Source organism: Delphinapterus leucas, chromosome 1 (assembly GCF_059928025.1).
Source record: "Delphinapterus leucas isolate spDelLeu-1000000601 "Yukka" chromosome 1, BTC_Dleu_Yukka2, whole genome shotgun sequence".
Taxonomy (NCBI): domain Eukaryota; kingdom Metazoa; phylum Chordata; class Mammalia; order Artiodactyla; family Monodontidae; genus Delphinapterus; species Delphinapterus leucas.
In genome coordinates this window covers 17,571,851-17,716,029 of record NC_143129.1, presented here as the reverse complement: position 1 = coordinate 17,716,029, position 144,179 = coordinate 17,571,851, and positions in this window count along the sequence as shown.

Sequence of the window (144,179 nt, the reverse complement as noted above, 5' to 3'; positions counted from 1 at the left end):
GTCAGGGAGCCTGAGTCCTCCACTTCTGCTTTTTTTTTCAAGCTTGCTTTCGTTATTCGGAGTCTTTTGTGTTTCCATACAATTTGTGAATTTTTTGTTCTAGCTCTGTGAAAAATGCCATTGGTAAATTGATAGGGATTGCATTGACTCTGTAGACTGCTTTGGGTAGCACAGTCATTTTCACAATGTTGATTCTTCCAATCCAAGATCATGTTATATCTCTCCAACTGTTTGTATCATCTTTAATTTCTTTCATCAATGTCTTATAGTTTTCTGCATACAGGTCTTTTGCCTCCTTAAGTAGGTTTAATCCTACATATTTTATTCTTTTTATTGCAATGGTAAATGGGAGTGTTTCCTTAATTTCACTTTCAGATTTTTCATCATTAGCATATAGGAATGCAAGAGATTTCTGTGCATTAATTTTGTATCCTGCTACTTTACCAACTCCATTGATTAGCTCTAGTAGTTTTCTAGTAACATCTTTAGGATTCTCTATATATAGCATCATGTCATCTGCAAACAATGACAGCTTTAATTCTTCTTTTCCGATTTGGATTCCTTTTATTTTTTTTTCTACTCTGATTGCTGTGGCTAAAACTTCCAAAACTGTGTTGAATAATAGAGTTTAGAGTGGGCAATCTTGTTTTCTTCCTTATCGTAGTGGAAATGGTTTCAGTGTTTCACCATTGAGAATGACGTTGGCTGTGGGTTTGTCATACATGGCCTTTATTATGTTGAGGTAAGTTCCCACTATGCCTACTTTCTGGAGAGTTTTTATCATAAATGGTGTTGAATTTTGTCAAAAGCTTTTTCTGCATCTATTGAGATTATCATATGTTTTCTTCTCCTTCAGTTTGTTAATATGGTGTATCATATTGATTGATTTGCATATATTGAAGAATCCTTGCATTCCTGGGATAAATCCAACTTGATCATGGTGTATGATCCTTTTAATGTGCTGTTGGATTCTGTTTACTAGTATTTGTTGCAGAGTTTTGCATCTATGTTCCTCAGTGATATTGGCCTGTAGTTGTCTTTTTCTGTGACATCTTTGTCTGGTTTTGGTATCAGGGCGATGGTGGCCCCGTAGAATGAGTTTGGGAGTGTTCCTCCCTCTGCTATATTTTGGAAAGGTTTGAGAAAGATAGGTGTTAGCTCTTCTCTAAAAGTTTGATAGAATTCGCCTGTGAAGCCATCTGGTCCTGCATTTTTGTTTGTTGGAAGATTTTAATCACAGTTTCAATTTCAGTGCTTGTGATCAGTCTGTTCATATTTTCTATTTCTTCCTGGTCCAGTCTTGTAAAGTTGTAGTTTTCTAAGAATTTGTCCATTTCTTCCAGATTGTCCATATTATTGGCATATAGTTGCTTGTAGTAATATCTCATGACCCTTTGTATATCTGCCGTGTCAGTTGTCACTTCTCCTTTTTAATTTCTAATTCTGTTGATTTGAGTCTTCTCCCTTTTTTCTTCATGAGTCTGGCTAATGTTTTATCAATTTTGTTTATCTTCTCAAAGAACCAGCGTTTAGTGTTATTGATCTGTGCTACTGTTTCCTTCATTTCTTTTTCATTTATTTCTGATTTGATTTTTAAGATTTCTTTCCTTCTGCCAACTTTGGGGGTTTTTTTGTTCTTCTTTCTCTAATTGCTTTAGGTGTAAGGTTAGGTTGATTATTTGAGACTTTTCTTGTTTCCTGAGGTAGGATTGTATTGCTATAAACTTCCCTCTTAAAACTGCTTTTGCTGCATTCCATAGTTTTGGGTTATCATGTTTTCATTGTCATCTGTTTCTATGTATTTTTTGATTTCCTCTTTGATTTCTTCAGTGATCTCTTGGTTATTTAGTAGTGTATTGTTTAGCCTCCATCTGTTTGTATTTTTTACAGTTTTTTTTTCCTGTAATTGATATCTAGTCTCAGAGCATTGTCATCGGAAAAGTTACTTGATACAATTTCAATTTTCTTAACTTTACCAAGGCTTGATTTGTGACCCAAGTTATGATCTATCCTGGGGAATGTTCCAGGAGCACTTGAGAAGAAAGTTTATTCTGTTGTTTTTGGATGGAATGTCCTATAAATATCAATTAAGACCATCTTGTATAATGTGTCATTTAAAGCTTGTATTTCTTTATTTATTTTCATTTTGGATGATGTGTCCATTGGTGAATGTGGGGTGTTAAAGTCCCCTAGTATTATTGTGTTACTGTCGATTTCCCCTTTTATGGCTGTTAGCATTTGCCTTATGTATTGAGGTGCTCCTATGTTGGGTACATAAATATTTACCATTGTTATATCTTCTTCTTGGATTGATCCCTTGATCATTATGAAGTGTCCTTCTTTGTCTCTTGTAATAGCCTTTATTTTAAAGTCTATTTTGTCTGATATGAGAATTGCTACTCCAGCTTTCTTTTGATTTCCATTTGCACAGAATATCTTTTTCCATCCCCTCACTTTCAGTCTGTATGTGTTCCTAGGTCTAAAGTGGGTCTCCTCTAGACAGCATATATATGGGTCTTGTTTCTGTATCCATTCAGCCAGTCTATGTCTTTTGGTTTGAGCATTTAATCCATTTACATTTAAGGTAATTATCAATATGTATGTTCCTATTACCATTTTCTTAATTGTTTTGGGTTTGTGTTTGTAGGTCTTTTCCTTCTCTTATGTCTCCTGCCTAGAGAAGTTCCTTTAGCATTTGTTGTAAAGCTTGCTTGGTGGTGCTGTATTCTCTTAGCTTTTGCTTATCTGCAAAGCTTTTAATTTCTCTGTCGAATCTGAATGAGATCCTTGCTAGGTAGAGTAATCTTAGTTGTAGTTTTTTCCCTATCATCACTTTAAATATGTCCTGCCACTCCCTTCTGGCTTGCAGAGTTTCTGCTGAAAGATCAGTTGTTTAGCTTATGGGGATTCCCTTGTATGTTATTTGTTGCTTTTCCCTTGCTGCTTTCAATATTTTTTCTTTGAATTTAATTTTTGTTAGTTTGATTAATATGTATCTTGGTGTTTTTCTCCTTGCATTTATCCTGTGCTTCCTGGACTTGACTGACTCTTTCCTTTCCCATATTAGGGAAGTTTCAACTATAATCTCTTCAGATATTTTCTCAGTCCCTTTCTTTGTCTCTTCTTCTTCTGAGATCCCTATAATTCGAATTTCAGTGCGTTTTATGTTGTCCCAGAAGTCTCTGAGACTGTCCTCAATTCTTTTCATTCTTTTATCTTTATTCTGCTCTGTGGTAGTTACTTCCATATTTTATCTTGCATGTCACTTACCCGTTCTTCTGCCTCAGGCTCTTGATTCCTTCTAGAGTATTTTTAATTTCATTTATTGTGTTGTTCATCATTTGTTTGCTCTTTAGTTCTTCTAGGTCCTTGTTAAACGTTTCTTGTATTTTCTCCATTCTATTTCCAAGGTTTTGGATCATCTTTACTATCATTACTCTGAATTCTGTTTCAGGTAGACTGCCTATTTCCTCTTCATTTGTTTGGTCTGGTGGGTTTTTACTTTGCTCCTTTATCTGCTGTGTATTTCTCTGTGTTCTCATTTTGCTTAACTTACTGTGTTTGGAGTCTCCTTTTTGTAGGCTGCATGTTTGTAGTTCCCATTATTTTTGGTGTCTGCCTCCAGTGGGTAAGGTTTGTTTAGTGGGTTGTGTAGGCTTCCTGCTGGAGGGGCTGGTGCCTGTGTTCTGGTGGATGAGGCTGGATCTTGTCTCTCTGGTGGGCAGGACCACATCTGGTGGAGTGTTTTGGGGTGTCTGTGACCTTATTATAATTTTAGGCAGCCTCTCTGCTAATGGGTGGGGTTGTGTTCCTGTCTTGCTAGTTGTTTGTCATGGGGTGTCCAGCACTGGAGCTTGCTGGTCGTTGAGTGGAGCTGGGTCTTAGCATTGAGATGGAGACCTCTGGGAGAACTCTCGCTGACTGATATTATGTGGGGCCAGGAAGTCTCTTGTGGTCCAAGGTCCTGAACTCAGCCCTCCCACCTGACATCTGGCTGGAGCACCAGGACCCTGTCAGCCACACAGCTTTTGGGAAGTCTGAGGTCTTCTGCTAGCGTTCAGTAGATGTTCTGTAGGAGTTGTTCCACATGTAGATGTACTTTTGATGTATTTGTGGGGAGGAAGGTGATCTCCACGTCTTACTCCTCCGCCATCTTGAAGGTCCTCTGGCAAGTTTATCCTTGCTTGCTAGATAGCAGTTCAGACACATTGAGAAGCACAGATCTTCCATTTGTAGTTAGAATGGCATGCACAATAAGAATGAATTTTAGTTAAAAAAATCAAACTATAGTTTATGACCTAGTATATCTAGGTAAAATAGAAGATTCAGTTTTAAAATAGGAACAGAATCAGTTTCCCTCTAATGAAGAAAGTATTCCTCATCATCTTTTTGTATTTAGAAGCATTCTGGAAGGATAACTTCAAGCATGTTTTTTAATTTCAGAGACTTCCTTCATTGGAATACTATTTAAATTATTTGAGGAGATGACTATTTTTCTTTTCCAACCACTAAAGTATTACAAAAAAATCTAGAACTTCAAGAGTTTCCACTGCCAATTTAAACTTGAATGTTAACAATATTACTTCTTAGACACTAAGATAACATTACTTCTAAGACTTCATAGCTAGTACACCTTCTTCATCCTTTTGTAGTTATAAAATGTGAATTTCTCACAATGCAAATTTAAATGCTGTTATTGTGGTTGAATCTACCAAAGTAGTATATATGGCCATTCATTATTCAATATTATTTAGTGCCTACTATATATCAGGCACTCTTCTAGTAAATACAACTATAGCATACATGGAACCTGTAGTCTACTGGGGAGTGAACAGACAATAAATATAGATATAAAAGAAAATGTTAAGTAACTGAAGTATATAGTATGTTATAAAGTGTTACATGCGATGGGTGAAAAGAAATAATAGAATAGTTTAAGGGAGAATCAGGAATTTTCTCCTCTCTTAATAAGAGCAAGAGAATTGGACCAACATCAGACTGCTGAATTTTTTATTTACTTAAGAATAAAATGCTAATGAAAAATATTCTATCCATCATATGGTCTTTCAGGTACTGAGGCCATAGAGAAATGCTTTGATGTGCCAGAACTAAGGGAATGCTATTCACTTGTGTCTTTCCCAAGGAATCAAAAAGAAGATAGCATTTATCCCAACAAAAAGTGAGAAAACAGATGTTGAACATTTCATATGTTTAAATTGTAGAGCCAAGACATAGTGGGGTCATCAGTTGAAAATGTATTGAGCATTATATGCCTGACAGAGTAAAACAATGTAAATAAAACTGGATAAAGGGAGAGAGTTAAAGGGGAAAGTAAATAATATTTTTGACCTTTCTTTAGATTATGTAGGAGTCAAATGATTACTTTAAAAACTAACCAATAGTGAAAGATTAAGTTAGAAAAGCAGGAGATTAGGGTAATTATAAAAAAGCCTTACAAAAAGACAGAAAACTAGTAGAAAGAAAAACAAAACTTCCAAAATAACAAATAAAAGTCTTTGAAGATTGGAAAAAATTTTAAAGTTCTGTTACCTCTTACTTAACAAATTGTTTCATACTTAATATGATCAAGAAATGTTTGTTGATGTGTGGAAGGAAGGAAGATGTTAGAATGGATTACAAAAGAAAAGAAGAAATTTTAATATTACACAATAGATAAATTTCTGTAGATGCCTAGGAGAGACTGCTGAACAGCACATAAAAAAAAAAAGCTTGCCCTCATGTAAAACTCACTCTGACTGTTCTAATATGGATACAAAAGAGAAACAAGTAAAAAACATAATTTTTCTTGAGATTTCTTGCCATTTCAAACTATATTCTCCATATGTGGTTCTATTAATAGTGTTGATAAGGCAGTCATTTTTTGTTGAATCATGAGTTGCTCAGTTAGGGTAATTCATATAAGTTTTTGGTAGATATTTTTGGGGGCAAGGAACAAGTATACACTCTTATTGCCTTAAAAACATTAGGATTCTTGCTACATTTGCATTTTATCATAACTCTTAAGAATTAATGCCACCTATCAGCAGCTCTGTTATTAATGCTTGGATGTTTTAATCTCAATCTCTCTCTCTCTGTCGACTTTATTTGACCTGCTCATCATTTTCTGTCAGGCTACATCACAGGTCACAAGAAACTCTGCTTAGGTTAAGTGTCCACTAGTGGTCCAATCAGACCAGGGATTATGTGGGCTTTGTATTACTGTGGCATCACTAATGTCTAAATCTTCAAGGTATTTTTTTATGCAACAAAAAATTGGGACTAAGACCTAAATACTTATTAGACAACAGTTCTTTCAAGTGTAAAAAGTATAGAGAAAAAAATCAATTAATAATACAATATGATAAAAATTTAAACAGTTCTTAGGAATTAAAATGCAAATGTAGAAAGAATCCTAAGGATGTTTTTCATGTTTGAACTTACATAATAGAAAGGCCAATAAAATATTAGCATAATTCTTAGAGAAAGCAAGTTGCTTTAGATAGCTTAGTATAGTTGGAAAAGGTTGGAGGGATCTTTCCAAATGCACTGATTAGTAAAATTAAAATTGAAATGTTCTACACCACATAGATAATAAGCTTAAGGGTAAAGTTGTTCCTAATTGAAAAACTTACCCTTAAGAGAAATGTAACACCAAATTAAGGAGAACAAAAACAATACAAAATCCTTAAGCTTTTCAGAAACCTATGAAGAAAACTTAATATGCTTTAAAATGAAGCCAGAGGAAAAAATCTTAACCATAGGTACCACTGGGCTCATATTCCTCTATTTTCAAAATGTGATCAAAACAGCGTATATGTTTAGAGTGAGTGACCTATAAACTAATGTATTTCAAAATACTTTTTTGGCTGGTTTCTTTGTTTATGTTGTTGCTCCCAAAGGATCGTTAAGCATACAGGCCATCTGATTTTGCTATGCCATTTATTTCTAATGGTTTTATATATATATATATATATATATATATATATATATCACCCAAAGTGTTCAAATGAAGTAAGGATGGTAGAAAAGTGATCATGGATCTTTATTAGATCAAAAAAAAAAGGGAGAAAATAATGACAAAACATAGAGATGATCGAATAAATATAACTTAGATACTCCATTTTTGAAAGATTCTATATACATTTGTATTCCTTATAAATAAGAGCCTTTAAATTTGAAACCTATACACATCAGTAGCTGGAAATCACTTCTTAATATTGTGTAAGTTTCTAAAAATCAAGGACAGGAAAAACATTTCACCATGCACAAGTCCCGCTAGCACACAGCATGCAAAAATAACTATTATTCAAAATTCTTAATTCTTTTTAATTTGGAAGTTTCTTAGTGTTTAAATAGATAAATGTGCTAACATGTTGCTACAAATTAATGCTAATACTACCTTGGATGAAAATTCATCATAATTTATAAAAGCTGTTCTTTCAAAACAGTAAATATTATAGCCTCTGATAATTATTCTCAGGTACTAGAATGCAGAAAAAATACCATCAATGTTATGAACAGAGGCATTTAACACATTAAAAGTTTGAGAGAATACACTTTAATGCTTTACTTTTAATTTCTTTTTATTTGTTCTGTGTCCAATTGTGTTCATATTCCTTTTGAAGTTTATAATATGCATCGGGTTCTTCTGGATTCTTTAAGAAACTTGTAAGAGCTTCCATGAGGCGCCACAGTCTTAGAAGAAAGATAAAAATTAATTTTAAAAAATTTACAGCATAAAAATTTAAGTAGTGTATTCTTCAGGTCTAGGGAACACAAGTGATAGAACCAAAGTAGCTTTTATTTTACTGGCAAAATTCCTTATTTGTTTAAAATTTAATATATGTTATTTTATGCAGTCTTTCAAAAATAGATCAGAAACTGGCTCCTCAAAGGAGAACATGAAACTTCTGAACTGTTAACAAAACTGTGATCATAAAATTCAAGGTTCTGTGTGTTTTTTTGCTTAAGAATCTATAATTATTTATGAGCTATTGGACATATACCTATTCAACAAGAATATTCACTTTTGAATAGGCTAAGTAAATGCTTGTTTCTTTGTATTCACAACATGAATAATATTTACAGTGAATTATTTTAATGTAAATAATGTAAGATAAAAATGCCAATATCTCCAGGATGAATTGTATTCTTTATTACAATTAAATTTTCTATTGAAGTATAGCTAATTTACAATGCTGTGTTAATTTCAAGTGTACAGCAAAGTGATTCAGTTATACACATATATATTCTTTCTCAGATTCTTTTCCATTATAGGTTCTTACAAGATATTGAGTAGAGTTCCCTGTGCTATACAGTAGGTCCTTGTTGTTACCTATTTTATATAATAGTAGTGTGTATATGTTAATCCCAAATTCATCCTAATGTATCTCTCCCTCCCTGCTATCCCCGTTGGTAACCATAAGTTTGTTTTCTATATATACTCACGGATAATTAAATTTTAAATTTGAATAAAATAAGTCAAAAAGGAAAGGCTGTTAAATTCTGAGAAAATATTTCATACATTTGTGTATTTAACAAATTATTCTTACTTGGAGCATACTACAGAGTTAATTGTCTTTTTTGTGAAAGAAGAAATAAGCATTAAAAAGAAAATGCCTTTATGCACTATAAATAGCTGTCATACAAATATGAATTTTCACCTGTCCTCTTTATTAAAAATATTGTTTGGGGTATAATATGCAGGATTTAAAATATGAATAACTAAAAACATATTATAAAATTGTAAGTTTTATTTTAATTCACAGCGTAAAATGTCTTTTGGAATGTTCTAATGTTAAATAAATCCATGTCACCATGGCCAGAATACACTAGATTGAAAGTTGTAGCACATAAAAAGCTACACAGATAGAGATAGATTTAAAGTGTGATGTCATATAATCCAATATATTTAAGTATAAAAATGAATGTTTTAACTTGACTTGTATTTATTAAAGTCTGAGAGTAATATTTTTCTTAATAGAATAACTTATAACCTGCTCACAAAGAGTTAAGGTTCAATGAAATTATGGTACAAATTCTGGAATTCAGACACTGGCAGAAAAGTTATTTCCCATTTTTAAAAAAATCTATGACTTAACGTGCATATTTACAATTTCACAAAAATGGTATGACATTATCTCTCCTTCCCATTGGTACAATTATATGTGTGCCACCATTCCCAAGATACAAGTCAATACACATCATAAATAGTGGACTGTCAGATGGATAGATAGACCCAGATTGATTTATTAGGATGGATTTGGTTATAGTAAGTTACAGTTAACAATGTTTAAGTTAAACAAGGATTGTTATTAGAGAACAAATGGTTATAGTTACCTTTTATCATTAAGACACTGTATTTTTTAAACTTATTGTTCTGTAGAAATATTCAGGTTTTACTTTTGTAATTTATATTTTTACTTTTATTCTCATGAGCCTTTCCAGTATCTTCTATCAGAATCTTAGCTTTAAGAACTGCCCAGTTGGGTAAAAAAGCCTGAAATTACAGATTTGTTAAAACAACGTTTTTCATGATATGTTTATCAGGCATTGAACATACAGAATATAATTGCAACCTTTAGCAGCATAGGTTCTGGCATTTTGGCAGTAGCTGAAAATAATTCTGAAAACATTCCAACTTCATGGACAGTGATTGCATAGACATTTGATCGCCAGCCTTGATTTGGGACTCCCACCTCTGGCAAGGTCACTAATACCCCTGACATGGACAGAAGGAACCTGGTTAGAAATTCTAGCAAAATATAAAGTCAGAGAATGCCGCCTCAAAGCTAAGTCTATGACACCTTCAAGTAACTAACAGAAATAGATGGGGGAGTTTTTAAAGAAGGTCTTTCTCTCTCCAACTGTGCAATTAGACTTTCTGCACTTGAATGGTGACCTCAGTATTTACTAGTTGCTATTCAGATGTAATTTAGTTCACAGGTGACTTGTTACATATGTCATGTAGCAGCTCTCACTTACTGCTGTTATGCTATACTCGAGTTTGTTTGTTTTCTACTTCTCCAACTAGAATATACAAGTCCTAGATGCTATGATTTTTACATCCTGTTCACTGCTGTAGCCTCAATTAATAAAATATTGCCTGGCACATATTAGGTTCTTGTATATGTCACTCAGATAAACAAGTACATGCATGAATGAAGTAATGCTTAACACAAGCATTTTTTGCTTAGTTTTGTTTTGCATTCTCCATCAGGTCACAGGATTTATTAACATTTTGAGAAGGAAAGTGGCACAAAGTGATGGCCTGGGATAGGAGTATGTCCCTTAAAGTGGTGACCTTTGCCAAACTGAACACTCTGGCAGGGCTGTAAACACAAATGAAATTTCCTTTTTTTAGCTAACAGAATAGTGCTGTGTAGCCTGAGGCATCCTTGGGTACAGTAGTCTAAGTAAGAGGAAAATAACTTTGAATTATGAGGGGGTTTATGTAATAGAATGGATATGAGACATATCATGGTGTTTGCTCAACAATACTAAGTAAGATAATTGAGGTAAGAGGATAGTGGTGAGAGAATTATGAGACAGATTCTAAAAGAAAAGTGATATGTCTCTAATGTAAATACAAAGGTGGGAGTATAAGAAATTAGCAGGGAGTGAGGCAGTAAGTTGGCTAAAGGTTTTGAGTTCCATCTGACTAGCAAATGCTTATTTTGAAGGGAGGGTGAAGAAAATAAATATTCATGGTGGGAATTAATGTTCATTAGGAAAAAGTAAGGCAATTTTACATGATTATTATAACATAATGGATCATCCAACACATTTTAATTTAATAAAATAAATTTTTCTTTGGAATTAATGTGTATCATGTAGTGTATCATGTAGAAATTAAGAAAATGTTGATCTTTTCTACTGAATAAAATGTAAATCATTAAATCTTATTTAGATTTCTTCTCACTAAAAAGTAGCCTCATTTTTTATCCTATTAATCTTTAGAATTCTTGGCATTATAATATTAATGTCTTACAGCTCATCAAAGTAAAACTAATATTCTCATCACAAAATACAGTATTTTACTAAAGAATGGATTAAATTACTTTTGTCATTCCTCTTAAATTTTGTACTTCAACAACATTCTCTGTAAAGATATTTAATATCTTTCAACATATTACATATTTAAACTCTTCAAATATAAGTACCTTCATTACATTAACCATTATTTACTTATATAAATTTTTTAATAATTAAATCCCTTAATAAACTAGGAATTTGGGATTATCAGATAAAAATTACTATATATAAAATAGATAAACAACAAGGTCCTACTGTATAGCACAAGAAACTATATTCAATATCCCATAATAAACCATAATGGAAAAGAATCTGAAAAAGAATATATATATATATATATATATATATAGGGCTTCCCTGGTGGCGCAGTGGTTGAGAGTCCGCCTGCCGATGCAGGGGACACGGGTTCGTGCCCTGGTCTGGGGGGATCCCACATGCCGCGGAGCGGCTGGGCCCGTGAGCCATGTCCGCGGAGCCTGTGCTCCTGTGCTCCGCAACGGGAGAGGCCACAACAGTGAGAGGCCCGCGTACCGCAAAAAAAAAAAAAAAAGAATATATATATATGTATAACTGAATCACTTTGCTATACACCAGAAACTAGCCCAACATTGCAAATCAACAAACTTCAGTGAAAAATTTTAAAAATTAAATCCTTTAAAGCTCCTAAATCATCTGTCCTTTACTCTTGCTCCTCTAATTAAAGCATGAACAAGAAAAATGATGAGAGTGTGAGAGAGAGTTTCAACTTGATTCTCCAAGATGACTTAAATACTGTTTTCTCAAGTTTTATTGAGAATTACACAGAAATGTGTCTGGCTCCAATTATAGAACATGTAATGATTGATTTTGCTAAAAATCAGTTATAATTGTGCACTAATTCCACAGTATCCATGCATATGGAAAAAGACAAATTTTTTTCAGAAAACCAACACATGGTTATTTTTAAAAGACCAAATCATCAATTTATAGACCAAATTGTCTCCATTATACATTATTATTATTTTATTAAAAGATGGTTCATCATATTTATTATAATCAGAAGCTTTTTAATGTGTTCTATAAGCAGTATAACTGTCAAAAATGACAAGAAGAAATAAGCTAGACACTCAAATCTCATAAATGGACTTTGCAGGAAAACGTCTGCACTCTCCAATTTATGTACATATATTTTTTCATTGTTCCATGGAAATTTATAAAAAATTAATTATGTCCTAAGGCAAAAAAATCTTCAGTAAAGGAGAAAGTCTAAAGATCTTAATAAGCATATTGAAATGAAGCAAGATACGGAGAGCAAAATAACAATAACCACACAGAAAAAAAAATTCATCCATGTGAAAATTTTAGTAAATATTTTTCTAAAGAACTCAGACCAAAGAGTAATCACATCTAAAATAATAAATTCATATTTGTTAAATATTTGTAATGAATGAGATTATCCCTAACCCCTAATTTGAAGATGTAGATTAATATTATATATATAGCCATATATACACATATGAGAATATATATTATATATATATTTATAAATATATATATATTGCTGGTGAAACATTAAATGATATAACCAGTTTAGAAAACAGTCAGTTTCCTAAAAATTATGTATATCATATAACTCAGCCATTCTATTCTGAGGCATTTATTCTACAGAAGTGAAAGTGAGTAGCTATACAAATACTTATACATAAAAGGTCCCAAGCAGCTTTATTTGTAATAGTCAAAAACTGGAAACAACCCAACTATCACTGGTGAGTGGATAATCAAATTGTGGTATATGTATAGCATTAATTACTATTGAACAATAAAAACATTGAACTATTGATGCATACAATAACATGAATGAATCTCAAAATGTACTTAGAAAAAGAAGTCAGACAAAAGGTAGTGCTTTCTATACATGCAACATACATACCCTACATACATACATACAGTACATACAAAATTCTACAAAAAATACAAACTAATTTATAGTGAAAATGCAGTTTAACATGCCTGAGACTGTAGTGGCTAAGTGGGAGAGCAAAAGGCACTAGAAAATTTTTGGAGATGATAGATAAGTTCTTTATCTTGACTTGGTGATTTTTCTGGTTTACACATATTTCACAACTTACCAAATGATACATTCTAAATATGTACAGATTTTATATGCCAAATATATAGCAATAAAGCAGTTTTTTAAAGTGGTATATATTTGTAAGAAGATACAAATATAGACTTAGCGTAATTTTATGCATAAATGACACTTTTGGACACCAATATTGAATAGTCCATTCTAGTTTGTAATAATTAGTGGTGTTATATGTACATAATTAAGTATAGAATATGATGCTGAAGTAGATATCTTTGTTGTGACTTTTGGTTCATTTTTTGCTGCACACTACATCTCTCACATGAGAGTTAGGCACCAATTAAAAAATTCAACTTCAATATATTTAGGTACTTATTTTAATAGTGTGGCAGTTTTAAAATAGATCACCATTTTTTTACACTCTTTCCTTCAAGAGGTGGAGTCGACATACCCTACTCTTTGGTCTGAGTGGGCTTGTATATATATTTAACCATTAGTTTATGATGAAGTGATGTTGAGCGACTTCTGAGTTTGGGTCATGAAAGGTGAGTCAGCCTCTGCATAATTCACAGAAATGCTTGAACTTGAAGCCCTGAGCCACCATATATGAAATTCATCCACCCTGATTCTGCCACGCTGTGAGGAAGTCAAGCTGCATAGAAAACAGTCCCTCTTGCTATATCCTGTCTGATTTCCTGATCCACAAAACCAGTGGGCATAATAAAATGTTGTTTCAAGCCTGAGTTGTCAGGTAGTTTGTATTCAGAAACAGTAACTGGGTTCTAATATAATTGCCGTTTTAATACCAGTATTTTTAATGGATTCTATTTTCAAGACCACAGTCTTAAAAAAATTAGTCAAGATTTAGATTTAAATATAGGCAGAAACCTTTGGATTCCCAGATGTTTGCAACTCTCTACACATGTGGATAAGCCTGAATTAGAAATGGTAGGAATTATTTTCATTAAGTCTGGCAGCAGTTATGCTATGTGAGAACAGCTGCTGGCTTTAAAAGTAAGAGTTGCACATATTTAATAGCAAAGCTAATATTGGCATATTAAAAATGCATCATTGCATTGTTTATTCTGTCAAATGACAGGTGCAAACATATATCTTTATTTAAAATTCAGAAATTAAAAAGGATATCGAATATGCTGTTTTGAACTGTTTTAGACAAATGTGCTGCTCCTTCATGCACAACAGATAAAATAAAAACAGAGACTTCACAGATGTATATAGGGCAAAATTCAATTTCCAAAAATATTTTTATTTTTACCTTCCTGTAGTCAAGAATGTCCTTAGTGACATTTATTTACAGAAAAAACTGAAACAAAGAACAGCCTTGATAGGCTATGCTGCTGATTCTCTCCATCAGTTATGGTGGCATGCTGGTGGCTTAGTTATAGATTGATTATATTACAAAACTGAATACATTTGAGTAGCATCTGCCATACACTTTTATCAATAATTGTACAGGACATGGGTAAGTCAGACAGTTCTTGAAACTAACAGAAACATAGCTCATAACGAACACCTTTAATTCAGTAGAGACCAAAATATGGAATTGCCTTCAGCTTCTGTTTACACAGCCACCAGAGAGCATCTTCCTCTTTCTGTGCTATCATATTTCATTTCTACTGAGGCTTGATTACTTATTTTATTCACCAGAATGGCCCCAAATATTTTTGCCTCTTTATCAGAATTCAAATTCAATTTCAACAGATAAGACTTTGAAAACATTGGAAACGACTGAAAATAATTTGAAAACAATTTCTTTTTAAATTTCAAACTTATCTTAAACATTAATAGTAACATTTACATGGATCTTCTCAAAGAAACAATTTTGAAGAGGAAGAATTAGTGCCCTTTTAAACAAAAGTTAAAATAAGTTATCTTATTGTACATAGAAACATTGCTCATGGTATTAGTGTTCCAGTTTACATTTCTATGTGGTAAACCTTGAAAACATTAATATAGTGATCAAATAACTGTGATCTTTGAAATTTTCTTTGCTTTACTTTGATCTCAATAAAAATGTCTAACAAAGATCAACAAGCTAAATCACATCAAACATGACACATGGCTCAGCCTTTTAGGAAGAGAATTAGGATTAGTATAGTAGTATTAACGTTGACAGTGGGCATGGCCTCAGCACCAATGCTGTATCTGTAACAATCTCATCAATATCATTGGGTCAACATGGCAGTTATCTTACCCAGAGCTTTATACCCTATTAAGTGATATATAATCTGCAATGCTCTTATATGTCTAGGGAAGCTCACAAAGTCATTTTTAAGATTTATGAAATAATGATATTAGGTTTTTTGGGGGAAGGGCTACCTCTTGACTATATTGATGATATGATGCTTTATTTTTCTTTTCAGTCAAAATCACAAAAAGAATTTCTAAAAGGATTTTTTTCTTACTTCCACTTTGCAGAGAGAAATACAAACAGAGAAGCCAAACAACACCCTTCAAACTGAGGTTTATTTGATGTTTCAAACCCAGGAACACCTTTAGAATTATACCTATAATAGTGGCCTTGTATTTAATATTATGTTACTTTTCCTTTCTTTCTTATCTGTTTTTAAATAGGTTTACAGACTAACATTCAAAGCCAATTAAACAGGAAGATGAAAATTTATAGAGGTATAGAGAGAAGGAAAGGAAGGCTTTGTTGATAGCAGTTGTAGAGGGAATATATTGAAACTAGTCAAACAGGACTAAAGAAGAGAGAGACAATCAACCAATAGTTGAAGGAAAAGACAGTAATCTTGAGAAAATACTAGTACCACTGTAACAGCTCAAATTTTTACTAGAAATTGCTTAAAATGAATTTAATATTGGCATGTTAAGAAGTTTTAAGACAGGAAAAAGAGTTTTTTTTAAAAAATTGTTTTTGATATTATAGTATAATCTCAAATCTTCAGAGGGAGAGGGCTCTCCTCCTTTCTCCTCCTGCTGTTTGCCTTCAGGCTATTTCGCTGCTCATTAGCACCTTCACCAGAGAGTGGGCAGGAGGAAAAAAAGAGCTGAAACATGAGTCAGTCAATTACAGTTCTCATTAGGGGCTCTGGCAAAAAATGTACAGGTGGGCAGAGTCTGAAACTAACAACCAAAGAGAGATATGTGTATTATCCAGGGTATTCTCTTGTCCAAATCACTCTGCTCCCTGAATATCAGAGATAATTGCATGTTGACTATATTATAATACGTTTCCATAGCAATTACTGACATGTTTGCAGAAGGAAAACAAAGCCAAAGGGTGAAGTAATTATCTAGGTCAGTGGTTCTCAAATTTGAGCTTGCATTGGAATCACCTGCAGAGCTTTATATAAAAAGGCAGATTGTCAGACTCCACCTATAGAGTTTCTGATGGAATAGGAGGGGGTTGGTGCCCAAGAGTATGATATTCTAGCAAGTTCTCAAGTGCTGCTGCTCTGCTACTGCTGCTGGTCCATGCAGATCGTATTCCAAAGATCGTTGTTCTAGATAATTCAGAAAATATTACACAGCTGCTGACAAGGAGCATAGTTGACTGATTTAAAATTTTCTTTCTTGTAGGGCTTATGAATCCTTATATGATTTCTTACAAGAATTCTGGCACCCTTTTGGACTTATCCTAGCTTGATATGCAAAAAACAGAACATTGAGTTGCTATCCGACATCTACAATAATGTCTTAAAATATAACAGTAGAAACAGATGTGACATTTAGATATTTGCTTTCAGGTTTATTTTTATTTCATTAAGATATATTATTTATCAATTCAAACTGTTAGTTTACCAATTAAGTCTCTTGAAGCTACATTTTTCTTTTTCTTTGTTTTAAGTTATCAAAGTAGCATATAATCTTTGAAAAATAAATGTATAGAAGTCTAAAGGAAAAAATGTAAAAATCTTCACTTTCTGCTTCCACTTAACCCATAATCTAACTCTGGAGACATGCTGATATATACAGCTACCGAAATAGAAACATACACACTTGCAAATATAATAGCAAATATCAATATTATTTTATGTGACTATTATGTATATTAGATATGACCATTATATATTCTTCTGGGTGCTGCTTTGTTTTTTGACTGACAATCTATTGTGGATATAGCAGAAACTGTTCATTGCTCCCTTTAGTCATTCTTTTTACAATGCAGCTGTAAGATTTTAGATTTTCTTATGGCCACCTAGATTACAATTTATTTTTCCCATCCTGTTTTACAATTTGTTGTGGCCATGTGACAAACTGAATAATTGTAATGTGTCACAATGAAACTGGGCAGGACTGGGTACAAATCTTTTCCATGTCCTGCATTTGTTGTTTGCAGGAAATAGGCTCCATTCAGCCTCCTAGACCTTCCCTGAGCTCCAAAGGGCAGATTCAAATACTTGGTAGTCAGGGAAGGGAGAGAATGCAGAAACAAAGGAGAAGCAGTCAAGAGACAATGGTGCAGTGATGAAACAGGGTCCTGGTTCCTCCTCAAGAAACATACATAACAATATCTTTTTGGGGGGCCTCTCACTGTTGTGGCCTCTCCTGTTGCGGAGCACAGGCTCCGGACGTGCAGGCTCAGTGGCCATGGCTCACGGTCCCAGCCGCTCTGCGGCATGTGGGATCTTCCCAGACTGGGGCACAAACCTATGTCCCCTGCATTGGCAGGCGGACTCTCAACCACTGCACCACCAGGGAAGCCCCATAACAATATCTTTGAGTTCTTCTGCAGAAACTAAGGCCCCCACCCAGATAGAGGGTGGTACTTCAGCCTGAGCACAAGATTCCTGGATCACTGCCCTGTTACCTCACCATAAACCAATCAGAAGAAAGTCACAAGTCCTGCAACACTCACCCAAAAGGTTGCCTTTAAAAACTTCTTACCCAAACCATCAGACAGTCTGAGGTTTTTGAGCATGAGCCACCTGTTTTCCTTGTTTGGCTCTGCAATAAACGTTTCTCTGCTCCAAACTCTGGCATTTCAGTTTGTTTTGCCTCACGGTCAGTTGGGCACACAAACTTGCACTGGGTAAAAATTTTGGTGAGCCAGCTAGGAGTCCATGTGCATGGCAGGTCAACCCTGGCAGGGGGCAGCCCCTTCCCTGGGTCCCAGCAGCTGCCTGAGCTCATTTCACTGCAGGAAACTCAGAGGGACTCTCCCTGATAGGTGCTGGCCACCCTGGCATGAAGCTGTTTGGAGCTGAGAAACATCCTGAGCTACAGTCCACACTCAACATTGCTTAGGGGTGAGTCACTCCAGCTTGCACAGGATGGGAAAATTCTACCCGCTGCATCAGGGCTCACTTCCCTTCAGGGAGCAAGCCTCTCTGGGCCCATTATCTTTCAAGAAATGGGCCAATCTGTTTGGAGGTCCCTGTATAGGAGTGGAAGTGGAATTTTGCAGCTACACCTCATCTGATCTCTTGTTTGTGGGACCACATTTGTTGTTTGAATGTATGTGTGTATTGGTACTTGCATTGGTTGGTTGAGAGGTCTCTGGTCTCTGAGCTCTGACAACACCAGGGTATTCTATTCTATTGCATTGGCATCACCTATGGTGTAGCATTGGTTGGGAATTTCCCTTTCAGTGTTGGGGAAACTGCGACCCTGAGAGACCACACAGCATTGCATTGGTTTGCTGTTTTGCTGTGAATAACTAAGTATGGGTGATCAGAGCTCTGTTCCAACTTATAGTCCCCTAAGGAGTATATTTTGCAAAACTGGGAGATCTTCAACTATGCTCCCATACATGAAAGAAAATGATATTTTTATTGTAACACTGTTTGGTCTCAAGACTCCTTGAAATCTGGAGAACAATGGCCCCTGATGACTCTGCTATTGTAGAAAAGTGAGCCTTTTGTAATTGGTTTGGCTTTTATCTCAGGTGTGTATATGAATGTCTTAGTACATGAGTCCAAATCCCATTCTCTCTTTCTGGTTTTGACTTTTGTTTAGGGTTCCTGGTAACTTCAATGCTTATTCAAGTTCATCTGGAAATGAGGCCTCTGAATGTGAGTGAGTGATATGTATTTTGTCTATTACTGCTATTGATTATAACTGAATTGGCAATTTAGCACCTGAAAAAAATCCATTGAAATGGCCAAGATGGGACTCTTTTGACATTTTAAAACTGTTTTTTCCATATGCAGTTAGAGGAATTTAACTTTCTAGAGAGAATTGGTATTTCTCTTTCTGTGGCTTTGAGATTTAAATTATCTACCTGGGAACTTAGTCTAATCATCTGTGATCCCTGAGAGTGAAAAAAAAATTTTATAGGCCTTTGTTATTATTTGGTATGTTAAATTACATGGGAAGCATTGTGAAATGAGTGATAAGCTTTTTCAGGTTATACTGTATGGGTAAATGTTATTAATACAGATAATCTAGAAATTATATGGAATTCCTAAAAATCTGGTATAATCCTGATAAAATGTTAACAGTCCTAGCATATGATAAATGGCCAATGAATATATATTAAGTTATTATATATGTAATTTTCATAAACCAACTGTTACCTAGGAAATGTTGATTTCTTTTCTGTAAACACTATACTTCCTAGGATATCTTATAACTTCTTAAAAATTTTATATATTAGTAGTATTGCACTATTTAATATATTCAATATTTGCTAACAGGAATTATAATTTTGCTGTCTCAAATTCTATGGCTTTATTACCCTATTGAATAATTTTTATGCCTACTTTGTGCATTTTTAGATCCCACGATTTTTTAAACTTTCTTTAGATTGCCTTTTTTAAATGAACTCTAGCTTTATGCCAGTGTTCTTGAGAGAATTTCTCCTTAAAAGGAATTAAAATTATTTTTTAATAGTTTTAAATGAAAGTATAATAAATGATAACTGAACAATCAGAATAATAACCTCCTACAAGACATGAGTGGATAATTGCAAAACAGCATGTGGTAATTTTAAAATATTAGGTTGAACCAAATGAAATCAACTGTTTTTGACCTACAGAAATGGAAATTTTATATACTTAATCATTTTATTTTTCATAGAACTTTAGGTCTAAATATTGTTTCTATTAGTTTATTTCTTTCATTAATATTTCATATATTTCTTGACTTTATTACTGTGGTAACTATTTTTAATTTGTTGGGAGAGTTATTTTATATATACTTCTCTGAAAAAATATATAATAAAATAATTATCTTAAAAGTTTTTCCTGAGTAGTATATTAATAGATATATAGCTTGAATATAGCAATAGATTGGCCTATTTTATAATCTATTTTTAGAAATTTTAGTAAAAATTTAAGTATATATAAACAAATTTTTTCAAAATCCAATCATAACATTTTCCTCAATTCATATTTTCTTTACACTATTCACATATTTTGGGTTGGCCAAAAAGTGTCTTTGGTTTGTAAGTAAAAATAAATGACACATTTTTCATTTTCACCAAGAACTTTATTGAACAACGTATTCACCCTTTTGTTCCACTACCTTCTGCCATTTTTCAGGCAACTTCATAATTCCATCTTCTCAAAACTTTTTATCTTTTTGAGCAAAGAACTCTTCCAGGTGCCTTTTATAGTCCTCCAGGGAATTGAAATTTTTTCCATTAAGAGAATTATGTAAAGACTGAAATAAATGGAAATCTGAAGGTGCACTGTCTGGTGAATACAGTGGATGAATCAGAACTTCCCAGCCAAGCTGTAACAGTTTTTGCCTGGTCGTCAAAGAAACATGCGGTCTTGCATTGTCCTGATGGAAGATTACGCATTTTCTGTTGACTAATTCTGGACACTTTTTGTTGAGTGCTGCTTTCAGTTGGTCTAATTGGGAGCAGTACTTGTTGGAATTAATCCTTTGGTTTTCCAGAAGAAGCTCATAATAGAGGACTCCCTTCCAATCCCACCATATATACAACATCACCTTCTTTGGATGAAGACCAGCCTTTGGTGTGTCAGTGGTGGTTCATTTTGCTTGGCTCATGATCTCTTCCATTCCACATTATTGTACAGTATTCACTTTTCTTCGCCCGTCACAATTTGTTTTAAAAACAGAACATTTTCATTACATTTAAGTAGAGAATCACATACAGAAATATGGTCAAGGATTTTTCACTTATGTGGAACCCAAACATCAAAGCGATTAACATAACCAAGCTGATGCAAATGACTTTCAACACTTGATTTGGATATTTTGATATCCAAATTTGGATATATTTGGATATATCTCCCACGTGGTGTAACGTTGATTATTCTCAATTAATGCCTCAATTTGATCTCTATCAACTTGACCTGGTCTACCCGACCGTGGAGTATCATCCAGGGAGAAATCTCCAGCATGAAACTTCGCAAACCACTTTTGACACGTTTGATCAGTCACAGCACCTTCTCCACACACTGCACAAATCTCTTTTTGCGTTTCAATTGAGTTTTTACCTTTTTTGAAATAATAAAGCATAATAGGCAGAAATTTTTGCTTTTTTCTTCCATCTTCAATATTAAAATGGCTACACAAAAATTCACCAATTTTGATGTCTTTTTTTTAAATGCACACTGATATGACAGCTGTCACATATAATCTAACAAAATTGTTTCTAATGAAGTTAAAGACAACTAAGTGCTACTAGAGTCATCTTATGGGAAAAACTGAACAAACTTTTTAGCCAACTCAATACATTCCTCATCTGTGATTTTTTTAAACTTTGTCTAGGACATCTTCAATTATTTTATTTGCAGGTCTCACAATTATTATAAATTGAAAATATTCTAATGTGCTCTTTATTTATACACACCCACTAGATGCCAGCAATCAGGTTTAATTAGAAATTAGACAAACTTGAATTTACATCTTGGCCTTGTCATTGACTCTCTGTGATTAACATTGTACAAGTAAACCCACAAGCATGAATTTCTTTATCTGTAAAATGAGGTCCTAACTTACAGAGTTGTTGAAAAATTAAATTTTCCAGTTGTTTAACCTGTAAAGTTTCAGCCATTAAGCCTTCTAGAAATAATAGTGTTTCAAATGTATACCATTTGGGGTTCATGATTTTATTAATATACATTGTTCCTCTGAACTTTCTCAAAAGTGTAAAGGGCTTTATACAGAATGTAATATTTTAATTTAACAAACAATATGACAATATATTCATTTTGTAAAAATTCTAATATACTCACTAATTCTAAGAATTTTCACAAACAATTGATGTCATTTTGTTGTATATCTTCCAGGTTATTTTCTGTACATTACATATTCAATACAGAATTTCTTTCAATGTTTATTTGCTTTTTTTAAACTAAATGGTATTAAGTTCAATCTAATGTTCTGCAACTTTTTTCATTTAATATACAATTGAGTCTAGAACAACGTAGGGGTTAGTGGTGCCAAACCCCCAACAAAAATCCCCAAATAACTTTATAGTAGGCATTCCTTATGCACTGTTCCCTGGCATCCTAGGAGTCAACCAACTGGGTTATGTAGCACTCTAATATTTATTGAAAAAAATCTGCATATAAGTGGACCCATGCAGTTCAAAATCCATCTATGTCTAGTAATATGAAGCTACCTCTATTTTCTAACTGCAGCATAGACTGAAGCATAGTTTATGCTATATGACTTCAATTTATGGACATTTAGGTTGATTTCAGGTTGGTCATTAGAAAATATACTGCAATGAGCATCTTTATAAAAATATCAAGCAAGTATGCAAGGTTTCTCTAGTGTAGATCTCACTAACAGAATTTCTAAGCCAAAGTATATGTATTCTTCTTAATTTTATAACCATCACAAAACTGGCCTCCAAAATATCTATAACAATATATAAAGCCATTATCTAATTGTAAGGTTTTCTCTTTTCCCACATACATATCAATAGAAAATATTTAACTTCTAATTTTGAGAATTTGATGGGTAAAAATAATGCTCTTTCACAGTTGTTTTAATTTGATTTCCCTAATAATTAATAGACTCAATTATTTTTTTATTCTTAATATTCATTTATATTTATGCTTCTATGAAATACCTGATTTAAATCTTTGCTTATTTTTCTTTTGAGAATAATCATATTGTCATTATATTCTGGATATCACTTGGCTATTATAATATTGCAAATATTTTCTCCTTGAGGGTCAATAGTCTTTAAAATTTGTTTGTGGTCATTTTTTCCGATGAGGAGGTATACAATTTTTATTTATTCAGATTTATTATATTTCCCTTTATGGCTTTAGTTTTTCACGTGTTCTTGAAAGATTCCTATCTTGGCCAAGGGCATATATTTTGTTCCATATTTTCCTTTTTTTTAGATAAAATATTTATGACCTTTAATACATCAGGAATTATGTTTGGAAGTGTGAGGTAGAGACTTAATGGATATGCTTTCCTAAACATTTCCCAGAATCATTTATTGAACATCTTTTCTGATTTGAAATGTGACCTTTATATCATAATAAGTTCTCATATCTGCATGGGCCTATAAGGAAGTTTTTCTTTTTATCCTCAGGTCCTTGCTTTTTTTAGAGACCAGGTATAAATTTTAAGGTTCATGAAATTCCATATAATTTTACATAAAGCTTTGTTAGTTCAAATGTGCATTTCTCTCCAGTGAGTAACCTTAACTTTAATTAGATCCTTAAATAATTACACACACACACACACACACACACACACACACACACACATGCAATACAGCATGTTAAAAGACATTGCATTAAATGAAGGAACAAGTAGGTGAAACTTTCCACTAAAATCGTTGCTGTAGAATCATGTTGATTCTACTAAGTAGGCAGAAATCAAAATGCATTAGAAATGATGTTGAAAGTTATTGTTTGCTGGGTAGGTAGTAAAGTGTTGTTTCATCATATGTAAAGAAAGGCTTTTTAATGAGTACACTTAAACTTTCCTTGAAAGTTTTATAGTTTGCCCTATAGCAATCTAGATTCAAGGTTTTATTTCTTTTGAATCACTGATCACTGCTTCTAGTTCTAGTACCACAGGGGCAAGTAGATTTTCTGCTTGAGCTCTCGAGACCTGAGGAAAATCTGAATTAATCAAAAATCGGCATGTGCTCTCTGCTAAATTTTCAAGGGAGTTTCTTCTATACAGAGTGTTTGATAATATTGAAAACAGCATCTGTTACAGTTTTTGTTTTGTTTGCTGTTTTGTTGAGATTGGATTGTTGGTTCATTGTCACTATGTTGAGACATTGTTTTCTTAATTGAAAGGCCAACAGCTGGCTCTTTTTGTTACACTCTTTTCCCTCCATACTGTTAAAACATTCCTTGGTTTAAAATGCAGAAGTGCAATTATAAATACCTAAAAATTCTCTCTCACATATATGTAACAGAAGGTTCTGATGCAAAACAGGAAAAATAAGATGTTAAAATTTCAAGAACACCTATGTTTTAAGCACAGATGCTATTTGTTTAAAATTTCTCAATAAATGAGCATTCTTTCAAATTAAAATATTATATATCATATAAAATACTTTAACTTGCAATACTCATTAACTTTGTACCTTTTGTGATATACATGTGTTTATCCCTGAAGGAACTGTACTATGTCATTGCAAGTTGTCAGAAATTCAGAAATTGTCTATGAGGAGGAGGGGCAGAAAAAAAACTACACTTTGGACTTAATTGTTGGTTTTGCATGATACTTAAATTATCAAATTAAACAAAATAGGCTCATGAAAAAGGTTCAATGGGGAAAGAGGAAACAATGGGGCTTTTAGCAGCCCTGTGGATACAAAGTACAGTACGGAAAATTTGAGAGGCCTCAAACATACAGCTGTTCTTTTCTGTAAGGTATTTGCTGAGTTTCAAGGCTTTACAAGAATTTATGGAGCGAGGTCAATAGCTTCTAGAACACAGAGTGAAAACTCTCCCTGTATTGTGGTGGTTAGAAAAGAAAATACCTGCTAGAGGGAGTGGGCCTGCCCCAAACCCTCTGCTGTTTTGCTGTTCAAGGCATTTGCCAAATTTTGAGGCTGAAGAGGGAGGTGGTTGGAGAACGAGATCTGGGAACCTGTAAAGGGCAAAACTGAACCTCCCTCTGTCTTTCAGTGCTATTGACATGGAGATGTGCCCAGCACTCACTAAGAAATCGGAGGCCACACCCAGGTGCAACCCAACTTTCACAAAATGTAAATGAGCCCCAGGCCAGCCCAATGCCTGACTACACTGAGGTGAATGGACCACATCCTGTCTGCCTAACAGAGGAAAGAGGGGACACCAAGGAAACATAGCCTTCTCAGAGCCTCTGTGTTTCCTTCATCAGGATGTCCAGTATATCATAAAAGTGTGCAAAGCAGGTAAAAAGTCAACAATATACAGCCAGCAATGAAGAGAAAAAGAAAACAGAAATAGACACATTACACAAAATTCAGTTTATATTATTAAACTGCATGATATATTTGTACTTTTCCTCTTTTGATTTTTCAGTCTTTGAATATATCATACATGAATAGGGCACATAGGAATTATAATCTCATCTATAGGGCATTTACTATGTACTTATTACCTAAATCCTGAATAGCTTCATATTTATTACTTTCAATTCATAATGACAAACTCAAGCGTTGTTAAGTTTAATAATTTGGAATTATTAATAATAATATGGAATATAAGACAAATAATAACTTGGAATATAAGAAAGAAAAAATGAAATAGACAAATTTACAGCTATACAATTCTTTTAATTGGCTAAATGTATAGTTGCTTTCCTTTTTCAAATACAAAATTTGTGCAGGACTTTCAGTGGATACAAAAACATCCCTTTTTAAAACTGAGAGTTTCTTTTAAGGAGAAGAAATTTAATCTATGATTGTCATGAATTAAGGGTGGTTTAATGCCATTGATAAGCTGCTACTGTTGACCTCCCAAAATGAAATATGATTGAGTGGAATCAGAAAGATAATAATTAACTGAACTCAGAGGGGTCCTTTTAAATATTATATAAGTTAATCTTAATTGGAGCATTCCACAAGCCCCTTAAGCAGCTCATTTTTCATAGAGAGAAATTATAGAGAAATTGTAGTGAAATTATATTCAGGGCAGCTGTCATGAAAAAAGGTGATTTTTGTAATTCTCTGCTCTTTGTTGTTAGCAAGGTGTTAAGTTTGGAATATAACATGGATTTCATTTTTCAAATTAAAATTTAAGAGAATTTTAACTTATTTGCTTAAGTTATTTTATATATACATAAATATATATATATAAATATATAAATATATATATTTATATATAAATGTCAATTAACATATATTGAGCATCTAAAGTATTCATAATATGAATTTCAGCACTGGGCAAAAGAGTTAACAAAATATAACCCCAGTGTATTTTGGGTGCTAAAACCTTTATTTCCAGAGATATCATATGGATGTAAATTTCTTTTTATAATAAGAAAAATATTAAGTTCTTCCATCAATGGTCATCAGCTTTTTGTGTCTCAGCTTATTCTCTCTAATAACTTAAATGCAACAGTCTTTTGACCCAAATGTAACAATTGAGCCCATATTCCACCACAATGCTTATAAAATCCAATTCTCTGCTTATAATACAATTGTACAGCATTGTTGAACATAGTTGAAGTAAAACTTAAAACCATGTTGACTGTTTTCACATTAATTTATTACTGTGACACTCAAATGTATTTTAATGCTTCCTGGAAATCATATCATAATTTCCTCTTCTGTTTAAACTTTCACTATTATAGACAACTATTTTACATTTTCTCTTCTTTCCTCAAATAGCCAACAATTTCTCTGCCATCCTCACTTTTAACTTAATATTTCTCCTCATTGATAGACTGTTTTCACTTAGCTCCTCCATTGAATCTGCTCTTTACAATACTATCAATAACTTTAATATGAGTAAAATAAATGGCCAGTTCACAGCTTTCATCTTATTTGATGAAAGGTATCAGAGCTATTTATGTTATGCGGTGGCAAAAATGTAGTAAACCACTTGCCTATAATAAGTATATAGCTCTAGATCAGAGGTTGGCAAACTTTTCTGTAAAGGACTAGATGTGTGTCAGGTTTTGTGGGCCATATGGTCTCTGTTACAACTACTCAGCTCTGCCATCATAGCAAGAAACTGGCCATAAATGATATGTAAACAAATAGGTGTGTCTGTATTCTAATAAAATGTTATTTACCAATACAGGTGACCTGCTGAATGCAGAGGCTGACAAAGAGAATTTAAGAGCATAGGCTTGTAACTATTGGCTACATTAAACAAGGTACTGCAAAGAAATAAATTAGCTCTGAAAAGAGTCAGCCAGTATGAAAGCGGAAATTCAGAGACTTACAGGCTGGAGAGACAACTTCTTAAACTTAAATAGTCAAAAATCCAATTAAGAGATGCTTTTAGCCACAAAGAGGTATCATATCTCAGCCTCCTATTTAGGATAAAATAAATGGTGTAGCTGCCACACCCATGTTTAAAAACTGTGACTGGATTAAGATGGTACCGAGAAAATCTTTTCAGTAAAACAATTGTCTAAGGGAAAAGAAAAGAAGGGAGACCCGATATGTTCAAGTCACACACGATTTATTTATTTAATTATGTCTCCAAAGAACAGGGGTTATGGTTTTCAGCACATGCAAGTGACGGAAATTAAAAATAACTAATACACCTATCAAGTTTCTGAGACAGTTGCACTGATGAATAAAGAACCACAATCTTGGATTAAGAGAAACTATAACTAGTCAGTACTTAAAACTCTTCCTTGAGCCTCTTATCTTCTTTGTTCAAAAGCAGGTTGAGGAAGAGGCTCAGCCCAAAAACATAGAACTGAGAAGATAATTAAAAAGGAAAAAAAAAAAAGCTCTGCATGATGACAAGCTGAGGTAAAGAATGAACTAGGAAGATATTCGCTGGAAGTAGAATCTGAGTCTAATCTAAGAAAATTTTTCATTTCTAGGATATAAGAATAAGTGCTCTGCCCAATATTTGTCAGCTGGAATTTCACTATTGTTATGAAGAGGGACTGCTGTATGGCTCCAATGATTTCTTCTAAAAAAGTGTGTGTTTACTGTGGTTATCCTGTCCCAAATCTACCACATTTTACTGAGCTTGTGGAGAGTATATTATTGATACTTGCCTTCTTAGTTCATAAATTTCCAGACTTAGACCAGATATGAGATTTTCCCAATAGCTTGAACATGGAGTATGATAAATTACCGTGATGGATTTTTGGGTTGTCTTCCTTGAGTAGGGGTCAGTATATTATGTATGAGTGAAGGATAGAATATTCTATCCACTAGGATTAGTTACAAGCGTGTAGTGCTGTCACTTCAGAAACATGGGACTTCTCTTTTCATTTCTTATTTTGTTTATTTGGGCCCTGATCTGTCTCCTAAGTCAAAAGAAATAAAAGCAACAATAAACAAATGGGACCTAATTAAACTCAAAAACTTTTGCACAGCAAAGAAAATCATCAACAAAACAAAAAGACAACCTACTGGGCTTCCCTGGTGGTGCAGTGGTTGAGAGTCCACCTGCCGATGCAGGGGACACGGGTTCGTGCCCCGGTCTGGGAAGATCCCACATGCCGCGGAGCGGTTGGGCCCGTGAGCCATGGCCTCTGAGCCTGCGCGTCCGGAGCCTGTGCTCCGCAACAGAAGAGACCACAACAGTGAGAGGCCTGCGTACCGCAAAAAGAAAAAAAAAAAAGACAACCTACTGAATGGGAGAAAATATTTGCAAATGATATGACCAACAGGGGGTTAATATCTAAAATGTATAACATGCTCATACAACTCAATATCAAAAAAAAAAAAAAACCAACCCAATCAAAAACTGGGTGGAAGACCTAAATAAACATCTCTCCAAAGAAAACATACAGATGGCCAAAAGGCACATAGAAGTGCTCAACTTTGCTAACCATCAGAGAAATATAAATTAGAATCACAATGAAATATCACATCACACCTGTCAAAATGGCTATCATCAAAAAGTCTACAAACAACAAATGCTGGAGAAGGTGTGGAGAAAAGGGAACCCTCTTGCACTGTTGGTGGGAATGTAAATCTGTGCAGCCACCATGGAGAACCATATGGAGGTTCCTTAAAAAAAACTACAAATAGAACTACCATATGATCCAGCAATTCCATTACTGGGTATATATCCAGGAAAAATGAAAACACTAATTTGAAAAAATACATTCACCCCAAGATTCATGGCAGCACTATTTACAGTAACTAAGATATGGAAGCAACCCAACTTCCCATTAACAAATGAATGGATGAAGAAGATCTGGTATATATACACAATGGAATATTACTCTACCATAAAAAAGAATGAATTCTGCCATTTGCAGCAACATGAATGGACCTAGAGAATATTATGCTTAGTGAAATAAATCAGAGAAAGACAAATACTATATGATATCACTGATACGTGAAACCTAAAAAATAATAATAGTACAAATGAGTGTATATACAAAGCAGAAACAGAGTCAGACATAGAACAAACTAGTAGTTACCAAAGGGGAGAGGGAAGGGGGAAGGGACAAATTAAGGGTATAGAATTAAGAGATACAAATCACTATGTATAAAATAGATAAGCAACAAGGAGACATTGTATAGCACAGGGAGTTATAGCCATTATCTTGTAATAACATTTAATGGAGGATAATCTGTAAAAATATTGAATCATTATGCTGTACACCTGAAAGTAATATAGCATTATAAATCAACTATATTTCAATAAAAAAAAGAAACATGGAAAATCTCTACCCACTTTCCATGTGATTTTATTTTGCCAATAAAACACAAACTGAAATGATATGTATCATATCTAGACAAAAACTTTAAGTGTCATCATGGGGCCAGCCATCTTTTTTCCCTCTCTCCTTCCAAAATCGTATTAGCATTTATTAAAAAGGAGCTTCTCTCAGTTGACATATATGAGTAACCACTAAGGCCCAAACCCTCTGACAGACATCAGTGGCCATATAGCATCAGTGAAAGATACATTTTCTTGGTTTAAGCTTATAATAGAAAATTAATAACAACTTGCTAAAATTGTACACTTTCCAAATTATACTGGCAGGTATACTTACAATGCTTCTCCTTCAATCCCCTTCAATTAGCACTTTGTCAGCCTTTAAAAAATCCATTTAGCTTTCTTAAAATTAAGGACTGTCTTCAAATAAATAAAACTTATTTGGGTGGGAAACATCTTAGGCCATGAAGCAGGACAACTAGGAGATAACGCAGCCAAGAAAGAACCCGGGGTACTTTGCCTGGGTTGGTAACCCAGGTCTGAGTAATAAGGATGCAGAGAGCCATGTGGAGCTTTGCAGGACTCACAAGAAGTCAGGAATGACAAGGTTGCCCTAGGAAGAATTCCTAATAACTGGTTTGAGGCCACTAAACCTCGGAACAGCAACAAGGTGGGAAGACTGAGCCTGAGACATAACTAATTGAGTCAGCAGTAAAAACAAATCTTCTCTGTCAGAAAGCTTCAATACAGGATCCAGAACCCATACAGAATTAGTCAAAGAAGTACACTCACAGTCAAAAATCACCAAGCACTCAAGAATTCCAGCAACTATGAGTGAAGTTCTAAAAGAAACAATAAACAAATGGTTTTAACTCCAGGGATTATTTGTGTCTAGAAGCTCATTCACAAAATATAAAATATCTATGTATAAAGTATTTAAAGAAACAAATTAGGCAGTTTCTTAAATCAACAGTCAACAGAGAAAATGTGAGAAATAGATTTGGAAATAGACTGAACAAAAAACTTGTAGAAATGAAAAAAAACTTATACTCAAAAATCAACAGGTGGTTAAGAAAATTACTAAATTATAGGAAAAGGACCTATGATCATCTCACTAAAAAAAGTTTAAAAAGTAAAAAAAAAAGGTAAAATTTGACAACTAATCTTTTTTTTAAAAAAATGCTTAAATAGAAAATTTTAGAATATTTGGGATACAGAGAAAATTATTTAACCTGATAACGATAAGGTGAAAACTGTTTTCAATTAATATAACTCTAAATGAGTATAGTAAGAGGCATTTCTTTTATAAACAGGGACAGGTTCATTATCATTACTTATATTCAACATTGTAGGAGGTGATAGAGGTGATAGATCAAAGGGTAAGAGAAACATAAAAGCATGAGAATTAGAAAGAGGGCAATTAATTATCATTTGCAGTTGATGTGATGGCTCACATGAGGAGAAGAAGATACAGACATATTATCAGTACTAAAGAAAATAAGATAAAATAGTAAGTAAACATGCAAAACAATCAGCTTTAGGGAACTCTGCTCAATACTCTGTAATAACCTAAATGGGAAAATAATTTGAAAAAGAATAGACACATGTATATGTATAACTGAATCACTTTTCTGTACACCTGAAACTAACACAACATTGTTAATCAACTCTACTCCAATATAAAATTAAAATTTTTTAAATTTTAAAAAATAAAAAAATCAGTCTACCAATAACACTTAGAAGTTTAAACATCAAGAAAAATTAAATACCTAGAAGTTAGTGTAACAAAAGTTGTGCAAGACCTGTGTGCAGAAAATTGTAAATCTCCTGAAAAATCATAGAAACTCTAAAGCCATGAGATATACCCCATATTGAAATATAGAATGAATGAATATCACAGAAATGTCATGTCTTCTCTACAGATTCAAACTGATCTACACACTCATTGATTCTAAAATTTATATAGAATAGCAAAGAACTGTAAATGGTTTAAATCTTTCTGAAGAAGAAAAACGTGGAAGAAGAAAAGCCTTTACTAAATCCAGAGGCTTAAGTTATAGTAATTCAGACAGTGTAAAAAGTATACAAGGAGAGGCAAATTGACATATAGAACAAAATAGTGAATCCAGAAATAGATCCACCAAACACGCCACTCTGATTTAGGGCTGAGGTGGCAAAATGAGCAGCAAATATTTGGTATCCATATGAAAAGAAAAGTGAAATTGAATTCCTCCATCACAACATATCCATAATTCACCCCAGATGGCTTAAAATTTGAAATTCCATAGACAAAGCTTTATAGTGTTTGGAGGAAAATATAGATGAGTACATTTTTGATACTGGAAGTTAAAAGTTTTCTTAAACAGGACATGAAAGTTTTCATTATTAAAGAAAAGAAACATTTAAAATGTGGCAATATTAAGTTTAAAAACTTCTGTTCATCCAAAAATATCTTAAAGTGAAAAATCAAGCTATAAACTTGGGAAAATATTGGCAACACATGTAACATAAAATATTAGTATATATATATAAATAACATATTCTAATATATAATATATGTAATATATAATGATATATATATAAAGAATATATAATAGGAAGCTAATGTTTTAATAATCTTCTGTATAACAAACCACTCTAGAATGCTGAGGATCAAAACAGGAACCACAGCCATCTGCACTTGGGTGGCTCAGTGGTTGACTGGCTGGGACTGTCTCACTTTAATCTCACACCTAGATCCTCTCTCCATGTGGCTTCTCCATCCACCTTGTTAGTCACTCTTCTTTACATGATGGCTTAGGGCTCCAAGAGAGTGGAAAGGGGAATTCTAAGGGCTTTTTAAGCCTAGGCACAGAAGAAATACACTGTCTCTTCTGTCTCATTCTATGTGTCAAAGTAAGTCACAGATTGGAGGGGAGGAAACACAGACACTAAATTTTGTTGGGAGAGGTGGCTTTAAAAAGCCATTAGGAGGGCTTCTCTTGTGTTGCAGTGGTTAAGAATCTGCCTGCCAATGCAGGGGACACAGGTTCAAGCCCTGGCTAGGGAAGATCCCACATGCAGCAGAGCAACTAAGCCCATGAGCCACAACTACTGAGTCTGCGCTCTAGAGCCCGTGAGCCACAACTAATGAAGCCCACGTGCCTAGAGCCGGTGCTACACAACAAGAGAAGCCACCACAATGAGAAGCCCACACACCGCAACAAAGAGTAGCCCCTGCTCGCCGCAATTAGAGAAGGCCCACGCACAGCAGCAAAGACCCAACACAGCCAAAAACAAATTAATTAATCAATTAATTTTTAAAAAGCCACTAGGATAAGACAAACTGTGAGGGTCATTTTTAAAACAATCTACCATGTAAACCCATTTAAAAAAAAATGAGCAAATGTCATAAGCAGGCCTTCCCCAGCAGAAAAAATAACCAGAAAAATAATCATTCAGCCTCATCAGCCTCATGTTTAATCAGGGCAAAATAAAACCACAATGAGCTTCCATTTCACAATATTTAACCAGAGAAAGAAATAAGATAAAATAAAATCTGACAATATCAAATATTAGAGAGCTTCACATTACTGAGATTCCTTATTCTTAAGTAATGAGCGTGTTAAATGATACCACTTTTTGGTAAACAATTCAGCATTATCTTGTAAAGTTGAGCATCCTCATATGCTGTGACCCAAAAATTGCACTTATATGCATGACACAATCTTGCTGCAATGGACCAGAAGACGTGTGTAAGAATGCTCCTGATGACGTTACTTGTAACAACAAAACCTAGAAACAAACTCAACGTCCATGAATGAAAAAGTGGATAAATAAAATTTTGATATCTTCACCATATGGAGTATTATTCCACAGGGAAAATGAATATTATGATATAATGACATGGATGAATCATGGAAACATAATGTTGAGTGAAAAGAACAAATCCAAATAGACTACATAGAATACAATGCTTTTTTAATATAATTCCAAAGCAAAAAAAAATAAACAATATAGTGATAAGAATTTGTACATGCTTGCATACATGTTCATCACTATAGTGATAAAATTATGCATAAGTATAAAACACAATACGCAGCTATAGACAAGACGTGGGCAGATTTTTTTTTCTATATCTTTAATTTTGTACCTATATGAGATGATGGATGTTCACTAAACTTATCAAAAAATTGATAATCAAAAAATTTTTAAAAGACATGTAGAGAAAATTTGGGAGGATTACACAGGTAGGTATGTGTCATTCACAAATGTTTCAGGACTTGGGTAATAGATTTATGATTATTTATTATTTTTTTATAAATTATACTATTTTCTCCTCTAAATCATGCCACATTATTTAGAAAAATTGGAATGTAGATATGCATTCACACACAACAAGAATTTATGTGACTAGGCATTTCCCTTATTTTTACCACTATCCCTTTTCTTCCTCACCTGATTGAAATTACTTTTCTCTTTGTATTATTTATTGCTGCATAACAAATTAATCCAAAACTTAGCAGCTTGAAACAATAAGCATTTATTTTATCACGCTGTGTCAGAGGGTGAGGAATCTGGTGGGAGCTTAGATATATAATTCTGACTCAGGGTCTCATAAAGTCACTCAAAATGTAGGCTGAGGCTGCAATCATCTGAAGACTTGACTTGGCTCTGTAATCTATTTCCACATTCACTCACGTGGCTGTTGGCAGGAGACCTCAACCCCTTGCTGGTTGCTGCTCAGGAGCCTCAGTTCACCATGTTGGCTTTTCCATAAGACTGCTCACGATATCTCAGCTGGCTTCCCCTAGAGCAAGTGATCCAAAAGAGACAGCAATCAAGACGATAAAGCAACCTCAGGAGTGACACACTACCATTCTTGCCATCTTCTGCTTGTCACATAGGCCAACCCTGATGTAATAGGGTAAGGGACTCTAGGCTGTGAAACCAGGAGGAAGGGATCATGGGGCACCATCTTGGATACTGGGTATCACATTCAGAAGCTAAAGGTAAAAATACATTGACAGTACCTCTCCATGAAGAAAAATGTGAATAATATATTTCTCAATTTAATTTAGCCATAGTGAAACACTGGCATCATCAAATATATAAACTCATGTAATCCTCATAAATCTCTTCAAAATCTCTAAGGTAGTTTCTCTACAACTTTTAATTTCTTCCTAATTAAGTCCACTTTTCACTCACCAGCTTTTAATAAAAACACATTCACTATTTTAATTTATATTTATTGTTTTATAAATAAATTACAACCATATTTGTAATTGATTGGTATTATTTTCAGAGAAAAGGTGCAATCTTTCATATACCTTTTAAGTTAGTTTATATAAACCTAGTGTAATAGTATATAAACCCCAATCATTTTTTTATGTCCTTTCTATAGTTACATCAATTTATACCTTCACATGTGAGTATTTAAAGAACAATGTTGGAGATTGTGTTGATATTTACTGACTAATTTACTGACTAGAATAAAATTTCAAGTAATCTTCCAATTTCTTACTGCTGTGAAAATATGTGCTGTGTTCCCTCCATAAATTTACAAGTTTTTTTTTTTTTTCATGTTCCCCCCTCTAACCTGCTGTTGGGATACTGGGAGTTTAAGGTGCCCAATGCATTGTCATTAAATGTTTCTGCAGCAGTAGGAGGTGTTCCTTTAGTGCAGAGTCTGTGCTCCTTGCCATTAGTCATCTGAAACAATTTCCTCCTTGGTACTTGATCAAGGTGCTTATTCATATATTTAGTGTTTTATGGACAATGAATGATCACAGTTACGATTATACAGTTAAATAATACTAAAACATTTCATACTTAAGCACAGTAATTGTAATGTGTGAATCAGGATAAATGATAGATGAAACTACTTCTAATATGTTTTAATTCCTATGTTTTCAAAATATTTCGTGTATTAGAGGAGTGGTTTTCCATTTTAACTGTGTCATGTTATTTGTGTGTGTGCGTGTGTGTGTGTGTGTGTTATAGATCTTTCTCCATTTAAAAAGATTGTATTATTTTTTAAAAAAATAATTGATACTGTTGTTGATTCATTTCATATAATAGTGCTATTTTTGATGCATTTGTGTTTTACAAACACTCTAAATTAACATTAGGAATTCTATTTTGTGATACTAAATGCTTTATTAGGGAAATTATTACTTGTCTAGTACCTTCTGATCCTGTAAAGACATGCTGTGTCTATATAAGCTAAGAAAGCTAGTTTTGATAGTTTCTATTCTGAATATAAAGATCTATATTGCAGTCAGCATTTTTGAAAACACCATAGAGTAATCATATTACTTAGTGAATCTATAGAGACATGCCACAGAAATAGTCCTGGCTGACAATATTGATGTGATATTTTGTTTCTGAGAATATTTTGGCCAATTTTAGGAGTTTTTTCCCAAAAGTTGTATATGCCTGGCAGGCTTCTCTAACCATAAATATATGAAAACCTTCACAGTTACTAGTTAATTTTATGTGGTTTCATAGGTTTTTTTAAAGCTGAAAGTTTGGATCTTTTCTCAGTTCTTCATATTTAATTTTATTATTCCATCTTTACTTTCAGCAAATTTACAGCAAAATGTAGTGCATTGAGTAAAATGCTGAAAACATTTGGATGGTTAGACATTTTAATTATGAAGCTTCTCATTTCATGTCTTTTTTTGTCAGAAAAGCAGATAATTATTGAGGCAGTTATAGCTACCTGAACATAAAGAACCTGGACTATTTCAAATGCTCATGCCAACATCATGCATATATTTAAAATTTAGATTGGGTATTCCATCTGCAATTATGTTTGATTGGTTTTATTTGTCATTTCCAGGCAGTCCCAAATGAATCACTAAAAAATAGTCCATCAATTCCTCAATATAAAATGATTCATTATTGTGGAATATGATAGTCTCAGAACATAGTTTCAAAAAATGATTACCCTGCGAAAAGTAAAAGTGTCCCATCTCCTCTGAGAGCACAATAATTCAAGGCTGGAAATGTAGTTTTATTCCATGGCTGGTTGAGCACATTTTAGCATACTGTCTAAACACATGAATAAAAGGACAGGAAAAAAATGCAAATGAAATTTATGAAGTACAGTATGTTCTTCTCTTGTTAACCTAACCTTCCAGTTGTAAAGGAATGTGACTATCTTAAAAGAGTTATTTCTCCCTATAAGCTCTACCATTTAATTGACTGTATAACTGATACTGCTAAAGAGAATATAGTAGTCAGTAATCTTTTTAATAATGGAATGAAACAAAGATGTAATCTAAGGGCATAAAAGTAATGGACAAATTGACACAGATTTTAATGAGAATTCCTTGTAAAAACCTTTAGTGATTATCCTTTTGGAAGTGAAGGGACTTTTTTTTTTTGTCTTAACAAGGCTCATTGTTAAAGCAGAAAGATGATGCAAGAAAAGATACAGAACTAGAATACTGGAGTGTATAGAAAATCCTAAGAGTTGAGATTATGGAGTCAGTAACATTTTATTGACTCAAACTTATGCTTTATTATTTCTGAAAGCTCTTTGAAAGAGTATTTTATACAGAAAGATATGCTTGATGTACATTTAAACTCTCTTTCAATTAAGATCATGTATAAATAACTCTTTTATCCCAGAGCTGCCACTTACTACCTGTGTAATTTTAGACTAATTACATGACAAGTCTGGGCCTCTGTTTCCTTATCTATAAACTGGAATAATAAAAATGACAAACTATAATACTATTATAAGAATTACATAAAGCTAGAAATGTGAAGTGGTTTAGAAAAATATAGAATAATAATGTACACTTAATCAATATTAGCCAATATTAGAATTATAGTATTATACATTCTCAAAAAAGTCTCTATATACTGATGTAAGAAACTTTTTTTTTTTTTAGATAGTGTTCATCATAGAGAGTTCTTGCTTAGGAAGTGTGAAGAGTCATATTGATTTTGCATCAATCTTCTTTTTCCAAATGCATGATACCGTCATCACATTCAAGGAGAACTAAAAGACCATGAGAATGGTCAGGGTTAGAGTCAGGTTTAAGCATAAGTGGCTTTCGTCCCCTTCCTACTACTCCATCTCTCTGAGGCCTCCAGGAAGAACAGGACTGGTCCAGGGTCACACAACTCAGAGAGTTGGACTGGACCATTGTTTTTCTGTCCCCTGATTCTGGACATAGTTTTGTATGCTATCTTTGTACCTTCTTTGACAGATGTCCATTTAGATCTTTCCCTATTTTTAATGGGTTTGTCTGTGTTAGAGTTTTTTGTATATTTTAAGATAAATCTTTTATTAGATGTGTGTTGGCTTTCCTACCAGTTCATGATTTGTCTTCGGTTTTCTGAATAAGGTCTTCCACAGAGTAGAAATCTTGAATTTTCCAAAGTCCACGGTATTCCTTGTCTTTCTTTGTGAATTGCCTTTTTGTGTTGTGTGTTAAAACTCAAAGCTTATGATCTACATGACCAAACCCAAGGCTCAAGTCGATTTTCTTCAATGTTTCCTTCTCTAATTTTTAATAGTTTTGCATTTAAAATTTGTCTACAAATAATTGTGAGTGAATTTGGTGTTTTATTTTGCATCTACATTCATTTCATGCCAAATAGTTTTCAATTATTTGTTCCTTAAGTATTTGTAGAAAAGTGATGGGCTCGAATCCCTATTTCAGTGCCAAGGTCCAGAGTTGGATGGATTTGGCAGTTCTGCCAGCAGGGGGAGCTGTGTCCAGTGCCCGGTGAGGTAGGCGTGCCTGCACTTACCACACCGCCTACAAGAGGGCCCAGCCCGCCTCGCTGACCCACAGAGCATGCGCATTCCACCCTTGGCCTTGGCTACTAAGGCAGCTGGAAGGAGTTCTGTCTCCTCAGGCAATGCCGAGGCTTGGGCATCGGAGGCCGCGGCTCAGTCTCTTTAGGACTTGCTGGGGTTTCGGCTTCAGGAACACAAAGGACTGCATCCAGACTGACAGGAGCGAGGTTTCCCGAGGACCCAGGCGACCCCAGGAGGAAAAGATGAGGAAACAGTGAGGAGAAGAGAGGAAAAGCTTCCTGTAAGTGACTGATGGCTGGGGGAGGCGGGGCGTCCATTTTCAGGTGACCCAGGATGAGTTTGATGTGGAAAACTGGGGTTTTCGTCAGTTTTGTGGGCAGTGTCGATGGCACGTGGTATGTGGCGTCCAGGTTTCCCAGCACAGGTTCTCGTGGGGACTGTCCTTTCCCCTTGGTGTGTGCTTGACCCCCGGCCACCTCCGTGTGGGGTGAATTCTGGGCTCTGCTCGGTTCCTCTCGACTGTGTGCCTGTGTTTGTGCCGATTCCACCCTGTCGTGGTGACCTGAGCTTCGCGATATAATTTGAAGTCAGGGCAAGAGACGCCTGCAGCCTGTTCTCCTTTATGAGGGTCGCTGTGCTCTTTGGGGTCCCTTGTGGTTCCACACAAGTATTGGGAGGATTTGCTCTATTTCTGTGAAAAATACCATTGGGATTTAGGCCGGGATTGCATTCTATTACAGAATTATCAAGAAACACATGTGCTATAATGTAGGTCTTGTGGAGACCCAGTCAGAACTTGAGTTGGTATAAAGATTATTTTAAGCTGAAAGCATATGAGATTTAAGAGATGCAGGAAAAACAGACTTCTTGGAGTTTTCCCTATTCGCCTAAAAGCAGGGCTTAAATTCTGCTTATGAAGGCAACCCCTCTCCCTTACCAGGAATGAGAGAAGAATCCTTATCACCAGAGATGGGGAAGGCACTAAAGTGAGTCTGGATAAACAAGGCTTGCTAAAGGAACCCTTATCTACCATTAGTTTAACCCATATATTTACTGCCCCCAGTGTACCATCCCCAGAAACCCAAACCCCTTTTTCTTTGTCTAGTCACTTCTTTTTCTGCACTTTTAAAAAATGGTATACAGTAAGTCCCGTACATACGAACAAGTTCAGTTCTGAGAGTACATTTGTAAGTCCAATTTGTTCGTTAAGTCCAACGAAGTTAGCCTAGGTACCCAACTAACACAATAGGCTATATAGTACTGTACTGTATTAGGTTTATAATACTTTTCATACAAATAATACATTTAAAAAACACAAAAAATAAAACATTTTTAATCTGACAGTACAGTACCTTGAAAAGTACAGTAGTACAGCACAAAAGCTGGCATACAGAGGCTGCATCTAGTGAACACACAAGAAGAGTTACTGACTGGAGGAGGGAGAGGAGGTGGGAGATGGTAGAGCTGAAGGATCATCAGTAATAGGAGACAGAGGGCAAGCTGCAATTTCACTGATGCCTGAAGTTGATGGCACAGGTTCTGGTTCTTTGCTGGATTCAATTCTATCTACCCTCTTGAAAAAATGATCCAGTGATGTCTGGGTAGTAGCTCTTTTCTTCTTGTCGTAGATGACACGATAGCACTGGATTGCATTCTGAACGGTGGCTGCGACCTTTGTGTACTGTTCTATGTTCAGGTCCTGTGCCTCAAAAACTAACAGTGCCTCCTCAGATAAAGAAAATCCCCTTGCCATTTCCTGCATCGTCAATCTCTTTGGTTCTTCAGTTACTTCTTCCTCTTGTCTCTCTTCATTCTTGTCTCTGGGCCTCCAATTGCATCAGGTCTTCATTAGTAAGCTTCATTTTCACATCTTTGAAAGTTTGCAACTTGAAGGTTCGTATGTACAGGACTTACTGTATAACCCCCTGAGTCTAATTGCTTCTTTCGGTTCTCACTTCTTTTCTGGGAAGCACCAGAATATAAAAATATTAAATCAATAAAACTTATATGCCTTTTCTCTTGTTAATCTGTCATTTATTAGTTTAATTTGCAGGCCCCACCTACATATATTAAGAAGGTAGAGGAAAAGTTTTTCCTCCCCTACAGTGTACACAGGATGCTCTAGGGAAGTTGTTAAGTGTGAAGAGTGGCTTTGGGAACGGTTTCATATTTCATAGGAAATTGTATTTGGAATATTAGGGCTGCATGACGTTAGAAAAGAAATGGTTAAAAGGGAAAACCTGAACTGCTCGGGTGGGGTAGAAGGTGACACAGATAGAGGTATTTTAATAGTTTCAGCCTCTGCATATCTATGTTTCTGACTAATGAGGGAGGCTCTTCCCAAAAAACTAGACAGAATATAACTCTCCCTAACCACACCATTACAGGCAGAAGGCAGAAAGTTACAAATCAGAGAAAGAACAAAAGGTAAATCCAGGTCAGTCATTTCCAGGTTAAAAACAAAGAGCTTATTGGAAGAAAGAACTCTCATTAACAACAAAGTGGTGACACTATATTTAAAGTTAACTTTAAACAACTGCATACAGATTATGAATACCTTGCAAATAGCACTAAAAACTGACATAAATCAAACCAACCTAAACGTCCATCGACAGATGAATGGATAAAGAAGATGTGGCACATATATACAATGGAATATTACTCAGCCATAAAAAGAAACGAAAGTGAGTTATTTGTAGTGAGGTAGATGGACCTAGAGTCTGTCATACAGAGTAAAGTAAGTCAGAAAGAGAAAAACAAATACCGTATGCTAACACATATATATGGAATCTAAAAAAAAAAAAATGGTACTGATGAACCTAGTTTCAGGGCAGGAATAAAGATGTAGACATAGAGAATGGACTTGAGGACATGGGGTGGGAGGGGGAAGCTGGGGCGAAGTGAGAGTAATGTCGACATATATACACTACCGTATGTAAAATAGCTAGTGGGAAGCAGCCGCATAGCACAGGGAGATCAGCTCAGTGTTTTGCGATGACCTAGAGGGGTGGGATAGGGAGGGTGGGAGGCAGGCTCAAGAGGGAGGGGATATGCGGACATGTGTTCGCATATGGCTGATTCGCTTTGTTGTGCAACAGCAACTAACGGTATTATGAAGCAATTATACTCCAATAAAGATCTATTAAAAAGAATACAAAACAGGGTAACGCAAATTTTCCCTTAAATCTCTCTCCCACTAGATTATAACTTCCAGAACAGAAATTGTATTACTATTTATTTTATTATTCCTGTGGAACACTTAAGGATTTAGTTATTATTTTTTGAATAATTTATTGATTGAAAGACAGTAAAGGAGGGAGAAAAGATGATATAAAATATTTCATTAAAACATGGAAGTGAAGGATTTCAGACCATACCAGAAAAGAAACTATTCTCACAGTTAAAATTAGCTAATGAGTTTCTCTAGTTCTTTGTGAAGAGAAACTAGAGATTTATATTTAAACCCAACTGTAAATCCTTCAGAAATATATATACAGTTAAATGAGTGGTAAGATGTAACCAGGTTTTCTCCTTCAGTTTGTTCTTATTATTATCTTTCTTATCTCCAAGTCCTGAGCTAAAGAACTCCCAGCAATTTTCTCTGGGTAGCTCTCTCAACTATGTATTATACATAACTATTATTATCAAATACTGACACCAAATAGTAGAGTAAATGAGGAAAACTCACCATCTTCTGAATGAGGCTTTTGTAAGACTTATTTCTCTTTGTCTGTGCTACACGTCACCAGTGCAACACAGTTTTAAAAGTAATAAAAATAATCACAAAATATTTAAAATGTTTAGTCTGTTGATTCAGTTCAATATTATTTCAAATACTTGATCAAAGCAGTTCTAGTTGCTCATGTCCATTTTAGACTCAATTTGAATACTTGTATTCATTTCCACTGTTCTTGGTGATATGGGGATGAAATAATGCCTTTGATTCTTTTTAATTAGTAACTAATTTTACTTATCAAACTTTGACCAGCTAAGTTTATCATCTATTGATTCTTTTTTGACTCTATAATTATTTCTGTATTTTTTAATCTAATTCTATAAGGAAGAGCTTACTTTTTTCTTTCTTTATTCATTCATACATTCATTCATTTGTTCGTGTCGGTAGGAATTTAGACTATTATCTACTAGCCAGTGGTTGCCCCTTCAGACTGGCTTCTTTGTCCTTTACATATGTCCCAGTCATCTTTTGAACTCTTTCTTACTTTGGTATAGCAAAATAATCCAGGATCAATGTGTATTTTCCTTGCCCCAGACCTGAAATCAACTTTTTCACTAAGAAACCTAGATCCATTTAGTAAGAAAATACATTCTCTTGTTTCAATTTTAATTTTTTTAATTTATTTGCTGTCAATCTCTCTGTCTCAAAAAAATTGGAAGTAAAAGGAAATATTGACAACAAATCTTTTTACTGTTTTTAAATTTACAATTACATATAGAGTAAGATCATGAACAATTACAATAACCAAATGTAAGTTTTCTTTCTGTTGGATATGTGTAAAATATTATTTTAATTATCACAAAATTCTGCTGAAAGTAATGTTTTGAAAATATGTTAATTCCTTCAATATAAAGAGCTCAACTATAATAATTGTGCACTTTCTTCGTATTAAGCATGTACTATTTTAGACAAGACAATTAGTATTTCCAGGCACAACTCAGATTTGGTTCTGCAGGTAAGCAAACCTAGAGGAAGCATCTTCAGTTTCCTTTACACGTTTTTCAATTAACACTTACCCTTTGGTTCAGCTTGCTTCTCCCCAAGGTAATGCCACAGACAGCTAAATGATGAACTTGTTTTCCCCAACTCCCTCAAAAGCACTGAACTATTTTAATTGTTGATCCACGTGGCGAGATGATTGATGTGAAAAAGAAACTAGGGTTGCTCAGTATCAGACTTTATAAAATTCCCTTCCATTTATCATTCACTATACAAAAGCCCTCAAGATTAGTTTTGTTTAAAGATTATTTGCATTTAAATTGTGAGGATATTGTAGAGTATTTGTATTTATGACTGAGGTTAAAAGCTAAAGTCATCAGTGGTTTAATCTTTTTTAAAACAATATTCCCTAAAGCAACCCAAAGCATTGAACATGCTACAATATCTTGTGCAAATTTCTTCAGCTGAGGGATACTGTGGAGTCAACAATGTAAAAGAGAAAAAAAGTGTCTTTATTTTCTACTAGGTTGGAGCCAAAAATATATCCCAGTCGAATAATAGTCTTTGATGTGAGCTACTCTATACAAACAAAAACGAAGCTTTTTGTTTTCTGGAATTGTATAAGCCAATTTTTTCTCAAGTATCATGCAGAGTTAATTGATTTCCAGTAACCTAAATTATGTTGTTACCTTACAGTTCAATTTAAAATTGTTAAGCAGAGAAATTTAGAAATGCTAGAATGAAAACATTAGACATAAAATAGACTAATGTAACATCATAGCAGTTCTAAATAGATTGTACACAATTCAGGTTATAGCTGTGAGTGTAAAACACAATTATCTATATTCTTCCATTCATTTCAGAGAGTTCATGGGACCATTCTCATCAAGTAAACAATCACACTTTTGAGTTTTACCAGTAAAGATATCTTACTGGAATAACTCTCAAAAAGTCTTTCATTTAAAAAGGTTTAAGATACTTATTAAATAGCCTATATATAATACTTCAAAAAGGACCATTTTTATGTTAATAGTTTTTTTAAAATCTGATAAATGAATCTTGTTTTATATGTTTAAAAGGTTTAGCAAACAAGACTATTTGGTTAAGGCCTAAATAGGCCTGAAGACTGTGTATATCTAAAGTGAATTTGCTGAAGGAGTAAAATGTTATTTACTCTGCCTGGTTCATGCTGACCTATCCATCTTTATGTAAAACATATCTAAAATCTAATGATTTGATTTTACAGTCATGTATTTGGTTTATCATGTTTGGTAGAATCTACTTAAGAATTATGTACTATACTATATATGGTATACTAATTATTAAGGGTGAACCTGAAGGTTCTATTTTCCCTTTTTGTCTTGAAGTAGAAGACCTATGGAAAGGATCCATGTAATTAAAACAAAGCAAAAAGAAACATTTCCTCATTTCTGTATATTTGTTAAATATAGTAACCAAAATATTATGAAAATTAATCAGTTCTCCACATCAGTTTATGTTCGTGGTGTTCATGGTTATACATTCATTAAAACTTTATGAAGTATTCGCTCATAGCTTTAAATATATATATATATATAATCTGTCAGAACAATGATACATAAAGGATTTTAAACAAAATTCTAAAACAAATATTTGTAGTTTGTACACTATACGCACTCTTCCCTGACTTGAGACTGAGGTACAGAGCAAATGAAATAATATAAATAAAAAATATTTTGGAAAATATAAAAGGAAGTCAAAATGGCACATAAGAGGTAATATTATTCTTTGTTGGCCACAGTTCTCTCAAGAATTCATTACATTCCTGATGTTCCTAGATGTCAGGTAAAACCATTTTTAGGAACACTGTACATTTAAATCTTTCAGCAGCCCCTCTCCTTCATTCAAATATACCCATCATGTATTTAATCCTCTGATATTAATTAGATGTTTATTCATTTCAAGTAGACTTTAGTAGACCCAAGATGGTGAATAAAGTGGTGCCGGATCGCGGGTCCTGGAGCTAGTAACAGTGGAACATCGTTTTGGAATAAGGAAGGTTCTAAACACTCTACAAATTAACTCTTTGTGTAATTACATCCTCTCCATTTTCATAGAGTATTGACCCAAATATATCCTTGGAACAAAATTATAGTTATTACCAGAGGTTAGTCTTAAAAGCCAAATATACTAAGAGGAGTGAGATTTTGAATTTCAATATATTATAGCAGATTGTAGTGTTCTAGGAATACTGTTCTTGAATGCTGCTTTGTTCCAGAGGTAGAAACTTTTTGTCTTTGCCTCTGTGTTATCTTGGCACTAGTGTATTTTCCTGGTGGTGGTGATTTCCTTGTTCTTGGTATATAAATTATTTCTTTTGTATCCTGGACATTTTGAATATTATGTTATGAGACTCTGTATTTTTTTTAAATCTTCTGTTTTATCAGAACTCCTATGGCACCATGTCTGTAGGGGCAGGAGGCAATACCTCATTACTGCCACCTGGGGTTACAGTAGATGTTTGGTTCCTTGACCCTCCAAAAGGAGAAGTTGTCTCGTTACAGCTAGCGGGGTGGAATTCAAGCTCCCCATTAGATTGTGCTGACATTGTTTTGTAAATCTTTATGACAGACAATAAGGATCTAAATTTGAGGAGTCTCTTTTGAGAATGGAAATCAAGGGATAGTTGTAAGAACACTGTCGAGTATAGGTGAAGAGGCATCAAAGATGTATTCAGATTCATATTTTATGAATCAGAAAATAGTGATACTACATCAAAAAATACAAAATCTATCGTTTCCTTAATATTTAACACAACTCTTTTCAGCAATAATATTTAACTTTAATAATGTTTACCCAATTTTAAAGCACTTGAAAGTTTTCATTTATTCAAATTATTTATGAGTTTTTCTTTGTTATGACAAATGCAGGTATATCTGCATTGATGTTTCTGATTACATGTTCTATACATGCTCCACAATAATCTATACAAATCTGGAAAAATTATTTACTTAAAGCCCAGTTTTGGACGTATCACCCTCAGTTTCAAATACCATCAATACCTCATCACCTTGTATTTGTATGGATTACACAATTTTGTTATTTAATACATCATATGACTACATTTTTTTTTTAGTTTAGCCACTTAATAACTTTTAGGTAAATTTCATATTCTCAATCATATTTTTGGTCAGAAAATTTTCTCAGTTCAGTGTCTTTAATTGGATTCTGTTCACCCCTGAAATCTTTTCACCATTACCTATTCCCTTTGAAATTTTACTTGTTGAAACTGGTTTGGGATAGGACATTAAATAAATTTAAATCCTCACTTTCCTCCATGAATCAAAATAAATTTTAGATTTAATAATTTTTTTTAAATTAAAATATGGGAAAAATATTCCCAGATATAAAACTGAAACATAGACAGGTAAATTTGAATACATATAATATTAGTTACATCTAAAATGATAAACACAATGAAAGGACAAAATCAAACTTGTAAAAATTTGCTTCAAATATAGCAACAGAGAGTTGATATTTTTAAAAACATTTGCCAATAATAAAATAGAAATAACCTATTTAAAATTGGGAAGAAGATATGGATAGATAATTTTAAAGCATTTCTTTTAGAGATAATACATTTATTTAAAAATCTTTACCATAACTAAAAGTTTATTGAATTCTTTATTTGGAATTGTCTTTAGATTCATCCAAACATTATTTTAAATATCATAATATTAATAATTACCCTTTGGTAGTGGATTTGATTTTCTGAAACCACCCAAGAAGCATGACCCTGGAAATAGAAAAGAATGTCATATATTTTCAGTAGGATAGGCTGTAAGGGAGATAGTCACATGCAACAGCATGTTAGGTTAGTGAGAGGAAAAATATCTATCAAGGACATTTAGCTCATCCTGTGGAGGGGTGTGGGAGAAGTCATTATCAGGAGGAAGTAAAGTTTGAGCTGAATCTTCAAAAATTAGTTTGAAGTAATTGACTAGACAAAAAGTTGAAACAGAGTTCTTGGCGGAAGGAATAGCATGGGAAAACATAGGAAGGCTTCAAAGGTGATACAATTTTGAAAGAGTCATATGTAGTTTATTCTGGCTGTAAAAGGTATGTGGCAGAAGCATAAAGAGGCAAGGAAGTCAGATTATAAAGGGCTTAGGCATGCAACTTTACCCTATAGCCAATGAGGAGCAGATGGCAGATTTTAAGTAGGGGCCTATCTGCATTTTAAGGCAATTTGGAGGATGTATTGGAAAAGTGTATGAAAGTAAGCTTGGTTGCCATTAATCAAGTTTCTTATAGTTGGTGACTATCTCCCCAATATGTTTGTACACAATTTGATGTCAAACACTCTTCCTAGATTCTTTGTTGTAGCTATATCATCTTAATAAGAACTCCTTTATAAAACCTATGCATATTGGATTATGGTTAGATCACATAGAAAAATCTCCAGGAATTTTTTAATTTAAAACAAAAGTTTTATTTAGAAAATGGAGATATCATATGCTTTCCAAATATATGTGAATATTAAGAAAATTTCCTTTTTAAGTTCACATCAGCCTAGTCACTAATATTTGGAATGAGAAATTTTAAAGACCATTTGAAATTTTTTCCAATAGTTATAGCATAAATATATGTCTATTTCCTTAAGGATATTGCATAATTATCTATTCATTATTACAACAGAAAACTATTACACATAGAAGTAAAAAGTGTATATAAGTCCCTAAAAGTGTTACCATTATTTTTAAAATACTAGACATTAAATATTTTTCTGCATTTTCTCAAAAATATCTAAGAATGAAAAAAGTGATGCTTTTCTAATGTTTCAGTCTCTGAATAGAGTGACAGAAAAACTGAGTGACTCTTTTTTCTTACTTTTAAAATGTTTCAGATGCATTAGAGTTTATCCAAATAGTATATTCCACTTATATCACTCCAAATATCGGTAAATGTTACACCATTAAGAACCTTTTAGTGAAATTAAAACTCTCTGATTTCTTCAAGAGACTCTAAAAAAAATCACTTCAACAATTATAGTAAACATATGATTGTTGCAAAATCTTTGGGAACATATTTCAACTTTTAACACAAACTTAAGTCACCATATATATATATATTCAATTTCCTCCTCTTATAATAATAATTCTTAGATCTTAAGAATTGCGAAGAGGATAGATTTGGAACATTAGAGATTTAGTTATTTGGTCATTTATTTAATTCTTTCTTCATTCATATTAAATTTTTTCTGGTATTTCTACACATTACAAATACTCTCTCAAGTAATGATATTGCAAAGTAATAACAAAAATCTTCCTCCAAAAATCATTTCCACCAACTATTTTTCACCAGTATTTCCCCTGCAGAGCCTTTCTCTCTATATATAAAAGATGAAGTGTGAAAATGTAGTTAGGGATGAGTAGAGGAATGACCAGTTTCCCTGAGCACATGCTCCAATTATCTTAGATAATATGTTGCTGCAAGTTCATAGCTTAGCACTTGGCAATAAAGAAAGAGAATAATGAGCATAACAGAATAAACAAACTGAAGAAGAAAAACTAGTTACATGTTACCACTCATTTAACTGTATATATTTTTGGAACGATTTACAGTTTGGTTCAAATATAAATCTCTAGTTTCTCATCACAAAGAACTACAGAAACTCAGCTAATTTTAACTGTAAGAATAGTTTATTTTCTGGTATGGTCTGAAATCCTTTACTTCCATGTTTTAATGAAATCTTTATATCATTGTTTTATGTCATCGCTGTCTTTCAATCAGTAAATTATTTAACAAATACTAACTAGATCCTTAAAATAAAATCTTTCCATTTACCACAGCCTGGATGAATCCTGAGGGCATTATGCTATGTGAAATGAATCAGACAGAGAAAGGCAAATATCATATGATCTCACTTATATGTGGAATCTAAAATACAAAAATGAAACTAAACAAAAATAAGCTAATAAATAAAGAGAACAGATTCGTGATGGTAGATCTGAGTGATAAACATGAAACCCCTCATCTTTTCCCTATGTGTTTTAAAATATAATACTTTGCATTGTTTTTTTCATATATTACTTAAATATGCACATATTTACCTCCATTAAAGAGTTAAATGACATATTTAACTTTTTAGAAGTTTGAAGTAACCTGATTTTTATGATAATACTTACAGGGCTAATTATTTCTGAATGGTTAAGGAGGTAATATGTGACAGTGACTTGATAAGATTTTAATCAATAATATCTCATTGAATCCTTAAAATAAATTTATAAAATATTAAGCATAATCATCACACTTCTAAAATTGAGAAAAATAAACTTTTGAAAAATTTTGAAACACTTAGTACTTTGTACAAGCATCTTAAGTTTAAGCTAAAAATTCAAAAAAATATTTTTTCAGTGAAAATGTATTTCTTACCCTCTATACAATAATTTCTAATTAAAACACACTATGTAATGCAACATTTTTTTAAAAAACCTAGAAGAGCTTCTGCCTTTCTTGATAATACTCCTGACTATTTACAGAGAGCATTGTTTATTATAGTGATGAGAGGGTTCCAAACTAGTGGTTTAGAAGATATATACCAACATGGAAAGATCCACAACCTATATGTTTCTCTATAAAGGAATGCTCTTTGAGGTTTCCTCAAGGTGTTAAGTCTCCTGCCCTTTTGATGACTATGTACATCCAAGAGTCAGGAAATAAAATTTACGAAGCTTCTTTAAATCAGATTGGTCTAGCTTTTTTAATATCACCCCCGAAATCCAGAGATTAAACTAGCAAGTAGTTAATAATTGGAAGCCCTAATACAAACTAACTTAATGTGGTTAAAATTTAAACATTAAGAGTAGAAAAAAGTATATGTAAACCTATGGAAAGATGGCAGTTTTACAGATGTTTTCTTAAAAATATATTCTCAATGTCCCTAAACGGAGTAAGCCTTAAATCGAGAATTTCGTTAAAAATGAAAAATTACCTAGAGGGCAATATCTAGAGAGTACTATGCTTAGTGAAATAAGTCAGATAGAGAAAGACAAACACTGTATGTTATCACTTGTATGTGGAATCTAAAAATAAAGCAAACAAATGTATATACAAAACAGAAACAGACTCACAGATACAGAGAACAAACTAGTGGTTGCCAGTGGGGAGAGGGAAGGGGGTGGGGCAAAATAGGGGTATGGGATTAAGAGGTACGAACTATCATGTATAAAATAAATAAGCTACAAGGATATATTGTACAGCACAGGGAATATAGGCATTATTTTGTAATAACTTTAAATAGAGTATAATCTATAAAAATATTGAATCACTATGTTGTACACCTGAAACTAATATAGTATTGAAAATCAACTATAGTTTGACAAAAAAAATTTTTTAATGAAAAATACCTAAAATGCTTATCTTTACACTAAGCACAATAGGATATTATTAAAGTGTTCTCAAGAATGACATGGTCAGATTTCTGATCATATTGAATATTTTCGTTATGTCCAGACTGCTAGAAAACTTCTCCAGATTAAAAATAGACAATGTTAAAGAACTGATCCAGCAAAATACAAATAATTATTATATACATTGTAAATTTATTATAAATAATAATAATGTAATTTTATTCATAGGGGGAGCAACATTAGGTATAAGGAGACCAGTTAGAATGCTCTTGCAATAATCCAGGAGAGTAATTACAATAAGTTTTACTACCATGCAAAGAGAAATATGTATGACAGATAACTTAGTGGTAGAATCTGTAAGACATAAATGCATAAGATGTGAGTTGAAATAAAAAGAATATCATAGAAAAGTCTCAAGAGCTCTGAGGACTAGGTGAATGGCAGTGGTAGCAGACCCTGTCAGTTCTGACCTAGGCCCTTTTTCAGTGCCCTGGAGGACTACCATATGCCCCTGTCTGATTCGTTCTGTTCAATGGCTTCTCCCTGCACACCCCAAAACTGTGGAAAAACACCTATGTGCCCCAGACAGAAAGCACCAAAGGATTAACATCTTCACCCCATAAAAGCAGCTGCCAACCAAAGACTCTTGTGAACTGATGAGAAAATATCCCAGCTCCCTCAGCCCCTCACCCTTGGAGCTAGATGAAACATATAATTTGTACCATTTCCCAGAATTTCCCTATAGAGTAAGCTCCAGGAGCCAACAGAGGCCCCTTTCCTTCCTTCTATCATTTCCCCACTCTCATCCTGTGGTTCCCAGCACTTCCCAAAGAAATGACTACTTCGTCTCAAATTCTGGTCTCAGGGAAATCCTTGGAGACTCTCAGACAACAGTGACCTTTACTAGACTAGAGATAACAGTAAAGCTTATCTATAGAAATAGTTACACTAATTTGAGAAGTAAATTGTTATATGCTTAACATGAGTAAAACAATCCACCAGAAATAAAGTTTGAATTTACAGTCAGTTGATTCAGAAAAAAAAATTATCAAACTGGCTTTGAAAATATAGAACATCTGTGGTTATGTTGAATAAATAATTACAAAAATACGTATTTCCATAAAATATTGTTTTACATATATTTAATTATTAGATTAATAAATTCACCTGTAAGTAAACATACCTGGTTCTAAATAACAGCAATGGTATATTGTTATTTCATATCATAGAGAAATAATGTTACTGATAATTTACGCAATCTGCCAATCTGTTATAGCTCAAAAAATATAAATCATTTCACCAGTTCAGACATCTATATGGTTAACTCAAAAGCTCCATTCCAAAATACATGGGATTATTTTATAGTCAATTGTAAATGAAAAAATTCACTTAAAGTGAAATCCTTTCAAAGAGATAGTTGTTGTTTTGTAGATAATAAGCATATAGAGAAAAATCTCTTGTAAAATTTTCTAAACCAACCCATAGCTTTGGAAATTTTTTTCAGAAATAAAGCAAATATGTTGTTAAATTGCTCCATTAAAAGAATGATAAAGTAAACTGACAGATGCAACATTTTTCCCACCTCAAAATTTCATAATTTCATGTTGCATACATACTATTTTGTATTTTTCTTTTTAATTTAACCCTATCCTGCATTTGATGGGAACTTTCTGAAATAGTCAAGTATAAAAGGGAAAATACAAATTGCCCCAATTTTGCATTTTTATTCTCCCAGAGAGCTCCAAGCAAGGTTATCTTGGAGTCATTCCTGGACATTTTGCTTTGGGGATTTCAGCTATGTCTGACTCTAGTCTTTTTTTTTTTTCCTAAATGTCATTCTTAATTTGAATCACAACTTGATTGATACCTAACACACTGGGTCAGACACTGAACTATCTACAATGCGTATTTTTTTTAATTTGCTTTTCATAAATGGACTTTCAGAAGAAAACTGGAAAGAGGTACTCTTCACCATTTGTGTTTGCTTGGATTCTATCCAGATGCAAAACTCTGAAATAGCCAGCCGAGGTTGGTGGGGCAATGACAATGCAGTCCTGTCCTAGGCCTTTCTATGGTGGCAGCACCTCAGTCAGTAGAACCCATATACAAGTCATGTACAATATTTTCAGAAACGGCCTTACCCTGCCTCGACTTGTAAATTCATGTATCTAAATTTCTTTTCAATTTGCTAAAACACTATATTTTATTTCTACATTTGTAAGCTTGAGGGTTATTCATTTTAGTATAATAAGTAGAAGGAAATAGAATTGAGGGTCTTTTCCTCCCCTCAATTTTTTTTTCTAATAGTATAAAAATACTCCTATGTATTAGATCTGTTGCCTTCAAGACTTTAATCATGACATTTTGATATAACAAAATGGTGTGTAAATTATAAAACAATTTTTTAAAAAAAAAGAACCATTGTCCATAAGACTACCCAAATTGTGAAGTGTTTTGTAACTCCTATGCCCCACCATCACTCCCTCTACCCCCAGATACCAAAATCCACTGAATATGCAGAGGGTTAACTATATCTCCGTTTTTTCTCCATTCATCTGCCCCTGAATGATCTCTGGTGGCCTTGGCCTGCAGAGGCTTGATGTAGAGTTTCAGTTCCTGGCCAGAGATTGAGGTCAGGATTTGGTGTGGTAAGAGCACCAAATCCTAGCCAATAGACCAGTGGTCAGTGACAAGGCCCTGGCCCTACGGCTTTGCAAAAAAAAGAATTCCCACAAAGACGGAAGGTAGTGAAACAAGTAAAGTATTTATGAGGAAAAAAAAGAAGTACATTACGTGTGGATAGGCACATGGGCGGACTCAGAGAGAGTCGTACCCTTGTGGCAGTTTAAATCACTTATATGGGGGCATTTCTTCTGGGTTTCCTTTGGCCAATCATTTTCATTTGCCTGGTTCAAAGTCTGTATCTGGTATATCTTAGGATCCTCCCATGGGTGTGTGCACATCTCTTAGCCAAGATGGATTTTACAGAGGAGGCCTATGGGTAGTGAGCAACAGTTGTCCTCACTCCCCTTTTGACCTCCAAGGAGCCCTTCTGTGCATGTGTAGTCGGGGAGGTCTCCTGACTTCAAGAATGAGGAATATGTGGTCTCTTATCTTCTATCTGGGCAGGGCCCAGCCTCCTCTCTCAATTGTCCTGTTATTCTTGTCCAGGAGAACTCCAGCCATTTGGCCCGGGGGCCCAGCTATCTCCTGCTTCATGAATATTAGGGAATTTTTATTTTTTTCTATCACAAGTTTTATTACTATAAACATTCTTGAAAATATCTGCTGGAGTACATGTCTATATAGTAGAATACCATTTTTACAAATTTCAAACCAAACATTAAATATCTTTATAATGCCAAATTAATTTCCAAAATATTTTTTCCAACATAGATTCTGACTTGGTAGTTTCTAATTTATTATTTTTTTATCTGATGTGTGCAAAGCCTATCGCCTATTGGTTTAGTTTACATTTCTCTGATTATCTGCTTCTGCGAGTAATAGATATTTTAAAACCCAGCTTATTATTCTTCACTAATCACTTAACTAAACTGTGATTATCACATTCATCATCGTTTAACTTTTTTACCTAGCTAAAGCAAACTGCACCTAACTTACCTGGGTGATTCATAGCTTGGTTGTTTGTCCCCTGCCTTATACTTGCTCCTGGCTTTTCTTTCTGTTTGTGGGTCAGGGAGGCTTAAAGCATCATTTCCCTTTATCTTCCCTGCTTTACCACATGCTTTACCCGTGTGACTGTAATGCAAAAAACATCCGTCCTACCTAAATTACCATTCAAGCGTCAGACCTTTTTTATTTAACCCTGAGTGCATGACTGCTCCCTTTAATCCTACTCAATCTACCCTGAACAGGGAAATATCTAAAGGAGAATTTATGGTCCCAAGCTTCAAATGCTATTTCTCTGTGTACTTGGAAATGGTTTCAAAATTGCTGTTCACTGAAGTTTTAGATCAAAAACTGAGCATAGATAAAGCCAAGGTCATGACTAGTCAGCTTACAATTACTTCTGTAAAAGCTTACCTAGGGAGAGTAACCCTGCTGTGCTTTGTATCTCAAATGATGAATTATCACGAGACGCCGAATTCAAGTATTATAGAATATGGGCCCGTGATCTGGCCAAAAAAGAATTCAGTCATGACCTCACTAATTAAGCCAGTGAAGTGATATGACAGATGGGTCAGACTGGTTTAAAGGGTGTCTAGAACTCAAATAGTAACCGGGTTCAAGTGAGCATGCACAGAGCAACACGACAGATTAGAACAATCGTTTATGCATTTTAAAATAAAAAGTCAAAACTGCTGGCATGGGCTCTCTAGAAAGTTCTCAGCAATTATGCTGCTTGACACTAGAATATTTTCCTCTTTTTTAGACACTTGATAAGCAGTCATTTGCCTCACAGTCCACGGTTTCCAACACTTGCAAAGCAGATGCAGTAATGTATGAATTTATATTATCTGCGGTTAGAGAGAAAATATTTTTCTCTGACACCTTCTCTAATATGCAAAGGACCAACAAATAATCACCAGAAATTGCTAGTGATTTTCTGTATATAGTGTATTTTACCTTTTCTGTATTATAGTGTATTTCTTGAGTTTTAATTCACTTATATGAATATCTACATAAACATATATGCAAATTCATCACAAATTTATGCCCAAGTTTTAATGAGATGATAAAGGATCATATGTCCCAAGATTTTGAATAAATATAATTTGTGGAGATAGGAAGGGAAATTTGGATAGTAGCATACAATTACTTTTTAGTTATTGCATTATTTTGTATTTCAGCATCCCCATGCAGAGAAAAAAAAAATTTTTATTTTTTTTTGAAAGACCACATTGTATCAGTTTTCATTATTCTTTACCACATTTTTTCCTCAGAGCATATCTTACAGCTACCTAAGCTGTGTGTTCTTTGACTCATTGTGAAAACTTATCCAGCACATATTTGTCTGACCCATGAACTGTGAAAAATCATTTCTGACTTTTTTAACCCAGGTTTGAGATATGGATCAAGCAGGGACAAGATATAGGCAAGCCCATAAATAGAGCAGTGCAAAACTTAAGGAGCAGAACGAAGATGAAAAAATGATCAAATCAAAGTTGTCTAACTCTCATTTTGTTCCCCTATACCAAATGTCCTCATATTGAAGTAAGAGAAAACATGAGTGTAAAATATGACCAAGACAGGTATAAGAGTGATGTTACTGAAGCAAGTTAATTTACCTAACAGAATGGCCTAACCATGTTCTGGATGTCGAGAAAATAATATAATTTTGTGATTTTCTTTATAAACCCACCCTTTCCCTACTCGGTAGGAGTAAATGAGACATAAGAAAGGCTGGATTCTAGCCCTCACATTATGTGAGTCCAGAAATGAGGTGATAAGGATAGAGCCACTTTGAAAAGTATAAAATGACCACCAAATATTTACCAGTTTTAGGTTGTTTCTTCAGTTTCAGAATAAATATATTAGCCAACATAGCAATGCTTTGATGAGTTAACCACGATTTTTCCTAAAATGTGAATGTAATCAAGTCCTTTACCACGTCAGCATGCCTGCCCTCAGAGACCCCACTGCTTCTAGGATGCCTTCCAGACTCACCAGCATGTTGAACAACATCCTTGATGAGTTGACCCCCGTGCCTTTCTCCAGCCTCAGGGCTCGCCATTCTGCAACTGATTTAGAATTTATCTCCTGGCCTTTTGGGTTATTTAATAATGCTAAGAGATGCTAGAATATCTCAGTGCATTTGCCAAATGATTCTAGTCCTATCATGAGTACGTGTGCCCTTTCCATGCTCACCTCATATACTACCTTCTCGATGGAACTTTCCCGACTATGCAGATAGCATTTCCTTTTTCGTCACATGGGTCTTTATTTCTCTTGTTTGTATTGTTGCATGAAAAATATGATATTTTAGCCTTGATTTGTTACTGTGTCTGCTTCTTTTCACTAGGGTAAGCCCTTAAGGACAGAGTGTGTTTCAGAAGATTTTCTATTCCTAATCCCCAGGGCAGCCCCTGACATAAAAATGTTTATGAAATGGACTTGAGTATATATCACCATAAGTATTACTCTCTTTTCTTTCATAAGATGACATTATAGCTACTCTTCAACATAATAAATAGAAGAGAAAGTGACTATGTAAATAAAACTTACCTGCAAAATAAATAAAAATGCTCTGTTGGAATGAAATGAAACTTTAGAGTGCCTGATACCTTCAAGAAAGTTTTACTAAGGAATATGAGTGATGTTCACATACACTCCGACTTCAAGGTGCTTAAAATCTAGCAAATTAGATAGCTGTGCAATTCTCTGTAAACCAAAAACAAAACAAAACAGAAATCCATCATGCATGAACCTCTTTGGAAGTTAATGATAATAAGAATATTATCAGTTTAGAGACTTCAAATTAAAAGTATTTTTCTCTGTGACATTCAAGAAGAGATTTAAGGACCAAATTGACTTTTGGTGCACACAATGTATTTCATGGGTACTGGGATACTTGGGGAATGTAGGGTAGGCTATCTCCTAGATTTCAACTGCTACAGTAGTATTTTGTACTTAATTTATTAAATATGTCAAGCTAGTGAAATTTTAGGACTACAAGAATTAGATGAATAGGAATACACACTTTAGAACAATTAAAACAGGCTGCTACTAAGAGAGGATTGTGACAACATGAGAAAAATGTCAGGAGACAAAGTAAGGACAAATGCATGACAACCATACTGAACTATGACTGGAAACACAGTAGTGACTGCCTCAGTAGATGAGAAAGATAGGGGTGTTAACATGGACAGATGTAGATTTGAATGATCTGTCAGCCAAGTCATTCATAAAGAGCAAGGGAGGAATTAAAGGTGAATCTGAGAATTTGACACTGGATAACTGGAATAATTATGGACAAATAACAGACAAGATATTAATGAGAAAGATGTCTTGAAATAAAATGATGTGAATATAGTAAGTAACTAAAGAATTGTTATATAAAGTATACTATAGTAAAAATACAATAGTAGTAGCTTCTCTTTAGATTAGTACTGGGAAAAAAAAGTGTTACTCATTTGAGACTGAAAGATCTATGTAATACATTAAAAATTACATTGTTATTACATGGCAGTCAAAATTCAAATTCATGAAACTGTAAACTTGCTACAAGCTTTTTTGTTTTTTAACTCACACATGTCCTGTCACTTAGTTTACTCACTTAACTGGCGGCATACTTACAAAAGTATTGGGCAGCTGCCTTCAGAATAGACCAATAATTAAAATATTAATTCTCCTAAAACTGAAAACTTGCTTTTATGTTAGATAATAAACAAGCCCATTATTACAGCATTTGAGTCAGAGGACTAATTGAAACAAACAAGCAAAAAGGATAATGTTTTTCTCTTTTAAACTCATTAAGTAGGGGAAAGATTTTACATGATTTGATTGGTAGTATAGAGCCACTTTCAAGAGAAATAAAAGCATTAAGACTAGAAAATTTTGCCATCCCACTCGCTATTTTATTTTGTCTATAGAACATCAACCAGCCCAGTAGACTTTTTACACTAAATCGACTGAGCAGATTATTATCCTGTAACTGAAAAGATCGTTCAAGTGATTACTTTTGCTAAAGTTTTATCCCCGCCTTGACGTCAGACAGGAAAACAGTAAGTAAAAACAAAAAATTGGTCTGCATATGTTTCTTATTTTTTGTTTAAGAATAAAAATTGATGATAGTTTAGAGAAGAAACATCTTTTTTGTGGAAAAAAAAATCACTGTGTCTAAGAGAGTTCCTAAAAGTAATTTTATTTCATGAGAAAAACATTTTTCTTGGTGATTCTTTTAATAACCTAAATAATGATTCTTTCAATCAAGACATTGCTCCTATAGATGTAAATTGTATTTCATCTCTGTGTTTAGGTGACTTGGTAAAAAATTCACAGTGTGACAGAGACTTCATTGAATAACAATAAAGATTTAATTTTTCTTTTTACTTTGCTAGTACATTTTTTTAAATTTTGGAATACACATTTTCAAAATTTTCTACTGCAACAGACTAAAGGTAATAGGCCGTATCACATACTGGTTGATGGTCCTCAAGCTAGTCGCGATGTTTAAAGGAAAAGCCAGCGAGAGCAGCCCCAGGCCAGTTGGCCCCCCCTCCAGAGAGAGGCATTGCCAGCCTGCCCTGAGGACCCCCGCCTGGGCCTGCCCCACCCTCCCCACTCCTCTTCCCCCCTCCTGATCTCACTGCCCTTCTTGACTCTGTGATGTGTCTTATTTGGTTTTTTTGGTTGTTATGTGTTTGTTTTTTGTCATCACCAGAATCAGTGATCTCTTTGTATAGCACAAATTATCTGCCTTAAAGGGGTTCTGGGTTGGGGAGTCCAGATCGCCTCCTTCTCTTTTTCCCTGAGTCTGCCCTCTCTGTGCAGAAAGGCTGACATTAAACCAAAAACTGGAGGGAGCAGGGCCGGGACAGGGAGACTAGGAGCCTGTGATTCCTGCACTTGAAGCTGGCACTGTTCATCCTTCCAGATCACTGAGCTAAGTCCTGGTACTCTGACCTGGCCCTGGTGAAGACCTCAGCCCCTTTCAGAAGACCCTGGAGTCGGGATAAGGCTGCAGGGCCTCGTTAGGGTATCCTCGGACAGCTCTGTGGTTCCAGTGCTCTTGGGTGGGCCAGGACATGGCCACACAGTGTCCCACCTCCCCAGCTGGTCCCCTCTCAGTCCACACTTCGTCTTATCCTCAGTGGGGTGACAGGAGAGAAGGACAGGGACTTGCCAATTTGAGCCCTTCAAGAAGGTTCAGAGGAATCCTCTAGCCTTGCCCCCTGGCCACACCTTTACAGGCAGCTCAGAGGAAGGGTGCAGCTCCCCCTGACCCTTGCTGGGGCTTCAGAGGTAGAGGGGATCCAGGGGGCTTGGGGGAGGGGATTCAGCTCAGTCTAGTCCCACCTTTTAGGGAGGACATTGAGAGCAACAGGATAGGAAGATGAGGACTTACATGCTCATAACAAAGAGAGATAGCACCACTGTTAAGCCAGGAGCTGAGAAATAGGTTGTCTTTCTGATCCCAATCGGCTTGAAACCTAACTTTGCTTCCCCATTTGCCTTCACACCTTCCTCACACCATTCATTCATTCACTCAATCATTCAACAGGTATTTATTGACAACCTATTATAAGCTTAAACCCCCCCCACTTTGCCCTGACATGTGCCATGTCCAATGTCTAATTCATCATTCTATTTCCAAATCACTCAAAACCTTGAGCTTGGGAATTAGATTGGGGTTACCTGTGTTTTTTATTATGGACTAGGGTTTTAGAGCCCTGATCCACCCTGTAGGTTAGCTGGGCCAGGCCTCTCAGTTCACAGGTGAGAAAACTGTGGTGACCCACAGGGATTAAGTGCCTTGCCCAAGGGCGGGGGTCAACCTGGAGATGGAAGATCTGGACCGAGGCCCAGGTGTTCAGATGCCCTGCCCATGCCTCATCTCTGCTCTGGGCTGCCTCAGTCAGTGATGAAAACAAGGGAAGGGGCAGAGAGGGACAGTCTCCTAGGTCAACCCTTGGGCAAGGCCCTGGGCCAGGATTCACCCTTCCCAGTGCCTCCGAGGCAGCATCAGCAGGGACCCCAGCATTGACCCCACCTGTATTTTGGAGTCCTTTCCCCGCCCACTCAAGACTTAGATGCACTCATCCATTGAACATGTTTATTAACCACCTGTTATGGGCCAAGAGCTAAGAACCCAGTAGTGAAATGGACAGACTCATGGAATTTAGATTCTAGTGGGGAAGTCTGACCCAGGTAATGAAAGTTAGGAAAGAGGAGGACATGATGTGACTGCACTGCAATCCTGGGGCCCTACCTGGGCCCAAGACTGGGCAAGAGTCTTGGAGAAACCTTTGCAAAACCTTAAGTGGAAGGGTGTGCGGGGGTGTTAGAGGTTGAAGCCAGTGTGAGCTCCCTATGGCTCCTCTGACCCATAATCAAGGGCCCAAGGAGCTGAATTTACAGCAGCTGGAGGGAGTGGAGCAGGTAGGGGATGGGGAAATGGCCAGGTTGGATTAATCCACTGGTCTCGACCAGTTCAGAAACAAGATTATTTGGCCATAGGCTGATCTTCAGCCTAAGAAGGTACTTCAAACGCATAAGCCTAGTTGAAGTTTAAACCCCAGCAAAACATTCTTCCCCATAAATGTAAAAACTCACCCCCACTCCCTCCCCTGCCTTTTTTTTTTTCCCCCTGAAATCTTTAGATGAGCAACTGCCTGTCTCCACCCCTTCCCACTGCGTCTCCTTTCTGGGACAGGCTGAGACCTTTGAGCAAGGTAATGCCTTCCTTGACTACTCCTCATAGCCAGTATATCTGTACCTCACTCAGACAGGAGGACGGAACCACCCAGGCTTATTTCAGCGGGTTGCACACTTTACAAGACAGCAGGAAACCTGCTTAAGGGAGGAGAGCAAGTGGGTGTGTCCCCAGCTTCTAGAAAGGGCAGAAAAGAGTTCTCTCACTGGATGGGGAGTGTCTTGGGAAACCCCACCAGTTCCTTCATCATTTCTTGGAATTCAACTCCCAGAGGGTCTCAAGAGTGGTCTCTGGAAAGGGGGTGGGGGGTCTGCATGTATTTCAGGTTGTGGCTGTTAGTTCTAGGACTCTTACTTCTCTGGCTAAGGGCTCAGCTTCTTAGAAGTTCAGCTTTCTTCTTTCTGAAAGACCAAATCTAGTTAATGTAACCAGAAACTTGGGGACTGCCAAGTATGGCTCTGTCCCTGCCATTCAAAAGGAAGGAGTGTCAGGCAAGTTCAAGTGGATACAGTATGTGTGTGCATGTGCATGTGAGTGTGTGTGGTACTGGATATCATCTCTAAAGACTGGAAATAAAACAAACTTTAAAAAAAAAGAAAACAATAAATTTGAACAGTATAACCAAAGAAAGTTATATATGTTTCCTTTGGGTTTTCGTTACTCCTTTCCTAGTGCCTTATCCACAGTATTCATTCTTAATGAAGAGACTGGTTATTTAAATATTGTATATATCCACTTTCTACGAAAACTTTTGGTTAGATTTTTGATGTTTGAGAGTCTTGTGAGCATGAAGAAGAATTTTTACTATTAATGATACATTCCATGTTTCTTTATAAATCTTATATGTTAATAAATGTTTCTTTATATATTTAAACACCACTGTGCAATAATTGGATTAAACTTTGGTAAAATTAAAAAAGATTGTTTGTAAAAATAATTGTTGACTGAAAATAATTATAAACCATCTGAAGTTTTAGTCTATAATTATAAATTTAACATGGCTGAGTTTTAGAACATTTAGAAATTTATTAAATAGCAGATAAAGCATAAAAAATAAGATATCACAGTACTCATATTACACATTTATATGAAAACAACATCAAGGGTTTATTATCTTCATATGTCCTATTATCCCCTCAGAATTCATTACCTTTACAGATATTTTTTTCTATATTTAAGACTACTGCTTCATCCAAGAAAAGGTTTTAAGTTATGGGTTACTAAATAATTGATTTGGGGAGAAGATGTGGAACTTGCTAGCAAAGCCAAACCTATACCCTGCTATAGTCAAATTCTGTGTTTATACCAATGGGTCTTTTTAAGCTCATAGATTTTACAGAAGTGTAATTCTCCTGAAAGTTTTGTTCTTCTTTCTTGTCTCCTTTTAGCTTTGCTTTTCAGACAATACCTGGCCAACTGGCCTGTCATTTTTTCATATTGACCCGGTAGTTAGTTCTGTGGAAAAACTGTGCCTGTTTTCTTAAGTAGCTCATTCTAATTATCAGCATAATTGTTAAGCTTTAGTTCCCAGATCACAATGTATTATGTCTACAGAGTCAGCTTTACCATTTAGAACATTTTGTTAATCCATAATCTTTGGAAAAGCCAGTTTAAGCCCATTTTTCTTGTCACCTGGTTGATAACACAGGTTTTAAAAACGTGTCCACAAATTATTTGCTTCCTTCATCTTTAACAGATGGACCCTAATTCTCCCTCTCTTAAGTATAGGAGGACTTAATGACTTGCTTCTAACAATCAGAATTAAGCAGAAGTGATGGTGCGCACTTTTGGAAACCAGGTTATAAATAAGCACTGTGGCTTCTGTCTTCATTGTTTCATCTTGTGCTCTCTTTTAAAGAAATCTCACTCTGGGGAAAGCCAAGAAGCTGGAGCCACTGAGACGGCCTTCAGTCTCACAACTCTCAGAACTGAGGCCTGCCAACAACCCTCAGAGTTGGCTTAGAAGCAGATCTTCAGCTATGGTCAAGTCTTGATGTAACTGCAGCTTGACTAAGAGCCAGAACTACCCTGATAAACCACTCCTACCTTCCTGCTCCTTTGAAACTGAAATCATGAACGTCCCTTGTTTTAAGCTGTAAGTTTGGGGGTGATTTTTAAACAGCAATGGATAATGTAGAGGAGCAAAACTTGCACCCACAAAATGTCTCTTTGACCTGTGAATTATTTTGAGCTGAAAACAATCAAAACCTAAAAATGTCAGGAAGAAACTCTGACATTCCCTCTAACTTCCTAAAAGCATGTAGACAGAAGACTCGTTCCAGGAAGGCAGCTACTACCATAGATAATTACAGTATGAACTAGGTGTGTAGACAGGGAGGAACCTAGCAAAGTCCATTAAAATTCCTCCCTGGGTCCCACTGTCTCTTTCTGGCCCAGCAAACATTTGTTTACCAAACATTTGCTTCCCCATCTCCATGTGAATTCCCTTCCTCCCCTTTGAAGTCCCAAACCCAGACCCCCAACATCCTCTTTTGTTTTTAGCTGAAGATGGTATTTAAGGTGAGGATTTGGGCCATTTTGGCAAGTTACACAGTTCTCCTGGGTCTCTCCCATGGATACTTCTTGTTAAATTTTGTTTTATTTTCTCCTGTTAATTTGCCTCATGTCAATTTAATTCTTAGGTCAACCAGAAGAGCCTAGAAGCGTAGAGAAAAATTTCTTCCTCCCTGACAATAATCAATACAATCATATTGATGTTGATGAACACTTGTAGCAATTGTTATGACTACTCATATACTTATTAGCTCTTCCTGTTTGGGGTCTGTTTCCTACTTTTGCCAGAATTCACCTTTAAAAGAAAATAACATCGTATTCTATATCATGTTTTATTTTAGGTAGTATGTGATATTACATAATTATTATATACTTTTAATACATGTTATATTTTACATATTATAAATAATATATTGATTTTTTCATGTATTGGTGCTATGAGGTACTCATCCCTTTTGATGGACTCAACATATTCTATAACCTAAAGTTACAATTTTCTTTTTGATGCCGAAATTATCACAATGTGGCCAAGAGAGAGTAGGCACTTTTGGCCTTTTAGCAATAATCCAGATATCTTTGACAGTTTCATTCTTCTGACTTGAAATCACTAAAACTTCCTAGCAAGAGAATGTTTTAAACACATTCTACTTTGAGGTGGAAGGGGGGATACATATGTAGGATGATATGTATGCCTCAAAGTTGTATTGCTTGTTCCTCTAGGTTCATAATCCAGGTACTACCTGCCTCTTACTGTCTCTTCAGTCAAGTCTATATAATTCAGCCTCCATAGAGACACTTCCCTGGCTCTCCTATGTAGAAGGGATGCAGCCACCAGCACTTTCTAGTCTCTTTTTTTATGGTGTTTATCCATATGCAAAATCATATTATATAAATTCTTTGTACCCTTTTGTATTTTTAATTATGAGAACATATCTTCTTAAAATTTTGATCTATGGGAATGCATTACCTTATTCTTTTCCTAAGATAAGTAAATACATTTAAACTATGAAACCATTCCCTACTCTGTCTTTAAAGTTGTCCAGCAACAAAGCGGATGGTTATTCCACATTTGAGAATAGATGCAATTTTAACTTTTATGACTTAAAATCAAGAAAATTCCCTAGATTATTTCCTAGCTCCCTGGCCTAAGCTGAAAATAACAAAAGCTAAAATTTATTGAAGACCCGTGATGTGCCCTGCACAGAGCTATGTTCTTTATGTGTCAACTCATTTAACCCTCAAGATTACCCTATGAGAATTGTGAGCAGACTTACCCTTATTTTAGACTAAAGACATTGTCAGAAGGAGATTTAGCAACTGGTTCAAGGTCACAGAGTCAGGGCAAAGTAGGATTTGAAGTTAAACAGAATTCTCAAGTCCATGCCCTTCAATTCACAATGCTATAATTAGTAGACTACCAGCAGATTTCTGGAAAAATCTGTTTCATGAATGTGATATAAAATTTGCAACACATTTTAATGGACACATTTTTAATTTATTACTTTTATAGAAATCGAATTCATCTAGGAATAAAGCACTTACAGCAATTTCAAGTAAGGAGAAAGTTTTTGCAATCAACTATGCAGAAGAATATCTTCAAATATTTATAAATACCTAAATGTTTACAAGTGAAAAATTAATATTTGTCCTAGTAGAAGAAAATACTGGGGGGAGAGGTTAAAATCAACTGGATACTTTTTATTACATTTTTCTTGTATTAACAGAAAAAAAAGATTGAAGGATTTTTATTTTTATTCCTATCTACAGCTTCTTAAAGGTAAACTTACATGTTTGCCTTGCTTATTTTTCACATTTTATGACCATCAGCAGCTTCAGGATATAAAGATGTGATACATATAATGTGTTTCAAATTGTAAGCATCAACATTTCGGCCCAGGAAATACAAATTAGCTTAACAGAAAGATCACAGGTGATCTGAGTATAGGCTTTTAAAAAAGCACAATCTTGACTCAAATTTTGGAACTAGCTGTCTCTGGCTGATCCTTGTTTATCCCACATGAAAGACTACATTAACTTTGAAAGCGTAAGATGTTTCATTGTCTTCAAATGTTAGACAGTTTATAAACTATGTTCTCCTCTTCATACTATTAATTTTAAGATACATTAGACTCCCAATTCTACGAAGTTGGATTATAAAAGTTAAAGTAGATGTTTTTCTCTTTAATTCACGTTTTGGTTTATCTTACCTTTTTACTTTTTCCTGAACCAAAGAGAACGTTTATTGGGAGTTTGATAGGAAGAATATAGGATTCCAATGTTTAAATTTTATCTTCAAAATACAAAACCTATTGATAAAATAAATAATTCAGTGAATCATCAGCATGCCTTGAAGATACCTAGTTTACATTTCCTTGGCCTTAGTTTAGTCAGCCACTAGCAACTTTCAGAAAAGAAGCAAGAAAGGAGAAAGAACAATTTCTTTCCTCTCTCTGTTCTCTCTCTCTCTTCCCCTCACCATCATTTCCCTTTGGTAAAAATATTATTAATACTTTCCACAAATGTAAGAAGCTAATAATGTATTTTTGATTATTTTAACTGATCACAAGGATTTTGCTTTTTTAATTTTTATTGAAGTGCAGTTGATTTACAATGTTGAATTAGTTTCAGGTGTACAGCAAAGTATTGGGTTGGCCAAAAAGTTCCTTTGGGTTTTTCCGTAACATCTTACAGAAAATCCTGAATGAATTTTTGCCCAATGCAATAATTCAGTTTTATATATCTTTTAAAAATTCTTTTCCCTTATAAGTTACTATAAAATATTGAGTATAGTTCCCTGTGCTATATAGTAGATCCTTGTTGGTTATCTATTTTGTATATAATCCTAAACTCCTAATTTATCTCTCCCCGCACCCCCTTTTCCCTTTGGTTGCCACAAGTTTGTTTTCTGTGTCTGTGGGTCTATTTCTGTTTTGTGTGTAAGTTCATTTGTATCATTTTTTTTTTTAGATTTCACATATAAGTAATATCATATGATATTTGTCTTTCTCTGGCTTACTTCACTTAGTATGATAATCTCTAAGTTTATGTTTCTGCAAAAGGCGTTATTTCATTCTTTTTTATGACTAATATTCCATTGTATAAATATATTACCTCTTCTTTATCCATTCATTTGTTGATGGGCATTTAGGTTGCTTCCATGTCTTAGCTGTTGTAAATAGTGCTGCTATGAACATTGGGGTGCATGTATCTTTTTGAATTATCATTTTCTCTGGATATATGCCCCAGAGTGAGATTGCTGGATCATATGGTAGCTCTATTTTTAGTTTTTTAGGAACCTCCATACTGTTCTCCATAGTGGCTGTACCAATTTACATTCCCACCAACAATGTAGGAGGGCTCCCTTTTCTCCACACCCTCTCCAGCATTTATTATTTGTAGACTTTTTGATGATGGCCATTTTGACTGGTGTGAGGTGATACCTCACTGTAGTTTTGATTTGCATTTCTCTAGTAATTTGCGATATTGAGCATCTTTTAATGTGCCTTTTGGCTATCTGTATATCTTCTTTGGATAAATGTCTCTTTAGATCTTTTACACATTTTTTGATTGAGTTGTTTGGTTTTTTGATATTGAGTTGTATGAGCTGTTTGTATATTTTGGAAATTAATCCCTTGTAAGTCACATGGTTTGCAAATATCTTCTCCCATTATGTAGGTTGTCTTCTCGTTTTGTTTATGGTTTCCTTTTCTGTGCAAAAGCTTTTAAGTTTACTTAGGTCCCATTTGTTTATTTTTGTTTTTATTGACGTTACTCTAGGAGGCAGACCCAAAAAGATATTACTATGGTTTATGTCAAAGAGTGTTCTGCCTGTGTTTTCCTCTAGGAGGTTTATTATAGTATCCATTATATTATATTAAGCATTTAATCCATTTTGAGTTTATTTTTGTGTGTGGTGTTAGAGAATGTTCTAATTTCATTCTTTCATGTGTAGCTGTCTGGTTTTCCCAGAATGACTTATTGAAGAGACTGTCTTTTCTCCATTGCATACTCTTGTCTCCTTTGTAGATTAACTGACAATAGTGTGTGGTTTATTTCTGGGCTTTCTATCCTGTTCCATTAACCTATGTTTCTGTCTTTGTGCCAGTACCTACTGTTTTGATTACTGTAGCTTTGTAGTATAGTCTGAAGTCAAGGAGCCTGGTTCCTCCAGCTCTGTTTTTCTTTCCCAAGATTTCTTTGGCTCTTCAGGGTTTTTTGTGTTTCCATACAAATTTAAAACTTTTTGTTCTAGTTCTGTGAAAAAATGCCATTGGCAATTTGATAGGGATTGCATTGAATCTGTAGATTGCCTTGGGTTGTATAGCCATTTTGACAATATTGATTCTTCCAGTCCAAGAACATGGTATATCATTCCATCTGTTTGTGTCATCTTCAATTTCTTTCATTAGCATCTTATTGTTTTTGGAGTACAGGTCTTTTGCTTCCTTAGGTAGGTTTATTCCTATGCATTTTATTCTTTTTGTTGCAATGGCAGATTTTAACAGAGAAAAATAAAGGAGCTATTGGACAAAGTTCCACTTCATTTGTATATTTTTAAAGTTTTACTATAAATTGTTTTAAATATTGTAGTATATTTTCAAAACCTACAATTCTTCCATATCCAAATGCAAGATAAAGAATCCAAAGGCAGAAGTTCTTGGATATAGACTATTTTCTAAATTTTCTATTTATGGTCATCCTATTAGGCTTTAATAAACTGAAACAAATTTTCCATCACTCTCAAATGCATATTAGAAATGATTAATCAGGTCTTTTTTAGTTTGAATTTATAAAAACTACATTTAAGGCAAAAATAACTCATTATCTACAGACTCAAGCACAGTTTTTAAATGCTTAAGAGAATTTCCTTGTAAACCTGCTGCACCCCACACCATCCACAGATCTCAGCTGACCTGTACTGTGATGACTTAATTAATTCTCAGTCAGATGCCACATGGATGAAATATTCTGATAAGCTACCTGTGGTTTGAAAAAGCTCTGTCCTCCTGGTGGATGTCACTAGGTTCTCCCCTCATGCCTACCTACCCACACATTGAGAATTCCTTATAAGGTATCCATTTTACCTTTTTTGTATTATCCATGAATCCTCTTATAATGTGCTTTGGGAGTTTCCTCCATTAATATAAGCTAAGACTTTTTAAAACACAAAAAGTGTGTCAGCTGACTTTTTATATAAAAAGGTGACTTATTTTGTATATTGTATCCACATCTGTGACAACTTAGTCATTAAAAATAAATATTCTAACAAAGTCAATTACCTCTGGAACCTGGCCCCAACTCCACATTTTCAACTCCTAAAAATGAAATGACACACCCCTGTCTATGACTTTTCCCTTGCTAACTATCTAGAATTACTCTCTTCATCTGTGCTCTGATAGCACTTAATTTATAGCTCCCTAAAGGCTCTAATCATTTTCTACTATCTTTGAGTTATTTGTGTTCATGTTTTACTTCTCCCAATGGACCCATATTTGAGAGCCAGAATCATTTCTTATTTATGACTGAATCACCCACAGAGCACAGTGCAACATCTTACACAGAGCAGGAACTCCACAATCTTTATTTTGAAGGTGAAATTGAAATTAATAAATTATGCTAAATATATACAGTCCAAACTAAGAGAATTAGATACTCAAGATATTTTGGGAAGCTATAGACTTAGTTGCAAAAGCAAGTGCATGTGTTTCTACATCTAATCTCTTACACAAGCAAAAACGTCTAATTAATAGGTCCTTCAATTCCAGAATTTTGAAGTAATTTTGAGCTTTGCAAAACAACCATAGTAAAAAGCTAATGGAATAATTTAATAAGTGTGTATAAGTGTTTAGAGAAAATGCCTTTTTATATATTAATTTCCATTTACCACTATCTGTCCTTATAAAATCAGAACAGAAAATCAGTAAAATATGCATATTTTTATATTTTTGCATGGATTTAATGAAATCATTTTCTCATTCCCCAAATATACTTTTACTGAACAACAATTATGTACTAGGCAGTATAAATTAATTTTTTCTCTCTAAATATAATTGAATATAGAGAAGATATTCTCAGTTTCAGTCAAGTTAAGAGGTGTAGGAGACTAAATTTAATGCTGTTTTTCAAAATTGTGTTTTTAAAAAATTGATTGGAAATTGGTAATAAGAATATGGATTAAAGTCCACCCTTAACAACATTCCCAAATATGCTTCTTGGTATAACACCAGTATCTTGCTAGGAGAGCCACTTTATGTTCTGCTTCAAGTACTTCACATTACAGTACTTAATTAATAATGATGAACTAATAAAAATTATTTTCCTTTCTAAGTTTTCAAGATAAAGTGAAGAAGGTCTGGGACAACACATTTCAACTTTTTTTTTTTACCTAAATTCAAACAGACTTTTGACCTGAATTTTGCAGTTTACATATCTAGTTTAAATGATAAGGACCAATATAAAACACAACAAAACAAACCTTCCGGTATTTTTTCTTCTTCTTCTATTTAATGGATATATTTAAGAACAAAATTTTTCTGACATTGTTTTAGCTGCTGACGTGTAACAAATCACTCTGAAGCCTAAGCATCTTAAAAAATAATAATCATTTATATCTTTCACAATTTTTGTGCATCAAGAATTCTAGAGCAACTTGGCTGTGCAAAACAGATCTCTGCATTTTTCTGCTATCAATATTCTAAATAAAGAAAATTAAGGGAAATACAAGATGTCTTAAGAAAATTCTTGGAACTATATAAAATATTTCTGAAAATATATCTATTATAGGTATCTATCCAAACTGCTCATTCCCAATAGGTTATTGTTACTATGAATTTTCTCTGTAGGAAGATGTTGATGTGTGTGTGTGTAGCTCTATGATGAATAAATCTCCTGTAAATTACAACAGAAGCTGTCTGCACTGGATATAGGCAATACGAGGAGTAAGACTTTCCCTGTAGAAAAATTTTAAATAGTTGTAAACCTGGCTAAAACTCAGCCTACCTCTTTCATCATCACTATGCACTGGAAATTCTAAATAATATAATGTCAATGACACAATATTTCTCTGTGAAAATTTTCTTCTTTGGCTTAAAATCAAAATTACTGCAGTTATCATTGAGTTTTAATAATGTGATAAAAATTCAAATTGCAAATCAGCACATTTTTATTACTCCCTTTAATAATCTTTGCATTCTACATGAAAGTTAATTTGAGAACTCTCAGTATACAGTCAAAATCTACACAAATTTGTTCCAAGAGTTAAATGTGTAGTGATTCAGAATCAATCAAACTAATTTTGGGGGTCAGTCTTGTCTACAACCACCATGTAATTACAATTTCCTATGTTTAACAGTAGAATTAAAATAAACCATGAAAGCACAGTGCTTGTAAACAGCAGAAACAAAATTTGAGTTGCATTTACTGTCACTCTGCAAATTATTCTCTAATCTTGGCAGAAGAATTTCTACTGGGAACCTTTCCTCTGGCGTATTTTCCCTTTCTTCAAAAAATACATTAATGCAAAAGATAAAGGACTGTTATCCAAATGTACAAAAAACTCTTAAAACCCAACAATAAGAAAACAAACTACCCAATTAAAAAATGAGTCAAAGACCTTAACAGACATCTCACCAAAGAAGATATACAGATGGCAGATGATATTAAAAGTTGCTCCACATCATATGTCATCAGGGAAACACAAATTAAAACGACAATAAGATACCACTAGACACCTATTAGAATGACCAAAATCCATAACACTAATAATACCAAATGATGGTGGGAATGTAGAGCAAGAGGAACTCTTCCTCATTGCTGGTGGGAATGCAAAATGGTTCCGCCACTTTGAAAGATTAAACCTACACTGACCGTATGAGCCAGCAATCATGCTCCTTGGTATTTACCTAAAAGAGTTTGGACTTTGGGTGATGATGACGTGTCAATGTAGACTCATCAATTGGAACAAATGTATCACTCTGCTCTGGGATATTGATAGTGGGGGACGCTGTGGGTGTTTGAAGCATGGTAGGGGGCATATAAGAACTCTCTGGACTTTCTGCTCAATTTTGCTGTGAACTTTAAACTGCTCTAAAAGATAAAGTCTACTTAAAAGAGAAAAATTTTAATGTAATTTAATATATTAACCTATCACTTTTGTCCTTTGGTATTGTAGTGTATTTTAATGACCTTATAAATTTTAATAAAAGAAAATTCTAGTGTTTGAATATTTTTTGCAGCCTTATCAATATTTTTACTTCATAAATAAGACATTTCAAAATAATCTTGCAGTATAGAGAAGAATATATTAAAAAATGATCTGTTCCAGGTGTTAAATTTTACTTCAGAATATATAACTATCGGTACTTTGCCTCAGGCGTTCACTTTTAAAGTTATCATTCCCCTCAAAAGCTAACTCATTGCTTTAGTCCATGAATGTACTGAAATTTATGTCCATTTAAGATCACTTTTTTTTTTTTTTGCTGATCCTACCAGTCTACCAGAAATTACTACTTTGAAGAAATTTTAGAATTTGCATCTTGAATTTCTTTTAAGAAATGTTTTAGGAGCAGCGATCTAATGAATTTGCATATAAGTGTATTTTTCTCTTAAATTTTCAGTTTTTCAGGACTAGTTGATGGTGTTAATGAGATTGTATTTATACACGTGCTCCCTAAAGCTATTCCTTGGCATCTTGCTGAAAAAAGAAATGTATGAAAATACTTTAGCTCATTGCACCGGATAATAACACAGTAAGAGCATTTATTTTTCATAAGGAGCTTTTGATCCCAATTATTTGGGTAATCTGATTTTATGGTGTCAAGAAAACTTATTTTCTTCTAAATGCATAATACAAGACTTCAGCCATCTGTCCACTGAGCTGTGTAGAGGCAGAAAACCCAAAGGTGCATAGGCCATTTATTAATAAATTTGAAAAGGGAATAAGAGAAGGAAGAAATTTAAATAATTCTACCTGATTTCATACTCTCTATATTTTATACTTACACTTTTTAAATTCTCATTTTTGTTGGATAATTTGCTGGTGATTTCATGTTTACATATTTCTGCTGGTGAACATCTATGAGAATAAAACGTTTCACTTATTTCCAGAAAGGAATCCGTATCCACATCAAGTGTATGTTGCAGTGTCTGCTACAGGGACTCGCTGAGGGTAAAACAGTCTTGGTCCAAGGAACATTCAATCTCTTCTTTCTTAGTCACAATTTATGGGTATAATTTGAGCTACTATTTTTTGTAGACATTTAGCCTTCTCCCTAATTTCCATTTTGATTGATGAATAAGACTCTTAAAAATATTTTGATTCTAAGAATAATTGTGTTTAAATATCAATGAAGAGATAGATATCCAAAAATACGGAATATGTTTGCAAATGTACTTCTCTAAATATATCATTAAATCCCAGGAAGAAGATAGAAATATGGATTATATTTGCTAATAAAGTCAATATTATTTTTGTTTTTGTTACTGTTAAATTTGGTTAGTTTTTTCTCCTTAAGGTTTATAATGGTCTTCTCACCACTGAGACTGAATTTATAGGCTATTCTGCAGGAGATATTAATTATGATGTTTACTAAGCTGAAAAGAGTAGAATTCTTTCTTACTCTAACTCTTTTTTGCAGCTCAACTCAGAACTTAACAACTGTTTTGTGAGTACAGAATTTTCTCTCAGTCTGATTAAAAATACCTTATTGTCATCCACCCAAAATAAAAGTGTAATTTTCTTAGATTTTATTTCTCATTGTGTTTTTTTTTTATGTTCTGCATTATTTATAAATTCATCATTACATAATAGTTGAAATGACAGGGCTTTTAAAAAATTAAAATGGAAATGAAAATTTTAGTAAATTAAGTTATGAAAGAAAGGATTGGGATATTCCGGATATGTACATATTAATTTATCTTTGAAACACTGAATTGATATTTAATTATCTTTTGGAAGGTGAGACAGTTATAACATTACACATTAACACACATATCAGTTAGAATTAGTACAGATTCTGAATTTCATTTAGAGCTGTACTAATTGCTGATTAGCATTGAAAGAGGGAAATAGTACAATAGTATACATACAAACACACATTTCAAATTGTTCCCACCGAGACAAATTGGACACATTGTGTGTGTGTGTGTGTGTGTTTTAACTAGCATTTACAATACCTACATTCTATAAGCAAAACAATTTGGAGCAGATGAACATTCTGTAAATGAATCATACTAATCAATAAACTCATTTGCTATGGTATGATTTAAAGATATGGTATGAGTCTCATTTATTGGATATGATTCTACAACTGAAATTTAACTGAAAAAAAAATGAGACCTTTGAAAAATGTTAAACACTTTCTATTTTCAAAAATATGTGATGAATTTTTCTAAATAAATCTTTAATTTTTATTACCTACAATATAATCCCAAGACATAAAGCATAAGACATAGAATACACCAAACCAACACACTGAAATTTATTCAAAAGGAGAGGAATTTGTTAGGTGTCTTTTTGAATTGGCAAACTTACTCCTAAAACTTTTAAACTCTAAAAGTTTAGACACTAATTCTTAATACTCAACCGGTCAATTAGCAGATTTTCTGTTATGTTACCCTGAGATTGTATGAAATTGGAAATAGATTCTAAATATTCTGTGCTTACGGTGATGCAAGTAAATTATTGTGAAAACCATGTTGGATAAATACCCAACATTAACTAAATTCATCTCACTATAGATAAGGTTGTATTTTGTATAAATGAAGAAATAGAAAAGAAATTGTGATCATATTTTCAAGACACAATCAAAATTTTCTATCCATTCTTCAGTTAATTGGTTTCTTCCATTTAAAGAGAAAATCTAAATTTTTTTTTTATCTTGGTATTATTCTTGGAATAGTTGGCTCTTTGTCATAGTTATTTTGTTTACAACACTTGGAAATGCATACCTATGTATAATGTTCTCACAAAATAGGAGGAAATACGTTTTTTCCAAATTGCCAATTTTAATTTTTTAATTCTTTTATTAAGAGATGTTTTTAACAGTCAATATGGGGACCTATTTAAGGTTTATGAAATACATATGGTTTATGAAATACATATTATTTTGTTTAGATATATTTTATTTTGAGGATAAAACAGAAGTTAACTCCTTTAGAAATAATAGTTCTAATATCTAGCATTTAATAATAAGAAAAAAATTACTCTAAAATTACATTCATGTTTGGAATCCAGTGTTAGCATATACTTAACTCACTAACAAGTATAAAAAAATTCTTTCTTTCAAGAGTCAATACTTCATAATTTCATAAGCACCACCACTGCAGTTTATTCACTCTGTCAGCGTTAACCATGTTTTTGACTAACTTTCTGAAAGTTAATTATTCATTTCTGCTTTCAAATGTTTGGAAACTTACCTGGAATTTTTCACAGAGTTGGATAATATTTTATGAAGATTTGAGAGTACTGAGAACACATTGGAGTTCTTCCATCTCCTCACTAAATAGCATTAGGAAAAAATCCAAGTATGTGGCTGATAGCATTGTGAAAATTGTGTCCCTACTTCTTAAAATTGCTGAAACCCCACCAAGTTTTCAAGCTGGCCCACATCATAGTCAAATAAACTCTGATTCTCCACATCAATCGAGTTAGTCATACTCATCTCAACATTTTTGAAACTCAAGAATATCTTCTTAAATTAAATGACTTCTAGTGTTTTGTGCAAGTTCTTGAAAAATGACATCAAGAAAAGTTCAGTCTATCATGTCAATAAATTATACACGAATTTACACAATTTGTATAAATATTAAAATCAAAAGCAAACTGTGGTCTCCACAATTTTTTTTAATAGGGGAGATCTAAATTCTAAACCTCTAAAATATTGTCATTAATTTTTTTTTAATAATTGCAGACTGAATAAAGTATTCATTGATTCAACATAGAGTTTTGGAACATCAACTCTGCATGAACGCAGCTACTAGGGGTATAGCAATAGGAAAAAAAGGAAAAAAAGAACAAAACAGAGAAGATCCCTCCCTATCTACAGAAAATAAAGTATAAGATTAATAAAATAAATTTATTATAATGGTTTTCAAAATTTGAGCATATATGTTTGCATATTGATCTAAACATTTCATCACATTTGAATAAATAATTGTAAAGGATAGGATATACTTTTGCTTAGTATAAGTATTATAAATGTATTTGTGAAGAACTATAAAGGGTCTAAGATTTTACCCTACTTGCAAGCTGACAAGTTAGCATGGCACAGTTTTATAGATGCTGGCAAAAAACATGAGACTCCTGAGTCATTGACAAAGATCTTCATTATTCTTGGCTGAGCAGAAAGCCTAAGCTTCCAGTTTGTAAATCTTATGTGGGCCATGCAGTGGCAGGCCCTGGTGGATGCTGCATGCATAGCCGAGAAACAGTGACTATAGAAAACCCCCAGTGTGGGCTAGAAAATCTGTCCAAACTTTGCTGTGGATAGAGATCTTTATTATACTTCTCAGGACAGCAATGTGAACTCTGTCTCAGAGGGAGATACTATCTCTATCTTCCAAGGCTATTTTCTACACAAGCGTCTTGGAAAGACAGTCTGAGACAAAGCCTGTCACAAAAGTCATAGAATTGTTTTATTATAATGGACTGAATCCTTTTACTATGATGGTAGAATAAAACTGTTGCAATACTTTTAAACATATCCAGTGGAATCTGAAAACTGTTATGATTGTATAGCTGTCATTATCACTCCTTTTTTTCATTTGACTCTAATTTCTAATTATGCACCATCAGAATACTATTCACCTATTATATTTCATGCAAAAGAGTATGTAAGTTGAAATTTACTTTTTCCATTGGACGTAAGACCCCAATTTTTTCTGCATTTGTTATCTTGTAATTATTATTAATAGTAATTGATTAAAATAATACTTATAAAAACATGTAAATGCATTATTTAATAATTAATGTTATAAAATTTAGATAAATTTTGTTTAACGAAAAGTATAATTTTATTAAAATGTATCTCTTAATTAGATGGATACCCCCGTCCCCAATATACCCATTAAGGAATATTACATACTGATAGACTGAATCAAGTTTCAGCAGAAATTAACTTTCTGTTTAAAGAAACATTAATTTTTAGTGTTAAAAATTTTGCTCATATAAATAAGATGAAGATATATATTTTGTTATAGAATTGTCACTAAGTTATTTGAATTTTTAAAAATTATATGCAAAAGTTATATAGGAATTAATACATTTATTTTTATAAGATATTAACTAACAAATAAGATTCTCTTTCAATTTGTTGAAAGCAAAGATTTGAAAATCAACTGACTTGCAAAAAACAAAATTGTTAGTGTGCCAACAGAATCATTCATGCCCCAATTTCTGGGAAGTAAACCAAAAATGATTTACCAAGTATTATCAACTGACTATTAATTACATCTGTTATTTTTTCACCTAGAGACCTGTATTTAATCTTATGTGTTCAAAAAGGGAAATAAAAACTGGAATACTTTTCATTCTAATTTACATTTGCCAATGAAATATTTGTTAATAATGATTTGATCCCTTCACATAACCCAATTAAGAAAGCCAGTCTTCACTGTTAAACTAATTAGGCAAATCATAGTTGGTTTCTGTCAGAATAAAGGCCTGCCTTCATTGTACAATTCATATACCTATGTTAATACAAAGTTCAAGATATATTATGAAAACCACTGAGAAAACTAATTGGACATCAGCAAGAATGTCATTGTATTATTTGTTAATAAGAGATAGAGAATGTTAAGCATTTTATAAAACATTATTTCTCCTTTAGGACTAAGTAATGCTTCCTTTAATGTTTAATATTAATATACTATATGTACTTAAAAAACGGTTTTCTGTGTGTAAGTGAAGTGCTTTTTTTAACCAATGCAGGCTGCCATGACAGAATACTATAGACTGGGTGACTTAACTAAAATTGAGCAATGCATTCAAACAACGTTAAATGTCTTAACATTCTATTTCTACAGTCAGTTGTTGCATTCATATGGCAGATTGCAGAGGCAAAATTATTTCATTTCTTTTTTTTTGACATGCAGGATCTTAGTTCCACATCCAGGGATCAAGCCTGTGCCCCCTGCAGTGGAAGCACAGAGTCCTAACCACTGCACCACCAGAGAATTCTATTTCTATTTTATGCTATGGTAAAACTTTGCCTGTCTATAATCTGATTAGTGAATTATTTCAGAGAATGGAAAATATTTGTATGGTTTTCCCAATAAAAATTCCAAGAATTAAGTTTAAATAATAATGCTAGACTTAAAAATTACAACTTTGAAATAGTTGTAGAAATTGTGTTCTCTTAGCCATCAGTTCTCTTTACAATACCACAGTTGCACATCTTCCCCAGTCTGTATTTCATACTCCATACAGCACTTAGGGCATGCACTACATCTAAATTGTCACCTAATTAGAAATTTCACCTAAGTTTGCTTAGTATGGATCAATTGCTTCTTCCATTGAAGATGCCACTGCCCCTGGAACTAAAAACATAGACCCGATGGCATATCCTATGTTTTTGGCAATGATTCCAGAGAAGGCTATGTTGTCTTTGAGTTAGTTATTACAGTAGTAGTTCTTTCAGCTTCAAAAGGTGCATCAGGTTAAATTTATGGAAGAGACAGTTTGGAGCATAGAAATTTACATGCAATGTAAAGAATCACACTCTTATTTGAAGAAATCTGTCATACAACAGTAGTCTCTGAGTCACAGATATAGACTTCTGTAATCTTTGTGTATCCAGGGACACCTGTATCTGATGTGGCTTTACAGCTATGTTTTAAATTTTATATTACCATCTCTACAGTTACCTTTGAAAATTAGCTTTCAAAATACTGATTTTTAAAAAATTCTTAGGGAACATTTGGATTATCTTACTTAAAACTTGGAATTCACAGCTGCCTGTAAGAAAACAAACACATACCATGAAACTCCAAAAGAATACTCCAAATATTGACTTCTTCAACTTTAATTCTCATAAAATATAATGTTAACCAATAGTAAAACCTCTCTATGGAAACCCACCTCCTTAAACTATGGTGGTTAGTTGATTTGTCTATGAGTCTGTCTAGGTTAGTTCACTTTAACCTTACCTTTTTGACTTCTGTATGTGGCCAAATGGGAAGAATATTTATGGTTTCTTCCCTTACAAAAGAAGAATTCAGTAAAAGCATCAGGTATAGTGTTGAGCTGAATCCTGCTTACTTTCAAATAGTGGCGAAATTTGAGGGGCTTGTTGAGGCTGACATTTTGTGGAAGAAATTGACCAGGAAACTGTGAGAGACCCAATGAGTCTCAGGAACACTGAAAATAGACACAGTTTATCAGTTTAATTAACATTTTAAAATATTTCCATCATTTTCTGGAAATTCTGAAAGTTACTCTGTTATATATAAGAATCCTTGAGCAATTTATGAATCCCACAGAACTTTGGTTTTCTTAGGCAAGTGTTATAAACTTTGCCTGACCTGCTCTTCTGCAGGCATTCTTTCTGAGATCTGATAAGCATTTAAATATAATCACTCATTGTGGTTTCAAAGACAAGTTAACACTGGAGTTTTGGGTTTTTTTTGTTTGTTTTTTTTTTGCGGTACGCAAAAAAAACAGTGAGCCTCTCACTGTTGTGGGCTCTCCCATTGCGGAGCACAGGCTCCGGATGCGCAGGCTCAGCGGCCATGGCTCACAGGCCCAGCCGCTCCACGGCACGTGGGATCTTCCCGGACTGGGGCACGAACCCATGTCCCCTGCATCGGCAGGCGGACTCTCAACCACTGCACCACCGGGGAAGCCCAACACTGGAGTATTTAACTAGATACTTGGAAATATTTTGTTCAGGGATTTAACAGTGATTGTTGTCTTAGTTACTCTGGGTTGTTATAACAAAATACCAAAATCTTGCTGCCTTATAAACAAAATCAGTGTGCGAGCACAGTTGGGTTCTGGTGAGAGCCCTTTTCTGCTTTTCAGAGGGCGGTCTTCTCATTGTATCCTCACATGGTAGAGAACAGAGCAAGATAAACAAGCTCTATCATGAATCTTATAAAGGCAATAATCCCGTCCTTGAGAGATCCGCTCTTATGTCTTCAACTAATTCTAATTACCCAGCAAAGACCCAACTTCCTAATACCATCACATTACGGGGTAGAATTTCAGCAAGCTATTGGGAGAAAAACAAACATTCATTCCAGAACAATTATATATGTATCAAAGTAATGATCAGTTTACAAAGACTGTGTGTTGTTTTTAATATTTATATTTATTAATATTTTCCTGAATACAAACACATGGTTTCTGGAACAAAGCAGATCTTTATTTACTTACAGGCAATAACCACGCGCATTCTTCAAGGCCCAATTTTCCCTTTCAGGGCAACATAATGTGAGCATGATAAGAGATCATCCCAGAGTTTGTACTGTAGGCAAGACCTTGAAAATACGAATCTAGGGGATTACATAGGAGTGGGTCAGCTGTCCCCTACTCTCTTCCTTAAAGATGGAGAGAAGACTTTTGCTCCTAACATAAACAATTCTCTTGGAAGTTCAAAAGGAAAGGAGCTCAGAATATAAATTTATGTTTCTAGGGGTAATATCAAACTAGTATCTCTATGCTTTAGAACCTCTGGGATATCTCAATGGTCTTGTGCCTTATCCCCCTTGAAATGCAAACAGATACAGCTCTGGAGGTAGATCTCTATCCAGAATTCTCTATTTAGTCAGTCATAAGTTAATTTTCATGAGCTCTTTTAATTCAGGTCCCAAGTTTTAGTAAAATTGCACAGAAAACCCTATCTGTGCAGAAAGATAAAAATATTTTCTCCATAGTTCCTTATTATAACTTTAGCTAATAAAAATAGCACAATAGTGTTGAAGAGACAATGCATGCTTTGTCATTTTGTTCACAAAATTGGCAACATTTGATATAACAAAATGAAAAATCCTTAATAAAATAAAAACATATCAGATAAAACACATCCCTCAATTATTCATAAAATCACTGTAAAATCTATTCCAGACAGTTGAACAAATAAAGAAAATGTGGTCATTTATTTACTTTTGCTTCATTCATAGAATAGGGAACTCTTCTTCTATAAGAGACAATTCATAAAATTATTTTAAATATTTTATTGTTTGGTGGATAATCTTAAACAAATACAATCTCATAATACTTAGGTGTATAGTTTTGTTATTTTAATATATTCATTAATGGATAAAATATCTTGTGGTTCAAGAAGAGAATATCCCTCTTTGGAAAGTCTTAAGTAGGTAAAGGTCACAGCATATATAACTCTGCATTACAAAGAGGTATCCATATGGATATGATACTGACATTGCTCATCAAAAAAGAAGGGGTCTTTAAAAAACAAAATTTTAAAAATTTAAGACTATCCTTTGAAAATCAAACTTCAAAAATGTAAAGAATACACTGAAGCAGAAAGAAAAAAACCCCACTTGGTTTGTATAACATCAATGCATTTTTGCGTTTGTATTCAACATTACCCTAATAACTCAAATATATTGTTATTCTCAGGAATTTCATTAGATGATTTTTTTGTGTGTGCAATATCCAACCGCCAGGGAATGGAACCATCACAATGGGAATAAAGAAAACAATAAATTGCCTCTTTATTCTTGCAAGAAGAGTATTAGATCAAATCATAAGGAGAGACAATCATTTTAAAATATTTCCTTTGTAAATCTAGTAAAAAAAAAAAAACTTGTATACTAATTACAAGAGGGGAAAAATGAACCTTATGCAGTATTTCTTAGGAAAAGTAACCAAACTTCCAATAGCATTAGGTAATTGCATTTGTATTATAGTGGTATTGATTGATAGTTGTATTTTGCTAAAATAAAGAATTATACCAGTGGGAACAGATAAACATTATACAGATAAACATTATACCCTGTGAATAATGCAAATGGAATACACTAGAAATGATGATACACATGACTAAGTAGAACTATCTTTCTTTAAACTATAATTTAAAAATCTTTAAAGCAATCCTAACTAAGTTCATGCTATGAATACCCCAGTCTATACACTTTGCTCTTCCTGAATGTACGCTTTTCAGTATCCACATATTCCTTGTCAGAACTGTGCTTTAGCATACTGATAAGTCAACTTCTCAATCTTCTGAAAAGAATATTGCTGTGTTAGTAAACTAACTTGATTGCCTTTCTATGTTTCTAATAGGTTAGCTTGAATAGCTTCATAATGTCAATAGTCATTTAGAAAATGGTGTTATTTGGAGAGAATGTGATCTCCTTTTCCCTATTGGCATCACCAGGCCAGACTTCCACAGCCAAAGGGATGAGGAGCCATGAGGCAATTAAACAATAAATGTGAAGTCAGCCTCCTCACTTTTACTCAGAATTGGACTAATTCCATCAAACAGATTGGGACAAACACCCATGAAAGCCAAAACCAGAGGCAATGATTCCAAAGAAGAGAAGGTGTTGTAAAATTCCAGGCATGTCCTCTAGGCCACAGGCCAAAGGGAGAATTTTCTAATGGTTTATGTGAAGGTACAACCCTCTTTCATTCTTAAAATTAAGAATGATTGCCTCAGTCATACCCTCATTTCATCTGTTCACAGAAAAAAATCGTATATACTTTTCTATTTTTCTCAAACTGACAGTCCAAATCCAAGTTAAATATGAAATGTTCCACATGATAAACCAGAACTATATAGACAGGTAATGTAAACACAAAATCATCATTACGTTTCCTAACCTTTTTTTAATGATCTATCCTTTCTCTAGTCCTTGATGTAGAAATACTAACATTGTGTCTTCAAAATTTGTAAACTCTGAGCAACCTCTGAGAACTCTCAGTTTTACTCTGACTTTAATCTGTCAGAGTTAACTACATCTTCTTATCTATTATTCCTCTTACATTTGTAAGGGAAAAATTATGCTTCAATGGAAATCTATGCATTGTCTATAACACACCCTCCCAGGTTACCTCATTCTGATTTTATGAGAACTATTTTATAACTTTGTAAGTTGTAGGTAACTGATAGCAATGCAAACATCATTCTTTTCTGTAGACATAGAAGTGATTTTTGTCCTGTGGAGGGACACCCTGTGGAGAAAACACTAAATAATAAAAACTTTAAAGTGTGTTCCACTTCACATTTGTTTGAGAGTCACGATTTCATCCTTTAAAAAAACTCTGTCTGTTCATGTTGGCTCCATCATGGCTGGGTATACTTTGCCAAGTGGTCCACATTTTATGCAGCTAAATTCACCAGTAGAATGAAAGGACACAAGTAGAATGAAAGGACATTTAGTATCCAGTACAATATTTCATTTCTTTACATGGTCTTCAAACTTCTTATGTAAGAATAAACACCATTATAAAGTTTCATTAATCACCTGTTACAGCAGGTTATTGAGTTAGTCAAGAAAAAGAAAAATAGGCGAATAGCCTATAACCCTCAATACAATGGAAATGACATTAACAAACTCAAAGGGATCAGAATGCACAGTGTAACAATAAGTACATCAGATTAACTAGAATTCTGACTAAATAACTAGGAGAACTTGCAATGCAAAATGTCAGAAAAATCTCAGGAAAATATTTTAAGGAGGAAGAGTGACCGGTTGTATGCAATACTTTGTCTTAAAAATTCCCTTTATTTTTGTATTTGAATAATAGAAATGGTGGGTGACTTTAGTTTATACTTTTATTTTATATGTAAAAATACTGTATTTAAATTAATTAACCAAGGAGCTGATGTACTGTGTGAGCTTTTGGCTTCTCAGATTTTCTATTAGCTACAGAATTACAATGAAACATATGCATATTTAATTAATATATGAAATATATTATCCAATGATTTTGACAATAGTTGGTTAGAAGAATCATGCACAAATAATTATTTCAATGTACATTGAATAATGTACATTTTATACATTTTTCCTTATTAAATTTCTTTAGTACTAATTACTGTCCACACTGTGGTCCTATATAGTCATATATTTCTCAATTTTCTTAACTCTGTAAGTCTGTAACATATAGTGACTCTACAGTGTCACAGAGTAAGGATGTTTGTGAAATGCTGCTTTCAAAAATGACAAATGAAAATACACACTGACAATGGTATAGACTTTAGTATACTATGGTGGGTGCTCTGTCTCTTTCTCTCTCTATATTTAATGAACTCTGTACCAGGATACTGCTCAGAGAAGGAGCAGTCAAAATTGCTTCTTCCTTTGGCTCAAACATCTTAGAAAAATTGTAAACCCCACAGAGCTCAAAGCAAGAACACCCATAGGGTTGTGCAACTTTCTCATTTTTAGTTTTCTTTTCCTTTGTTATGGACCTTTAAAAACTAAGATTTGTTATAGTTTAAAGAGGAAGGATTTCAAAGAAAAGCAAAACATTTGTGAAATGATAAATATTATGTTTATACCTTGTTAGTGAGCTTCTTGAAAGTGCTTACAGCTTTGAGATAGAGTAAAAGTAAAGAATATTGGGTAAATAATATTCCCTGCAGAGTGAAAGTCATGCAGAGAGAGAAATCAAGCAGAGAAACTTAGAAAGCCTACATCACATGAGATGGTTTTCCACAGGAAATTCTCCCTCTGAATTTACACATAGTTTGGAATGACATAAAATGCTTTTTTATTGATAATGACAGAAGTTTAAATAATTTTCAGGTGATGTCTATACAAAAATTATAAATTGAATCATAATTCAAAGTTTCAGTTCAATCCAGTAATCCTACTTCCAGAACATAGAACACTTCTGATGTGATAATTCAAAGTGGAATACAGAGTTGACACAGTTTTCTTGTGAAATATTGCACTTTTTTCTCAGAGAGCTACTGTATATAAAAAGTTAAAAATCAAACTAAATTTGACAAAACTATTCAACAAATATGTGTTACTTACCTACTATGTGTAGGCATGATTCTAGGAGCTGGAAATACAATAAGAACAGATATAATATCTGCTTTCACTGAGTTACATTCTATTGGAGAAGGCAGGCTCTAAACATATAAACAAATGATACATAATATAATTTTAAAGAGTGGCAAGTGTTGTGAAGAGGAGATAGAGTAGTTGTAGGGAAGGAATAACTAGAAAAATTGAAGAGTGGAAGCTACTTTGGCTAGAGTGTCCAGAAAACTCTGACAGAATAGGTGAAATCTGAACAGAGATCTGGATGATGAGAAGGATTTAAGTATATGAAGATCTATGGCAGGAGCATTCAGACAGAGAGAGTAATATACACAAAGATTTTGAGGCTACAATGAGTTTATATATTTTGGAGATGGAAAAAATTCCAGGGTGGCCTGAACAGCACAAATACTGAGGAAGGGAGAAGTAGAAATGAGGACAGAGTTGGCTTTCTCAGGAAAAGATTGACAAGGTCCAAACAAAATGAAGGACATGGGTCAAAAAAATGGAATTTGGCTAAACAAATCTCCTACCCCCTCCAAAAATCATACCTATTCAAAACTAGGAGACAGGCTTTCTTCAAAACCTGTGTTTACAAACATGTGACAGTTAATTTTATGTGTCAGCTTGACTGGGCTAAAGAATACTTAGATAGCTTTTAAAATATTATTTCTGAAGGTGTTTATGAGAATGTTTTCAGAAGAGATTAACATTTGAATCAGTAGACTGACTAAAGAAGATCTGCCCTTACCAATGTGAGGTGAGGCATCATCCAACTGTTAATGGCCTGAATAGAACAGAAAGGCAGAAGAAGGGCCAATTCTCTCTTTCTTTTTGAGCTGGGAAATCTATCTTCTCCTGCCCTCCAACATTGGAGTTTCTGGTCCTCAGGCCTTTGGTCTCTGGGACTTTATTGAGAAATGGTCTAAGAACCATTGAATCAGAGCTGAATACTAAGGAATCTAAAAGCTTAGTGTGGTAAGTGTGTTCACAGGCACAATAGTGTTTAGAAGATACTACTTTTGATGAGGAGGAAAGAAACTTGGAAGAGAAAGGCACCACTTAGAGGCCTAATGGTGGGGAAAAAAAAAAAAAGAAACAACAAATCAGAGGATGAAAAGTAAGGGTCCTATCACAAATTCAGCAGATTCACCAAAACTTCTCAATCAAAAAAGGGTGCCATGTATTTAAGAAACTTCGTTTAACTACCAACAGAAAAGGGTACATAGAATGTTGACTTCTCTTTAAAAAGATTTGTAATTGTTAGTGCAGAAAAAAAATTAGCCTAAATTAAAATAAATGGGACAGGGCAGGCATCACCCATAAAAAGATACAATTAGAGTAAAACAGGAGACCTTCAAGATGGCAGAAGAATAAGATGTGGCGATCACCTACCTACCCACAAATACATCAAGAATACATATACATGTGGAACAGCTGCTACAGAACACCTACTGAATGCTGGCAGGGGACCTCAGACTTCCAAAATTTTGCTTTCTGCGTTTGATTTGTTTCTGGTTGCATGTTTTTGTAGTTTAGTTTTTAGTGTTTGCTTTCATTTTGGGGTTTGTTTATTGGTCTGGTTGCTGTCTTCTTTTGGTTCTCTTTCTTTTTTTCTTTTCTTTTTGTGAGTGTGTCTGTGCATGTTTCTTTGTGTGATTTTGTCTGTTTAGTTTTGCTTTTACCAGTTGCCTTGGGGTTTTGTCTGTTCCTTTGTTTGGGTTTGTTTGTTTGCTTTCTTCCATGCCCTGTGGCTTGTAGGGTCTTGGTGCTCTGGCTGGGGGTCAGGCCTGAATCTGTGAGGTGGGAGAGCCGAGTTCAGGATGTTGGACCATCAGAGAACTCCCAGCCCCACTGAATGTTAATCAGCAAGGTCTCTCCCAGAGTTCTCAGTCTCAACACTAAGACCCAGAGCAACCCAATGGCCAGCAAGCTCCAGTGCTGGATGCCTCACACCAAACAACAAGCAAGACAGGAACACAATCCGACCCATTAACAGAGAGGCTACCTAAAGTCATACTAAGCTCACAGACACCCCAAAACATGCCACTTGAAATGGCTCTGCCCATCAGAGGGACAAGATCCAGCTCCACCCACCAAAACACAGGCACCAGTCCCCCGCCTCCCTGCCCCCAGGAGGCCTACACAAGCCACTGGACCAACCTCACCCACGGGGGACAGATAGCAGAAATAAGAGGAACTATGACCCCACAGCCTGTGGAAAGGAGACCCCAAACAAAGTAATTAAACAAAATGAGAAGACAGAGAATTATGCAGCAGATGAAGGAGCAAGGTAAAAACCCACAAGACCAAACAAATGAGGAGGAGATAGGCAGTCTACCTGAAAACGAATTCACACTAATGATAGTAATGATGATTCAAAATATCGGAAATAGAATGGAGAAAATATAACATAATAATAGCAGGTGTAACATAATACTAACGTAATAATATGTAACATAGTAACATAATAATAGCAGGTAACTTTAACACCCCCCTTTATGCCGATGGACATATCATCCAAACAGAAAAATATAGAAACACAAGCTTTAAATGACAGAGTAGACCAGATATATTTAATTGATATTTATAGAGCATTTCATCTGAAAACAGCAGATTACACATTCTTCTCAAGAGCACATGAAACATTTTCCAGGATACATCACATCTTGGGTCACAAATCAAGCCTCAGTAAATTTAAGAAAATTGAAATCATATCAAGCATCTTTTCCAACCACAACGTTATGAGACCAGTTATCAATTACAGGGAAAACAAACTGTAAAAATACAAACACATGGATGCTAGACAACACACTACTAAATAACCAAGAGATCACTGAAGAAATCACAGAGGAAATCAAACAATACCTAGAAACAAATGACAATGAAACTATGATGACCCAAAAGCTATGGGATGCAGCAAAAAGCAGTTCTAAAAGGGAAGTTTATAGGAATACAGTCCTACCTCAAGTAACCAGAAAAACCTCAAATAAACAACCTAACTTTACACATAAAGCAATTAGAGAAAGAAGAAAAAAAAAAAAAACACTAAAGTTAGCAGAAGGAAAGAAATCATAAAGATCAGACCAGAAATAAATGAAAAAGAAATGAAGGAAACAATAGCAAAAATCAATAAAACTAAAAGCTGGTTCTTTGAGGAGATAAACAAAATTGATAAACCTTTAGCCAGACTCATCAGGAATAAAAGGGAGAAGACTCAAATCAATAGAATTAGAAATGAAAAAGGAGAAGTAACAACTGACAGCGCAGAAATACAGACGATCATGAGAGACTACTGCAAGCCATTGTATGACAATAAAATGGACAACCTGGAAGAAATGGACAAATTCTTAGAAAAGTACAACCTTCCAAGACTGAAACAGGAAAAAATAGAAAATATGAACAGACCAATCACAAGCACTGAAATTGAAACTGTGATGAAAAATCTTCAATCAAACAAATGCCAAGGACCAGATGGCTTCACAGGCAAATTCTATCAAACATTTAGAGAAAAGCTAACACCTGTTATTCTCAAATTCTTCCAAAATATAGCAGAGGGAGGAACACTCCCAAACTCATTCTACAAGGCCACCATCACCCTTATACCAAAACGAGACAAAGATGTCAAAAAAAAAAAAAAGAAAACTACAGGCCAATATTACCGATGAACATAGATGCAAAAATCTTCAACAAAATTGAGCAAACAGAATCCAGCAACACATTAAAAGGATCATACATCATGATCAAGTGGGATTTATCCCAGGAATGCAAGGATTCTTTGATATATGCAAATCAATCAATGTGATACACCATATTAACAAATTGAATGATAAAAACCATATGATAATCTCAATAGATGCAGAAAAAGGTTTCAACAAAATTCAACACAGATTTATGATAAAAACTCTCCAGAAAGTGGGCATAGAGAGAACGTACCTCAACATTATAAAGGCCATATATGACAAACCCACTGCCAAAATCATTCTCAATGGTGAAAAACTGAAAGCATTTCTTCTAAGATCAGGAACATTATAAGGTTGCCCACTCTCACCACTATTATTCAACATAGTTTTGGAAGTTTTAGCCACACAATCAGAGAAGAAAAGAAATAAAAGGAATCCAAATTGGTAAAGAAATAAAATTGTCACTGTTTGCAGATGACATGACACTATAAATAGAAAATCTTTAAAATGCCACCAGAAAACTACTAGAGCTAATCAATGAATTTGGTAAAGTAGTGGGATACGAAATTAATGCATGGAAATCTCTTGCATTCCTATATACTAACAATGAAATATCAGAAAGAGAAATTAAGGAAACACTCCCATTTACCATTGCAACCAAAAAAATAAAATACCCAGGAATAAACCTCCATAAGGAGGCCAAAGACCTGTATGCATAAAACTATAAGACACTGATGAATGAAATAAAAGATGATACAAACAGATGAAGAGATATACCATATTCTTAGACTGGAGGAATCAACATTGTGAAAATGACTATACTACCCAAAGCAATCTACAGATTCAATGCAATCCCTATCAAATTACCAATAGCATTTATCACAGAACTAGAACAAAAAATTTCACAATTTGTATGGAAACACAAAAAACCCTGAATAGCCAAAGCAGTCTTGAGAAAGAAAAACGGAGCTGGAGGAATAAGGCTCCCTGACCTCAGACTATACTACAAATCTACAGTAATCAAGACAGTCTGGTACTGGCACAAAAACAGAAATATAGATCAATGGAACAGGATAGAAAGCCCAGAGATAAACCCACACACATATGGTCACCTTATCTTTGATAAAGGAGGCAAGAATATACAGTGGAGAAAGACAGCCTCTTCAATAAGTTGTGCTGGGAAAACTGGGCAGCTACATGTAAAAGAATGAAATTAGGATACTCCCTAATACCATACACAAATATAAATTCAAAATGGATTAAAGACCTAAATGTAAGGATAGACACTATCAAACTCTTAGAGGAAAACATAGGCAGAACACTCTATAACATAAATCACTGCAAGATCCTTTTTGACCCACCGCCTAGGGTGATGGAAATAAAAACAAAAGTAAACAAATGGGACCTAATGAAACTTAAAAGCTTTTGCTCAGCAAAGGAAACCATAAACAAGACAAAAAGACAACCTTCAGAATGGGAAAAAACATTTGCAAATGAATCAACTCACAAGGGATTAACCTCAAAAATATACAAACAGTTCCTGCATCTCAATATCCAAAAAACAAATAACCCAATTCAAAAATGGGCAGAAGGTCTAAATAGACATTTTTCCAAATAAGACATACAGATGGCCAAAAATAATATGAAAAGATGCTCAAAATCACTAATTAGTAGAGAAATGCAAATCAAACTACAATGAGGTATCACCTCACACCAGTCAGAATGGCCATCAACAAAAAATCTAGAAACAATGAAGGCTGGTGGGTGTGTAGAAAAGGGAACCCTCTTGCACTGTTGGTGGGAATGTAAATTGATATAGCCAACATGGAGAACAGTATGGAGATTCCTTTAAAAACTAAAAATAGAACTACCATATGATCCAGCATTCCCACTACTGGGCATATACCCAGAGAAAACCATAATTCAAGAAGAGTCATGTACCACAATGTTCATTGCAGCACTATTTACAATAGCCAGGACATGGAAGCAACCTAAATGTCCATCAACAGATGAATGGATAAAGAAGATGTGGCACATATATACAGTGGAATATTACTCAGCCATAAAAAGAATTGAAATTGAGTTATTTGTAGTTAGGTGGATGGATTTAGGGTCGGTCATACAGAGTGAAGTCATAAAGGGAAAAATACCGTATGCTAACACATATATATGGAATCTAAAAAAAAAAAAAAAGTGATCTTGAAGAACCTAGGGGCAGGACATGAATAAAGATGCAGACGTGGAGAGTGGACTTGAGGACATGGGGAGGGGGAAGGGCAAGCTGGGATGAAGTGAGAGAGTGACATTGACATATATGCACTACCAAATGTAAAATAGAAAGCTAATGGGAAGCAGCCGCATAGCACAGGGAGGTCAGCTCAGTGCTTTGTGACCACCTAGAGGGTTGGGATAGGGAGGGTGGGAGGGAGACGCAAGAAGGAGGGGATATGGGGATATATGTATAGGTATAGCTGATTCTTTTGTTGTACAGTGGAGAGTAGCACAGCACTGTAAAGCAATTATAGTCCAATAAAGATGTGTTAAAAACAAAGGGTAAAACAGAAGGAGATAATACTAATTAGCTAATAAAAAAACTACCCCAAATCCAAGCACAAAGGTGAAAAAACATTTATGATATAATATTTCAAAATTATTTAATTATAATTAAATAAGCAATGAAAGATATGACAGGATACTGCTAGTCAGAAATTCAAACACTTAGAATAGAAATTTACAAAGTTATGAAATCAGAATAGATAGCACTCAGGAAAAGAAATTAAATAAGAAAACAAAATTACCTCTAATAGGAAAACTAAATAAAAATATACCAAGGGGATCATCTTTAGTGAGGTATACTATGGAAACATTTTATGGTGCTGTAAATCTCAATTATGGTGATGGTTACAGAACTCTACACAATTGCCAAAACTTTTCAAATTGTATGCTTGTGTGAATTTTATTATATATATAATATATATAATAAATAAAATAAATATATTAAGAAAGAATTTTAAAAACCTTTCACTATATATATATATAAATAAGGAAAGGCAGATAAAGTATAAAAATTATTTCATATATGAAATATATGAAATCTGTGGAGAAAAGAGTTCTTCCAGGTGATTGTTGGCCTTTTTCTCCTTAGGAAGTATTTGTTGATTATGCACATAAGCTGAGATTCCAGTTTGCCCCCAGCAAAGGCACCAAAACTGTGGGAGAGAGAATCAGCAGTGTTTCATTGGACTCCTGTGGTGAATTGAAAACCAAAGGAAATTTGAATGCAACTATGGGTTTCCTCATTTTCTGGCAGATTAATGGGGCAGACTGACCTCTAAGTCAACATGAAATCTTCTTAATTTTACAGTGCTTGAGAGACAAATGCACTATGAGGAGGTGGCTGCCTCAAACACATTACCAGGCAGCCCCTAAGGACATCTGCCAAATTTTTAAGCCATGGGTAAAGGGTAAAAATTAACTTAGAATTTGCTCAAGAGCAGACCTGTACTTCACAGTCTCTCAGGGCTCTGGAGATTAGCGATCCATCCTGTTCTCAAGCAAAAACCCAAGAGGGTCACATGCAAGGAAAGGGAGCAAATCAAAAGTAGAGTTAAGTCTTACCAAACTGGAAGCCTGGCCCTGACTTGGCTCTATTCCTGATGGATTTCAGCAATCAACTTTCCCCTAGTGGGGAAAGATATCATCTGAAGGAGCCCCTATAACATTATGATACAAAATGTCAAGAAAACATTTAAAAAAATCATTAGACATACAAAAAGTCCAGAAAATATGGCTAATAAATACAAAAATAAATAATAGAAGCAGGTCCATAGACGGTTCAGATTTTTGAGTCATCAAAGGCTTTACTGATTAATAGTATATTTTTTTCTAAAAATATGAATAATTGATAACAAATGATAGAACCAGAGAGAGAAGCCCCACCTCAGTTTTATCTTTCAGTGTCCTTCCAGTGCCCTCTGTTGGCAAAGCCTAGCATCATGCCAGTTTAGAAAGAAGAAATAGTTACAAGGTCTTCTTCAAGCATTCCAAAGCAGAGCAAGGAAAAGTGACTTTGGAGCCAAGGGACAATAAATTGATAAGAGGCGGAGTAGGTGATGCTGAACACTGCATGCATTATTGATGTTTCTTATTGTGAGAATAACAATGAGTGTAGGTGTATAGATATGGGGTTAAAGTTTTCTTTATTTTATTTTTATTATTGGGACTAAATAGATAATTTTCTAAAAAGGCACAAAGATTTCTAAAATACCTGTCTTCAAGCAACAGAAACAAATTTAAATTAGCTTAAGCAAAATGAAAGAATTAACCAAGAAAAAATGTTTTATGAATTTGCATAACTCAATATCAGGAAGCACAAGAGTGGAATTTGTCAAATGGATACTCATCGTAGAAGTCTCTATCTCTCATCTATTATGCTCTTCTCTTTATATATATTTTTTTATTTTCTTAGCCAAACTTTGTCGAATGGTATGAGACCTGGATACTGGCAGGAACAGACACATTCGTCCTTAGATATAAGTCTCTCAAAGATTCAATTTAAAATATCCTAAAGAAGACTTTGGTTTGACGTGTCAAATTACCTGCTAGAATCTACCAGTAGTGCCAAAAGAATAGAACGTTATGATTAACTCAGGATAGGTCACATGAATACCCCTTTGACTCCTGGCTGCAGGAAAAGATGGACATGTTCATTGAAGAAAATTTATGAGCCAGTTAGCCACATACATTCTGGGTCTACTAGAAACATTATGAAAAATAAGTATATCAATTGGTAATTGAAGACAATATCATACTCACTATAGAATAAAATATAAAGTCCGTAAAAATAAACTGGGGAAAACAAGTTCAAGGCAGATAAGAAAAAAATTTTAATCTTACTAGAGAATATAGTAAAAAGATGAGTGTAGATTTCTCTTTGATAGTAGACACAATCTATACATCCTTTGGAATGGCAAATACATACACACACACACACACTCAAAACAAGATACTGTATTTTAGAACTTGACCAAATGATATTTAGGTATTAAAGTGCATTCAAAGAAATGGAGAAGTGTTCTGCTTCTGGGATAGAGTGTTCTCCTTGAGCAGAAGAACTCCTCTGAGTATTGAATACTGCCGACGTTGACTAAATCATTAAAAAAATTATTTTTGAGAACCTGGTGGAGAGAAAATTTAGAGTCAGGCAATGGTGTGAAGACCAAATATCATGCAATTAATTAAGTCAGCCTTTACTTCAAGGTAATTTGACAATCTCTAAGGACCTGTAACCTGAGTTTAAAAAGACTGTAAGTGGCATAAGAGAGACAGAGACTGAGAACTGATTATGAAAGTTTAGATTGAGAGACCCCACACAAATCTGAGACTATTAAAGGGTAATTCTGTCAATTGTAAGAGAAACTATAATGCACCAAAAGCACTTCACCTGGTATGGCATTCTGGATTGACAGCTATTTTCTCTCAAAATATTTCAGGTATTATACACTCATTCTCACTTTTATTGCTGCTCTTGAGACATCCATTATCAGTCTATTGGTCCTTTTTAACATTTTCACTCTGTTCTGGGGCTATTTGCAAAATTGTCTTTATTGTTTTTAATTTGCTGCAACTTCTCTGTAGAAAGTGTATATGTCTAGGTGTGAATTTCTATTCTATTTTTCCTGTATAGGTTGTCTTGAACTCTTAAAATTTTTGGATTAATATCTTTTATCAGGTTTACAAAACTTCAGCTCTTATTTTTTTCAAATAGTACTTCTGCTATATTCTGTATCTCCTTTCCTTGGACTCCAACTAAATTGATGTTAGTTCTTTCCTGCATCTTCCAACTTTATTAAACTATCTTCCGTATTTACAATTATTTTCTCTCCTGTGTTTCATTATGGATATTTTCTTCTAAACTATCCATCTACATAATATTTTTATTAAGCTATATATAATCTACTGTTGAACTACTGAATTCTAATTTCATTCATTGAAATATTAAGATTAAAATTTCTACTAGGGATCTTTAAAAATCTACTGCCACTTTTCCACACTTTCCAGTCCTTGCTGAAGTTTTGAAGTTTAGCTTTTATCTCTATGAATATATCAACCATACTTATTTTACAGACTTTGTACTCTATTAATATGCTACAGCAAAAGTCCATTTCATGTGCTGTTTATTATTCACCTTGTCTTTTCTACTGCTGTGCCTAAGTATCTTTGATTGTGTGATAGACATTAAATTTGGAATATAAAATAATTACAGAATTCATTTTAGGGTAAAACTTATGTATCTTTTTTTCCAGAGAGTATTTGAATACATTTCAAAATGACAGTTGGGGGGAGCTTCAAGATGGTGGAGGAGTAAGACGTGGAGATCACCTTCTTGCCCACAAATGCAACAGAAATACATCTACATGTGGAACAACTCCTACAGAACACCTACTGAATGCTGACAGAAGACCCCCAGACCTCCCAAAAGGCAAGAAACTGCCCACGTACCTGGGTAGGGCAAAAGAAAAAAAGGAAAAACCGACAAAAGAATAGGAAGAGGACCTGCACCAGTGGGAGGGAGCTGTGAAGGAGTAAGGTTTCCACACAGTAGAAGCCCCTTCACAGGCAGAGACTGCAGGTGGCGGAGGGGGGAAGCTTCAGAGCCGCGGAGGAGAGCACAGCCACAGGGGTGTGGAGGGCAAAGCGTAGAGATTCCCGCACAGAGGATCGGTGCTGACCGGCACTCACTAGCCCGAGATGCTTGTCTGCTCACCGGCCGGGATGGGTGGGGGCTGGGAGCTGAGACTCCAGCTTTGGTCAGATCCCAGGGAGAGGACAGGGGTTGGCTGCATGAACACAGCCTGAAGGGACTAGTGTGCCACAGCTGGCCGGGAGGGAGTCTGGAAAAGAGTCTGAAGCTGCTGAAGAGGCAAGAGACTTTTTCTTGCCTCTTTGTTTACTGGTGCACGAGGACAGGGGATTAAGAGCCCTGCTTAAAGGAGCTCCTGAGACGAGCGCAAGCCGTGTCTATCAGCGCGGACCACAGAGATGGGCATGAACCACTAAAGCTGCTGCTGCTGCCACCAAGAAGCCTGTGTGTAAGCACAGGTCACTGTCCACACCTCCCCTCCCAGGAGCCTGTGCAGCCCACCACTGCCAGGGTCCCGTGATCCAGGGACAACTTCCCTGGGAGAACGCATGGCGCACCTCCGGCTGGTACAACGTCACGCTGGCCTCTGCTGCCACAGGCTCGTCCCCCACTCCATACCCTTCCCTCCCCCCGGCCTGAGTGAGCCAGAGCCCCTGAATCAGCTGCTCCTTTAACCCCGTCCTGTCTGAGCAAAAACAGATGCCCTCAGGTGATCTACATGCAGAGGTGGGTCCAAATCCAAATCTGAACCCCGGGAGCTGTGCGAACAAAGAAGAGAAAGGGAAATTTCTCCCAGCAGCCTCAGGGGCAGCGGATTAAAACTCCACAATCAACTTGATGTACCCTGTATCTTTGGAATACCCGAAGAGACAACGAATGATCCCAAATTGAGGAGGTGGACTTTGGGAGGAATGATATATATATATATATTTTTTTTTTCCCTTTTTCTCTTTTTGTGAGTGTGTATTTGTATGCTTCTGTGTGTGATTTTGTCTGTATAGCATTGTTTTACCATTTGCCGTAGGGTTCTGTCTATCCAGTTTTCTTTTTTCTTTTTTTTTTTCTATAGTTTTTAGCACTTGTTATCATTGCTGAATTTCTTTTTTGGTTTTGTTGCTCTCTTCTTCCTTTCCTTTACTTTGATTTTTTTTTAATTTTTAATTACTTTAACAAATTTTTTAATAATTATTTTTTTAATAACTTTATTTTATTTTACTTTATTTTATTTTATTTTAACTTCTTCTTTCTTTCTTTTTTCCCTTTTATTCTGATCCATGTGGATGACAGGCTCTTGGTGCTCCAGCCAGGCATCAGGGCTGTGCCTCTGAGGTGGGAGAGCCAAGTTCAGGACACTGGTCCACAACAGAACTCCCAGCTCCACATACTATCAAACACCAAAAATCTCCCAGAGATCTCCATCTCAACGCCAAGACCCACCTCCACTCAACGATCAGCAAGCTACAGTGCTGGACACCCTATGACAAACAACTAGCAAGACAGGAACACAACCCCATCCATTAGCAGAGAGGCTGGCTAAAATCATGATAAGGCCACAGACACCCCAAAACACACCGCCAGACGTGGACCTGCCCAACAGAAAGACAAGTTACAGCCTCATCCACCAGAACACAGGCACTAGTCCCCTCCACCAGGAAACCTACACAATGCACTGAACCAAACTTAGCCACTGGGGACAGACACCAGAAAAAACGAGAACTACGAACCTGCAGCCTGTGAAAAGCAGACACCAAACACAGTAAGTTAAGCAAAATGAGAAGACACAGAAACACACAGCAGATGAATGAGCAAGGCAAAAACCCACCAGACCTAACAAATGAAGAGGAAATAGACAGTCTACCTGAAAAAGAATTCAGAGTGATGATAGTAAAGATGATCCAAAATCTTGGAAATAGAATAGAGAAAATACAAGAAACATTTAACAAGGACCTAGAAGAACTAAAGAGCAAACAAACAGTGATGAACAACAAAATAAATGAAACTAAAAATGCTTTAGAAGGGATCAATAGCAGAATAACTGAGGCAGAAGAACGGATAAGTGATGTGGAAGATAAAATAGTGGAAATAACTACTGCAGAGCAGAATAAAGAAAAAAGAATGAAAAGAATTGAGGACAGTCTCAGAGACCTCTGAGACAACATTAAATGCACCAACATTCGAATTATAGGGTTCCCAGAAGAAGAAGAGAAAAAGAAAGGGACTGAGAAAATATTTGAAGAGATTATAGTTGAAAAATTCCCTAATATGGGAAAGGAAATAGTTAAACAAGTCCAGGAAGCAGAGAGAGTCCCATACAGGATAAATCCAAGGAGAAACATGCCAAGACACATATTAATCAAACTATCAAAATTTAAATACAAAGAAAAAATATTAAAAGCAGCAAGGGAAAAACAGCAAATAACACTCAAGGGAATCCCCATAAGGTTAACAGCTGATCTTGCAGCAGAAACTCTGCAAGCCAGAAGGGAGTGGCAGGACATATTTAAAGTGATGAAGGAGAAAAACCTACAACCAAGATTACTCTACCCAGCAAGGATCTCATTCAGATTTGATGGAGAAATTAAAACCTTTACAGACAAGCAAAAGCTAAGAGAATTCAGCATCACCAAACCACCTTTCAACAAATGCCAAAGGAACTTCTCTAGACAGGAAACACAAGAGAAGGAAAAAAAAACTACAATAACAAACCCAAAACAATTAAGAAAATGGTAATAGGAACGTACATATCGATAATTACCTTACATGTACATGGATTAAATGCTCCAACCAAAAGACATAGACTGACTGAATGGATACAAAAACAAGACACGTATATATGCTGTCTACAAGAGATCCACTTCAGACCTAGGGACACATACACAATTAAAGTCAGGGGATGGAATAAGATATTCCATGCAAATGGAAATCAAAAGAAAGCTGGAGTAGCAATTCTCATATCAGACAAAATAGACTTCAAAACAAAGACTATTACAAGAGACAAAGAAGGACACTACATAATGATCAAGGGATCAATCCAAGAAGAAGATATAACAATTGTAAATATTTATGCACCCAACATAGGAGCACCTCAATACATAAGGCAAATACTAACAGCCATAAAAGGGAAATCGACAGTAACACAATCATAGTAGGGGACTTTAACACCCCACTTTCACCAATGGACAGATCATCCAAAATGAAAATAAAAAAGGAAACACAAGCTTTAAATGATACATTAAACAAGATGGACTTAATTGATATTTATAGGACATTCCATCCAAAAACAACAGAATACACATTCTTCTCAAGTGCCCATGGAACATTCTTCAGGATAGATCATATCTTGGGGCACAAATCAAACCTTGGTAAATTTAAGAAAATTGAAATCATATCAAGTATCTTTTCCGACCACAATGCTCTGAGACTAGACATTAATTACATGAAAAAATCTGTAAAAAACACAAATACATGGAGGCTAAACAATACACTACTTAATAACCAAGAGATCAAAGAGGAAATCAAAAAATACCTAGAAACAAATGACAATGAAAATACAATGACACAAAACCTATGGGATGCAGCAAAATCAGTTCTAAGAAGGAAGTTTATAGCAATACAATCCTACCTTAAGAAACAAGAAACATCTCAAATAAACAACCTAACCTTACACCTAAAGCAGTTAGAGAAAGAACAAAAAAAACCCCAAAGTTAGCAGAAGGAAAGAGATCATAAAGATCAGATCAGAAATAAATGAAAAAGAAATTAAGGAAATGATAGCAAAGATCAATAAAACTAAAAGCTAGATCTTTGAGAGGATAAACAAAATTGATAAACCATTAGCCAGACTCATCAAGAAAAAAAGGGAGAAGACTCAAATCAATAGAATTAGAAATGAAAAAGGAGAAGTAACAGCTGACACTGCAGAAATACAAAGGATCATGAGAGATTACTACAAGCAACTATACGCCAATAAAATGGACAACCTGGAAGAAATGAACAAATTCTTAGAAATGCACAACTGCCAAGACTGAATCAGGAAGAAATACAAAATATGAACAGACCAATCAGAAGCACTGAAATTGAAACTGTGATTAAAAATCTTCCAACAAACAAAAGCCCAGCACCAGATGGCTCCAGAAGCGAATTCTATCGAACATTTAGAGAAGAGCTAACACCTATCCATCTCAAACTCTTCCAAAATATAGCAGAGGGAGGAACACTCCCAAACTCATCTATGAGGCCACATCATCCTGATATCAAAACCAGGCAAAGATGTCACAAAGAAAGAAAACTACAGGCCAATATCACTGATGAACATAGAAGCAAAAATCCTCAACAAAATACTAGCAAACAGAATCCAACAGCATATTAAAAGTATCATACACCATGATCAAGTGCGATTTACCCCAGGAATGCAAGGATACTTCAATATATGCAAATCAATCAATGTGATACACCATTTTAACAAATTGAAGGAGAAAAACATATGATCATCTCAATAGATTCAGAGAAAGCTTTTGACAAAATTCAACACCCATTTATGATAAAAACCCTCCAGAAAGTAGGCATAGAGGGAACTTTCCTCAACATAATAAAGGCCATATACGACAAACCCACAGCCCACATCTTCCTCAATGGTGAAAAACTGAAACCATTTCCACTAAGATCAGGAAGAAGACAAGGTTGCCCACTCTCACCACTATTATTCAACATAGGTTTGGAAGGTTTAGCCACAGCAATCAGAGAAGAAAAAGAAATAAAGGGAATCCAAATCAGAAAAGAATTAAAGCTCTCACTGTTTGCAGATTACATGATACTATACACAGAGAATTCTAAGGATGCTACCAGAAAACCAGTAGAGCTAATCAATGAATTTGGTAAAGTAGCAGGATACAAAATTAATGTACAGAAGTCTTTTGCATTACTACACACTAATGATGAAAATTCTGAAAATGAAATTAAGAAAATACTCCCATTTATGAATACAACAAAAAGAATAAAATATCTAGGAATAAACCTACTGAGGAGACAAAAGACCTGTATGCAGAAAATTATAAGACACTGATGAAAGAAATTAAAGATGATACAAATAGGTAGAGAGATATACCATGTTCGATTGGAAGAATCAACATTGTGAAAGTGACTATACTACCCAAAGCAATCTACAGATTCAATGCAATCCCTGTCAAACTACCACAGGCATTTCCCACAGAACTAGAACCAAAAAATTCACGATTTGTATGGAAACACTAAAGACCCCAAAGAGCCAAAGCAATCTTGAGAAAGCAAAATGGAGCTGGAGGAATCAGGCTCCCTGACTTCAGACTATACTACAAAGCTACAGTAATGAAGACAGTATGGTACTGGCACAAAAACAGAACTATAGATCAATGGAACAGGATAGAAAACCCAGAGATAAACCCACGCACATATGGTCACCTTATCTTTTCTAAAGAAGGCAAGAATATACAGTGGAGAAAAGACAGCCTCTTCAATAAGTGGTGCTGGGAAAACTGGACAACTACATGTAAAAGAACGAACTTACAACACTCCCTAATACCATACACAAAAATAAACTCAAAATGGATTAAAGACCTAAATGTAAGGCCAGAGACTAAAAAATTCTTAGAGGAAAACATAGGCACAACACTCTATGACATAAATCACAGCAAGATTCTTTTTGACCCACCTCCTAGAGAAATGGAAATAAAAAACAAAAATAAACAAATGAGACCTAATGAAACTTAAAAACACAGCAAAGGAAACCAAAAACAAGATGAAAAGACAACCCTTAGAATGGGAGAAAACAGTTGCAAATGAAGCAACTGACAAAGGATTAATCTCCAAAATATACAAGCAGGTAATTCAACTCAATATCAAAAAACCAAACAACACAATCCAAAAATGGGCAGAAGATCTAAACAGACATTTCTCCAAAGAAAATATACAGATTGCCAAAAACCACATGAAAGAATGCACAACACCATTAATCACTAGAGAAATGCAAATCAAAACTACAATGAGGTATCACCTCACACCGATAAGAATGGCCATCATCAAAAAATCTACAAACAACAAATGCTGGAGAGGGTGTGGAGAAAAGGGAACCCTTTTGCACTGTTGGTGGGAATGTAAATTGATACAGCCACTATGGAGAACAGTATGGAGTTTCCTTAAAAAATTAAAAATAGAACTGCCATATGACCCAGCAATCCCACTACTGGGCATATACCCTGAGAAAACCATAGTTCAAAAAGAGTCATGTACCAAAATGTTCTTTTCAGCTCTATTTACAATAGCCAGGACATGGAGGCAACCTAAGTGTCCATCAACAGACGAATGGATAAAGAAGATGTGACACATATATACAATGGAATATTACTCAGCCATAAAAAGAAATGAAATTGAGTTATTTGTAGTGAGGTGGATGGACCTAGAGTCTGTCATACAGAGTGAAGTAAGTCAGAAAGAGAAAAACAAATACCATATGCTAACACATATATATGGAATCTAAAAAAAAAAAAATGGTCATGAAGAACCTAGGGGCAAGACAGGAATAAAGACACAGACCTACTAGAGAATGGACTTGAGGATATGGGGAGGGGGAAGGGTAAGCTGGGACAAAGTGAGAGATTGGCATGGACATACATACACTACCAAATGTAAAATAGCTAGTGGGAAGCAGCCGCATAGCACAGGGAGATCAGCTTGGTGCTTTGTGTTCACTTAGAGGGGTGGGATAGGGATGGTAGGAGGGAGGGAGACGCAAGAGGGAAGTGATATGGGGACATATGTATATGTATAACTGATTCACTTTGTTATAAAGCAGAAGCTAACACACCATTGTAAAGCAATTATACTCCAATAAAGGTGTTTAAAAAATAAATAAAAAATTTTTTAAAAGAACCCCCCAAAATAATAAATAAATAAAATGACATTTGGCAACATATTATCACCTTAATCTAGTTTCAGATTTTGAGATTTTAAAGGACAATGACTTTAAGCAGGATGGAAATTCTTATCAGGGAAAATTTATGTCTGATTTGGAAAGTCTCTCACATTCATTCCTGCCAAAAGCCCTCTTCTATCTCAGCCACGTCTGAAATTCCCAAATGCTTCCATTTACTGGGTTTATCTCTTGAAAATTCTGTCTTTTTCTCTATTGTGGCCAGTAATTTTTCACTATATTGTTACTTATTTGATACATGAGAGGATATTTAATTAAAAATAAATAGTTAAATTTTAGGTCAAGAAATATACAAATATTATCTTTATTAGACAATGTAAGTTTTATCATCTTTGAAAAGCACTTATTCAAGTTCAGGATTTCATTCAATGGAGTTTTAGCTGGTTTAAGTCTGCTCTGTTATAAATGAACTCAATTAAAGGAGACTATTATTTGCTGCTTTTGTGCCATTTCATTTACAAGGAATTACCAAAGCCAGTACAACACTGAAGAAACGACTTCTTTTTTTTTTCTCAAAGCAGCTGGTCATAGAGAAGGATTGTTCCCTCAAGAACCATAAAATTCTTCCATTTGACAGCTAAGCAGAAAGGTGAGAACAAAATAAACAGCACTGCTAACAGGAGCTGTCACCATGATGAATGCTGATGAGCAGTAATTAATGTGGATACTTTTAAGCAAAGCCTAGAGGTCTAAGCTGATGCCCACTCAGAGATGGGGAGGCAGGAAAAAGGATTAAGAGTGAAGAAACCAGAGGAAATAGTGCTTTTTTAAAAAAATGGAAAGCAAGAATATTGGAGCTGTGTAAATGTCTGATCCTCCTGCATTTCTTTGAGCTCTTGAATATTATTCAGTTCTAGAACCCATGTTCAACAAATATTACCTATAATACATATGATTATGCTGGCTATATTTATTTACTTGTTCATTGTTTGTCATACTGATACATTTTCTGACAAATACCTATTAACCATTCAAACTTACATGAAATTATTTCAGTAAAATTCTGAAGGAAAAATGATCACATTAAAAAAAATGGCTAGTATTATTGTTATGTGTGTTAGTATAAATGATATTTCATAAATATTTGTATAATCACATTAGCAATGCCAGAGCTTAGAAATAAACTCTAGCATGCTTTTTGAGACATTATCAAGGCATTTAATTTCTTCAGCAGGCTAGGATTTAGGTCTTGGATTAATAGCATGATCTCCATTAATCATTACTGTACAGGTATGTGCGATACATTTAACATGTCAGGGTTCACACACAAAGCAGGGTAGCATATTCCAGTATTATTTTTCTAGCCATTTTTCATCAGTTCCTTAATAGCAGTGGGCTGTGTGCCTTTATTGTAATCTCTGAGACACCTGCAAGGAGTTCTCAGATATCATCTCTTAGGGACTGGAAATGTTACAACAGAAACACACGTTTATGATGAAGAGTTCTTTTCAGCTTTGGGGAAAACTCCAGAAAGCACCACCAGGCAGTCCTTCTCTGGAAGCATATATCAATATGTTAATATCCTTTGATTAATTTTTCTTCTTTAGATATTGGTTATTTTTCCTGAATGTTATTCATTAAACAAACATTGCCAAAGGCCTATGATTTGTGAAGCAGTATTTTAGGAACAAAGAACGAAAAGAACACACTTTCTGCTCTCATGGTATTTATTTTTTTTAGGAATGCTACAATTATTTCTTTTCCAGTTTGACATTTAAGTATTGTCAATACTAGTTTTAGAGAGGAAATTTTGAATGTTTATATAGTCAAATAAATAAAATATTTAAAATTGTTTTTAGATAAAACTTTTTGTCAAGTTCTTATCATAATAAAAATTAATTTCTTCACCATGAATTATATTTATTTAAGTATATATTTTTAGTTTTTTATATATTTGTGTTTTCTTTTTAAATATTTAATTAATTTAAAATGTACTGGTATAAGACAGACCTAAATTTTTTTAATTGTTAATCAACACATACTTTTTTCTACACTGCATTTATTTCAATTTTTTTATTTTAGCAATTTTTAATGATGTAATGAATTCCTGTATACATTCTCTTTGTACACATTAAAGGTTCACAAATAAAGCCAAGATCTACAAAATCTATGGTGACTACCATCCCTGGTTCCATCGCTTGTTGTTAGTTCACTTTGTAAATTTTCAGATATTTTCTTCATGTACTTTCTTTATGTATGTATATAATCATACATAGTGTGGCTTTGTGTGCATCTATTTGTATATAATTGATATCAGCTGTGCAATTTGTATAACTTTCTCTGAAATAGCTTTCTTTACTCAATAATTTGTTCTATTATTCCATATAAGCATAAAAAGATTTGGATAATCATTTTAACTGTTTCCAAGTATTCCATAGTATAATGTACCTTTTCTTTAGCTTCATTAAGGTATAACTGACAAATAACATTGCAATGTATTTAAAGTGTACAATATGATGTTTTGATATACATGTACATTGTGAAAGGTTTAATTAACACATTCATTACCTCACATATTTAAATTTACTTTCTGGTGAGAACACAAATTCTACTCTCAACAAATTTCAATTATACAATACTGTATTATCAACTGTAGACACCATATAATAATTAGATCTTCAGACCTTATTCATCTTATAATTGAAGGTTTGTACCCTTTTACCAAAGTCAAACTCTCCCTGTTTCTACGAGTTCAAACTTTTCTTTTTTTTTAGATTCCACTTGCTAGTGATTCCATGCAGTACTTGTCTTCTCTGGCTTATTTTACTTAGCATATTGCCCTCCAGGTTTATTCATGTTATAGCAAGTGATAGAATTTCCTTTTTTTTAAGGGTTGAATATTATTCCATTTTATTTATATATATATTTATATATATAAATATATATATTCATATATATATGAATGTCAAGAATATCAAGGAATGAAAGCATAAAGTATTTATATATATACATATTTAATTAAATAAATGACATTTAATCAAATAAGGTATTCAAATGGCCAATAGGTACATGAAAAGGTGCTCAGCATCACTAATCATCAGAGAAAGGCAAATCAAAACCATAATGAGATTTCACCCCATATCTGTTAGAATGGTTATCATCAAAAAGATAAGAGATAACAGATGCTGGTGAGGAGATGGGCAAAAGAGAACCCTGTACACTGTTGGTGGGAATTAAATTTGTATAGCTACTATGAAAAACAGTATGAAATTTCTTCAATAAATTAAAAATAGAACTACTGCATTATCTGACAATTCCACTTGTGGGTATATATCCAAAGAGATATCTGTACCCCCATGTTCACAGCCACATTATTCACAAATAGTGAAGACATTGAAACAACCTAAGTTTCCATTAGTGGATGAATGGATAAAGAAAATATGAGATTCACACACACACACACACACACACACACAATGGAATAGTATTCAGCTATAAAGACAAAAATATCCTGCCATTTGTGACAACATGGATGGATTTTGAGGGCATTATGCAAAGTGAAATCAGACAAAGAAAGACAAATATTGTAATATCTCACTTATATGTGGAATAAAAAAAAAAACTCATAGAAACAAGGATCAGATTTGTGATTACCAGAAGCAGGAGGTGTGTGTGCGGGTCAGGGGGGAGAATTGGGTAAAGATGGTCAAAAAATACAAACTTCCTCTTATAAGATAAATAATTTCTGAGGATGTAATGTACAGCAGGATGACTACAGTTAATGACACTATATTGTATATTTGAAAGTTGTTAAGAGAGTAGATCTTAAAAGCTCTCACAACAAGGAAAAAAATGTAACTATGTGTGCTTTGTAAAAAAGCTTTGGTAAAAGGGTACAAACTATGTAAGGTAACAGGTATTAACTAAATTTATTGTGGTGATCATTTGATAATATATATATATCAAATCATCATGCTGTACACCATAAACTTATACACTTCCATATGTCAATTACATCTCAATGAACCTGGAAAACATAAAGAAAGAAATATAACTAAAAAAAATATTTTAGGGTAAAGCTAGAGTAAAATCATTTTAGAGTATAAGTAAATTTTCATGATAAAGTCATCAATTTAAGTGATGATAAGCTTTAAAAATAAACATAACATAATTATTATAAAAATAAAAATTTGAAATTACAAGTATCTGGGGCTGAAACATCACAAAAGTGACAGTGAAGTGGCTTCCAAAATGAGAGAAATGAGTGCTTTTTTTTTTTAGATATTATTGTGATTTTTATTTAATTACTTAACTTGATATTCCAATTAGAATAAGAGAGTGTGAATTATGTTTTATAAACATTGTATTATTACTATGTCATTGTGATATGGCTTGACCTTGATTGTATACAGAGATAAAATAGCATTGGAATTAAGGCACTGACTACATATGCAAACCAAGTACAATACCCTGACCCAGTCCTTAGTAAAAATCTATTTTGGTTAGATGATGGTTGATATTGTTTCATGTAGGTCAGTCATTGCTTTGAGGACAAGCTTGGAATAGCTTCATTCATTCATTCATGAATCAATGTAATAAATCATATCAGATACAGAAAAATCAACTTATAAGTGATAAATGGCTCTGAGCTTTGAAATATGTCTATAAAAAATTTTCAAATCCAGATAATTGTCATACAGCAGAGGTCTAGGATTGAATATTGTACATGTTAACGCTAGACTTCAGAAATGTCCAGAGAGTACAAGCCCACAATTGCTACATGTAGAACAGGGCAACCTTAGGGGAAAGAGACAGGACAGAAAGACTGACAGTGCACAATTAACTGTTAGAAGTGTGGCAAATTAAAAGCACAGAATAGTGTTCTCCAAATGGCATTCCTTAACCTGTAGAGTGGTGCTTCAGCCATACGTGGAAAAACAGCAAGAAAAATATGTAATCACACACACACACACACACACACACACACAAGAAAGAGTTAAACGCATTGAATATAAAACTATGAAACATTAAATATAAAAGTCATCAACTGCAGCTTTTAATATCCTTTGTAGTCAGGCATAACAAACCTGAAGTATATATTGGCAGGAGCATGATCAGTCACATACAGTGGTTTCATGGGCAAGGCTATTGGGAATTGGTGGCTTCGATGTAACGCATCATGACGTTATATAATAGTCATCTCAACCCACAAATCAGAGAACATTACAAACAGTAATATCTTGGTGGGATACTCAGTAAAGCTATTATTTTTTGCATCGGGAGGAATAGAAACACACACACATACATACACAAGAAGCAGGGCAAGAAAGGTAGAAAATGATAGGTAGCATAATAGAGCCAAAAGGACCAATTTGAGGAGCACATAGGGACACCCCTAGACACTCAAATATGAACTTGAAGACATTCGAGGAGGATCAGTAAGTAGTGCTGAAGTAACAGTGTTTCACAGCTATGGGAGACTATTTTGTTTTGTTTTTGGTGATATATGTGAGACCTTTTCTTTCTTTTTTTTTTAAATTGAAGTATAGGTGATATAAAACATTATATGTTACCAGTGTACAATATAGTGATTCACAGTTTTTAAAGGTTACACACCATTTATAGTTATAAAATATTGGATATATTCCCCATCTTATACAATATATACTTGTAGCTTATTTTATACATAATAGTTTGTACCTCTTAATCCCCTATCCCTATATTACCCCTCTCCCTGTCCCTTTCCCCACTGGTAACCACTAGTTTGTTCTGTATATCTGTTAAGTCTGCTTTTTTTTGTTATATTCACTAGTCTGTTGTATTTTTTTTTTTTTTTTTTTTTTTTTGCGGTACGCGGGCCTTTCACTGTTGTGGCCTCTCCCATCACGGAGCACAGGCTCCGGATGCGCAGGCTCAGTGGCCATGGCTCAGAGACCTAGCCACTCCGCGGCATGTGGGATCTTCCCGGACTGGGGCACGAACCTGTGTCCCCTGCATCGGAAGGCAGACTCTCAACCACTGCACCACCAGGGAAGCCCTGTTGTATTTTTTATCTTCCACATATTAGTGGTATCACACAGCATTTGTTTTTGTCTGACTTATTTCACTTAACATAAAACCCTCTAATTCCATCCATGTTGCTGCAGATGGCAAAATTTCAATCTTTTTTATGGCTGAGTAGTATTCCGTTGTGTGTATATGTGTGTGCGTGTGTGTGTGTATTTAACATTTTCTTTTCAAATGTGTTTTGTGCCTTAAAAAATGAAACATATTGGCAATCAGCATTTTATATTCTGACATGGTACTGGGCAAAATCCTGGCTCAAGGACTCAACTGGTTTTAGAAGCATATCTATGTGGTAGAGACATATTCACTGGGCTCTTACAGCTTATTATTATTAAAGCTTAAATTATGTAACTTATTTTTTCCAATGTTACATTATACTTTTGAAATTCTGCAGTATAATAGGCAATATCCCTGTTATTTTGAAATGTGTTTGAAAGTAGAGAAGTTGTGTATCTTTTTTTAAACGTATGCCCAGTGCATGTCATATAGTAGGAACCTCATAAATATATGTTGAGAATTTTTTAATGAATACAGTGCTTGCCAAATGACACAAATTACTTGAAAATCTCATTTTTCCTTTTAAATTGGTCTTCTGGTTTATTTATAATTCAGTTTAGCTCTAAGTCAATTTTGCTGAGTCTGATCAGTCCAAAGCTCTAACAAGATCAATTCTGTGAATGCATGAGGTTGACTACAGACTCCAGACAATTCTCAGAGAAAAGGGTCTTTTCTTCTAATATCCATCTTCTCTTTCCATGGTAACATACTGCTCTCCCTAAAATTTTTCTTTCAAAGAGTTTCCACCTTTTAAATTCCAACTTTAATAAGGGATAATTAGGTGTTTGACAAGTATTGAAAAGTTTTTTATAAGCTATTTCTACTAGCAGCTCCTGGATTGATCAGTCACCTTGATTGGTAGCAATTTATTTGATCAGTCTATATAGTAAAAGATTTCATCTATCTTTACAGGAAAAAATAAGAAGATAGAAAATTAAAGTGATACTAGAACTTATCAATGAAGTTGGTCACATACACAAAATGGGTGAAAATTCTATCCTGATTTTGCTTCCCATAAAAGAGATTCAGTGAGCAATTTACTTAACACACATTTAGTAACAGGTTAATAACTAGTAAATTCTACCAGAATAGTTAAACTTATTTGCATATATAGACATCATCAATAGTTGAATGTGTTTAGATTTTTCAAATAAGTTGAACAGGACTCATCTGAATAAACAGAGTTGAAATTATATGCATTCAACAGGATTTATACACTTATTAAGAGAAAACTCTCATTAGCAGTTTCATTAAGAAACAAAGAAACTAAAAACAATTTTGAAAAGTTTGGTTCAAAGACCTTAAGAGAGAAAAGGAAAACTTGATTGGGAGGAATAATCATCTCATATCAGGTTCAGGAAATAATACTTCAAAGATTTTTTTCTAGACCAATTTAGAAAATGTGTTATACACATGAATTTATATGGCATAGTAAATAGAATTGGATATATGAGGTATTTGGTACCAATGATGAATATATGGCATGTTAAATTTTTGAAAAAGAGAGCTCCAAATAATATTACACTCTACCAAGTATCAATAATTTTTTATTGATATTATGAACTCCCTAGAAAACTTCTTTATTTTGAATATTTACCTGAATATCTCTGTAAAATATTTTTAGATCCCATACATTCTATTTACAGTTCTCTATGTGTAGCTCCATCCTTTGTTTGCTTCATTTGAAATAATTTTCTGCTTGGAAAAATAGGCTGCAGAAAGTAGAAAGAAAAAAAAGCACTGTCTTGTGTGGTACAATGGTTATTTTATAAGAGCTATAACTCAAAAAGGAATAAAAACAATTTTAAAGGGTTGATGTTTCAGGAGTTTTTCTCGGGAAATAATCAGGTAAATACATGAAAGATGTAGATAGATCTGATAAAAATATTATATGTTAGGAGCCAAAACCAAAGGAGCCAAAATACATATATGTTAATGTACTGATACATTAAATAAATGTATCAATAAGTACCTGTTAGATATTTGGTTTTAAATACCATTGAGAAAAATCTGATTCAACCTTTTCACTTATTACTGACAAAGTTGAGTGAAATAAGTATGATAGATATTTATTTGTATATATATTAAACAAACATTAAGTAATTTAAAAGTTATTGTGTGCCAGTACTGCTCTAAACATTTTACAAATATTAGCTCACTTAACCTTCATAGATGACTTTATAATCTTCATGAGGTAGGTACAATTACTAACCTTATTTAATAGATAAGAATATTGTGGTAGAAAAATGTAAAATAACTTATTCTAGGTCCTACTGCTAGAAAGTGGCAAGGCTTTTCATGCAAACACAGGCTACCTGTCTCAAAGTCTATATTGTACCAACTTGCCAGGGACCCTGAGGAAAATATTAGAACCAAGAAGGATGAATTGAAATATAATAATTATTTCATTCTATTCACCTAATTCCTTTACATTTCTGTATCTTACAGATATTCGACTTCATTAACCCCCATGCATCCCTCTCCTTCATCCTGCCCTGGTGTATACTAAAAGGTTTTTTTTTTTTTAACTTACCATATGATCCAGCTATCCCACTTCTCAATATTTATTCAAAGAATAGGATAAACACTAACTCTAAAACATATATGTACCCCTATGTTTACTGCAGCATTATTTATAATTAGTTGGGTTTTTTAGGGTAGTCAGGACCATTACATCCTTTCATTCTCCAGTAAGTAACTTCCTGGGAATCAATTTCCAGCTGGTATTTATGTAAGAAGACAAGTTGCTTCCTAATGTGGATTGTCACAGTGAAAAGAGACTGGAACTGAATAAATTTTAGTAACAATATACTCTGGGATTTTTAGTTTTCATTTACTTTTTACAACCAAGAGACATAACCAAAACTGAAAACTGCTTCATATTATTCAGAAATGAAATCCAATCCTGAACATTTCTGGAGAGAAAAGAAATAGATCCTTCTTTAAGGGAGCTGATCCAGATATTAACTACACATCTGCAAAAATAACAGAGAGTTTGCTGTGTACATTTACCAGTCCACAATACATTGTCACTAAGGAGGATTCTGAAAGCAAATTCATGTTTAAAAATTGAAGATAAGGTAATCCATAGGCCTATTTTGGAAAACAGCAGGCCTGAATAGTTTTTTCATTATTCACAGATGTATAAACAGGAAAAATGTAAAAACAAAATCAGAATGAGCATTACGGTATGAACCTAAAACAAAGCAACGTGTAACTTTCACTCTGTCGATGCACAACTGCTGTATTTTGAAATAGATTTAATATTGAACACAGAATAAATATTAGAAAGCATCTGCTTTTCACATTAGGAAATTTGAGAGAATGGACTATATGAATCAAGGGAGAAAAAAGGTAATAAGAGAATAGCTGAATTTAAAGGGGAACTGAGATTCAAGAAAAAAAACAAAGTAAGGACATATTATATAAAAGCAAAAAATACATTTAGAGTAAATATTAGTATTATTAGAAGTTTAGATCAGAAACAACACTATAGAAAAAAATTGTGATGTAAAAGACATAATTAACACCCAGAATTTAGAGAGAAAATCAAAAAAAATTAAAAAAGAACAAGTGAGATGACAGAAACATGTAAAAAAGAACCAGTGAGATGACAGAAACATGTGTCAGAAATAGAGATGCATCAAATCATTATTTATATTATTGATTAAAAAGAAAGACCAAGGATTGGTTCAAGATGGCATAGTAGAAGGACGTGCTCTCACTTCCTCTTGCGAGAGCACCAAAATCACAACTAACTGCTGAACAGTCATCAACAGAAGGACACTGGAACTCACTGAAAAAGATACCCCACATCCAAAGACAAAGGAGAAGCCACAATGAGGCAGTAGGAAGGTGCAATCACAATAAAATCAACTGCTGGGTGGGTGACACACAAACTGGAGAAAACTTATACCACAGAAGTCCACCCACTGGAGTGAAGGTTCTGAGCCCCATGTCAGTCTTCCCAAAGTGGGGGTCTGGCAACAGGAGGAGGAATTCCTAGAGAATCAGACTTTGAAGGCTGGTGAGATTTGATTACAGGACTACAACAGGACTGGGGGAAACAGAGACTCCACTCTTGGAGGGCACACACAAAGTAGTGGGCGCACTGGTACCCAGGGGAAGGATCAGTGACCCCATAGGAGACTGAACCAGACCTACCTGCTAGTGTTGGACGGTTTCCTGCAGAGGTGGGAGGTGGCTGTGGCTCACCATGGGGACAAGGACACTGGCAGGAGAAGTTCTGGGAAGTACTCCTTGGCGTGAGCCCTCCAAGAGTCCGCCATTAGCCCCACCAAAGAGCCTGGAAGAAAATATTTGCATATTAATCAACGGACAAAGGATTAATCTCCAAAATGTATAAACAGCTCATGCAGCTCAATATTAAAAAAACAAACAACCCAATCCAAAAATGGGCAGAAGACCTAAATAGACATTTCTCCAAAGAAGACATACAGATGGCCAAGAAGCACATGAAAAGCTGCTCAACATCACTAATTATTAGAGAAATGCAAATCAAAACTACAATGAGGTATCACCTCACACCAGTTAGAATGGGCATCATCAGAAAATCTACAAACAAATGCTGGAGAGGGTGTGGAGAAAAGGGAAACCTCTTGCACTGTTGGGGGGAATGTAAATTGATACAGCCACTATGGAGAACAGTAGGGACGTTCCTTAAAAAACAAAAAATAGAATTACCATATAACCCAGCAATCCCACTACTGGGCATATACCCAGAGAAAACCATAATTCACAAAGCCACATGCACCCCAATGTTCACTGCAGCACTATTTACAATAGCCAGGACATGGAAGCAACTATGTGTCCATTGACAGATGAATAGATAAAGAAGATGTGGTGCATATATACAATGCAATATTTCTCAGCCATAAAAAGGAATGAAATTGGGTCATTTTTACAGACTTGGATGGATCTAGAGACTGTCATACATAGTAAAGTAAGTCAGAAAGAGAAAAACAATTATCGTATATTAACGCATATATGCGGAACCTAGAAAAATGGTACAGATGAACCAGTTTGCAGGGCAGAAATTGAGAAACAGATGGAAAGAGAAAATGTATGGACACCAAGGGGGCAAAGTGGTGGGGGGGTGAGGTGGGATGAATTGTGAGTTTGAGATTGACATATATACACTAATATGTATAAAATGGATAACTATCAAGAACCTGCTGTATAAAAAAATAAATTAAATAAAATTCAAAAAAATAAAAACAATTTAAAAATAAAGTTCAAACTTTTCCCCACAGCTGTAGTCATACAATAAAATGCGATTCCTCATATAAAAAAAAAAAAAGAAAGACCAATGAACATGTAATTGAAGAAGTTTAAATAAATAGAAAAAGAATCCTGAGCTGAAGAAATGTTATTTTGCATGAATTGAAATACTCTGCTTTCACAAGAAAAATTAAGAAATAGTCCAGCATACACAAAGACATAAAACCATTGTAAGTCCTGACTGTTGTGTGTGTGTGTGTGTATTTTGTTTGTTTGTTTTGGTAGTGCAAGTGCCTGACTTAAGCTTTGATTGTCAAAGCATTCACTTCAAAGACAACTATCTGGAATAAACACATTGCCAGACACAGGAATAGGTAAAGGGCCTGGTCATTGCCGCCCCCCACCCCCTGCCCCCAACCTGAGGCTCCTTTGTTTTAGGGATCATGGTTGATTTAGACAACTGACCATTTGGGCTGCTTTGTTTTTTCTCTTCCCATGCTTTGAAAACCCACTCTTATGTTTAAATTCCCCAATAAAGAGTGAGCTGGCAAAGCTTAAGCCCTCAACTTTGACCTCAATAAAAGCAGAACCCCCAGCTCTTACCATCTACCTCTCTCTCTCTCTCTCTTTCTTATCTTCTATCTCACCCCCATGCCCTTGCCTACAACCTCACTGTGTAACCCCCAGGTATGCCATGTAATTTTCAGGACTTGTAAGTAATAAACCTATCTCTTTCAAAGTTTCCTGATGGTTATTACTGAAGGCAATAATAAAAACCACAGGGGTCAGTCCAGTCACAAACATTGGTTATTGATAGGCTGAGACTGGCATAAAATAGACATTTTTACATTTTGTTGATAGAACTGCCTAGGCCACAAATATCAGATTTACTCTAAAACTAAACAGTTGTTCAGTGTGGAACAGCCCAAGATGGTTAACTTTGAGGATCAAATGTTGGTTAGGAAGGATATTGGTTAGCAAGGAAGGAAAACTCATTTTTTATGCCCTTTTTCACACCCCCAAGTTAATTTAATAAAATGTTTAATGATGCCAGACTCCTATCTAAAAAATAAAATTTTCTCATAGAAGTGGTAGCAAATGTGTTTGTCCCAAATAAATCAGAATAAGGAATCAATTCATAGCTAAGAAAAAAAGGGATGCAAAATCATGCCATGATTATGGAGTGCAGTGAACTGGAAAGTAGCAGAGCTTTAGACCCAAGACACAAAGTTGGAAAGAAACAAATTAATCTGAATCAAAAAGCACAGATAAAGCTTTGAAGATAGAGAAAATCCTGTGATTATGTGTTAAGGGTCCATGTGAAAAATCATTAATACAATTATTTTGTTGTTTATTCTAAAGTTATGTATAGAAAGAAAATTATTACATTCACTGGTTTTAATGTTTCATTGGTTTCATTGAAAATTTTCTGGACTTGTCATTAGCAATTAGTGGTGATCAAAATAAATATTCACAAAACTATCAACAGCTCAGGAGGTTAGACTGTCATTAGTAGTATTTGGTCAAATAATGTGAAATACTTCATAATAGAGTCCTCTGTTGAACCTTTTCAACACATCAGCATATTAAAATCTGCTGTAATTATACCTATTTGTCTTAACATTATTTGGACTTTTCTTTTTTTGCGGTATGCATGCCACTCACTGTTGTGGCCTCTCCCGTTGTGGAGCACAGGCTTTGGACGCACAGGCTCAGCAGCCATGGCTCACGGGCCCAGCTGCTCCGTGGCATGTGGGATCTTCCTGGACCAGGGCATGAACCCGTGTCCCCTGCATCGGCAGGTGGACTCTCAACCACTGCGCCACCAGGGAAGCCCTATTTGGACATTTTTGGACATTCAGTATTTAGCATTCAGTAGACCAATATTTACTGAATATCAATAATAGTAAAAGATAGATAAGAATAGTTGATAGATCGAAAGGTAAATAAGAATGAAAACTTACAGGAAGAATAAAAGCAGAAAACAAGATGACACACAGCTAAGTGACATATGCTTCAAAGAAGAAATCTCAAAAGAAATTTAAAGATATTTTGAACTAAATGAAAATTAAACACAATTTAATGAAAATTTGTAAGGTACAGCAAAAGCAGTTTTTCTTTTTTAACATCTTTATTGGAGTATAATTGCTTTACAATGTTGTGTTAGTTTCTGCTGTATAACAAAGTGAATCAGCTATACATATACATGTATCCCCATATCTCCTCCCTCTTGCTAAAAGCAGTTTTTAGAGGAAAATTTATAGCATTTGAGTATGTTTTAGAAAAAACAGGAAATATCTAAAATCAAAATCTACATTTTTATCTTAAAAAAATAGAGAAAGAACAACAGATTAAGTCCAAAGTAAGTAGAAAAGAAATAATAAGATTTGGCATTGAAATCAATAAAATTGGAAACAGGAAATCAATAGAGAAAAATCAGTGAAACCAAAGGCTATTTTTGGAAAGATAAATAAAATGACTAAGCCTAAAACCAGACTAAAAGAGAGAGGGAACACACTATTAATACCAGAAATGAAAGAGGAGACATTACTAAAGATACCAAGAACATTAAAAGTATGATAAAATAATATTACGAACAACTCTGTCTACAAATTTGATAACAGATAAAAACAGACCAATTCCTTGAAAGATGCATTTTGCCAAACTCACAGAAGAAGAAATAAACAATCTGTATAGACTTTTAACTATTAAAGAAATAGAATGAATAGTAAATAACTCAATAATAAATAAATAAATAAATCTCTTTCCAAAATAGAAAGCACCAGGTCCAGATGGATTCACTGGTGAATTCTACCAAACATTTAAGGAAGAAATTATACCAATTCTCTACAATCTCTTTCAGTGGATAGAAGCAGAGGTTATACTTCCTAACTCAATCTATGTGGCCTGCATTACCCCAGTACTAAAACCAGGCAAAACTATTACAAGAAAACTATAGTCCAATATCTCTCATGAGCAGATGGGATACAAAAATCCCTAACAAAATATTAGCCAATCAAATTCAACAACATATAAAAAGAATTATACACCAGGTACACAAGGCTGATTCAATATTTGAAAATTAATTCATGTAATCCATATCAGCAAGCTCAAGAAGAAAAATTACATGATCATATCTATATATTGTATAGAGTCAGTCTCAGCCTATCTATAATGATGATGTAGGCTAGGAAAACCTGAAGCACTCACCTGGGCCCATATTTGCTGTGGTGAGCTTCCACAAACATTTCCCCAATCAGAGCCAATGTAGTGGCTGGACCAACACTTACAGCTCTTATAATTGCAAGATGCACCTCAGGAATAACATCAGAGAACTTCGAAAAAAAAATTATTACTTACAAATTCTCTATGGCACAGAGCACATCCAAGGACCACAGAGCGGGGGATTAGAGCGGGGGTGAGGGTCACCATCTGCCTTTATTGGGTTCAGAGAATGGGGAAACTAGGGTTTTGCAAGGTTACTGTTTATTGGGAAATTAAAACATAAGAGCAGGAATTAGAGTGCAGGAAGAGAAAAGTGGAGTCACTCAAGTGGTCAGGAGTCTAAGTCAGCCAGGGCTTTTTATGAGGAAACTTCATGGGTGGGGCAGCCTGGTTTCTTACCTCATTGTTTTACTACTAGCTGTGTCATACAGCTGGTAATATGTTTGTTCAAAATGGATCTTTGAAATGGATGCCTCGTCAATCAAAAGCTTAATGTCAGGCATAGAGAAAGCATTTGACAAAATCCAACACCCATTCATAATACAAACTCTCAAGAAACTAGAAAAAGTGAAGAACTTCCTCAACTTAATAAAGAATGCTTTTAAAAATCTACAGCTAACATTATTTTTTAATGGTAAGAAACAAGAATCCTTCCTACTAAGATCAGGAACAAGCCAAAAATGTCTTCTCTCACCATTCTTTTTCAATATACTGAAAGTTCCAGTTAATTCAATAAGGCAAGAAAAGGAAATAAAAGATAGATAAATTGCGAAGAAATAAAACTGTCTTTGTTCACAGATGATATGATAATCTCTGTAGAAAATCTGAAACAATCTACAAAAAAAACACCTGAAACTATTAAATGATATCAGGAGTGTAGGATACAAGGTCAACATACAAAAATAAATTTCTTTCCTCTATACCAGAAAAAACAAGTCAAATTTGAAATTAAAAACACAATACCATTAAACTTAGCACAAACTTAAAATACTTAGGTATAAATCTAACAAAATATGCACAAGATCTATATGAGGAAAACTACAAAACTCTGGTGAACAAAATCAAAGAACTAAATAAATGGAGAGATGTTCCATGTTCATAGATAGAAAGATATAATATTATCAAGATGTCAATTCTTCATAACTTGATCTATAGACTTAAGACAATCCCAATCAAAATCTCATCAAGTTATTTTGTGAAATAAACAAACTGACTCTAAAGTTTATATGGAAAGGCAAAAGACCCAGAATAATGAGCAGAATATTGAATTGAAGGAGAAGAAAAACGTTGGCGGATTGTTACTACCCAACTTCAAGATTTACTGTAAAGCTATAGTAGTCAAGGCAGTGTGGTGTTGGCAAAAAACAAAAAAAGAGAGAGAGAAATAGATCATTGGAACAGAATAGAAAGCCCAGAAATAGACCCTTATAAGTGTACTCAACTGATCTTTGCCAAAAGAGCAAAGGTGATACAACAGGACAAAGAAAATCCATGAACACATGATATATTTACATTTATTTTTGTTTTTCAATTTTTTTCATCAATGTCTTATAATTTTCAGTGTAGATTTGTTTCACCTCCTTGCTTAAATTTATTCTTTTTAATTGTTTTTGATGCTACTGTAAATGAGATTGTGTTCTTTATTTAATTTTCAGCAAATTAATTGTTAGTGTATAAAAATGCTACTAATTTTTGTATGTTGATTTTTTATCCTAAAATTAACTGAATTTATTGATTAGATCTAACAGTTTTTGGTGGAGTCTTTAGGATTTTTTTATATGTAAAATCCTGTCAACTGCAAATAGAGACAGTTTTACTTCTCTGGTCCAATTCTGATGCATTTTATTTCTTTTTCTTACCTGATTTGCTTGGTTACAACTTCCATACTATGTTGAATAGGAGTAGTGAGAGTGGGCACTTTTGTCTTGTTCCTGGTCTTAGAAAAAAAAAAACATTTAATCTTTTACCATTAAGTATGATGTTAGCTGTGTGCTTGTCATATACGGTCTTTATTATGTTGACGCATATTATTTCTATGTCTACTTTGTTGAGAGTTTTTATCATAAACGGATGTTGAAAAAGTCAAACACTTTTTCTGCATTTATTAAGGTGATCATATGATTTTTGTATTTCATTCTATCAATATGATGTATCACATTTATTGATTTATATATGTTGAACAAATTGGCTTCTTTACCTGGGTTTGGGCACAAAACAGATCCCTAGGCTGAAAAGGTTCATTCTTTGAGGACCAAATGAAGCAGAACTGTTCTCTAAGTTCCCTGGCCAAGCGGGGACACTGATTTAGTTCTGCATATGGGCAGAGCTACTGGCTGGGCTTTCTGCTGGAGTGCTGTTGGGTCACACAGCTCCCCTGGTGTCACAGCTCTAGCCATGTTTTCTGGTTACACAGGGCTGAGGGCTGAATTCAGCAGTGGGTGGGGATATTAATTAACTTCCTTTCCTGGGTGAAGAGGCAGAAGAGGCTCCAAGGCCAGCAAGCCTTGTTGTTTGGGGTCCCAAAGAACTGTGCATCAAGTTCCCGGGCCAGATGGGGACACCATCTTGGCTCTGCAGATGTGCAAAGTCACTGGCTGGGATTTCTACTTGAGTGCTGCTGTAGGTAGAAACTCAGTCTGACGAGATCTGAATGCCAGTTCTTGTATGTCCCACCCTCTTTCTCCATCACAATCTGATCTCCAGTATTCAACCCCCACAAAATTCCCCCCACGATCCCTGTGAGGTAAGACCTGAGTGGGCCCCCTGGGAAGTGCACCACAATGTTGGGGGAGCTGGATGTCTACCTGGAGCTCTTTTCTTCCCACTAGAGAAAAAATAGGCCCAGATGGACCCTCTTGGTGTGGCTGTGTGCCAGCCTGGGGGTGAGGCAGTGTGGCTAGAGGGTGGCCACTCCTCTTACCCTGCTAATACAGTCCTTCTCAGTCTCTTTGGTCAAGGACTTGCTTCAACCTCACCTCCATATTCTAGAATTTTCACATGGTGTCTCTTCTATGGATAGTTGCTAATTGGTCTTCTTGTGAGGGAGACTGAAGTCAGGATCGGCCTATGTTGCCATCTTGATGATATCACCCTTTAAAAGATAATGTACTCTAAAAATTTAATTTATTTTTACTCTATAGGTATTTTAGTCCAGGCAATAAATAACTGTCCACAGCGGAATAAGTGGAAATAATACTGGTTCTTAAATAATAAGATGAGTCTTCCAGTTCTTAGTCTACCATTTATGAACTGGGACCCCTTGGGAAAGCCATTTAATTCTCCAGTTGTTATCACGTGTAAGGGAGGGGTGATATTTGCTGGCCTTTCCACAGCCTACTATTGTTCTGCTGACGATGACAATAATGGACACCAAAGGAGTCCAAGAGAATATAAAGACTATTCAGTTTTCTAATGGCTATATTTACCAATAAAAACATCTGCTGAACCTTGCTTTCACACGTTTCATATAATGCTAAAATAATATATTGAATAATTGGGGATAGTAGGACAGGAGAATAGAAGAATGTAATCTATTTTATTAACATGGAACAGATACATCTTTATGGCCATGTAAAGAATAAGAATAAATAGGTCACTGGGGGTCTAGCTTTTCATGTATAAATTTTACCTCTTTTACCAAGAGTCTCTTTGCTCTAGCCTTTGCTGACTTCTGAATAAATATGCAAATGAAGAACAGACAATGAATAGTTAACAAGCATTTATAAATAAGCATATATCCATTACTATATTCATGAACGAATAAGCATTTTTGTCTATGTAGAAAACACATAAGACGATGCTCTGTTTACTCTAAAGCAGCATTCTAAACCTAGCAATTTTTATACTATACTTTCTATAGTATAGTATACTTTCTATACTTTTTTCCATTTGTCCTTTAATATATTTATTCAATAATTAAAAAATAAATATTGAGTGACTATAAATTATCAGGCTGTGAGATATGAAAGATACTGCCAACATTTTCTTCACTTTCTAACTGGGCAAATTTAGCATATGAGACTATCAGAACCAATCCCCATAGAAAACACTAATTACATATAACTCAATCGAACTGTTTTCATTATCTATCTAGATGGAAGTTTAAAGAAAAGTACTTATAGAACCTAACAAATACATAAATTTTTATGAATGAATTTATTAATATATATATAATTGAATGAATACATGAAGGAAGAAAAATGAAAAGGCTCTGTGTAATATTCTTTCTTCTTGAGATAAGAATTTTTTTTTTAATTTAAGGCAGTAAATGATATACTTAATCTTAAGCACTAAAGTATTTTATATGCACATTTCTCTTAACAAAACATGTGCCTAAATTCTGGTTAGTAACTGGTGAATTGACTCAGGGATTTAGACATAGTGATGATGAAATAGTCAAATCAATACATCTATCTTGGTATAGCCATAATCAGTGAGGGCATTTAGTTATTTTTATAAGCAATATATCAAAAACAGCATTATACTTATTATTTCTAAAATGTGGGTCTTTGAACATATACGCAACATCCATGTATTTTGCTTGATGGCATTAGCTGTAATAGTCATCTATCATGCAGAGAAATAGCACTGGTGTTGTGTGTAAAACAAAATATGGAGCAGCTGCTTCAACAGATCTCTTACTTGTTAAATACGGCAGTCCATGTATAGAAGAGCTAAATTCCAACAGAAAGCACAGGCCAAAAATATAAGCTTAAAATATAGAATTACATTAGATACAAGAGGGAATCTTTAGCTGGGAATGCCAACTCTACAACTCCACAACTTCTGTTAGTAAATATACACGGACACAATATTTTTACTTGTTTCCTTTGAGAATATTACTTATTTGAAATCTTGGAGGCTGTTTTATATATATATATAAAACCCTGTACTACATAATTTGTAAATTGCTATTTGAACTGGTCTTCTATATTTAAATATTCTCTTTCTCATTCCCAAATCTCAGCAAATATATACAATTGGCAAATTCATTGTATCTGAGTTTGAAACTGCAGTAAATCCTTACTCTTGTATAATTTACTAATATGTAATGTTAGGTGATTAAGCAAGTGTACTTTGGGATTCTCCTTAAACAATAAGTACTTGAAAAGAAAATTATCAGTTCCAAACTGCTACTGGAAGGAGCTCTTTTAATATATATATATATAATCATATAGTATATATATGATTATATATATTGGAAGGGTGTATATATGGAAGGCACTCTTTTACATTATATATTACGTTATTATATAATTAGATATTACAATTCAATTATATATAACATATTACATTATATATGTATATTACATTATATATATAATATAATCCCCACTTACGGTTCAGATTTAATTTCTTGTATTTGTCTTTTAATTATTATTGATACCTTGATTAGTTGCACAGACCTATGACAATTATGTTTTGTTTTTTTTTAACAATTTGTAGGTTTATAAGATTTATAAGATCTAGTGTGTAGAACAGACCTTTTTCTCTAACTGTTGGATCTTGGTCATGTTGTCAAGACTAAGAAGGATCTAAGATTTTGTTCTCCTTGCAAACTAACAAGTTAGTCTAGCTATCTTCCATGGCTGTTTGCTATATAAACATATCTGGAAATCTAGTTTGGAAAAAAAGCTATGGAGGCCTCTCCTCACACGACGTACAAAAATATTAGGCCCATGAAGAATTATCTTCCAACCCACAGCCTTAGCCTTCTATATGCTAGAGTTTAATCCACTTATTTATTTAGGACATTTGGACTAGTTATTTGTATCAATCAGCTAAGGCTGCAGTGATATGTAGCAACAATTATTTGAAACTCAGTGTCTTAAAATATCAATGTCTTAAAATAGCAAGAAGATGTACTTCTTGGTCCTGTGTCTACTGCTGCACTTTGACTGATCTAGGCTGCTTCAGGCTGTTGAGTCAGCTGAGCTTGCCCAGGTTTTTGTTAAATTCTGTGTATGGATCTGAGTCCCAGGCTGAAGTAGCAGCAATCACCAGGAGGTTGTTTGTCTCATAACTGGTGGCCAGAACCCAAACAGTAGCCAAATCCCTTGAGTCCACTTTGATGCTTTGCTTACATAATGTTCTCTCTCATTCTGTTATCCAAAGCAAATCACATGGCCAAGCCCAGAGTCTGTTGGGCATGAAAATATACTTTTCTCTGAAAGGGAGGAGAAGGTGAGAAGTTATTTGTTGAACAATACTCCCATCAATCCCAATGTTTTTAAAAGTGTTTTCTAAACATCAATGACCATAATATGACTTTTCATTTGCTGAATATCCATGGCAAAAATAGAAATACTCAGACAGAGTTTGATCACACTCGCTGACAGCCTGATTTAAGGGCCAGTCATGCTCAGAGTAATATATTAAAAGACAATGCAGTAATATTTCAGTCTCTCTCTGTTCATAAAGAGATAATATGTTCACAAAGCCAGTACATAAAACATGTTTATAATTGCTCCACAATATCTTGAAAAGCATCACATACATTTTGTTACAATACAGAACTGGAGAAAAATAATAACAAGAATAGCAACTAAATTATGCATGATTTTCTAGTTTTAAAATATTTTATGTCTAGTTTTTCACAGGATGCCCCAAGCAACAATGTAGATGGGAAAATTTACAATAGCCCACATTTTCCAGTGAGGATACTAAGGTTTCAGAGGTTAAGTTGTTTACCACAACCAAACTGTGCAAACCTGGGGCTCAACTGCTTATCTTCAGAACCGTGCTGAGTAATTAACATTAAAATTTAACACCATGTCACTAATTAAAACGTTTGTCTTATATTAAAACAATATATTTAACTTTAAAACACTTTGTTGATCCAGTTCCTTGGGTTTAGAATTAGTATTCCTTTTTAAAAATCTGTAATTCAGAATGCATCATCATTTTTTACTGACCTTAAGCTGATTTATTAGTGTTTTATATAAGTCAAATTACTTTCATATACATTTTATCTTAATTTACTTTTCATTGTCACTGTTCACTATATTTATTTATTTTAATGTGACATTAAATCTCTTTGTAAATTAAATCTAACAGAGATGTGTTCACACAGAGAGATTGTATAACAATCTGAACTTCAGAAAAGTCCTTGCAATTGGATTTTAAACTCTGTGATAACGTCCATTGCTTTTAGCTTAGCTTTGCCTTCAATCTTCTGGAATCCATAACACCCTACCACGCACAAGCATCTTAAACTTCAGCCCTGTTTTTGGTCATAGCACATCACAAAACAGTAATTTATTCAGTGAAGCCTTGTGCAGCAGAGCTTTTAAATGTGTGCAGGATTTGTGAAATACAGCATAAATGCATATACATTTATCTGTGTATGTATAATTCAAATTATATTACAGAATAGTTTTCTCTCAATGAAAGGTGGAAAACACTACATATTTCTTCAAGTGAACTTCAATTTTCTTCTAAATGTTCATTGTGATAAATTTATGCTTTAACCTGCCTCCTGTTTTTTTTTTTTTTGATGTGTGTGTGGCAAGGGAGTCTACAGCTGTGGTCCAACCTTTAGTTTTCTATGCTTTACATTTAAAGTGCTTCATTAGGTTTGAAGATTTTCCACTGTTTTGTTAAACTCATTAAGCTGAGAGACTAACTGCCACTTTACACGCAAAGAACAAGAGACTCAGAGAAACTTCACTGCGAGACCAAAAAGCCTTATTATCATTACTGCCTGTGTAATAGCTTCAGATTTTTTTGATAGTGAAACAGAAATTAAAGTCACAAACGCAGAGTCTACTAAATAATTTGTCAAAAAATTTTTTGACCTATTTGGCCAAGTACTTTTATATTTGGACTGTTTCCACAGGTGAACAAGTTGGAGCCTTTCTGCACATGCTTTTATACATATTTTTAAGGCATTTCATTGAGATATATAAAAATAATTTTCAATCTTGTGTCTTTGTACATAATAGCTTTCCCAACCATCAAAAATTTTAGATACTGTAAGTACAATTTTGTAATCTTTGAGATAGTAGAGGTGAAAAAAATTTTTCTTACATCTTAGCTTACTCAAATGGTCCTTTTGGCATGTGTGACTTTGTTCAATGCATCTCTTTGAAGGATTGAATTGATTTTCATGAGCTAAAGTAATATATTATGTAATATAATTTTACAATGGAGAACACATGCTGGGATTATTTTTAAAAAGAGAAAAAAAATTGTTGGCCTCTTACTTTCTACAAATCAGCCTGTAAACTGCTAAATTAATGAGATAGCCTAACTCAAGTTTTGTAGGAACACCTTGGTAGATAAGATAAAATCCTATAAGCAGAATGTCTAATTCTCTGGAGGAAATCACAGAAGAGCATAATCTTGCAGAATCACTTAACTAGAAGTTTCTTAAAGATTTAGAAAAATTTGGCATTGGAAATATTGAACCTACAAGCAAGAACCTATGATAATAAGGTACAGATTTTATAAACTGGGGTATGATAACAAGAAGCCAGGAACTATCAGGACTGGTATTCACTTTTATCTATAACTCAGAAGGTCAATCCTGAGTTAGAATTCAACCAGTATTTGGCAATTAATAAATTAATGAAACAAATATGGAGAAACCTCAGATGTGTTGATGTTTCTTGGTCTTGGTTCTATTTGACTTTACTTAATGCAGTAAAACATGTAAATTTATAAGAAATATATTTTCAGTCATTGAGACAGCAAGGGAAAATAAACTCTTCTATGAAAGCCATCCATCTTTTATGCTATTTGTGACTGAAGTCAAAAGATTACTTGCTGAAATACAAGAAATCTCTTGTAAAAAAATAAATCTAGCAAGTTTTAAGAAAATATTAATCAAATATTCATTGAACATTTATTTTAACTTGAATTCTATGGTAAGTAATATGAAGGCACAAAATATTTATATGATAAGGTAGTTCCAATTCTTAATAAATTTAAATTTTATTTGGGGAAAAGAAACATGAAATATACTTTTTCTTCTGTCATACCCCTATTTTCCTGTACTCATTATGATACTTCTCTAAATTCTTCAAATAATTACAATTTAAATATATTAATATATATTTATTTATATAAATATAAAAATATAAATTCAGGGGATATATATATATATATATATATATATATACCTATATCCACATATAGGTATATATAGATATATATTTGATTCCACTTCTATTTATCCTAGCCCCTTTGAGTAGAGTCAGTCTTTCTTGGAAGCAGCAAAGTGGAAATTAAGGCAGAAAGATCCCCAAATTTGTTAAACAACTAGGCTTATTACCAAAACCCTCCACATTAATGGAATGAGATCTACAGTCTGTCTCCCCAATCTGGATTACCTCGTATCCCACCAGCTAGAACAGCTACAGTAACCCAGGAGGCTTTACCTTCTATTATTATATATCTTCACCTTGTGATCTTATTCTTTGAGCACTATTCAAATATCTCCTAAATTCCTCTACAGACACTTCCCCAGCAAGATCGCCTCCACTTGCTTCATTTGTATGTTCCTTTTTAAAATTATATTTTGTTAATGTCAGAGAGGTACCCTGGACCTGGACGTCCAGGAGTGGTGCCTGCACAGTTTGGTCTCATTTGGACACTTTGTGCCATTTAGATGGATTCCAACTCATAGTTCACCTCATTCATCCACTGGAGCTATGTAAATACTGTGCATATTCTCCTTATCCTACCCATTTCTTCTAGTATCTCCTCTGAATTCAGTGATGTTATGCTTCCTATTTTTGCTAGCTAAATCTAAAACATATTCCTGTGGATTATGATAAGTACTACCTCCATGCTTATTTCTAAAATTTGCATCTCCCTATAAAAATTAACCTAGCTTTGTCTTTTTCAAATCTTTTTATTTTAAACAGTGGTAGTTATCATTCCTCTGTGACTTTAATTTTGGGGAAGAAAAGTATACATGAGATACATGAGCTCAGAAAAAGACCAGATTAAATATTTTAGTGATCTTATTGTGATAAAGTGAGACGGTTGGTGTGCCTGGCTAATGTTGACCCAGAGGACCCATTTTCTTCTGAGCAAAAGAACCCTAGATGTTTTTCTTCAATCCTGGATCGTCAGACTTTGGAGTGCCTCTGGGATTATTACCCAATTCTGAGCTCAAACTGTTTTGACATACCAGTAGAATCTGGGAAATGCAATATACTGGCAAGAAAACTCCTTCGGAAGAAAATATGTATTGTAATAGGAAAACCTGAAATGAAGTTTGAATCTTACTTAACTTTTTGTCTGCAAAAAGAATTATTAAAAAACACTCAGGAGCTAGCAGATAAAAAAGTTAGAAGCAGAATGACATTGTTTCATTAGCTATAAATCCCATAAAATATTGTCACAATGTAATATATGTTTACCTTAGCTTAAATGCTTAATAAATTTTAGAATGTATATGTTTAGAATATAATATGTCTCTGTTTTCTACTTAGATAACTATAGTTTGTCCCATTTTTACATTCTCAAAACTTTTACATTAACTATTTCAAAGAAAAGTAGGATACAACTTATTCTCCATTCCATAATCCATATGTTTTTCAAAAAATCAAATGCATAAAAAAGAACAAATTAATTTCCTTTCTGTCACTTGTGTGTTTTTTAAGGAATTCTACATAGAAAACTTTGAATTTGTAAATAAGTAAGTTAAAACAACCAAAAATATTTTCTAGTTACCTATCATATAAATAAATTTTTTGGATTGAAATAAAGCATAACAACAATTTCATAGCTGACATATGATGTATGCACTAGGTATATATAGCAATATGTTGTATCTATCCACAGATTATTAATAAAAAATTTGTGGACAAGATGACTAAACAAATGTAAGAAGTCTCACATCTCTCTACAAATATGTATACAGAAATACTAAATATAATCAATAAGTATACTTTTGAAATTTTTAATTCAATAAAATTTTCTGGATATCAAAAATTAATAGCTATACACCACAGAGTGATTATCAGTTGTCATGATTTATCTGATGGGGACAAAGATCAGATACACTCTTGGATGACTGTAGTGAAAACACCATCATGGAAACTGCAGTTTAGGTAACAGGACTGGAGCTGAGGTGAAATATTTGGGATGGACCAGAAGGCATCTATCACACCCAGGAAAGAAAATTCGAAAATATCTGCCTATTGTCTTAGCATCATTTCTGAGGTTAGTCTATGTGTAGAAATGGAGTTACCTGTGAGAAATTATATCCCCAGCCTCAAAAAGTTGAGTTACAGGGGACAATAAATATAATCACAGAGATGCGAAAGTACAAAAAGAAAAAAATGGACAATCAAGGAAAAAGATAATAGAGCAAAATAAAAGATATAAACAATGTTTATATTTAAAATATGACATCAGGATGAAAAAATAGATCACAAAATAAGAAAGTGAAAATACAGAAATGGTATTGGTGGATATTAAATGATCAATATAGAATTGAAAAAATATTATTAAAATAAAAAATACGATATATTTTTAAAACTTTAAGATAGGTAGGTAATTCAGAGGGTAAAAAATTTTATAAACATTCAAATATTTAACTTTATTTAAAACATTAAATTTGTAGTCACTCATATATTCATCTATTTATTCATCATTCATTTATTCCTCCACATATACAATACAAACATTTACATAGTTATTAATAGTTTTGGCTAGCATTAACAAATTATACTTTTCTTCTGACAAATATAAAAACTTAAAAATATAAAAAGTAAGCTATGGTATTAAATGCAGTATATATTACACACATCTTTTAATATTTTTTCCAAAATCTATTTTTCCTTATAATGAAATATATTATTGATCTGAATAATGTATTTTTATATAATGTGAGGAAAAAGTCAAATTTTGTTTTAGTCCAGATGTATAGCTAATTATCACACCCACAATTTTTTTTAAAGAAACATAGTTTGCTCATTGAATTTAAAAAAAAATTGTGTTACATATCAAACTCAGAAATATACTCAGGAACTTAGAATGGCGCTCTAAGAGCAATAAAAAATTCGGAAGATAAAGTAAAATATAGACATATTTGAATTTATACATATTTTTAAACATTATGCAGAAATTCAAAAAATAAACAAATGCAAATCAAAATGACTGGGAAGCTTTTTAAAACATGTATTAAAGATAAAGAATTCTTCTACAACGTATAGAAATTATTTCTACCAATTTTTAGGGAAAGATAATATGTAAAGAAAAGTGGACCAAGGAGAGTTGACTAGAAAACTCACAAACTAAGCATTGCAGCACACACATTTAAAGGTGCTTTCAACATCTATACTTGTAAGGAAATTTCAATATAATTTAAAATTAAAAGTTCACATATACAAAAGCCAAGAAATTTTAGTTCTGGAGCTCTATATGAAAAAGTAAAATATACCACTACCATAATTCAAGGATGATATATACAAGATTTAGAAAAAGGTCAATTAAACCTATTGAAAATAATGAGACAAATCTTTGTCTAGTAAATGGTAAGAATTTTCATGTTACATTGTTTATTGAGAAAAACTAAGCTCTGTATGGAATGATTTAACATTTGTAAAATAGAAAAGGGAACAATCTCTCATTTGTACGTGTGTGTGCACACATGTGTGCATGTGTTTATGAGCTTGAGAGTATTGCTACTTTGAGGTGATAGAAGATGGAGAAGACTGGCAAAGGAGAAGAAGAAGAAATGTATCAGAATTGGAAAGGAAGAAGTAAAATTGTCTCTATTTACAGATGACATGATTTTATATAGAAAAGCTGGATTAATTTTTAACTGAAAACAATATCAAACTATTTTTTAAGTAATTCATACACATTGAATATGTATATGGCAAGGATTACAAGTCGAGATAGATAAAAATGTTTGAGGTCTATACAAAGCTAGTTTTGGACTTTCATCATCTTATTATTGTGTCTACAATAAACTATTACTTTAAAAAAAGTTATATTACTTTTTATCTTATGCATATTGCACATATTCAAACATCTTGTTAACTGAAGATGTCCATTAAATAGAGCTATAAAAGTTATCTCACAGGGTTTATTAGCCTTTCAAGTGCAGCCTAATCCCAACTATTAGTCACTTTGGAAAAATAACTCCATTGTTTTCTCATACTAATAAAGATGTTCATTCAAATTGTCAGCTAGGATAGATATAAGAAACCAATTTTAGCTGTGAAATTACAGTTTCACCTGGCAGTAGTCTAGGAATATCACTTACTTCATTTCTCATTCTGAGATATCTACAAGATATAACTTGGCATTTGAAATGCTATAAAATATGTGTATCAAGGAAATACTGGAACTTAGATTTTATCAGAAAACCTAGATTTCAGATATGTTTCTGTTTCCTCAGTAATGTATAATTACTCATTTCAATTAACTGGTTTTGAACCCAATCACCACATCAACAAAATTCATTGATCACATTAAATTATTAAGTTAGCCAGCTCTATAAAGATATAGTTTCTTTAACATTTATGCTTTTAATGAATTTCAATTTTCATTTATAAAATAACAGCCACTATTTTTAAAGTTTTTGTATAAATTTCACTGAGTGTGAGAAATGCATTAATATTGTATTTCTGGGGGACATTTTTTCCCCATATATCTGAAAAGTCATTAATATATTCATGCCTTTTGATCGTGCTATTCTATTTCTAGAAAGTTATTCTAAGGAACTAATTAGAAACACATGGAAAGTTTTCTCAACAAGAATTTTTACCACATGTTTTTACTATAATATAAAAGAAGAAACCAATTATATGGCATTTAATTGATAGTGTATCATGCAGTTATTTTGCAGGATGTTCTAAAGTTCTAAAGTCTAGAAACAGAATAAACTTGTGTTTAAAAACAATTTTAGTTAAAACAAATAATATACTATTTTACTTTTTTTCAGGTGAAATGCCTTTAAATTCAGAGCACTGAATATAATGGTTAGCATAAAAGAAGTACAATAAATATACTAAGCATCCCAAAGTGAGAAAACATGGGAGAAATAGGGTAAACAATTAAATATACTATTTGGAAGCAATAATATCAAAACAGCTGCCCTATAAAACATTTAGCAATTGTTTTAACAATTGGTTTTTTAATAATACCTTCCCCACTACTCCTCTATTTATTTCCATTACCTAATTCTCAGATCACATACTGCATGTGTTTCTACCTGCCATCTACACTAATTTGGACTTTGCAGGGCCAACCTCTTAACCTAACAAGGTCCTTTAAATGCTTTTATGCTAGGAACTTCCATAACATGGCAAATTAGGCACACAGTTGTAAAGAGTGACTTTATCTCCAGATCCCAGACCCATTCTATTCCACAAATGTTTATCATCATTACATTAGAGATATATAAGGGAAATATTGTCAGTAATCAACTTCTCCCCACTCCTAACTCAAACTAATTTCACCCAGTTACCAGTTGAAGCAATTGCTGAATGAAAATTGATGAAAGAGAGGGAGAGAAAGAAAGACAAGGGAAATCAGAGAAGACATTATTAAGCAAAAAAAGAAGTAAATTCCTGAGCCTGAATGTCATGCATCTGAATATCTGAATATTGTAAAAGATTTTCAAGTTCACAGCACACTAAGAAAGAAAAATTCCTATGAATCTTCAGAACACTAGAGATAGGCTTATAAGTGAAAAGAGAGGAAAAGAGAGAGAGAGAGAGAGAATATCTCCCAGTTCTAAGCTTATGGGAACCCCATAAATCCCATATAATCAAACATGATAATGAAAGTATACAATTTGATGTTACAAGTTTCCTCAGAAAAAAATTCAACTTTGATTGAATATGTGCAGATGTAGAGATAGAATTCTTCACATTTCATATAAACTGACCAGATAGAAGTCAGTCTTAAGCAAACTAGTATGGCATACAAAGCAGTGGATCAGCAAAACTTGTACCTATGAAGAAGAACTTGTAGACACAAATTACTAGAAAAATATTATTTTAAATGATTAATAGAAATACATGGCATGGTAACTGAGCTTTGGGGGTATATGTGTGAGTGTACTTGTGCATCCATATATATGCTTAACTGTTTTGAAACCAGTATCATTATTATTAGATAATTTGATTTCATTAATTCTTGTAAATCATTTGGTGATCTTTACAAAGTCCTATGTTGTACAATTCTTTCACATATCATCAAATGTAAAGTAAAACCTGAGAATATTTAACACTTGGCATTGAGATAAATTGTAAAAATATTTGTTCTGCAATAATTTATTGGTGGTGTTGGCCACCCAAGCCAGGGGCATTTCTGGTTTGTTTATATAATTAATTTAAAATCCTTGTTTAATTCTTTGTCTATGTGTGAAAGTATAAGACTAAATTGTGTTATTCTGGCTATGTGGGAAACACTATGTGGAGTTCTTGGTTATTCTCTATTATATTTTATATTTATTCCACTTATTTGTCTGTGCCATAAACAGTTTGCTATCCTAGGGAGCATAGCTTATCTTCACTGGGCTTTGTGTGTTGAATGGTGTAACTGGTGGCCTGTTCTATTGGAACAAGACATTCATGGTGATCGCTTAACCATCTTGCCTTGCTGGTGTTCTTCCCATCTCCTTTCTAGCTGATGCTGCTGAACTTCAAAGAACCATTTGCCTTCTCCATATGCACAGTCACCTCATCTCATGTCTCAGAGAAACTTGAAGGCACATAAAATTTATTCCTCAGCTGTCACTCAAAGGGTTATTTGAGAGTTAATGTATTTTCAAACTGATACATACCATGGGGAACAAGAAGGGTGCTGGATTAAGTATGGTCTCTGCCTCACACATTACATAGTTATTTCTAACTTATTGGCTAGGACAATATTGACCTGGGGCCTCTCTGAGAAACATGTAACTTCCAAACTCTATGTCAAGGTATGACCCAAGATAGGTCCTGTATTAGTTTGCTTGGGCTGCCATAAAAAGATACTACAGACTAGTTGGATTAAAAAATAGGAATTTAACTTTTCATAGTTCTTGGGGCTGGAAGTCCAAGATCGAGGTGTCAGCACATATGGTTTCTCCTGAGGCCTGTGTCCTCAGTTTGCAAATGGCTACCTTCTCACTGTGTCCTCACATGGTCTTTTCTCTGTGAGCATATATTACTGGTGCCTCTTCCTCTTCTTGTAAGACACTGTCATGTTGAATTTCTGCCATATCCTTATGATCTTATTTAACCTTATTCACCTCTTTAAAGACCTTATCTTTGAATATAGTCATATCAGAGGTTAAGGTTTAAATATATGAATTGGTGGGGGACGGGGGGGCAAATTTAGCCTCTAAGTCCCAATGTTCTCAATTAGACAAACCTATTCAGATATTTTGAAATCTCCAGTGGGTGCAGCCAGTGACCACTCTCACACTTTCCTCAATGAATAGCCATTTCTGTAAGTCCTGTGAAAATTCCAAATGCTCCAGCTGCCCAGTGCTTTCTCCAGAATTACCTGGGTACTCCATGCTTCAGTAAATAAAACTTCAGTTCTGACTGCTGGGGACCTCCTTGACCCTGTTCCAGTTCTATGGCAAGCATTAGGCCTGGTTGGTTAGGATTAATCATATTGTCCCTCCTTCCTGTAACAAGGATTTTAACAAGAGTTTTAGATGATTCATACTGCCTGAGATGACAAATATTTAAAGGCATTAAAATATCAGAAGAATTAGTATAAAGTGTGATTATAACCAACGATTATTTGTGTTCCTATTGCTTATTTATAGACAAAGACTGAAATTAGAATTCAAAATTAAGTAATTAATTAACATGCCAGATATACATACAGAGGCTAAAAGAATTAAAACAATATCTAAAATATGCTGCTTACAAGAGACTCACTTTAGCTTAAGAAACCATGAGGCTGAAAGTATAGTCATCAAAAAAGATATTCCAAACAAATAGTAACCAAAAGAAAGCATGAGTGGCTATATATACGTCAGACAAAATAGATGACTTTAAGTGCAAAACCATCACAAGGGACAAGAGAAGGTCATTAGATAATGAGAAAAGGGTCATTTCATCAAGAAGATATCATGGTTGTAAAAATATATGCACCCAACATGGAAGCACATAAATATATAAAGCAAATATTAACAGAACTGAAGGAAAAAATAGATAACAGTACAATAATGATGGAAACTTCAGTATCCCACTCTCAACATTGAATCATCCCAACAGAAGATCAATAAGGAAACAGCAGACTTCAATAAACCTTTGATCAAGTGGAACTAAGAGGCATACATATAAGATTCCATCCAACAGCAACAGAATATACATTCTTCTCAAGTGCACGCAGAACATACTCAGGATAGATTGAACATTAGGTCACAAAACAAGTTGTAACAAATTTAAGAAGACTGAAATCATATCAGGTATCTCTTCTAATCACAATGGTAAAGAACTAGAAATCAATAATAGAAGGAAAATTCACAAGTATGTGTAAATTAAACAAGACAATGCTGAACAACAAAAGAGGCAAAGAAGAAATCAAAAGGAAAATCAAAAAATACCTTGAGACAAATGAAAATGGAAACACACCATACCAAAACTTATGCAAAACTCATGCAGCAAAAGGAATTCTAACAGGAAGTTTATAATGACAAAAACTTACATTAAGACAAAAAGAAATATCTCAAGTAAATAACCCAAATCAACTCAAAATGGATGAAAGATTTAAATATCAGACTTCCAACTGTAAACCTACTAGAAAGAGAAAAAAGGGAGAAAGCTCCTTGATATTGGTCTTGGCAAGGATTTTTTTTTTAATCTGATACAATATCACTTCACAACTGTTGAGATGGTTAATATCAAAAAGACAAAAGTTAACCAGTGTTGGCAAAAAAGAAGCCCTGGTATACTCTTGGTGAGAATATAAATTGGTATAGCCATTATGAAAAATGCTATGGAGGTTCCTCAAAATATTAAAAATAGAACTATCATATCATCCAACAATCCTACTTCTGGTTACATATATGAAAGAAATGAAATCATTATCTTTAGGAGATATGTGAACTCCCATGTTCATTGCAGCATTATTCACAATATCCAAAGTCTGAAAACAACCTAAATGTCCATTGATGGACAAAGAAATTGTGGTGTACATATCCAATGGAATATCATTCAGCCTTAATAAAAAAAAAATGGTGATCCTGTCATTTGTGACAACACGGATGAATCTGGAAGACTTTATACTAAGTAAAATAAGTCTGAAACAGAAAGGCAAATACTGCATGATCTCACTTATAGGTGGAATCTAAAAAACACAAACTCATAAAAGAAGAATAGAGGGGTGGTTGCTGGAGGCTGAGACGTAGGGTAAAATGAGAGATGTTGGTCAATTGGTAAAAAGTTTCAGTTATGCAGAAGGAATAAATTCTGGAGAAAAATGTACTGCATGGTGATTATTGTTAAAAATATCGTATTGTATACTTGAAATTTGCTAAGAAAGTAGATCTTAAGTGTTCTCACCACACACAAAAAAAGCTGCTATGTGAGGTGATGGATATGTTAATTAGCTTGATTGTGATAATCATTTCACAATGAATGTGTATATCAGACTACATTTTATACACCTTAAATATATACAATTTCTATTTATCAATTATACCTCAACAAATATGGGGGGAAAAAAGGCAGCCCTTAAGTCCACAATAGCACTCTAATTTCTAAGTGAACCAGAATATTGATTTGCTATTTAAAACAGTTCATGTTTATTTTTCTGTTACTTATACATAAAATGATACTAACAGATGCAGCAGGGCAATATGATATCCAGGAATTAAAAATGGCTTTATTATTTCAAAGATATTATTCCTTCTACTTTTATTAAGTTGTATATAAGGGTGAACAAAAAATAAACCTGGGAAATAAATAATCTTTCAGGCCTTTATCAAAACATAATCTTTCAGACCAAAATGTGTTATGTTTAACAGCTTGAACTTATGGAACAAGAGACTGGGTTACAATCCAGATTCACTTTTTTGCTGTTGATTATGTTCTTTTACAGGTATTCTGAGGATTAAATGAAGTATTTGTAAAATGTTTATTAGAACATTGCTTGCCACGTAGTATGGACTCAATAAACATTGGCTATTTATGTCTTTAGGATTGAGAGTATGCTCATTTTGTGTGTGTGTGTGTGTGTGTGTGTAGTATAGAGTTTATTATTTTTAACATCTTTATTGGAGTGTAACTGCTTTGCTGTGTTGTGTTAATTTCTGCTGTATAACAAAGTCAATCAGGAGGGCAGACAGCAGAAGCAAGAAGAACTACAATACGGCAGCCTGTGGAACAAAAAAACCACACTCACAGAAAGATAGACAAGAAGAAAAGGCAGAGAGCTATGTACCAGATGAAGGAACAAGATAAAACCCCATAAAAACAACTAAATGAAGTTGAGATAGGCAACCTTCCAGAAAAAGAATTCAGAATAATGATAGTGAAGATGATACAGGACCTCGGAAAAAGAATGGAGGCAAAGATTGAGAAGATGCAAAAAATGTTTAACAAAGACCTAGAAGAATTAAAGAACAAACAAACAGAGATGAACAATACAGTAACTAAAATGAAAAATACACTCGAAGGAATAAATAGCAGAATAACTGAGGCAGAAAAATGGATAAGTGACCTGGAAGACAGAATGGTGGAATTCACTGCCATGGAACAGAATAAAGAAAAAAAGATGAAAAGAAATGAAGACAGCCTAAGAGATCTCTGGGACAACATTAAATGCAACAACATTCACCTTATAGGGGTATCAGAAGTAGAAGAGAGAGAGAAAGAACCCAAGAAAATATTTGAAGAGATTATAGTCAAAAAGTTCCCTAACATGGGAAAGGAACTAACCAACCAAGTCCAGGAAGCACAGAAAATCCCAGGCAGGATAAACCCAAGGAGAAACACGTCGAGACACATAGTAACCAAATTGACAAAAATTAAAGGCAAAGAAAAATTATTGAAAGCACCAAGGGAAAAATGACAAATAATATTCAAGGGAACTCCCATAAGGTTAACAGCTGATTTCTCAGCAGAAACTCTACAAGCCAGAAGGGAGTGGCATAACATATCTAAAGTGATGAAAGGCAAGAACCTACAACGAAGGTTACTCTACCAGTCAAGGGTCTCATTCAGATTCCATGGAGAAATCAAAACCTTTACAGACAAGCAAAAGCTAAGAGAATTCAGCACCACTAAACCAGCTCTACAACAAATGGTAAAGGAACTTCTCTAAGTGGGAAACACAAGGGAAGAAAAGGAACGGCCAAACAAGCCCAAAACAATTAAGAAAATGGTCATAGGAACATGAATATTGATAATTACCTTAAACATAAATGGATTAAATGCTCCAACCAACTCTCTGAACGGATACAAAAACAAGATCCATATATGTGCTGTCTACAAGAGACCCACTTCAGACCTAGGGACACATACAGACTGAAAGTGTGGGGATGGAAAAAGATATTCTATGCAAAAGGAAATCAAAAGAAAGCTGGAGTAGCAATACTCATATCAGATAAAGTAGACTTTAAAATAAAGAATGTTACAAGAGACAAGGAAGGACACTACATAATGATCAAGGAATCAATCCAAGAAGAAGATATAACAATTATAAATATATATGCACCCAACATAGGAGCACCTCAATACATAAGGCAACTGTTACCAGCTATAAAAGAGGAAATCGACAGTAACACAAAAATAGTAGGGGACTTTAACACCACACTTACACCAATGGACAGATCATCCAAACAGAAAATTAATAAGGAAACAGAAGCTTTAAATGACACAATAGACCAGATAGATTTAATTGATATTTTTAGGACATTCCATCCAAAAACAGCAGATTACACTTTCTTCTACAGTGCACATGGAATATTCTCCAGGATAGGTAACAACTGGGGTACAAATCAAACCTCAGTAAGGTCTTTTGTCTCTTTAGGTAGGTTTATTCCTAGGTATTTTATTCTTTTTGTTGCAGTGGTAAATGGGAGTGTTTCCTTAATTTCTCTTTCAGATTTTTCATCATTAGTGTATAGGAATGCAAGAGATTTCTCTGCATTCATTTTGTATCCTACTACTTTACCGAATTCTTTAAGTAGCTCTAGTAGTTTTCTGGTAGTATCCTTAGGATTCTCTATGTATATTACCATGTCAAACAGTGACAGCTTTACTTCTTCTTTTCTGATTTGGATTCCTTTTATTTCTTTTTCTTCTCAGTTTGCCGAGGCTAACACTTCCAAAACTATGTTGAATAAAGATGGTGAGAGTGGGCAACCTTGTCTTGTTCCTGATCTTAGAGGAAATGATTTCTGTTTTTCACCATTGAGAATGATGTGAGCTGTGGCTTTGTCATATATGGCCTTTATGATGTTGAGGTAGGTTCCCTTTATGCCCACTTTCTGGAAACTTCTTTTATCATAAATGGGTGTTGAATTTTGTTGAAAGCTTATTCTGCTTTTATTGAAATTATCATATGGTTTTTCTCCTTCAATTGGTTAATATGGTGTATCACATTGATTGATTTGCATATATTGAAGAATCCTTGCTTTCTTGATATAAACCCCACTTGATCATGATGTAAGGTCCTTTTAATGTGCTGTTGGATTCTGTTTGCTAGTACTTTGTTGAGGAACTTTGCTTCTATGTTCCTCAGTGATATTGGCCTGTAATTATATTTTTTTGTGACATCTTTGCCTGGTTTTGGTATCAGGATGATGGTGGCCTCATAGAATGAGTTTGGGAGTGTTCCTCCCTCTGCTATATTTTGGAAGAGTTTAAGGAGGATAGGTGTTAACTCTTCTCTAAACGTTTGATAGAATTCACCTGTGAAGCCTTCTGGTCCCAGGATTTTGTTTGTTGGAAGATTTTTAATCACAGTTTCACTTTCAGTACTTGTGATTGGTCTGTTCATATTTTCTATTTCTTCCTGGTTCAGTCTTGGAAGGTTGTACTTTTCTAAGAGTTTGTCTATTTCTTCCAGGTTGTCCATTTTATTGGCATAGAGTTCCTTTTAGTAGTCTCCTGTGATCATTTGTATTTCTGCAGTGTCAGTTGCAGTTACTTCTCCTTCTTCATTTCTAATTCTATTGATTTGAGTCTTCTCCCATTTTTTCTTGATGAGTCTGGCTAAGAGTTTATCAATTTTGTTTATCTTCTCAAAGAACCAGCTTTTAGTTTTATTGATTTTTGCTATTGTTTTCTTCATTTCTTCTTCATATATTTCTGATCTGATATTTATGATTTCTTTCCTTCTGCTAACTTTGGGGTTTTTTGTTGTTGTTCTTCTTCTCTCTCTAATTGCCTTAGGTGTGAGTTTAGTTTGTTTATTTGAGATTTTCCTTGTTTCCTGAGGTAAGATTTTATTGCTGTAAACTTCCCTTTTAGAACTGCTTTTACTGCATCCCATAGGTTTTGGGTCATCGTGGTTTCATTGTCATTTGATTCTAGGTATTTTTTTTAATCTCCTCTTTGATTTCTTCAGTGATCTCTTGGTTATTAAGTAGCACATTGTTTAGCCTTCATGTGTTTGTATTTTTTACATATTTTCTCCTGTAATTGATATCTACTCTCATAGTGTTGTCGTTGGAAAAGATACTTCATACAATTTCAATTTTCTTAAATTTACTGAAGCTTGATTTGTGACCCAAGGTATGATCCATCATGGAGAATGTTCCATGAGCACTTGAGAAGAAAGTGTATTCTATTGTTTGTAGATGGAATGTCCTATAAATATAAATTAAGTCCTTCTGATCTAATTTGTCATTTAAAGCTTGTGTTTCCTTATTTATTTTCATTTTAGATGATCTGTCCATTGGTGTAAGTGAGGAATTAAAGTCCCCCACTATTATTTTGTTACTGTCAATTTCCTCCTTTATAGCTGTTAGCATTTGTCTTATGTATTGAGGTGCTCCTATGTTGGGTGCATAAATATTTACAATTGTTATATCTTCTTCTTAGATTGATCCTTTGATCATTATGTTTTGTCCTTTTTTTGTCTCTTGTAATAGTCTTTATTTTAAAGTCCATTTTGTCTGATATGAGTATTGCTACTCCAGCTTTATTTTGATTTCCATTTGCATGAAATATCTTTTTCCGTCTCCTCACTTTCAGTCTGTATGTGTCCCTAGGTCTGACGTGGGTTTCCTGTAGACAGCATATATACAGGTCTTGTTTTTGTATCCATTAAGCCAGTCTGTGTCTTTTGGTTGGAGCATTCAATCCATTTACATTTAAGGTAATTATCGATATGTTTGTTCCTATTACCATTTTCTTAATTGTTTTGGGTTTGTTTTTGTAGGTCTTTTCCTCTCTTGTGTTTTCTGCCTAGAGAATTTCCTTTAGCATTTGTTGTAAAGCTGGTTTGGTGGTGCTGAATTCTCTTAACTTTTCTCTTAACTTTTGCTTCTCTGTAAAGGTCTTAATTTCTTCATCGAATCTGTATGAGATCCTTGCTGTGTAGAGTAATCCAGGTTGTAGGTTGTTCCCTTTCATCACTTTAAATATGTCCTGCCACTCCCTTCTGGCTTGCAAAGTTTCTGCTGAAAGATCATCTGTTAACCTTATGGGGATTCCCTTGTATGTTATTTGTTGCCTTTCCCTTGCTGCTTCTAATATTTTTTCTTTGCATTTAATTTTTGATAATTTGATTAATATGTGTCTTGGCATATTTCTCCCTGGATTTATCCTATGGGACTCTGCACTTCTGGGACTTGATTGACTATTTCCTTTCCCAAGTTAGGGAAGTTTTCAACTATGATCTCTTCATATATTTTCTCAGACCCTTTATTTTTCTCTTCCTCTGGGACCCCTATAATTCTAATGTTGGTGCTTTTAATGTTGTCCCAGAGGTCTCTGAGACTGTCCTCAATTCTTTTTTCTTTATTCTGCTCTGTGGCAGTTATTTCCACTATTTTATATTCCAGGTCACTTATCTGTTCTTCTGCCTCAGTTATTCTGCTATTCTGCTATTGATTCCTTCTAGAGTATTTTTAATTTCATTTATTGTGTTGTTCATCAGTGTTTGTTTTCTCTTCAGTTCTTCTAGGTCCTTGTTAAACGTTTCTTATATTTTCTCCATTCTATTTCCGATATTTTGGATCATCTTTACTATCATTACTCTGAATTCTTTTTCAGATGGACTGCCTATTTCCTCTTCATTTGTTTGAACTGGTTGGTTTTTACTTTGCTCCTTCATCTGCTACATATTTCTCTGTCTTCTCATTTTGTTTAACTTTCTCTGTTTGGAATCTCCTTTTTGCAGGCTGCAGGGTCATAGTTCCCATTTTCTTGATGTCTGCCCCCAGTGGGTGAAGTTGGTTCAGTGGCTTGTGTAGGCTTCCTGGTAGAGGGAACTGGTGCCTGTGTTCTGGTGGGTCGGGCTGGCTCTTGTCTTTCTGGTGGGCACAGCTGCATCCAATGGTGTGTTTTGTGGTGTCTCTGAACTTAGTATGACTTTAGGCAGCCTCTCTGCTAATGGGTGGGGTAATGGGTGGGGTTGTGTTCCTGTCTTGCTAGTTGTTTTGCATGGGGCCTCCAGCACTGGAGCTTGCTGGCCGTTGGATGCACCTGGTCTTAGTGCTGAAACAGAGATCTCTGGGAGACCTCTTGTTGATTGATATTACATGGGGCCAGGAGGTCTCTTATGGTCCAATGTCCTGGACTCTGCTCTCCAACCTTGGAGGCTCAGGCCTGACACCCAGTTGGAGCACCAAGATACTGCCAGCCACACAGCTTAGAAGAAAAGGGAGAAAAGGAAGAAAATAGACAACAAAAAAAGAAAACAGATAGAACCCCAAACCCAATGGTAAAAGCAAAACTAAACAGACAAAATCACATGAAGAAACATACACAAACACACTCACAAGAAGAGAAAAAAGGGGAGAAAAGTAAGATAAAATAAAAAAATAATAAAATTAAAAATTAAAATTAAAAAAATGTAAGAGAGCAACCAAACCAATAAACAAATCCACCAATGATAACAAACACTAAAAACAAAACTAAGATAAACATAAAACGAAATCAGACACAGAAAGCAAACCCCAAGTCTACCGTTGCTCCCAAAATCCACTGCCTCAGTTTTGGGAACATTCATTGGCTATTCAAGTGTTCCACAGATTCAGGGTTTATCTAGTTGATTGTGGAGATTTAATCTGCTTCTCTTGAGGCTGGATGGAGAAATTTCCCTTTCTCTTCTTTGTTCGCACATCTCCTGGGGTTCAGCTTTGGTTTTGGCCCTGCCTCTGCATGTAGCTCGCCCTCAGGCGTCTGTTCCCCATTCAGACAGGAGGGGGTTAAAGCAGCAGCTGATTAGGGTTCTCTTGCTCACTCAGGCCAGGGAGAGGGAGAGGTATGGTGTCATAATTGGAATGCAGGGTGAGCCTGCTTCTGCAGAGGAGTGATGTTGCAACAGCCTGAGGCATGCCCTGTGTTCTCCTGGGGAAGTTGTCCCTGGTTCACAGGACCCTGGCTGTGGTGTGCTGCACAGGCTCCCAGGGGGTTGTGGGTAGTTACCTACGCTTGCACACAGGATTCTCGGTGGCTGCAACAGCAGCATTAGTGGTTCATGCCCATCTCTGGGGTCTGAGCTGACAGCTGCTGCTCATGCCCATCTCTGGAGGTTGCTTAGGCAGTGCTCTGCCGTCTCTGGGCACATGAAGCAGGTAACCCATCTTTTCGTGCAGCCTGAAACAATGGTCTCTTGCTTCTCTGGCAGGTTCAGATTTTTCCCCAGACTCCCTTCTGGCTAGCTGTTGTGCACTAGCCCCCCCTTCAGGCTGTGGTCACACAGCCAACCCCAGTCCTCTCCCTGGGATCTGACCAAAGCCTGAGCCTCAGCTCTCAGCCCCCTGCTCCCAGCAGGTGAGCAGACAGGCCTCTCAGGCTGGTGAGTGCTGGTCAGCACTGATCCTCTGTGCGGGAATCTCTCCACATTGCCCTCTGCACCCCTGTTGCTGCGCTCTCCTCCATGGCTCCAAAGCTCTCCCCCTCCCCAACCCCCGTTCCCACCAGTGAAGGGGCTTCCTAGTGTGTGGAAACATTTCCTCCTTCACAGCTCCCTTCCAGAGGTGCAAGTCCTGTCCCTATTCTTTTGCCTCTTTTTTTTCTTTTTCCTTTTGCCCTACCCATATACGTGGGGAGTTTCTTGCCTTTTGGGAAGTCTGAGGTTTTCTGCCAGCATTCAGTAGGTGTTCTGTAGGAGTTGTTCCACGTGTAGATGTATTTTTGATGTATTTGTGGGGAGGAAGGTGTTCTCCACGTCTCACTCTTCTGCCATCTTGAAGGTCTCCTCGAGATTATGCTCATTTTTAAGATTATCATTAAAAAGAAATAATTATTAAAACCTATTTTTAGACAGAAATTATCTTCAAGTATATTTACATGAACTCACCACAGATTTGTACAAATTTTCATTTGAGAAACACTGATGTATAGAAAATTACATTGTTCAAGAAATAGCTGTCCAGATAGATTTGTGTTTCCTTTTCCATTGTGTACAGTTATTGCCGGGAATAGGCCATTCAGCCAAGGACTCTGTATTCCAAGTGCCCTTGTGATTAGATGCTATTATGTTTCTCACCAAAGAAATATTAGTAGAAATGATGTTACTGTGTAGCAGAGAATTTAACTTTGCTCAAAGAAAGGTCTAATCTTTGTCCTTGGCTCCTAAGAGATAATTGCTGAACCCTTGGGATGCCTTACCTTATAAATGTTCCTCTGTTTACCTGAGGGCTTTGGGCCATGCCAAATAGTCTAACTATGTGATTTAGCATGAAGTCTTTAGTTCACATTAAAAGAGCTTGACCACTGGAGGCGGAAAGGTGGTTGGAACTGAGGTCAACCATGTAGGCAGTCAACCAGGTCTTGTGATATGCTCCAATAAAAACTCTAGAGACTAAGGCTTGGGTGAGCTAACATGGTGGCATATTGTCACACATCCTTGCTGGGAAGTTAGCATTGTCCATGACTCCACTGGAAGAGGACAAACAGAAGCTCCACACATGGAACTTTCCTAGACTCTGCCCGGTAGTGTCTTCCCTTGACTGTATTTAATCTCTATCCTTTCCCTGTAATAAACCATAACTGTGCTTGTAAAAGCTTTCAATGAGTTCTATGAATCCTTCTAGCAAATTATTGACTCTGAGGATAATCTGAGGGCTGCAAAACTCTTCAGGTGTTGTCAGGAGTGAGGACGTTTTAGTGGATTATTCCCTAACCTCACTGTCAATTTCTGGCTAAGGAGTATAAGAAATGTGTGTACCTTCTCTTAGCTTAGAGCCTGTTCACAAACTTGATCCAAAGTATTTTTGACCCTAAGGGCAGATAGATCTTTAAGATGAAAGGAGTCTGGTCCATGAACCAGGCTTGTGGACAATTAGTGGGAATGCTGCCCACTGACTAGGAACATCCAAATGACATTGTTTTATGAGCAAAAATTGAACTTCTATTTATTTAATTGAAATTATTGCCAATATTATAACAGTATTGGCATAATTAATACACTCCTTATCAAGGTTTTAATATTTCTTTGATTGAGACACATTCTTTGAAAAAATGACATAAGTTTAAACAAAAAATAAACAAACTTGTTGCAGACATATCAAATAGCGTCTGTTAACCATAATATGTTGACTTTGGAATCCATATTTTCTTGACTCTTTACATCCGGAGTTCTGTTAGATGCATTTAGGGGTATTTTGGGTAGCAAAACTATTTTACTAGTAGTGACTATTCTACTCAAGTGAAAACTATAACTTTCTTATCACTTATTTCTTTCAATTATAAATATACCTCCACATTAAATTATAATATGAATGAGCAAAAATTACTATCTCTACATCCTCTATAAATTATTTTAAAAGAACATAATATTTTGAAATTTATTTTAAGACACCAAACCAAAAAAAAAAAAATTAAAGACATTAAAATTGT